Source organism: Labeo rohita, chromosome 7, assembly GCF_022985175.1.
Source record: "Labeo rohita strain BAU-BD-2019 chromosome 7, IGBB_LRoh.1.0, whole genome shotgun sequence".
Lineage (NCBI taxonomy): Eukaryota > Metazoa > Chordata > Actinopteri > Cypriniformes > Cyprinidae > Labeo > Labeo rohita.
In genome coordinates, this window is record NC_066875.1 from 10,356,442 (window position 1) to 10,500,620 (window position 144,179).

At 36.4% G+C, this 144,179-nt stretch overlaps 2 protein-coding genes across 3 annotated transcripts in view; both read right to left on the minus strand.

Annotated features, from left to right (window-relative positions):
* cdh15 (cadherin 15, type 1, M-cadherin (myotubule)) overlaps positions 1 to 9,498 on the minus strand; it is a 19,725-nt gene extending 10,227 nt beyond the window's left edge. Inside the window, exons 1-2 of the mRNA XM_051115519.1 lie at positions 9,293 to 9,498; positions 63 to 227 (exon numbers count right to left, since the gene is read on the minus strand). Of these exons, the coding sequence (XP_050971476.1) occupies positions 63 to 227; positions 9,293 to 9,340 (213 nt within the window). The 5' untranslated portion in view covers positions 9,341 to 9,498. The remainder of the gene's footprint in view (positions 1 to 62; positions 228 to 9,292) is intronic.
* Positions 9,499 to 47,892: 38,394 nt separating this feature from the next.
* Positions 47,893 to 106,502, minus strand: acsf3 (acyl-CoA synthetase family member 3). 2 transcript variants are annotated; one of them, XM_051116075.1, is made up of 10 exons: positions 106,456 to 106,502; positions 104,642 to 105,392; positions 100,327 to 100,482; positions 90,190 to 90,344; positions 89,740 to 89,885; positions 84,073 to 84,170; positions 81,782 to 81,908; positions 57,416 to 57,550; positions 57,227 to 57,338; positions 47,893 to 48,375 (listed from the first exon to the last, which is right to left on the minus strand). In XM_051116075.1, exons 2-10 carry the CDS (start codon positions 105,341 to 105,343, stop codon positions 48,249 to 48,251), a joined length of 1,758 nt encoding a protein of 585 aa, XP_050972032.1. In that variant the 5' UTR covers positions 105,344 to 105,392; positions 106,456 to 106,502; the 3' UTR covers positions 47,893 to 48,248. The 2 variants fall into 2 exon arrangements, with proteins under 2 accessions (XP_050972032.1, XP_050972031.1); XM_051116074.1 differs by having other exon boundaries at positions 106,335 to 106,482.
* Positions 106,503 to 144,179: the final 37,677 nt, after the last annotated feature.

Genomic DNA, 144,179 nt, shown 5'->3' on the forward strand with positions numbered 1-144,179 from the left:
ATAAAATGTCTTTTTAACTATCTATCTTTTTCAGATCTATATTGTGCAGCTAGTTAGTTTACCTGGACCAGATCTTCAGGGACCTGCTTGCTGTTTTCTGATACCCGGATTGGTGGAATGATCCAGTCTCTCTTGACCCTGACCTGTGGACCTGCACTCCTGTGTCTCCATGGGTACAGCACAGCTGGGTTCAGATCGCTCTGTGTCACCTGACTGCTGCTGCTGACCTGCAACAAAACACATGGAGCAACGATCAGGATCTGGATGCTCTTGGGTGACATGCACACACTCCACAGCGGTCTTTCTTAAATACAACATTTTATTCCCCCCAAAATTGTGAAAAATATTTTGTTTTCTGTCTGTTTTAAGTATTTTTTGAATTATGGAGTGACAAAATTAGATACCCAAAATCCCCTCTGTAAAAACATTTGACTTGAATATGTCAAAAAAAACAAAAAAAAAACTTCATCCAGTGTTTAGATTTTTGTGCACAACATTAGTGCACATTTCATTAAATAATGTCTCATTTGCATATTTAAACCTAACATATTAGAAACTTGTGATACAAAAAATGTTTGCAATTATCAATGTAATCAATCAACTGGGTAAGTAAGGCGATTATTACTTAATTTAAAAAAAAAACAAAAACTATTCATCTGCAGTGTCTCGCCTTAAGTATAGTCTTTTAAAGTAAATTGTTTCCATACTTTTAAGAAAAAGTATGACAAAGGAAATTGCAGGAAATCCTGTATTAGACAACCACATTCATTTGGATTGCTTTAAAATCCTTGATTGCATATGTTAATACTAGTTTGTCATTTTACTGTACGGCTGCAGTTCTGGAAGTCAGAAGTGTTTTCACAAAGTATGTGGAGCTGATATCTTTCATGCCGTCTCTAATGTGGAATCCAGTGTGCTTTGAAGTCTGTGGGGGTGGAGTGAACCAAGCTAACTTCTTTTTTTTCCATTCCTTTTTTTAATTGGCAAACACGCTCATATATTGAAGTCTAATGACTGCACAGATATGTGTAGCCAAAATAAAGGACTCGTACAACACACCCCTCACACCCCACACACACACACACTCATGCAGCTGTTTAGCAGGAAAACAGGCTCAGTTTTCACCATCCAAGGCCTGTCACTCTGAAACACACTCTCTTTTGCCTGCACCTGACTGGGGTCAGAGGTCAGCTGCTAAACGTGCTTTAGTGACAAAATTCCACATGCGGTGACAGAATTCTCACATACATTGACACAATGTATGACAAACAGTGAAAAATTCTCACTATGGACCAAGCATGATTTATGAAACTGTGTAACTATAGTAGTTTGCCAAAGATAAATGAAGGGAGATGTAACATTGTGTAAATGGCTTTGAGTAATAAACTGCTGCGCCAACATGGTCTAAAATTAACTGTTTGCCACACCTGTCGCTGGTGAATAAATTTAAATTTACCAGTCATAAATACTTCTATTAATACTACATCTAAAAAACTATACTTTCCTTAGTTTTATTGTATTTAGGACACCCTTGTGAAATAGAAGAGCACTTAATTGTATTAAATGATCACTTGTAGTGTACTTCAAATCATAAAAGTATATATTTAAAAAAAAGTGTAGTTTTGCATAAAGTTTTAACATAGTTCAACACATTTTTAAAAAGTGCACTTAAAATTAAAAGTTTTACTTCAAAGTAAATTATAAATCATGCTTTAATAATATTTTTTTGTGAAGATGTATTTTATGCTTTTATTTTTATGTGTTGATAACAAGATGTGCAAAGCACATATGAATTGCTGGATTATGATTTGAATTTATTTAAAGTTAACTTATTTAATTTAACTTATTTAAAGTTATATTTTATATGTACTAAAGTGCATTACCATTACAATTGTGTAATTACATCCAAATACCTTAGGAAGGAAAGTATATTTTAATTTACCATAACCGCTTATTAGTTTAACCATATTTTAAAGACAATAGAAGTAATAATGACATTATATACTGTATGTGACCCTGGACCACAAAAACAGTAATAAGTAGCAGGGGTATATTTGTAGCAATAGCCAACAACAATACAACGTATGGGTCAAAATTTATCGATTTTTCTTTCATGCCAAAAATCACTAGGATACTAAGGATACATGTTCTGTGAAGATATTTTGTACATTTCCTACCGTAAATATTAAAACACAATTTTTTATTAGTAATATGCATTGCTAAGAATGTCATTTGGACAACTTTAAAGGTGATTTTCTCAATATTTGTAATTTTTTGCTCCCTCAGATTCCAGATGTTCAAATAGTTCTCAGACTCTCAGACAAATATTGTTCTATCCTAAAAAAACATATATCAATGGAAAGCTTATTTACTCAGTTTCCATGATGTATATATCTCATGTATGACCCTTATGACTATATACTTATAACAAGATGCTTAAGTATGTCAAAAAGTTCAACTAATTGCATTTAATATAAATTTAAACTATTTTACATTTTGATTTAATTGCAGTTAACATGTGATTAAGTGTCTGAAAACATTTTCAGACACTGTGACAAATTAGAGGACCAGAAGACTAAGTAGACTTCATTTAAGAATGCAATAATAATTCATCACCATATAAAAATCTTAAATAGCAGTGATGGCTGTCATAGTTCTTTGATTTCCTCATGGGCACAGCGGCGGAACTGTTTCCTGAAGGCACGCCACTGACCAGCCCATCCAGAATGCTGGACATCACAGGCATGCACAGACCCCGTTAGAGCGCACTAATCTTAGAGCAGCCTGAATTCTCCACCCGGTAGCGTAGTACTACATTACACTCAGTCTAAGGTGTTCACTCTTGTATTTCAGTACGAAACAACAATCACTTTTACATCTTTTGACCAGTCTCTGAACACACAGAGACAAATAAACATGCAAATGTTATGGAAAGACAAGTTTAGGACAATTCAGTTTGGTTCAAATTAGTAATAGATCTATATCGTTCAATAAGGTTCAGTCAGACTATCAGCATCAGTACCTTTACAGAATTTGTCATTTCAGCTAGTGTCACCTCCAAAAATGATTGTCAGCTCTTTCTACTTTTTCTGTTTTCAGGTATTTTGTTTGTGAATTTTGCGTAAACATTTATTTTATTATTGTGCATATTTAATAGTCATGATTTCTATTACACATATTGACATAATATCAACCTGCAGAAATATTCATGATTAGATATGTGAGTTCAGTTGGCTGGACTGCTGTGTTCTGTCCCCAAGATCAAAGTCTGTCTTGGTGGGAAGTCAGTGTTGTGGGTGGCATTTACAGGAGGTCTCTTAATGTCTTTAACAGAGCTGCACATTTGGTTACTTCTCTTATCATTTACTCATGCAGCTTTTATGTGGGTCTGCTAATGTTCTTCCTCACCTCATTTAACGAGGTCAATGGATTTTTCACAAGTTGATATGATTCTTCAGGGTCTTAATGAAAAGTCTATAATATACTTTGGTTAAAAATTCTCAATCGTTGTGTAAAACAACACCTTTTTACCTTGTCAAAATGAGCTCTGCAAAAATCATTCCATTCTAAGGGATTGTTCCTTTAAATGCAAATGAGCTCTGCTCACCCCGCCCCTCTACTCGCGGCTGTTCTGAGAGATTGTATACTTTAGCCGCATTTAGCGCGCTTAGCCCCGAAACTTGCTAACTAGCACATTATCAGGAAAGGTGATTGCAGAGATTCATAAAAAAAAAACCTTACACTCACTTCTGCTGTAAGTGAAGCTGGATCATGAATGATTCGTGCGAACATAGACACATTTAAGTAGATCGGGAGGCACATTCCCTTCACAAACAAATGTAATCCACTGCATTTTCAGCGGCTCAGATGTCGGGAGTAAATGACGACCACTCTGTTCATTATTACATCCAGCAACACAACACCTCAATCACTCAATCAGAGATATTCTTGTCTAACTTACATCCCTGCTCCAGCATCGAAACAATGGAGGTCTGACTGTTACAGCTGATCTGAGGTAAGACGCTCATGTCAATCAACTATCGTGGGAGCGGCCTCTGTCTGTGTGACTAGATTTGAAAAAGGGGATATTATTTTTACAGATTAATTAAAAACCACTGCACGGATTTTTATCTTTTTATCATCTATCTCCTTAAAATCTCAACAATGTTTAAAAACTGTTCAGATTTGCCCAAATACTACTGAACTTTTTGTTTTTTGTAAAACTTGAATGAGACTCAAGTGAGATCTCCATTATGTCTCTTGAGCAATGTGAGCTGTATGTGAAAACATTTGCTCAAGGGAAGCACTAATCTGTCCCAGGGCTGAAAATACCCTACTGTCTGAACCATATACTAATACCCCCAGAGACGGCAGGTGCCAACTGCAGACTTTGTGGCAACCCCCAGCCTCTCATTCAGTTATCCACCAAAACTTAGCCTACACTTATTTCATGATAGTCTTATAAATGTCCCAGAAAGTGTAATCATTTCTGGCCTTTTAGTGCTCTGGGAAAATAAAAAATCCACAGTTGTTGCTCTCTGTGTCACATTTAACCCAGTTTAGCTCTGCTTTTACCAGAGTAAGACATTCCTAAAGCTCCACACACATATGGCAGGGTCAGCTGGTCCAAAACATGGCACTGATGGTGCAGGCGTGACTAACAGAATGAGATATGCTACATTTCTGAGGAGGAGAACAAACCAAGTGAGTGTGGAACACATTAGGCTTACGCATGTGTGTCCAACTGAGTGTTGAACTAGTTTTAGTGCTTTTTTGAGTTATAGTGATGAAGTCTAAATAGTGGATTAGAATGCATTATGCAATTTAAGATTAATATAGGCCTATTCTAATATATATATATATATATATATATATATATATATATATTTGTTTATTAGAATAGGCCTATATTATTTTATCATTTATTTTTTATTATTAATTATTTTATTATATTATTTTATTTAAACTTTTATTTTAAATGAACACTACAGTTCAAATTAATATGAAGTACTTGGTATGCATCTTATATATATAAATTTGAGGTCAAACATTTACATCCCCCTTTTAGAATATGCAAAATGTTAATTATTTTACCAAAATAAGAGGGATCATACAAAATGCACGCTATTGTTTATTTAGTACTGACCTGAATAAGATATTTTACATAAAAGATGTGTACATATAGTCCACAAGAGAAAATAATAGTTGAATTTATAAAAATGACGCCATTTAAAAGTTTACATCCTCATTGATTCTTAATACTGTGTTGTTACCTGAATGATCCGCAGCTATAGCTGTTTTTTTTTGTTTAGTGATGTCCCTTGTTTGCACTAAACAGTTAAACTGCCCACTGTACTTTAGAAAAGTCCTTCAGGTCCCACACATTCTTTTGTTTTTTCAGCATTTTTGTGTATTTGAACCCTTTCCAACAATGATTGTATGATTTTAAGATCCATCTTTTCACACTGAGGACAACTGAGGCACTCATTTGCAACTATTACAGAAGGTTCAAACACTCACTGATGCTCCAGAAGGAAACACGATACATTAAAAGCCAGAGGTGTAAACTTTTGAACAGAATGAAGATGTGTACATTTTTCTTATTTTGCCTAAATATCTTTTTTTTCTCTCCATTTAGTACTGCCCTTTAGAAGCTACAAAAGATACTTTTATGTTTCCCAGTAGACAAAATAAGTTAAATTTACCCTGACCTTAAAATTCAAAAAGTTTTCACCCCCCCGGCTCTTAATGCATGGTTTTTCCTTCTGGAGCATCAGTGAGTGTTTGAACCTTCTGTAATAGTTGCATATGAGTCCCTCAGTTGTCCTCAGTGTGAAAAGATGGATCTCAAAATCATACAGTCATTATTGGAAAGGGTTCAAATACACAAAAATGCTAAAAGTCAAGTGTAAAACATAAAATATTTGCCTTCTTGAAAAGTAAAATTAGCTATGTGGATAAAAGCCAGTGGGTATATATGAACTCATTATTCTTGGATGAGTGGTATAATTAGATCCCAGATTTAGTGTTTTGTTTATCTTGACTGGTGTGGGCATGTGACATTGTACATGTGTGATTCTGTGTGTGTTTTAGAGACAGTATGGCATGACAGAATGCCAGGATGGATCAGAGGTCGGAGGGGTCACACAGGTGGCCACGTCCTGTCATGTCATTCCTCACTAAGTCCAGTAAGTGCCTTGTGTCCAAGGTCACCTCTTTCTAGAGGTGAATTCTATGGAAACTTGTCTGTCATGCATTTAAATAATGTGTAATTACACAATGATGTTGCAATTAAATACACTTGAAATATAATTTTAAATGTAAATTTAAATAACACACTACAGTTAAAATTAATATGAAGTACCCTGCATGCGTTTTAGCATGTTAGTCATTAAATCAAAATAATTGTCCTGCTTTAAAGCATGATAAAAGATTATTAAAACATACTTATTAATGTACTTTAAAACTTTTAATTTGACATTATAATAATTGCACTACTTAAAAGTGTGCTTAAGTGTGTTCAACAGTCCTTTCCTTCTTTCTGTCTTTCTTTCTTTCTTTCTTTCTTTCGGCCAGGAACATGTCAGCGATGAAACCTTCATAACCAGACCATGCTGTCATGTCATGCTAATTTAAACAGGCAGTGACTAATATATATATATGTTCAATTAACACTGTCCCGTCTTGCTTTCCTAATCTAGGATTAAAGTAAGCAAGGGAGGCGCAGCAGTAAAACAAAGATGTTCACTATTGACTGGTATCAGAATGTCTGAGCCTAAGAGGAGCCCAAAGTTGCCAGTTAGACTGACTATCACCAGCTGGACCGGTGCATGAACTCAACACTGGCTGCATTATTAACAAATTTCTCGCTCATTGCATGGCCTGGGAGCGTTGGCCTCCTATTTCCGCAGCCAAGATTGCCATGTGAGACAAATGGGGTTGAGTCTGCATCTGGGAACAGCTGCTCACCGTCATATCGAGACCACACCACCAGAGGCATGTGTGAATCTCCATTCACCCCACTATACTCTCAGTGAGACATAAGCTTCTCCTGGGACATAAGCTTTGGGAATTCCTAGCACTCCCTGCCTGATCACCAGAGAATTTTAGCAAATTAAGTCATCTTATGTGCAGGGTCAGAAATGAACTCTTACATTACAATTGATTTCTAGGGGCATTTTTTTACATTTCTGAGGGGACTTTTTGTATTTTTTATAGCATGCACACTCATCAATAGCTCCGGCATTTTCAGCGCTGACTAATCTAAGCACCACTGATTGGCTAATGCGTTCCTAAGTTCAACAGAAATGTGTTTGATTGGTTATAAGGTTTAACAAAAAAATAATGTGCAGGGGCATTTTTTGCTTCTTTGTCTTAAATTTATGAGGTATTTTTGTTCATTTTGGTGGCATTTTTGCCACAAGCCCTTGCTAATTTCCAGCTCTGCTCACATGGCATACATTAACTATTACCAGTGGGTCCAGAACCATAAAAAGCCACAAATAATCAGCACTAATGAACAGAATGAAATAAAATGATCAAGTTAAATAATGATTTGTAGGAAACTTTCAACTCCAACATTAGCATGCAGTGGCATTGCATGCACTGATATTTTCTTGCCCCATGATACGTAATGTATTTCAAATTCTCTCTGTATTGTTACATCATTTGAGAAAAGGAATCACATTAAATGTACATATGGTAGAATTGTTTATTACAGAATTACACCAATAGAAGAAATACTAATCGGATATCAAAGATTTTGGCTCTGAATTATTTTTTTTCCCCTTAGTGTAATATCCTAGTAAAGTTTCAGTAGAGGTCTTAATGTCTTAAAATGTGGCAAGAGATTTTATTATGAAAGAAAGACTACATTATCTGAGATGTCTTATGCACATTAATTTATTCAGTTTGCTCAAGCCTTTTTTTCGAACCCTAATGCTTTGGAAAAAGGGGTGCAGATCAAAAGGCCAAAGTACCTACATTCAGCAATTGTTCTTGAATTGTTCATAAATAACATGGCGGCCACTAGCAACCTTTCTCCTGTTTATGTAGAGCATGATGAAAGCTTGCCCAAAGAGTGCAAGTACAGGACAAATCTCTCATTTTAGAATCTGTGTCCCATTGCAAATCTAAACAGTTCTGATCAGTGATTGTGGCGAATATTTACGGCAGTGTGACTTTGTTTGCATTCTCATTCATTGTCTTCATAATTACACTAGTTACAGACCAAAGGGGGCCTTAAAACGAGGTTAAAACCAGCTGTATTTCACTTCTTATTATTCATTATCTGTCATCATTCACTTTATCAGAAATGACGCATGTTTAGATCATTCATTTCCACCAACAATATAATATATATATCTGACAGCTAGAAAGTTCAGCCAGTTGAAGACAAAGTTAACAATCAATTACCAAACACTATACCACTAAAGATGATTTTAGCAGATGTGCCCCAAGGTCAAAACTGTAACCACTTCTTAAACACTGAATCTTTAGCCAACAAGAAAAACTAATGCTAATCAAACTACACAAATAAAGCACAATGCAGGTCCACAATTGCTTTCCATTGCAAACTATGAATATCTAATTACAGTAGCTTCACTTTTATTTGAGGTTTCTAACATTTAATTATGTTGAGCAACTCAGAGACAATGTCGACAATCTACAGCAAATGTTTGGGGAAAAATTTGAGGTTCATAAAAATGGTCGTGGAGTTTTAAGATTAGAAGATTAAGATTAAGATGAGCTCTTACATTAAATATAAATGTAAAAGGTATGGTAAAATGAGGATAAACAAACATTTGAGATCAGCTGAATTCTCTATTATGTGTCAGGTTGCTTCTGTACAGCCTAATTAGGCTAATTACATATAATATTTAGTGAATAATTATGTATTTTTTAATTATTATTATATTTAAATATTATATTTCATATATATATTTTTTAAATCTTGTCATGCCTCCAGTGAAAAAAAATTGAGTACATTTCACAAACAATTTCAAATGGAACTAAATGAGTAATTTTAATATAAAAAAAAACTGAAATTGTGTTTTCTTTTAAAATGTGCTCCAATTATCCTTGTTTTATTTCTTTAAAAAAATATATATATTACTGTGTGATTTCCATTGTGCATAAGACTCCACTTACTAAAATATATATATATTTTTGAATAGTAACCTTACAGACCTTTTCACTTGATCTTTTAATATTATATTAACATTGAGATATTTTACTGTGCAACTTAGTTAAAAATCCACAGAATTCCCTTAATATGTAAAGCTTAACTCACCTGACACACAACGGCCAGCAGTGCACCCAGAACCGCCACCACCGTCATTATCTGGCTTTTGATCCTTCCTGTTCACAATAAACCACTGCCAAATGATAAAACACTAGAGAATTGGACAACAGTGTCCAAGCAGAGTTTGCAATGAGACAGGGACACAGGCGTCTCCAGGCTACTAGATGGTCTTGTTCCTCGTCTCTCAGTCTGGGCTGTCTGTGCGGGGTAGTTGAGTGACAGCACATGTGTGCAGGGCCGCCTGAAGAGGCTGTGATCCCAGCCCCCACAACACTCTTCCATGGCATGGACACACCCCACAACTTCTAGGTTAGAAAATCCATGACCCATTCAGTGAGAAATTTATACCTCCAATAAAGAAAACAGGAAAAAAATATAGCTGCAAGCAGCGATTACTATGGTTCAAGCACTTTAAAGGAGAAGTCCATTTCCAAAACAAAGATTCACATATAATGTACTTAACCCATTGTCATCCAAGATGTGCATGTTTTCTTTCTTCAGTCGTAAAGAAATTATGTTTTTTAAGGAAAACATTTCAGAATTTTTCTCCATATGATGGACTGATATGGTGCCCTGATTTTGAACTTCCAAACTGCAGTTTAATGCAGCTTCAAACGATCCCAAATGCGGTTATAAATGATCCCAGCCAAGAAAGAAGGGTCTTATCTAGCGTTATTTTTATAAAAATAATACAATTTATATACTTTTTAGTGTCAAATGCTCGTCTTGTCTTACTCTGCTTGAACTCTGTTTTTTTTTCTCCGTTAATGACAGTTAGGGTATGTCGAAAACTCCCATCTCATGTTCTCCCTCAAATTCAAAATCCCCCTGTATCGCTGTTTTACCTTTTTTGATCTGCTTTGCATGTTCACTTTGCAAACACTGGGTCGGAACTTCTGCAGTGATGTAGGATGATTTTGAAATGATTTCTGAAGTTGAAGTAGAAAATACGATTGGAGTTTTTCGACATACCCTAACTGTCTTGAGTCAGAATAGACAGAGTTCAGGGAGAGAAAGGCAAGACAAGCATTTGAGATTAAAAAGTATTTAAATTGTATTTTTTTCTGAATGAAAATAACCAATCATTTTGCTAGATAAGACCCTTCTTCCTCGGCTGGGATCATTTACAACCACATTTGGGATCGTTTGAAGCCACATTTAAACTGCATTTTGGAAGTTCAAAATCGGGGGCACCATAGCAGTCCATTATATATAGAGAAAAATGCTGAAATGTTTTCCTCAAAAAACATTATTTCTTTACGACCGAAGAAAGAAAGACATGAACATCTTGGATGACAAGGGGGTGAGTACATTATATGTGAATCTTTGTTTTGGAAGTGGACTTCTCCTTTAAGGCATTTAAGCACATATGGAAAAAAAAAAAGAAAAATAGCAAGCTTGTAACCACCTTAATCAATGATTTAAAAAGCATTTTTGGCAAATCCAGATAATTTACCATAAATCTAATGTTTTTTAACAGTTATGACTGGTATAGCACCAGCTGTAGTCTGATCTCCTTAAAACTTTGCATGCTTGTTTAGAATCACCTGTCGCATGTGCTCACCAGGTTTTGTCAAGTTTTGAGTTTTTCTTTAGGCTTTATAGGATACATTTTTGGGTACATTTGGACAGGCCCCTTTTCTAAATGACCCTGATATAGCCTCCCCAAAGGGTACATGTCAACGTTTTTTAAAATAATTTTTGACCTAGAGAGTCTAGAGAATACTGCAGTGTTTTTTCCAGATTGAGCAAAAAACCTAGGACAGGTAGGAGGAGTTCTATCATATGATATGAATACCACACAACATACAATCGTTTATGCCCTTCAAAAATGTGATTTCTTTCAAATTTCTCACAGACCTTTGGGGTCGTGAGTCGAACAGGCCCATGAAGTTATGTTCTGATCAGCCACTGTTAACCTTGTCTAACAGGTGCTCAAAAGTTGTTGGCCAATGGCGGCTATGTTTTTTGAGATTGAAAAATGTCCTTATAGACATTCCTGTGATCAAAGCTTTGGACCAAGATGGTGCACACCGATTTTCATGTTGAAGGGACAAATGTTTGCGCAGTTATGGCCATTTTTATGTTTTTTTCCCTCTAACAGTGACACCAAGCGGCCAAGCCCCTTGATTTTTTTCCTGTGACATCAGATTGAGGTCTTAAGTGTTCTGAGTTTGGCAAAGGTATCTCATTCCATTTGTGAGTTATAGGCATTTTAATCACCCTTTCAAATGTTTTGGTGTCCCTTTGCGAAGGTGAGTTGAAAGTTCAACTGTTTTTTTTTGATAATTATTGATATTCACACTCTAGAGAATCTTTCTGCACTGGTTTGGTTCCGATCGGGCAATAAACCTAGGACTAGTAATCTAGGAAAAATGTGAAATACCAAAAATTTTTGCCAGGGTCATGATCTGAGGCGTTTTGTCCACCATGAGCCAAGGATTCCAACGACATAAGAGACTTGAGCCTGCGACTGACAGTTTTGGAGTTATGAGCGATTTTGTACTCTTGTTCGCTGTAAGACCCCCATCAGGCTGATTGGGGCGAGCCTTGGTCACGTTGTAGTCGATGTAAGTACTACCAAACCTCCAAGTTTCATATCTCTATGACTTACAGTTTGGTCCACACGATCGGTTTTACGTGGAGATCACTGATCTGTGACCATTATCACAATTACAATAGGGTTTCAGAACAATAGGGTTTCTTGAACCCCTAATGAAACAAGAAAAAGGACACATAATATCCCTGAAAATGAAAATTAGTCCCTGAATGATAAACATTTTCCTGTTATTTATTTTATTCTATTTTATTATATTTATTTTATAAGTGCATTTGTCTCAAGGCAGTTTGTATTACCCGCAATAAACAAAGTCTCTCTTAGTTCACTGTCTGTATATTCTAGTTCGAATAAGTAAGGTTGGGCAAACTCTCTGTCGAACTCTTTAGACATGTTTACGAAGACTGTTTTATGTACAGCGTGGGTCGTCTTCTGCTTGTAAACAAGGCACTATTTTAACTATGTCCTTACTATGTCTCTTTCTGGCACATAAAACGTTTCAGTTGCTTTGTCAATGCAGGGAAAGCTTTTGAATTCCATCAAAAATATCTTAATTTGTGTTTCGAAGATCAACGGAGGTCTTACGGGTTTAGAACGACATGTGGGTGAGTAATTAATGACACAATTTTCATTTTTGGGTGAACTATCCCTTTAAATGTCTAAAAACATTACGCTCAATATATATTTTTTTCAAGTATATTATTTCTGTAAAATAATTATTTTTAAAAGTATTCTAAAGTTTGCTTCTTTTTCACAAGAGAGTGACATAGCACTATCAAGTCAATAGCATGTATTTTCACATCCCCAGTGAAGTCTTTTAGATATGCAGTGCTGTCCTGACCTTTCATTGGTTCTAGGTGTCAGTCCGCCCATCTGCAAATTGCTCCACTCAAACACGCATGACCACTGGACATGTTTGCGCTAACATCAAACACAGCAACTGGTCATGTGATACCATAAAGATCTTCAGCCTGCATTCCAGATGCATGTCCACATACAGGTTATGTTCCTCTTACAGATGGAGAAGATTGCAAGGCCCCTGCTCTCACTATCATCTCACAAAGATTCATACGACTTGTCAGTCATTCAAACACACAGGTGTGCACACTAAAGAGCCCTTTCAGTTCTGCACTGTAATTTCAACCAAAGGTGGACTTCAGCATCAGCAACTTTTTTAACTATTGAACAATATTAATAAATGTTAAAGCAGTGATATTATTCCTGGCTGGTTGTATTTCTGCCAGGGCAGTTCACCCAAAAATAAAAAAATCTGTCATTGTTTATTCAAGTTGTTCCAAACTTGTATGAGTTTCTTTTGTCTGTTGAACACAAAAGGAGATATTTTGAAGAATGTTGGTAACAAAACAGCTGACAGTAGCCTTTGACCTCCATAGTATCTTTTTCTTCTTCATACTATGGTAGTCAACTGTTTGGCTACCACATTCTTCAAAATATCTTCTTTGGTGCTTTCAGAGGAAAGAAGCTCATACAGGTTTGGAACAACTTGAAGGTTAGTAAATGATGACAGAACTTGCATTTTGGGTAAACTATCCCTTTAATATGATTATTATGTTAATATTATTGTTACAAATACCCAGGTAACAGAGACAACTGCATAATGTGGTATTGCCATTGGCTGGATTGTTATATATAAAAGCATGGCACTGGTAAAACAAGAAATGGAAAAGTGTAACTGAATAGGTATTGTAGGTTGTAATTTGATGTCTGGTTGTCACTGGTGCTTAGAGGGGTGTTTGATGCTATAAGTGGAGATAGATCAGTTCCTGTTTGATTGGACACTTGGGCTCTAGACCTCTGGCCCCCAGACTGTTTTTTTTTCACTCTTTGTTTTTCCTGCACTGTGACAATTGAAATATGACAGCTGGGGGGTAAAGTCTGCAGTCCAGAATGTTTGCTTGTTCTTCACGAATGCATGGTTAATGTCCATGTGGTCAGAGTATATAGCAGTTACCTTATGCATATATGTATGAATTCACATTGACGGTGAAATATTTGGAGAAATAGAAATGTTGTCTATTTCATTCTTTCTAATTAAAATTTCTACATTTAATTTAGTGTACTTGCTGTTTATTTGTGATTATTTGCAAGATATTAGGAGCAATTTCTGGTGAAAACTGTTTGAAAGCAAACCCTGCACCTGTGTAATAGCACTTTTTAAAAGTATTTTTATAATCATGTACACTACCAGTCAAAAGTTTCTGAACAGTAAGATTTTTAATGTTTTATTTAAAAGAATTCTCTTCTGCTAACCAAGCCTGCATTTATTTGGTCCAAAATACAGCAAAATCAGTAATATTGTGAAATATTTTTACTATTTACTATACCATACTATACTATACTATTTTTTTTTTACTATTTACTTAACTATACTATATTTCTTACAGTTACTATATTAACTGCTGTCTATTTAAATATAATTTAAAATGTAATTTATTCTTGTGATCAAAGCTACATTTTCAGCATCATTACTCCAGTGTTCAGTGTCACATGATCCTTCAGAATTCATTCTAATGTGCTGATTTGCTGTTCAAGAAACTTTTTATTATTAATTTTTTTTATTATTATTATCAACATTTAAAAGAGTTGAGTACATTTTTTTTCAGGATTCTTTGATAAATAGAAAAATCCAAAGATTAGCTTTTTTCAAAAATAAAAAGCTTTTGTAACATTATACACTATACCATTCAAAAGCTTGGAGTCAGTATAATTTTTTATTTCATTAAGTTTATTTTAATTAACACTTTTATTTAGAAAGAATGCTTTAAAATGATCAAATAGAATGATGATAAAGACATTTATAATGCTACAAAAGGTTTGTATTTCAGATAAATGCTGTTCTTCTGAACTTTCTATTAATCAAAGAAACCTGAAAAAAATCTGCTAAGCTGTTTTCAACATAATAATAATAATAATAATAATAATAATAATAATAAAAATGTTTTTGAGCAGCAAATCAGAACATTAGAATGATTTCTGAAGGAACATGTGACACTGAAGACTGGAGTAATGATGCTAAAAATTCAGCTTTGAAATCACAGGAATAATGTTACATTTTAAAATATATTCAAATAGAAAACAGTTATTTTAAATAGTAAAAATATTTCACAATTTTACAGTTTTCGCTGTATTTTGGATGAGATAAATGCAGGCTTGACTGGTAGTTTACACTCATATGACTGGGAATTTCTACAAAGGTGTCTGTAAGTAAAATCTTTTGTCAGTTTAAATCTAAGAACCTATATTAAGCAGCATAACAACAACAACAACAACAACAAAAAAAAAAAGAATAGCAACATTTGGTTACTGCTTATGTGAAATAAGACAACGGAAAGAAAAACGATATGGTTGTAGTATGCTAGAAATGGGTGGTTTGTCAACTAAGTGAACAAATATGTGCAGTGTGTGTGTGTGAGTGTCTGTTGAGGGATGAATGTACAGCACCTGTCTCTGTCACACTGGGCAGCAGCTGGCAGGAGCCGGTCTGTTCCTTCATCCACACAAAAACACCCTTCACTTCAGAGACAGAGAGAGAGAGAGAGACATCTCTGCTGCCCATTGCTGACTCAACTGTCTCCAAAGACTGGTTCCCACACTCTTTTTCTCTCTTCTAAAGATTGGTTCCACACATTTCTTGGACATGGCAGATTTTCCTATTAATCATTTTTCCTTTTTATGGACTGGCCAGAAATGTCAATGAATTTTCAATGCTGAATATATTTAAAAATGTGTCAAAAGGTCAGTGACGTTCTTAATTTATGGGAGCCAACATCTATGAACATACAGAAGATTTAAGATAGTTATTAAATTGTTTGCATATGCCTACAATTAATTATCTGAATAGCATCTAAAAGTTTTTTCCTTCCTCACATTGGTAGTAATGGCACCCTCTGCAGGTGTAGGTATGGAAATAGTTGCTGTTTTTCCATCTGGGCTTCCCTTTATGTCATTGGGTACTTTGTATTTATGAAATTTGATTTATGTTGTTGAATGTAATTTTCCAAATAATAAAAATATAACGAAAGTGTTCGAAAACACATTGTACAACCATTTGACTCAAACAAATGAACAAATGTCCTCGAAGTCAAAACTTTAGACTGAATGTAACAGCATCCTTTAAACACTAATCAGGATTTAAGATTGCACTGCCAACGTCTTGTACATTACTATGCTATAAGGGCCACATATAATTTTGCTTAAAAAAAAGCATAGCAATGCACAGTCTGTCATTAATAAACCACAAAGCAAAGTGGAAGAGTCTTGTTTCACCCTGAAGGAATTTATTTAGTGATAATGGCCAGTTGGCTACATTGTCCCACTTAATTGCATTTAACAAACATGGACATGAAATTATGATTTGAGTTGAAATTATTTTATTATTTTACTTTGTAGTAAGCAAATTATTACAATATTTCCAGAGTTCTCCATTATACTGCTTTTTTCCAGCTAATGTTCACAAGCTGATATTTACACAACATGTTAACATGTTCTGCCAGTTGTTTCACATTTTTTGCATGAATTGAATAAACCTGTAAATTTTATGCATAGGCTTGTTTACATGTTTCTGGGTTTGTAAATATGTTGTTAAATATGTTTGTTAGATAATATGTGTAAGTAAGTAAGTAAATAAATGTATTATTTAATTTACCAATTTCTAATTAACAATTCTACAGTTAATTATAATTATAACAATAATTATTATATTTAATAAATATGAGATGTCCCACCAGCTAGCCAACTTTATCTGAAAAAACATTTGCCTAAAGCACATAATCTCAAAATGTTTATTGGTTTATTGTCACACTTTCCAAATAACACATGATACAAATTCAAAATGTTACAGTTGGACCTTACAGTTAACATATTTAATAAGGAGGATAAAAAAAAATAAGTTAGGTTTAACAAAAGTACTTAAATACACCCTTTATTATTAGCTGAGAAACATTATCTACTAAAACAACTTTCAGCATTAAAGTTAAATCTCAGTTAATGGCAAATTAACAAATCCAATAATATTTTATTATTTTGTTGCTGGTGCTGTTTTCTAAAAAATCAATAGGCCATTTGAGCCATCTTAATGGTATGTGATATTTGATTAAAAATATATATAATAGTATAATATCTCATAATAATTATTTCTGTTACTCGTCAAAAGTAAGTAAACAAAGTAAATCCATTTCTCTCTCTCTCTCTCTCTCTCTCCATAAAAAGGTTATTTAGAAATTGTGCAGAGACTTTTGATAAGGTTAACTGCCCAAAAATACAATAAAGGAAATAATAGTTATATATTGTGGTCAGCAGATGGCAGTGTTGTACTGTCTGACTCATTAACCGACAGTTCTGGTGCAGTTCCTCTGTGTCTCTGCTCTCCATAACCATTACTGCACTTAATATATTCTATTCAAAAATATGGATCAGCTATACAAACTGTTTTATGGCGTTTAGTGAAATTCAAAAGCATGTTTTAAGATTGATAATGACACATCTCAACTTTGTGAAAGACATTTTAATAGCTACAAAATATCCCCTACCAAGCACCAACCATTTAATAAAGCACCCCACACAAATCAGAGTTTAATTGCTATTTAAATAATATGCTGTTCAGTCTTCTTCCAACACATATAATCTTAAATGTTTTTGTTTACATAAAGCTGTTGTTGCTAATGATCTAATTAGCAGGGATATTATACAACATTTAATAGGAATTGAATTTCAATAAAATTCAATTACATTTAAAATATTCATATTCATTAAAAGTTTCCATCATCCATTGACCTTAAAACAATGTCCCAACATTGCATATATATTTTCAAATTAAGACAGTAATTTTCCACCCACTGAGAGAAGAGTGTAGGTTTAACAGGCTGGAATATGTTATAATACACATTTTTACAGAAAATTCAGATTTTAAATTACACTTAAGAAACAAGAATATACAACTGGCCAAACAGTTAATGTATTTTTATATAAAGATTTGTGTATGTTGCTTCCACACTGTTATGCCAAAATTCATTTAATATATTTTAGATAAAATTCAGCACTGAATGAGCTGCTTGAGCTAAACAAGTCCTGTTCTCTAAATTAAAAACAGCTCTTTATTGATGCAATGTTTACAAAAAACAAAATCATACCAGGATGGTCATGAAGTCATAAAGGGCTGCATTCAAATAAAGGCCCAGTAGCAATTCTACTGCCGCATTTTGTGTTTCCATATTTTGTGTTTACAAAACTCTTCCTCACAAACAGACACAGCTCGAGATTTATTTTAAGAATTAATTTGAATCTGACAAAATAAGGACCGTATCGCTCCGCTCCCTCAAGTGTCAATCATCCATCAGACGTATCTGCTGTGTGTGATTTATTAGCTATTCACAAGACCTTTCTAGCATTTCTCTATTCCCTTTTGCCCACGTCTTTCTCTCTTTCATATTTGCTCTGTAGCAGTGCAGTGATGTGTGTGCAAAGGCTCGTTTTGGCTGTGGGGCTTTGGGTGTTCACTACAAAACAACATGACTCATCACACATTCAGAACGCGCTCAGACAGACACACACACACACACACACAGAGAAGAGCACACAGCTCTAAGAAGCATCTTCTCCTTTTCCACTTTTGTGAATTTAGTGCTTTTTACAAAAGAGTTACTTGACAGATTTGCCTTCTTTTCCTGTTTAATGAGCTCCCCGAACACAGTCCTCACACAGCCTCTCCGCACACAAGCACAGCTGCCTGACACCTCCTGTGCTGCTGCTTATCTGGACAAGCAAGGTCAGATTACCCAACCGTCCGCGTGCCCTGCCAAAAAATAAACTTATTTCAAATACGCCGACCCAAATGTGCGCAGACAGAGCGCTTGAGGGTGGAAGAAAGGACATGGGTTGAATCAGAAGAGACGGTAGCCGCACTGGCACGCTTTGCCAATTAAAGCGAACGCGGATGACACGCCGAGCGTCTTGCTTGACTGCGGCTGTGAACCGCGGACCGGGATAATAGGGCTCGGTCTGTAGCTCAATCGATGACACCCCGTCTCCCTTTCTTCGCAAAATACCTCCTACAGCCGCCGTCAGAGCAGAAAATGTCAGCTGCTGAAACACACACATAAAAACAAACGACTGAACATTAACACAGAATTTTTCAATTACAAGTACTGCGTAACTGCCTTTGCACAATAACACCCACGGACATTCATTCTGCGAGAAGTTAACCGTGGTACTCTGGCCACCAGCAGCTGTGCAGTAGCTAGGTAAACCAAGCGGTTGCATTTTACACCAATTATAAAAGCAATTATAAAGCAGGGATGTCACATTCTGCTCTTGAAGGGCCACTGTCCTTCAAATATTAGCTCCAATACCAATTAAACAGGTCTGAATCAGCTAATCAACGTCCTCAGGATGACTGGGATCTTCCAAGTTGGGGCAGAACTCAAGATTGGACCTCCAGGATCAGAATTGGTCACCCCTGCTATAAAGCCTAGTGTATCATATTTGATGCATGCATTTTAAGACTGATAAATACCCTAACCCTCTGATGTTGTTTGGTCATTTTAGACCGATTTTTTTTTTTTTACTTGATGCTTCATCAGAATGGTACAAAACTCGAGGACTTTTATGCATAAGAAATGATAGTCATAAGAAATAGTCACATTTGTGTTGCTCAAGGTCAAAAATGACAACAAAAATGAAACTGGGTGTATCAAATATGATACAAAATATAAAAATATAAAAGTTCAAATAAACTATTACTTTGGGTTGCTGTAAAAAAAAAAAAAAAAAAAAAAAAAAAAAAAATATATATATATATATATATATATATATATATATATATAAAGCACGACTATGAGCAGTGACCTGCTGAACGTGACATTGATGAATTTAACATTGGTGGAACAGAACCAGTTCAGTGGATCTTTATGTTTAGCTGACAACAAAACATTTTCCAAACATTGCATTTTGGGTGTTGAAATGTTAAAACACCATTTTCTGAATGTGTGTTGAAAATTAATTTAAACATTTGTATAATATGATGTTAAAACCCGTCCCAACTTCTTTTGCATTTAAGACTCACATGGAATTTCAGTCCATGTTCCAGTTGTCCTATTTGAATCCATTGACTAATGTATCAATTCACTTCTAACAAATGTACGGATTTACACTCTTTTTTTTTCCTGTGGAAAGGGCACCAAAAAAATGACTCAAGGCTGTCTTATTAAAGGATTAGTTCACATCCAGAATAAAAATTCCTGATAATTCACTTACCCTTACATCATCCAAGATGTACATGTCTTTCTTTCTTCAGTCGAAATGAAATTAAGTTTTTCAAGGAAAACATTCCAGGATTTTTCACCATATAGCGGACTTAAATGGTGACCAACGAGTGGAAGGTCCAAACTGTAGTTTCATTGCAGCTTTAAAGGGCTCTACCTTTTTGAACTGGAATACACAGATGAAGAAGCTGACCAAGTGTGATCTTTCCAACATGATCACAAAAGGCATGAAGTCGTGCATGTGTATTGCAGAACACATGCAATACACACACAATACACACTTCTTTTTTTTTTTTTTTTTTTGAAAAATTACCAATCATTTCACTAGATGAGACTCTTATTCCTCAGCTGGATTGCATTGAAACTGCAGCTTGGACCTTCAAACCATTGGCTCCCATTGAAGTCCACTATATGGAGAAAAATCTTGGAATGTTTTCCTCAAAATCCTTCATTTCTTTTTGACTGAAAGAAACGAACATCTTGGATGACATGGGGTGAGTAAGTTATCAGGACATTTTTATTCTGGAAGTGTACTAATCCCTTAACAAAATGGTACTCACTATTTTTTGTTTGTATCATATGTGAAGTGAGCAGTTTAAAAAAAGTTGTAATTAATTTAATTAATTGACCGTTCACAAAAACCTACCCTCCTTATTTACTGTTGTTGTGTCCAACAAATAATGCCGCTCTCACACTACACATCATGTTCTCACACAGTGAAAAATACATTGTGGAGCAAAAGAGGAAACTAATAACAAGCCTACAGACAAAACCAAGCACGTTACTTATAGTATGAAACAAGGTCTCAGTTTAAAAATGTTGTCATTTTTGAAGTAAATTCAAACAATAAATACCATTTTGTGGCTTTTTAATGTGTCATGACAGATCACTGTATTGCCTAATTAGATCCATTGACACATGAGCCAATCATCTTTTCCTATTTACTTAAAGCACCTAATAAACATGAATGAACATTAGAATGTATTTTATTTCAACCGCAAAAAGACGTCAATGCAATTTTTCAAAGTCCACAGAAGTTAATCTGCTCTCCTGTCTGATTTGTTAGTCAGACAAATGGGGGATTCTGCTTATAATTGGTCAGATCACCTGTAAATCAAGCTGATTGCGAAGGGACAATTGTATTTATCTGTGTTTATCAACCATTTACCACATACTCAAAATATACCAGATATTTTTCATATATATTCATACATGTAGAGTCTTATTCTTATGTTGTATGTGAGGTGTTGCAGCAGGGGGTTTGTGTGTGTATGTGTGTGTCTGTGCGTGTCAGGGGTCATAGTGGTGAAATGTGTGTGTAAGTGGCGCTGGGATGGTGCTAGTTGACAGTTACCAGTAAGGTTGAAGCTAATCTGTGCCATCAGCTGTCTGTTTTCTGGATGTCAGCACACACACACATGCACACACACAAATGCCTGCCTGGTGCCACACACTCCGCTGGCAATGTCAGCTTGTCAGCCCACATATGCTCGTCTGTATGGAAGGAGAGGCGAGGACATGGGCAGCCTCCGTCTTTTTCCTGTCGTCCCCTACACTCGTCTCTCTCTGCCCTTACCCTCCCCTCCCTAACCTCATCTCCTTCTCCCTCTTTTTCTCTTTCTCTACCACCACAACATGTTTTGGCCCATTTTTCAAAGACTCTCTATTTTCTGGAAAATAGATCAATGCAGATAAGATATATACTGCTTTGGAAATAAGCAGTTATAACATTATTACTTTAAATAAATCCAACTGTTTGCCATCTTAACTGACAGTGTTGGTAGATTACATACAAATTGAAGTCTGTTACTGAGTACAAATTACATGATTACATTCTAGTTAGTAACATAACCTATTACAGTTTTTACATACACATTCTATAATATAACCTGACTATTTGATTACATGTGACAGAACATATTTAACACGTTGGTTTGAATATATCCACACTGTATCATACTAACAAAAAAGAAAAAGAAAAGATATTCCATTCTTTGTAACCAACAACATGGCATGTGTTAAACATTAAATTATGTCAGGATTTACCAAACTGGGGTTAAGAATCTGCAGGGGGTTTGAAACACTTGCAAGAAAAAATAATATTTTATTTGTTTACCTGGATGTCATGTGACCATTAAAGAATTAGTTCACTTCCAGAATAAAATTTCCTGGTAATTTACACACACTTATGTCATCCAAGATGTTCATGTCTTTCTTTCTTCAGTCAAAAAGAAATTAAGGATTTTGAGGAAAAACATTCCAGGATTTTTCTCCATATAGTGGCCTTCAGTGGTGGCCAATGGGCTGCTAAGGGTGTTATTTAGTGTAACGATAATAAAAAATAAATAAATAAATAATAATAATAATAAAAATAAATAAATAATAATAATAATAATAATAATAATAATAATGATATATAATAATAATATATATGTATATATGTGTGTGTGATAATTTTGCTAGATAAGATCCATATTTCTTGGATTGTGTAGATCCCTTTGTAGCCGCATTGAACCTGCATTGACCTTCAACCCAGTATAAATTCCACTATATGGAGAAAAATCCTGAAATGTTTTCAGCAACAACTTTAATTTCTTTTGGACTGAAGAAAGAAAGACATGAACATCTTGGATGACATAGGGGTGAGTAAATTACCAGGAAATTATTATTCTGGAAGTGAACTAATCCTTTAATCAACATCATAGAAATTTGAACATGCAAATGTGTTTTTAAATGATTGACTTAATTATTAATCTCAAATCTCAGGGGGTACTTCAAACAAATATTGATTACATCAAAGAAAAATAAATAATCAAGGGAATCCCTGCATTAATTTACATGTGTATTTCATGTGTATTTGTGCATTTTAATGTGTTTGAAAGATAAAAAAACTTCCAAAGACACAGTAATACATGGTTAATCGAATCACTGAATGATTGTTCAAACAATAATTAAAAATGTGTTTGTCAGGATGTTGGTTAGATATGTGTTTCAATGTTGAAAAACAATCCTTAAAAGTGAAATTATCTCTGTAAATGCAGTGATCAAATGTAATAATATGCATCATGTTTAAAAAAAAAATCTGATTTTGAATATTTTAAAATGTAATATAATCTAATTACAAATATTGAACCGAGATTCTTTGTTTGTAAGGTGATGTGTGTAATTTTGTACTTATGTGGCAGTCCATAACTCATATACTCTCATTAAAAAAAAGTCACTGGGGCGGTACTTTTGCAAAGCGTACACTTTTGTACCTTTTAGGTACTAATGTATACTTTAATTAATAATGTGTAGGGAAGCACTGGGCACAACCTAACACTTTTTTTAACTTTCTCAGTTTGTGTAAAACCACGTGGGGTTCAGAGTATATTTTTTATCCACATTAATTTCACACTTGTCTAGTACAAATATGTCACTTTGTTTCATTATGATAGTGTATACTATATGCATTTTTTGTTATTTACCTTGAAAGGAAGTGAAATGTGACAACATGCCCATATGACTGCTTAAAATGTTATCTGATCTAATGAAAAAAATATACATGACAAACTAAAAAATTTTATCAATAAAATAAAATTATTAACTTTTTCAAATAAAATAATGGTGTTTTTTAAAAATTAAAAATATTCTGATTTGACAATGAACATTGCAACCATGCTTGGGACGGCACTGATCGTGAGATGCAGCTATACAGTATAATTCAAAACAATGTGCGCAAATGAAGAAACTCATTCAGACATTCAGAATGTCTGAAAATACACTCAAACAGAGATACACTCCCCTCCCTCCACACACAGCTCTCATAGAACATGAGACATAAATGAGCCAAAATGCTTTACATTTCTTGAAATAATTTCTGAACATCAAATATCGATTGTCAGTCTTTATTCACATCTTAATTACATTGCTAATGTCATAGAATAGCATAGTTTAATAATAGAGGGGCACATTGTAACGCAGTGTTACAACGTTCCCCATCTGCGCAACTTTAATTTAAAAAATAAAACTGTCTAAACTGATAAATAACAGATTGGAGATTAATATAGTAGCAGATTTGTCTCATTTTAAATTAATACTAAAAACTGAGATGAAAAATTTTCTTCAGCCAGAAACTTACATTTACTATGGTAAAATAAATATTCAGCCATATCATCAAAAGATTTTTTAATTTTGGTGCACTTCTTTCTCTATATAGTGTTGATATGGCAACTAGTAAATACTATGAATTTGGTTATGCTAGCATATGTGGAAATATTTAAACCATGAGTGTTACAACTAACCCAGCATTAGTTTGTGCCATGTGCTCTCCTACCTTTAAAGTTCCAGTATGGATCCTTAGATACAAAGATCTACCTGATCCCATGACGAAAATGTACTTGTGGGAACTAGCAAGGCACGAAATATGTACCAATATGTACATATCACTGCAGTTTCCAACAGAAATGAACACTAGAGGAGGTAAAACAGTGAGCACTTGTAATCGTTTTCGTATACAGTTATAATTACAGCTCCATATGTTTTGCTTTCCGGATGTAGCAAGCTTGCTTGGTTGCTCTGCCGGCATGGAATTAGACTTAAAGGAAAAGTCCACTTCCAAAACAAAGATTCATATATGATGTACTCACCCCCTTGTCATCCAAGACGTTCATGTCTTTCTTTCTTCACTCGTAAAGAAATTATGTTTTTTGAGGAAAACATTTCAGCATTTTTCTCCATATAATGGACTGCTATGGTGCCCCGATTTTGAACTTTTAAAAGGCAGTTTAAATGCGTCTTCAAACTATCCCAGCCGATCGGTTATTTTCATTAAAAACTACAATTGAAATACTTTTTAATCTCAAACGCTCGTCTTGCCTTTCTCTCCCTGAGCTCTGTGTATTCTGACTCAAGACAGTTAGGGCATGTCAAAAAACCCTTCTTTCTCGGCTGGGATCGTTTACAATCGCATTTGGTATCGTTTGAAGCCGCATTTGAACTGCATTTTGAAAGCAGTTCAAATAGCACCATAGCAGTCCATTATATGGAGAAAAATGCTGAAATGTTTACCTCAAAAAACATAATTTCTTTACGACTGAAGAAAGAAAGACATGAACATCTTGGATGACAAGGGGGTGAGTAAATTATTTGTAAATTGTTGTTCTGGAAGTGGAGTTCTGTGTCCTGTGAAAAACATGACTCACGATGAAACAGCTGAAAGATGAGCGATTGAAAAACAAGCTAAAACAGCATACTTGTGAAAGGCATTGACATTTTTGCCTTTGAATGCATTGACGCAAATATTATAATATTAGCATGAATGTGATCTGCAAATTTAGCAGTTTAGTAGTTTCATATTTCTTCACATACTATTTTTTAGAAATAGTATGCATACTGTACACACAGCAAGCAGAACATGGATATTCCATTTCGAAATGTACAGTATACTTTGTCTAAAGTGTACAGCCCTGTGGCACATGACTCCTGCTGGGTAAAGCACTTAGATATGGACATGCTAATATTCTATCACAGTACACAATCACTGCACGCTTTACTGCATGAAATGTGTATTGTAAAAAGAATCTGACATTTTAGATAGTAATGTACAGTGTATGATTTGATGACATATGAATGGACACTGCTGGCGACTGAATTTTTCACGAAATGGACAGCTATGAATCAAGATAATCCAGTCTTTCTGTATGTATGTATGTATGTATACACAGTGAGGATCCAGAGGCTATTTCCTATGTCTCGGTCTGCCTGCAAGATATTCACTTTTTCTGTTCCTATTGCCCAGACTGAGTTTTATCTCCCTCTGTGCAGTTTGAAAACAATAAAAGAAAAGCGATGTGTCTTGTTCAGTCACTAAATAGCTGTCTCGTTTGGCCCCCTGAGGTGGCTGCACATCACTGACTGCCCCATTCATCAGCCCAACACTGCAGTCGACCCACAACTCTCAAACTCCTCGAATAAAGATGATAAATACCTCAGCCTGTGAGGAAGACGAGGGCAAATAAGGAGAGGGAGGGAACAGAATACAGAGGGTACAGAGAGAGAGAGAGCGTAGCATATCTATGGAAGGGCAGATGGATGGATGGAAGTGGAGTCAAAATGTATTCAACATCGCACATGCAACTTAAATGCATTACTTAACTGAATTTTATTGGACAGTTATTGTGGAGAGCAGTAGGAAATTTTTTGGTGGAAGACAGGGAACTCAGATCAGTACATCAGAAGCTGAACTGGGACTTGTGTTACCAACATGAGCACCACAGCTCAACTGACCTTGTTGACCATGAACCACATCACATCACACCACATCAAAACATTCCATCAAAAGCCATTATAACCAGGTACAAATCAGTAGCTAATTATGGGTGTCAATAGTTACTAAAAGTTTAGGATAATTAAGGTTTGTTTTAAAGGGATAGTTCACCCAAAATTCTATCATTCATTAATCACCCTCACGTTGTATGATTTTGAGATCCATCGTTTGACAGTGAGGACAACTGAGGGACTCATATGCAACATTTACAGAAGGTTTAAATGCTCACTGATGCTCCAGAAGGAAACACAATGCATTAAGAGCCAGGGGTGTAAACTTTTGTAAACATCATTATGTGAAATGTCTTATTCAGGTCAGTGCTAAATAAACAATAACATGCATTTTGTATGATCCGTCTTATTTTGGTAAAATAATTAACATTTTTAATGATTCTGAAAGGGGGATGCAAACTTTTGACCTCAACTTTACATTAAATTGATCAAAAGTGACAGTAAAGATATTTATAATTTTACAAAATTTTTTTTTTTTTTCAAATAAATGTTCTATCAAACTTTGTTCATCAGAGAATCCTAAAAAAGGATCATGATTTCCACAAAATATATTATGCACCAATTTTTTTTTAATATTGAAATGATCAATTATACTTTAATAATAAAGTATCATTGATAATTGATTAGACTAAAAGTAAGTGAATAAATGACATTTTAATATACGTTAATGAAACTGTTATTTTTTTATATATATGTAACAATATTACTGTTTTTACTGTATTTTTTTAATCAAATAAATGCAGTCTTGGTGAGCATAGGAGAGTTCTTTTAAAAACAAACAAACAAAAAATCTTACTTTGCAGAAACTCAAATTAATTGATGCATTGTAGTTTGTATAAATAAAATGATTCATTAAAACAAATCTGACTTTCCAACATGTTCCAAAAAGTGGACATTATAGTGTGTTTGTGTTTGAATGAAACATCTTGATTTAGCATTTTGTCATCTTGATTTAGCATTTTGTCATTTCTACACTAATAAATGTTGGAAAACTATGATACTAGAAAACTAAGCTATTATGGAAACATCTGATTTAAAGGCTGTGGTAACTTTAATTTTCCCCCACACTAATACAAATGCACACACATACAGGTTTCCATGTTTTATGGGGAGAGTTCGTGGACTGTCTATGGTTTTTATACTTTACAGACTTTAATTTTTATCCCCTAACCCTACCCAGCACACAGAACTTTGCATTTTTAGTGCATTTTGTTTAAAAAAAAAAATCATTCTGTATGATTTATAAACTGTTTTCCTCATGCGGGCCATTAAAATATCCCCACAAGGTCAAAAATTACTGGCATGACTATTCTTGTGGGGGTATTTGGTCCCCATAATGCTGGGAATACCAGGTACACACACTCACACACAGAGAAGAGGCTATCTGTGCCTGAACTGACAAAAGCATCATGACTGATATCTGTCCTGTATGGTAAGATAGACAGCATCTCAACTGAACTGAGACAATTCAAACAGTCTAAATGTGTGAGATTAAACAGGTCAAACAGAACTGGTGTTATGGGTCTCTGGAGCAAACACATTCCCAGACTGACAGAATCTGGACCGGAACACTCTGTCAAGCCCTTTGATGCCTTTGACACCAAAACTCCCCAACCATCCCCAGCTCTCCAAGCCAATTTCACATCAGCCCAACCAGACAAAAAGAAGGCGGACACGCAGATACGTTTCTGGTGTACCGTTGTACCCTGCAGGCATGGGCCTATGGGCTGGCCAGCCTGACTTTAATACCATGTGGCAAAGGCAGCGTCTGACAGATGTTCCCTGACACCACCATCCTACATGAGCAAAGCCCAATGCGTGCACGTTTGACTTTGTGATGTCGTAATGACAGTGATGGTGGAAAATGATGTGTGTGTGTTGTTGTGGTGGTAATGGATGGAGAAATAAATCAAATGAGATCCAGAGTCCTGCTGCAGTGTCATTAGGAATCGTGTCACGCGCCTACACCGAGCTTACGCCGCTGACGCAGAGCCACGGTGGGCCAGCTGGAGGAATCTGAATTCCCCCTGCGTGCTTTCAAGACGGACTGGAGCTTGATGGATTGGATGGGAGAGGCGCAATGATAGCCTGATCTGCATCTGGATAGCACTGGTATTTTTTATTCGCCTCACATTCTCACACACACGTTCTCTCAGTAAAGAGGTTCAGTAGATAAGGTCATCTTGGTGCACAATGTGTGTGTATGTGTGAAAGAGAGAGACAGGAGAAGAGAGGTTTGGTAATGACCCTAGACATGTTGTACAATGCTGCATATTTCTCCTCCCAGCTGCCACTTTAACGAGCAGATAAAATGGCCTCAGCTGAATAATTAATACTTCGGCCCATTAACGAGGCATTAGAATGCTGGCTTCTTCTTATCGATTTTTCCTTCCCCGCCCACCCCTTGCTCTTTTTTTGATTTTAACTTGATAGCCGTGTCTGAGCCAGGAGGTGTTCAGGCCAGATCAGGTCTTGATGGGCGCAAATTGGTGGCTGTTGTCAGTTGTGTAATTATGCAAGTAGACTGACTGATTTAAGTGAGACTTAATGGTCGTCTGTACTGACACTGTTTTGCAGTGACAAAGCAATGCAAGATCATTCATTTTCAGTGAAAGTTGGTGATTTCCAAGGAAATGATTGCCAACAATCACTAGCTAATTAGCTAATTGCTAGCTTTCTAAATTCCTCATACATCCCATGTACACGTATTTGCATTACTTTGATCAGTGGCATGCACAGACCTCCGGAAGGGCATTCGCAGTTAGGGTTAGGTGTTTGGGGAGCGAGGGTCCGTAGGCGCCTAGGTCAGACTGAAAAGGGCACTTTAGCGCCGACGATGAAAGGGTCAGTGTCTTGAGCCCAGCTCCCCTTCCCCTGTCCATGCACGCCATTGACTTTTACCATTCTCTGTAGATCCCATCTTTTTGCACGCCATGGTTCATTGATTATGTACAATGCCTGCACACTATTGGTCAACCTACTGTACTTTTCAGTCCTTCACCAAGCATAAATACAATGGGAAAACAAAGCCAAAATCCAGACCCTTTACGCAATTTAGAAATCCCGGCCAGGACATGTCTGTGAAAAAGAGTACGTATGTTCACCCAACGTGATCTCATGATAATTCGTATGCATTTTACGTAAAATGTGGTTCTACAAAATGTACATTTACTTACGTTTTTCCAGACACTAAAAGTGCAATTTTACAAATTCAAGAAACAACATGTTTCACAGCAGGAAAATCGAACGCTCATTGGCTCTTGCCTGCATTTGTCACAGATTGTGACATGCTGTGTTTCTGGTGAGGTGTGTTTTAATGATGCATGTGTGCCCTCACAGAGTGGATTGGGAAAATAATCTGGATAATATTTTCAGCGATTAACAATTTAAATTCTGTTCTGCACCTCACACAAACCTTCCGTATTCCACCAGAGAGGACTGCGGCTGCAACGCATCGTCATTTGGACTGCTTTTTGGTACTGCATTTGACATTTTTGCAATAAATAAATGATTGCGATTGTATTTATTTGTCTGTCGTGTTTTTCTTTAATACTGTACAGAGAGTGTTATGGTTAGGTTTAGAGGTACGAGTGGGATTAGTGACTATAAAAAATATTTTAATTCTGTATTGTTACTAAAATGGTAATTTCCCTCCATATTTTGGTCAGTTACGTTTTATATGCTTTTATGTTCGCTACAAAATGGGTAGGTTTAGGTTGTGGGTGGGTTAAGGGGTCTAAAAATCTAAATCGCTTACTGATAAAATGATAAAAATGCATATAGATATAAAATGGGTAGGTTTAGGTTGGGGGTAGGTTAAGGGGGCTAAAAATCTGAATCGCTTATCAATCAAATTCTAAAAATGCATATTTGCTTTAAAATGGGTAGGTTTGGGGCAGGTTAAGGGGGTTAAAAATCTAAATCGCTTGTTGATAAAATGATAAAAGGCATTGATACGAATATCTTAATGATATAAAAGATACGTAAATATTTTACGTTTTTAGCTAAAAATACGTAGCGATTTGTAAGTTTTAAATGTTGAAATACATCTAAATTGTACGTTTTAGCATCAATAAAAACATTTTGTGTCTCTAAACATTCTAAACAATGAGACCAGGCTGGCTCACCCTATACATGGCTAATTCAATTTTCCTGTTAATCTGATAATGTCTATGAAACTTCTTTTGATCAGATCGAAATTGCATTCAGACTGAGTGCAATCAAGAAGTTTACATGAAGACTTTTCAGTCCGACTGAGCCATAAATCCAATTACAAACTCATTATTTGGTTGCATGTAAACATAGCCAGTGAACTGCTACCTGAGGCTATTTACACTATTACATTTTCGTTTTAAAACAAATAACTTTTGCTATGGTTATGATTGTCGTTTACACTACACAAAAACAGCGTTTTTGACCCTCAAAAACAGATACTTTCGAAAACACTTCAGACCCCATTTTAGTTTGAAAACTCTGGGGTTGCATTTCAGTGTAAAGGGACTAAAACAGAAACGATGGCATGGCTGCCCACAATTGCTCTGCATATCCTTGATGACAGTGTAAACAATAACATTATACTTGTTTGTTGCGTCTTATTTCGGGGGCTTATTTAAGAAAAGTAGCCATTAAATTGCGAAGTAAAAACAGGAAATGACAGTATTTTAACACCCCAAGCTATAACAGTCAAGTTTATCATGGTTACTTCTCTTAAATAAGATATCCTTGATGACGTACGGAGCCTGAATTGTCATGTCACATGCGTTTTCGGTTATGTAGCGTAGATAGAGATTGAGATTAAAATGAAAACGCACTAGTGTAAACAGGGCCTGAGACAGTTGGATACTGCAGTTCCTGGTAGGTTCCAGGAATTTAATTACTGTTTTTTGGAAGATTTTTTAAATCTTTGCCTTTATTATAGGACAGTATAGAGATGACAGGAAACGAAGTGGGAGAGAGGGAGGGGGGTGGGATCAGGAAAGTTCCTCTTGCTGGGATTCGAACTCAGGACACCCATAGTGCAATGGCACTATGTGTCGGTGTGCTGCCAACAAGGCTACAGTATCAGCACCAGCAAGCCCCCCTTAAGTTTAAAGGCGTCATTGGATGCAAAGTTCACTTTTTCATGTTGTTTGAACATTAATGTGTGTTGGCAGTGTGTGTACACATCTACTCTATAATGATAAAAATCCATGCAGTAGTTTTTAATTAATCTGTAAAAATAATATCCCCTTTTTCAAATCGAGCCATTCTCAGATGCCTGTCGGTGTGCCGTCACACAGACAGAGAAGCCGTTCCCACGATAGTTGATTGACATGAGCGTTTTACATGAGATCAGCTGTCACAGTCCGACCTCCATTGTTTCGATGCTGGAGCAGGGATGTAAGTTAGACAAGAATATCTCCAATTGAGCGATTGAGGTGTTGTGTTGCTGGATGTAATAAAGAACATAGTGGTTGTCATTTACTCCCGACATCTGAGCTGCTGAAGATGCAGTGGATTACATTTGTTTGTGAAGGGAATGCGCCTCCCGATCCACATAAATGCGTCTATGTTAGCGCAAATCATTTGTGATCCAGCTTCACCTACAACAGAAGTGAGTATAAGGTTTTTTTTTTTAAAGAATCTCTGCAATCACCTTTCCTAATAACCTGCTAGTTACACAGAGAGAAGATAGGGGCGGGGCGAGCAGAACTCATTAACATTTAAAGCAGCCTCGACCAGAACAGGATGATCTTTGCAGAGCTGATTTTGGCAAGGTATAAAGGGTGTTGTTTTACACTACCATTGCAAATTGTTAACCAAAGTATATTATAGACTTTTCATTAAGACCCTAAAGAATCATATCAACTTGTGGAAAATGGGCATCCGATGACCCCTTTAAAAAACATAAATATGTGTTGGTAGTGTGTGTACACAACCACCCTATAATGATAAAAATCCACCCAGTGGCTTTTATTTAATCCCTATAATTAATTTCCCCTTTTTCAAATCAAGCCATTCTCAGCTTGTTGGCTATGTGACTTCACACAGACCAAGGCCTCCCACAGTTGTTGACTGACATGGACGTCTTACCTTGGACCCGCCCTGAGTGAGCTGTAAACAGTCTGACCATCATTGTTTCGATGCCAGGGCAGGAAGACAGGAATGTCTCCTAAGCGACTGAGGTGTTCTGTTAAAAGATGTAATAATGAACATAGCAGTCATCATTTACTCCCAACATCTGAGCCACTGAGGACACAGAAGATCAATGTTACTTTCGTTTTTGAAGGGAATGCACGATACACGATCTGCCAGGTTCACGATCCACAGTCTCACAGGTTGCTGTGAAAAGAAGTGATTTTGAGAAGGTTGACCTGGAATGTTTTTTACACTACCATTGAAAAATTCTAACCAAAGCATGTTATAGACTTTTAATTAAGACCATAAAGAATCATATCAACTTGTGAAAAATGGGCGTCCGATGACCCTTTTAAGAAAAATTTTGCATTATGGCACTTCCAGCATTTTTTTGCTTGGCATAGTTGCATTAATGTTTTAATCTCTCCAATTATTTTACTCTTGACCTGTGCAAGAGGTATAAAGGAATCAAACAAGCTGTAACTGGGAGGGTGCATTTCAAAAGGTATACTTTTGTATCTTATTTACTTCAAAAGGGTGCACATTAGTACTGTAAATGTACATATTAGTTCCTAAAGTGTACATATTAGTACCTAAATGGTCCGTATTATCACCTGCAGTGACAGCTTTTGTGCATTTGTTTCTGACAGTGTGGAATTGGATGGAGGAAATTAGTGCTGCAAGCTGTTTGCATGATGATCTGTTCTGAAAACATTTGCTCCATATCTTGTGTCCACACTTTTTTTTTTTAACCCTAAAAAGGGCAAAACCATAAATCTAAAATCAGAAACCATAATTTAATGTTGTTTTCCATCTCATTGGGACTTAAATAATAAAATTTCATGACTAATAATACAATTGTTTTTTATTTTAATGTATGTATCCCCCAGGATGCATTGCCCCTTTGGGGGTATAAATTCACTGAAAACAGAACACTTGTTTATTAATGCTTGTTACTGTTATGTGTGCTTTGTGTCTGTCCTTAGACTCTTATGTTGAAGTGTTTTTCTGCCCCGTTGTTTCTGTCTTCACTTCCTGAGTTTAGTCCCTGTTTCCTTAGTCTGCTTATTTTGTTTCTATAGTTACCCCTCTAGGTGTTTCTATGATAATTGCCCATGTCCCCTTGTTATCTTGTTTAGCTCGTCTCTCTGTGTATTTAAACCGCTTGGTTTTCACTTGTGTTTGCTGGTCGTTGTTTCATGTTTCCCTGTATTGCTCTCTGGATGTTCCTGCCTGTTATGTGAAGTTTATGATAGTCTTTTTGAGTTTTTGTCTTTTTTGAATTAAAGTTGTGCATGCAAGTGGATTCTGTCTGCCTCATCCCTGCGTTACAGTTACAACATGGTTGTAATTCCTGAATGCTTTGAAATACAGACCTAAAGTTGGTCTCTTTTTATAGAAGACACATAACAGATTATTGCTGAAGTGAAAACATTTAAAAAAAGAGAGAGTATAAAAAAGTTATAGAAGTTGAAGTTTACAGTAAAGATAAAGTAGTATACTATTTTTTAATTTTATATAAAATAAATTATACTTTGAAGTACAGAGTAATATAAATTAACTACATGTACTTACTATATCGTTAGGATTAGGATTAGGGTTTGGTTTAGGGTTACTTGCATGTAATTATTCATAATTTATTGTTATTATAATGGTAAGTACATGTAACGTGACACCTTAAAATAAACTGTTACCAAATAATTATTTTATAAAATATGTTGCACTCTAAAACTGCTATGAAATCAAAGCCATATGTCTAACCAAGTTATGTTCCAAAAGTTGACATCACAAAAATTGTGGTTCCTGTGAGATTTTGTTTGGGCACTATACCAAAAATAACCACTGGATTACACCAGTTTCTGTCAGTTTTAGACAGTTTCTATTTCTGTTACAAGTCAATTATTTTCTGTCACAATATCACTTCTATTACAAAACAGTTACCAAATATGGAATTCTGACTGCCAGACCTTTCTAACATATCTGTTTTGTTAAGATTAGAAAAAGGTTTGACACAGTTCCCCATTAAAATACATGTTTTTTTTTGTCGGGGTACCCCTGGTAAATTCATATTTCAGGGGCTAAATATGATGTTTTTGGGGTTGCTTCATCAAAACCAACCCACGGCAACAGTGTTAAAGTAGCCCAATTCCACGGGAAAACCGCAGACTTGGCAACACTGGGTTTGATATTCTAAAATACAAGCCACAAAATCACAGAGTCTATATATAAGTTTTTATATCCTAAGTTATACCCCTAAAAAGGGCAACATATCCCCTGAGATACAGACATTTAGGGACAGATTAGAAAAAAATGTAAGCATTTTAATTAATAAAATTTCAGTGTAAACCTTATACACCCTTAATTTTCCGGTTTTATCTAGTAGAAAACATGGAAACCCCAAAGACACTTTATTATGTTATGCATTTTATTAGACAGGTGACAAACGCACAGAGGAGCATTATAACAGAACTTTCAACATACTCAGATGTACCTAGTATGATAAAACAGTGCTGCTTTTTCCTACGCATGACCAGAAGGAGTGGAAGTGTTCGACAGTGGCCTAGTAAAAGCTCCGCTGCTTTCGAGCTGAGTTGGAGCTCCGTGACTTTCAGCCCCACCATGGTTCACACCTTAATAAGTCTTTAATACATTAGCTCATCCATGAACATGATTTCTGCCCGATTTCTGTGTTGAAGACAACAACTCCCATGAATCCACACTCAATCACGCCATCATCAAACTATGCCTTTATTTCTTTGTTTGTTTTGAATATGCGCCCTCTTACATAAAACTTACATATTGTGCCTTTAAAATGCTTCCTGTGAGCTAAACAAAGAATGTAGAAACAAAGTCACCTCATCTAAATATTCACAACACCCTTTCAAAATGAAACCAAGGAATAAGATCTACACTTTCCTACACTTCTTCTCCCCACAGCTTCTCAAATGTTTGTATCCCCCAGGATATGTTGCTCCTTTTAGGGTTAAAGCCATGTTGTTGCTGCTGTTGTTCTTCCACTGAGCTTAACCCATGCCTTGCTCCCACTGGCTGTAGCTTATCACCTGACAAAATAATAGATTGATACAAATGTTGAAGATGCCAACCCCAGCCTAAGACTAAACCTTAAACCAACCTCAAAAAATTGATTGAAACCTTGTCTCATTCTGAATTGCCTTGCCCTCAGTAAAATCTAATTGGCCCAAAATCCCACCCCACATTGTTGGTGTTTTTACCGGAATGTCATTTCGTATTTAATGAGGACAGATGCTTGCTGTGGAAAACTTGACAGTTTTATAAAAGTTCTTATGAGTTAAGTTTGGATTCGGACATGGATGAAACTCTTAACTTTTCACAAGTTTTTTGGAACAAACCCAGTGTTTGAAATGGTAACTGACTCCGGCCTTTCTTGTAAGACCAAAGAGAAGTCAGATCCTCAGGTCACGAGCCCCACACAAAATCAATTCATATCTAGACAGAAAGGAACAGAGGTCAATGTACTGATATCAATACAACACATCATCTGACAGGGACTCCCCTTCACCCTCCTCCTACCACTTACTACTTATGGACACAGAAGAGGAAGAACAGGTATAAAATGCTGAGTAAGGGAGGATAGAAAGTGTGTAAGAGAGATGAAGGAGATAAATATTACCAGTGCAGGTTGTTGAGCAGGGCAACTGGTCGATAATGAATGTGTCCCATTACAGAGCGGGAATAAGAGACTTCTGCTGACACCAGCATCTACCTCCAGATCTCCTGCGCATCTGATAATCTTACAATCAAACGCACACACACAGCAGTCAACAGACTTCGCTAACATTTAATGCAAAGTGCAGATATATACAAAGTGAAATATCCTTGAATTACCTTGTTCAAGAGGTCAATAATGGCTTAAGGCTCGAACCAGCAACTTTAAACTTCTCAGCCATGAGTAATAGCAACTATGCCACACCAACCATAAAATTAACTCTGAAACTGATGCAAGACCAGCATTCGTAATTTCACCAAGTAAGTCACGCTCCAGAATTAACTGTCTTTGTTGGTTCTGGAACAGAATTTAGCTTTAGGATTTGGGCGAACCCTAGGTGTAGATAGGGATAGGGTAGGGTTTGAAGATAGGCTCAGGAGTTTTTGTTTAACAAGACTAACATCCTGATCAAACCTGTGTTTTTCTTTTTTTGTCGGTATTTACAGCTCTTTGTTATGGAAGCCCGTTTCCGCCACTGAATAAAAAATCAAAAAGGTAATTGTGACTTTTTATCTCACGATTCTGACATTTTTTCTCACAATTTTGAGTTTACATCTTGCAATTATGACTTTTATTCTCAGAGCTGAGAGATATAAATGCACAACTGCGAGTTATAAAGTCAGAAGACATAAAGTCAGAACTGCGGGATATAAACTCACAATTGCGACAAATAAAGTCAGAATTGTGAGATTTAAACTCGCAATTCTGACTTTTTTTCTTGCAATTGCGAGTTTATATCTCGCAATTCTGACTTAATAACTCGCAACTGCTAGTTTATATCACAATTCTGACTTCATTTCTCAGAATTGCAACTTTATATCTCGAAATTCTGACTTCATAACTTGCAATTGCGAGTTTGTATCACACAATTCTGAGAAAAAAGTCAGAATTGTGAGATAACAAGTCGCAAAACCTTTTTTTTTTATTCAGTGGCGGAAATGGGCTTCCATACTTTGTTAATTCAGTATATTTAATTGTTTCTTAGTAAGAGACATGCGGATTGGCAGCTTGCCTTGAGTGACGGCCAGGTGTTTTATAGTATCTGTGAGTCTGATCATCCATCAAAGCGATCGATCACAATCCCAGTGGTTTTTATTAATGATCCTGTCAGCTGGCGTGCTCCACGGTGCCCATAGTTGTCCAGGATGATAGATCTTTAGCCATCCTGCCTGTTATTTATTCTCCCATGACCTTGTCCATATCTATTGTTGAGCGCACCAAATTATGAGTGCTGGGACATGATAATTCAATGTTCATCTTGCTGTTTTCAAAAAAGTTGAGCTGGAGTGTCAGATCATTAATTAAACCAAACGCACACATAAAGGACACAGTTATATCAGTTGTCTCTTTAAAGTCTACATGAAATGACAAATGTCTTTTCTAAATGCATATTATATAAATTGTAAACAATTTGTGCATATGTTTAATTTAATTTGTTTTGACCTTACATTGACTTAACACTTTATTTTACTATCTTACTCTGCATAAACATATAGGAATAGTAACATATAGTAAACATACAGTTATAGTAATTAGGGGTGTAATGGTACACAGATGTCATGGTTCGGTACGTACCTCAGTTCGGGGGTCACGGTTCGATACAATTTCGGTACAACAGGAAAAAATGTTATATTAAATTATAATGTTATATATATATATAAAATCTGCAGTGCATATATACATACAAGGAATAAATACTTGAAATATATTTGATTTAGTTAACAGATAAACAAGGGAAAAAACAGTGCAACACATAATGTAGCCTATATGCTGAGTTTCAGTTCATTTTTGTGACTGAAAGGAAACTCAAAAAGCAGAAAGCGACATCCTATTTGTTTTCTTTATTTTACAAAATACCTTTTACAGTGATGCATTATTAATAAGACAATAAACTACAGCATTTTAAGTTGATTTTGCTGGTATAAGGAAACAGTTTAAGTAATTGCGCCGGCGCACACACACGCAAAACAGTTCCAGGCTTCCAGCTAATAAAGTAACGTTACCAAGTGCTCTGTCAAGCTAACTTGACAGTGCACTTGGTAACGCTACTTTATCAAAATAATATACATAATACAGTGAACCAAACATTAGCACGCCTGTCTCATTCTGTCGCCGTTGGAATGCAACTGAAGTAAAAATCCTATAATTAACATAATAAATAATAGTTTAGCATTTAGATACATCAAAAATATGGAAATATTATGGAATATTTGGATTTGTGCCAAATGAGAGAGATAGGATACAAGAGCACAAAGCTCCATTTCGCAAACAGTTGAGTGTGCAAGCCTTTAAAGTAACGTTATACTCCTTTGTCAGTGAGAGACAGGTTCAGAATAAGCATATGATCACTGTCTAGTGGGCTTTGTTTTCAAGTGCACAACTCCTGGCATTCACTGTTCTTCTGCTGCCGGTTATAAAAAAAAGCATTGCATTACTACAGGCGTCCCCTTCTGGAGATGTCCGTACAATGACGGTTCGGTACGAATACATGTATCGTTACACCCCTAATAGTAATAATAATAACTGTGTAATAACTAGGTACTAATCCTAAACCTAATCTTAAACTTAACCCATGTAGCTACTTTATATTACCCAGTGCTTCACGATGCCATAGTAGAACCTTTTTTTTTTTTTTACCTTTAAATGGTTCCATAACGAACCTTTAACATCTGAAGAACCTTTCTATTTCACAAAAGGTTCTTTGTGGTAAAAGAAGATTCTTCAGATTATAAAATGGTAAGAAAGATTTGGTTCTCTTTGAACCTTTGACTGAATGGTTCTTTGAGGAACCAAAAATGGTTCTTCTATGGCATTGCTGTAAAGAACCTTTATTTTTAAGAGTGTAACTGGACTTTCAGGTGAAAACAAGACTTCTCTCGGGTGTATGCAGGACTTCTCCAATCATTTAGTCAGCTTATACACCTTCCCTGCAAGCTCATGTTTATCTGAAGTGACTTTTGAGTGCAAAAGCCACATCTCAAGATGCTTTGCCCTACACTTAGATATCTGTCACAATATGAAAGAAAAGATCTGCTGTTTTAGTGCAATATTAAATTACAGTGTTTGTGGTTATGTGCTACAAGTGATCCACAATATACAATTAGATTATCTTGTGAATGTAACAGTAAAGTAAGAAGGTTTTCAAAGAAAGAATGCACATTCTTTCAAAAAAAAAAAAACAACAAAACATTTATTTACCCACAAATATGATTATAAAACCTTTCCCTGTCAAATAACATAGTCATCTAAAAATTGTGCAGGACTTCACTGAATAATAATAATAATAATAATAATAATAATAATGTCTAACAATAAAAACATTTAACTAAATTATAAGTAATTACAAGTAAATACTACATTTATTCTGAAAACTAAACATTTAATAATGATAATAATGATTTTTTTTTTTTTTTTTTTTAATTTTTAAACATCAGTCTATGTTGGAGGACCAAAACTTTCCACATCAAAACAAACAAATAAATAAATACACATTTCAAATAAAATGAAAAATTATCCAACACTGAGCAGATCTTGGTTCATTAAGAGTTGCCCACCATGAGTGCATCACCAGCACAGTGCAGCTCTTCTTAAGTTAAGAAAAGTTCATTGGACACTATTTGAAATTGATCATTACCATATTAATTAAATGCTGGGAGGTACAGGGTGGAATTGGGGAAATGCTTTTTTTTTTTTTTTTTTTTTTTTCGGTCAGAACACATTTAAAAAAAATAATGTGAAGCCTGTCACCAAGCAGCCTCTCATTGAGTATACTACAGTATAACATATACAGTACAGTATAACATGTTTATTAATGAGGGGAATTTGTAAAATCTTCAGAATAAACTCTTCCCTTTGTCTTTATATCATCTTCTATAATTTGACAAAAATGCAGCTTTATTGGAAATGACGCATAATAAAAAATATAGCATTTTAAAGTTTTCTTCATGCATCACATCTCAGATTTTACTAAGACTGTTCTCTAAGATCTCCTTGATACATAAACTTTTGTGGCAAAAATTTAGTGGCAAAATTCTTATGCAAAAATGTACATTGATATAAAAAATGATATAAAATCATTTATATGTAGTAAATATTAAAAATGGAATTACAGCTTTAAAATGTAATTATTTTTTATGCATTTTCAATTAAGCGTTGACTGCTGCTGAACGATGTACCTAGTACAACCTTTTGAACAGATTATAAATTCTGTCCCTTGGATTTTTATTCACGAACTATTTAATATCGTAAGGTCTATACCTACCAAATCATCTGAATGCAATTTGATGTAAAGTGCAGAATGTAGTGATTTGAATGAAGCAGTATGAAGTAGATTTGAGGGAAAGAGAGACACAAAAAATACAAGGCAGACTCACCTTGAGTTCACTGCGCCAAACTGTTCTTTATCATTTGAGAACATCCAGACATCTCTGGAGGTCAATGTTTTAAAGGAACTTCTACAGATAATTTTTGAGACACAGTCTGTTGAGGTTAGTTTGCCTGACTTGATCATCTGAATAGTATTTTGCCATTGTAGCCGATGTTGCAAATTAGCTACATGTATATATATGTATATAAATGATTACAATGAATTATATTTAATTATAGTGATTTATATTAGCTGCCAGAAGTAACTGTAGCAGAATTAATATTACAACTGACTAATATGTTTGTCCAGCAAACATCCAGTGAAATTTCATATGAACTCTAAGAAATGTTCTTTTCGTGGGCATACCGTATTTTCTCCCTCAACTTCAAAATCATCCTATATCGCTGTTTTACTGTTTTTGTTAAGGGTGTTTGATCTTCTTTGCACGTTCACTTTCTAAAGACTGTGTGATTTTTGAAGTTGAGGGAGAAAATACGATTGGCGTTTTGCAACATACCCTAACTGTCTTGAGCTAGAATACACAGAGTACAGGGAGAGTAAGACAAGACAAGCTTTTAAGATTAAAAAGTATTTAAATTGTATTTTTTAATGAAAATGACCGATAAGACCCTTCTTCCTCGGCCACATTTGGGATCATTAGAAGCTGCATTTAAACTGCATTTTGGAAGTTCAAACTCGGGGCACCATATCAGTCTATTATACGGCGAAAAATTCTGAAATGTTTTCCTCAAAAAAAAAAACAAAAAAACAATTTCTTTACGACTGAAGAAAGAAAGACATGAACATCTTGGATGACAAGGGGGTGAGTAAATTATCTGTAAATTGTTGTTCTGGAAATGGAGTTCTCCTTTAAAATGCCACACTAATTCACCAGTGCCTCAGACTAACTCCTCACATGTGCAAACACTCATTGCTTTACTTAACACCAACCAATCATGGCTTTACAATAGGCCTATAAATAGGCCAAAGGTCAAGTTATACAGTTTTTCTTAGTTGCTTTGGTGCATTTCTCAGATAAGAAAAGAAATTCTCAAAACTACTGCCCTTGTTCAACCTCCACATCATCACTTGTGCACATCAGAGAAGTTTCTCATTCTTTTGAACAAATTCATTTCAACACATTTCTATTAGTTTTTTTTTGTGAATTTGCCATGAATTGTGTGGATAAATCTTTTCACTAAGAGAATATAGATCAGCCAAGGATGAACCAGTTTGGCTTTCTAATTTTTTATTATTACTATTATTTTTTTTACCTATGTGTGCATATTTCTTTCTTTCTTTTTGTCCTTATATATATATATATATATATATATATATATATATATATAGAGAGAGAGAGAGAGAGAGAGAGAGAGAGAGAGAAAACGGTACAATTCTGTCGCTGGGGCAGTACCCCAGGGTACAAAGTGAAAAGTAATAATATTTTAAGTAATAATATGTACCTTTAAGGTATCAATACGTATCTTTAACCAATATGTACTTTCAAAGTACTAAAATGTACCTTTAAGGTACTAATATGTACTGTTTAGGGGTAGATAATGTACAAAGATGTACCTTTTCACTTTTGTACCTTAGGGTACCGCCCCAGCGACAGAACTGTACCTTTTTTTCTGAGAGTGTATGTATATATATCACAATGACGTTGTAATGTGTCATTGTAACTGTGTAACTGTGAATCCTAACGAGTCTCTTTCAGTCAATATCCCAGTAATCTGTAAATTTGTACTTTTGAAATGGATATATGGCATACATAAGAAGTGTATCCTTCTGCATTTCAATACAGTAACTGCCATAAAAAAAGTTTGTTTTCAGTCTTGTTTACCGTGAATTTTTCAACATCTCTCAGCCAGTTACTTTCAATCTTGTACTGAAATATACATAAGAGCTCAAGAAAAAAGAGCTTTAGGTTTTGAATAACTGTGTGTATATGATATTTAAAAAAATATAATATTATGGCAAAGGTGTTTGCAACGTAAGACAAATGTTTGCTTTGAGATGTGTTTGTGATATTTTGAATGCAGTGCATGATTTTGCAAGAGATGTGAAGCATTTTGCATTTTGTGTGTGTGCAATTCTTGGATTTGTGTAAAGTTTTGAAAAAGAGGGGCAAAGTTTTGAAAATGTGTGTAAAGCAGTTGAAAAAAAAAAAGTATAATACTTATATGTTGCATAGGTATCAACATATAATCTACACTATATATATTTATATAAAAAATCCAAATTCGTAGATACCAAAAATGGTATAGGTGAGGTTAACTAGTGGTCCTATTGTAAAGCATGCATTAGCAACAATCCTGTCCGATTTTTTTGGGGTGAGGGGTCTGTTGGATTATTTGTTAAAGGGGTGGTTGATTGTGATTTCACTTTTTTAACTTTAGCGAACTTTTTTTTTTGCAAAGTTAGGATGCTGAAAGTTCAATGCAAACAGATATTGTCTTTTAAATTTATAGGAGTTTAATGCCTAAATGGCTCGTAGGGGCTACAGCAAGCTACTTCCTGTGTTGATGACATCACAAACCCAGATATTTACATAAACTCCGCCCCCGGGAACATGCAACAAAGGGGGCGAGGCAAGAAGAAGAAGAGTTGTTGCCATGTCATCAAAACTAGGGGTGCACGAAAAAATTGCTCTTGTTCTAGTACACCCGCAAAACAAAATCAAGACTTTGTAAAAGAGCATAATAGGAACCCTTCAACACATGTTAGACTGCACCCCATAAACGCAATAAAGTCTAGACAAACAGATAACAATGTGCCTGATTTGTCCAGCCATTACACCGAGCCAAAAGTAAACTTCTTAAAATCTTAAAGACTTTCAGAACAAACCAAGTGATATATATCCATAAATCCATAAGAAAGTGAGAAATGATGAAAGTTAATGTTTTTCATTCGATACTGATACAAACAAGAAGCCCTTGAGTGTTTTACCATACCATGTTTTCCTCCCCAGCCTTTACGTGACTTCTGTTTACTCACATCTACTTGGAAATGTGCTAATTTGTAAACTTGCTTTTGCTACTATTGTTTGAAAACTCTAGAAAGATACTTCCTTATGCAATATTAAAACTGTTTAGTATACATACTGTACACTAAAAAATGTAGTAAATAAAACAGATTATAGTTGTATGTTTTACAAGAACATACAATTTTAGTTGTTCTTCTAAATTTTTAGTCTTTCTTCTAAATTTTAAAATTATTTGTGAAATTTACTACCAATTTATCCAAGTTATTCACATCCTGGTTGTGGTTCTTGACTGTTTATATCTTTGCTTATTGTGTGTGAACGCTGGTGATAAAATAACTGCAAAGTAACGAAGTAGAGTCCAGTCGAATGTTTCTCTTGACTTGTCTCTTGTGGCCCCCACAGGGCCCAGGGGCCCAATAAGCATCCATCTGCAGACAGCCCACTACAGCACGCTTGAGTGGACATCCATGCAAGCCAGGGTGTTTGTAAGCGTGTGTGTGCGTGTTTGTGCACTCTAGTATGTCTGACTGGAGCTGCAGACATTTTATCATTCTAGAGCCTTGGGGATCACCCCCCACCTCACACACACACACGCAAATACACAAAAACAATCTTCACAACCCTGCTCTCATCAGTGTTGTCACCACTTCCAATTGTTCGTCTTTTCTTCTCCTTGTCGTGCCACCTTTATAGTCTCCTGTCAGCACGTCTCCAAGCCCATCCACCAGTGCCACTGCAACCCACCCAGCACATCCATCCTTCTCAGCCAGGCCAGAGATCGATAGAGCTGCTCTCTTAATCAGCTCTCTGGTGACTGCAGGCGGAGGAGGGATGGAGCGGGTGCTCTTTCCTTCTCTCTTTTTCCCGCTTGGTTGCCTCTGTTCATTCAACATCTATTTTACCTTTGTATCTTCTCAAATCCCCACCCTGTGCTGGTGGGGCCGACTTACATTTTCAAAGTCCATCCTGGGGGAGGCCGTCTGTCAGTGTCATTGTCAGTCTTTCTTTCTAGATGGTCTAGTGTTGTGAGCTCTGGCTCAGTGTTACTGCTGCTGACGCTCTGAGTAATTGTGGTGATTTATTATAGGGCAACTGCTGCACTGTAAGTTAATTTATACACAATAACTTCCAAAGTCACAAACACTTAGGAGACACACTCTGGGTGTGTTTGAAACAGAAGGAAGCTGCCCAGTGAGTCACAGTAGTGGTTTGATAGTGCTTAAAATGCATTTGCATAATAAGAACTATTGTTTTTTTTTTTTTTTTTTTTTTTTTTTTTTTTTTTACAAGAGGATGTCTTCTGAATTACGAATGTTTTATGCTACTTGTGGTTGGCACAAACATATGTAATATTTCTTTAGGTTTTTGAGGATGAGGGCTTCTCATTGAACCATCTGTGTTGGAATCTGCTCAATTTGGTTAAATACTACCAAAGTGACAGATGAATATAAATACAAAAATACTGTAGAGTTTGTTTGGAGGCACATACTTTGACGTCAGCAACAAAAGATATGGGAATCTGAAAACCCCTGTTTATTTTGCTATCCTAATTATGTGTGATGATATGCTTAGTTGGATCTTATTGTTTTCATTCAGCATTGTTTCTCACTGTTGTACGTGACTAGATCAGAACAGATATGCAACTCCTTTCAACTGGATGTCCAAGGCACCATAATATCACATTTGATGATATAGAACAAATTAAAGTGAGCTTTGGAGAAATGCAAGGTAATAAAATGAACTGTAAGTAAGCCAATTATTATGTAGATTTCCCTGAAAAATTAGTTCATTTCTGAATTAATATTTCTTGAAAATCTACTCACACCCTTGTCGTCCAAGAAGTTTGTCTTTCTTCAGTCAAAAAGAAATTTAGGTTTTTGAGGAAAACATTCCAGGATTTTTCTTCATATAGTGGACTTCAGTGGGGATCAGTGGGTTAAAGATCCAAATTGCAGTTTCAGTGCGGCTTCAAAGGGCTCTACACAATCCCAGCCGAGAAATAAGGGTCTTGTATAGCAAAACGACAAGTCATTGTTTTTTTTTTCAAATTACAATGAATATGCTTTTTAACCACAAATGCTCATTTTGCATTAGCTCTGTGATGCATGTCTACGATTTCACACATTACGTAATCATGTTGGAAAGGTCATGTGCGGTTAGTTCTTCATTTCAAAAAGGTGGGTCAGGGCGAAAAAAAGTCCATCATTCTCTCCTCTAACTTCAAAATTATCCGACATTGTTGTTTTACCTTTTTTGTGTAAAGGGCGTTTGACTTTCTTTGGACGTTTGCTTTGTAAACACTGGGTCGGTGCCAGAGGTTGTGTTAGCCGAAAATTTTCCGCCATTGACAGAATTTTTTTTATTAGTGACAGAAGGCCGTCTGTCACAGATTACACTGAGGGTGATGTATTGTTAGTACTTGTAACTGTAATTCCCACCCCTGTCCAGTTGGTGGCGAGTGCGCTCGTAGCAGTAGAGCACGGGATTCAGAACAAAAACAAAACTGTCACAAATCTTTTGCTATGTGTTTGACTACACACAGGCGAGTACTCAGAAGCTACAACAATCTATCACACCACATTAAATAGTGGCAAAACGGTATTTATTGCTTGATTTTCCTAATGAAATGGACAGAATTTGAAATCTGAGACACTATATACTGTTCATTCATCAACCGAAAACAAACAGCATAGACCAAAAGATCGATTAGAATTTACAAATCGATATTGGTTCATAACGATGAGAATATATTAGTCGCTGTCACTGCAGCGTGTGGTGTTGAACATGAAAAGTTACAGTCTCATCTGTTCATCTGTTCTGTTCAAAATAAATGCATAAGCTTATATCATCCTGTAGGTTCATAATTAAAAATGAAAATGTGAACAAAAAAAGCAATTAAATGTGCTATAATAAATAAAATATTTAGATCTCCACTGAAGTCCACTATATGGAGAAAAATCCTGGAAAGTTTTCCTCAAAAACCTTAAAGGGTTAGTTCACCCAAAAATGAAATTTAGCCTATTGTTTACTCATCCTCCAGGCATCCTACGTTCCTTCTTTCAGATGAAAGCAATTGGAGTTATATTAAAAATTATCCTGGCACTTCCAAGCTCTATCATTGCAACGGGTGGGTGTTTCTCTTCATCAGTCCAAAACAAGTCCAATAAAGTGCATCCATCCATAATAAAAAAGTGCCTCACACAGCTTCTGGGGGGTGAATAAAGGCGTCCTGTAGCGAATAAATGTTTTTTTGTAAGACAAATACCTATATCTAAAATATCTAAAATAATCACTTTAATCTATCTTGCGCTAACAGTTGTACACTGAAGCAGCTCCTCGCGGATGCGCCGCTCAGACGTGACAAATGACACGCCGTGGAGAGAGGTAAACAAAGCACCGTTCACTAATTAGAAACTCAAAATGAGGATTTGTAAAGAAAAATGTCGGAGAATTTCAATATATACCAAGAGGAGATTATTTTTCCTTCGCTAAAGTAAGGAAACTTTGCTTCCTTTGCTCCTGTAAACAAATGTTGGTTTTCAATGCCAATGCTGCTTCTGTGTACGACTGTTAGTGCAAGATAGATTAATGTGATTATTACATTTTAGACATGAATATATTTTCTTACAAAAACACATTGATTTGCTACAGGAGGCCTTTATTCACCCCTGGAGCCATGTGAGGCACTTTTTATTATGGATGGATGCACTTTATTGGACTTGTTTTGGACTGATGAAGAGAAACACCCGCCCATTGCTGTGCTAAAGCTTGGAAGTGACAATTTTTTTTTTTCATTTCATTTTTGGGTAAACTATCCCTTTAATGTCTTTTTGAGAGACATGAGCATCTTAGATGACAAGAATTTTAATTCTAGATTAAACTAATCCTTTAAAAATGTTGCATTTGAGCAATCCAACACATCACAGGATTCACAAGATAAGACAGTAAGGGATTCCTAACATTGATTCGTCAAGAAACCACTACACTTGTTTTCTCGCGGACCAATACAATGGCCTTATCTGTAGATGCACTATCAGTGCAATAGAAGGGACGACAGAAGAGAGGACCCATCTGTGCTGTAATCACTTCCTTCTCCACAAGCCCACACTGCCTTTGGGCCTGACCGCACACCTGTGTACACACAGCTGCACACAAACACTTGATATCATATGAAGAAAACATCACTGATCAAAATAAATTAGTTTATTTCATAATTTCATTACAAAAAATATTTAATTTCTTTATTTTAAATAGACATGTTACTGTCTTAACCTGTTTCAAAATGTGTACATCGTCAAATTTTCTTCCATTTACTCAAGTCGGATTATTCGATCACTGTCTTATTTTGAATGTAGATTCCATTTAAAACACATTTTTGAATTTCCTTTTATTACCTGCTAAATAAAGCACCACAAAAAAAATCAAGTATATTAAAAACAATACAGTGCTTTGCATTCTGGATATGTATAATCACTCCCACTGCCCTCTACTGTTCAGTGAGGATACTTAACAATCTCTTTTCTTTCAAAGATTAGATCTGGACACATCTGGACACAGTTCTTCAGTTCGTGGTTCATTCAGAGGGAGTAGGGAAAAACTGGCGTAGAAGGTCCTTCTTATTCACCTTGCCCATCTGGTTTCTGGGCATGTCTTCCACCAGTACCAGCCCTGTGGGAATGGTGTATGGAGCCATGTGCTCCCTGAGAGAAGAAACCAAAGGAGAAGACAACTTAATAAGACAACTTGAAGACAACTTAATAAGACAACTTAGAGACCCCATTAAATAAGAAATAGTGCACTTTAGCTGTCCTTTCATAGTTGTTGTTTGATTGTTCCAAATGAGATCCTAGGTAAACCCACGGCAAATGGTGTGATATACATCCTAGCTAACAGTGTTAGTTTTGTTGACAAATAATTTTCATAATAGCTTTTTGTCAGCAACATTTTTTCATGATAACTAAAAAACCAGCTCTGAATGACAAAACTATGACAAAAATCTTTTTGTCAAAGAATAAAAACATTAAAAGGTTGATAATATGAGAAATCAAATTTGCCTTGATCTTTTGGCATATAAGAAGTCTTTGAACCATTAAACATCCTGCAAGTTTCATATGTTAACACTGTGTCCTAACTACATGCGACACAACACGCGATAAAAGGTATTTTCCATGTTAATCTGAATTTTTGTCCTAAGTAGCTGCGACGGCGACATGAATTTTCTGTTTTTGAAACGGGTTCTATTTCTGCAACATCGCGGCCAGAAAATAACATACAAACTATGGCAATTATAATCCAAGGTACTGATTATGTGCTTTATTCAATGTTAAAAGTGTCTAATGTGAGTTTGAATATCATATTGTGTGACATTTATAGCCACACTGAAATCAATAATAGTTATTTATTTACCTCAGATCTTGAAATGTAAGCAAATATATGTTAAAACTGCAAACACAGTGTGAACCAACAAATATTTTCCAGGACAAAGATATGTTAGTCATATGTTATCAGTCACTCAATATGTAGTTTTATTCATGCTAAAAAGTTGGTCACACTTTATTTTAAGGTCCCTGTTCTCGCCATTAACTATGACTTTTGCCTCAATAAACTCCTAATTTGCTGCTTGTTAATGGCTAGTAAGGTAGTTGTTAATTTCGATATTGGTTAGGATTAAAGGAGAAGTCCACTTCCAAAACAACAATTTACAAATAATTTACCCACCCGCCTGTCATCCAAGATATTCATGTCTTTCTGTCTTCTGTCGTAAAGAAATTATGGTTTTTGAGGAAAGCATTTTAGGATTTTGCTTCATATAATGGACTTCAATTGTGCCCCTGATTTTGACCTTCCGAAATGTATTTTACATGCAGCTTCAAAGGACTCTAAACGATTCCAGTCGAGGAACAAGGGCCTTACCTAGCGAAATGATCGGTCATTTTTTCAAAAAATAAAAATTTGTATACTTTTTAAGCACAAAAGCTCGCGTAGCACAGGCTTTCGGATGTGCGTCCACGGGTTGTTCTTGAACGTTTCGTTCATTTTGAACAAATCTTTAAAGTGACTCACGAAGAACGAGTCGTATCGGGTTGCACATGCGCAACATCCTATTAGGCTCTGTACTGGAATTAGTTCAAATGTTTCGAGTCTTCAGGTTTTTCAAGTCGTTCGTTATGGGGCTGTCACGTGATGCTGATTTTGCTAAAATTAATGAAAGGACTCGAAAAAAGATTCGTTCATTTTGCTGAACGAGACTCAAAGGTCCGAGTCGGTAAAATGATCCGAACTTCCCATCACGTGTAACGAATCACGTGTAAGTTCATCGTCTGTGTACTCCGGCTAAAAAAGGTAGAGTATGGCGAAAAACTTCTTACATCTTATTTTCTCCTACTACTTCAGAATCGTCCGACACGTTGTACCTTTTTGTTTGTAAACAGCGTTTGACCGCGTGACCTTTCGACAAGATTCAATAGTATGTCGTGAACGTGCATGCCAGAGCCTGTGCTACACGAGCTTTTGTGCTTAAAAAGTATCCAAATTTGTATTTTTCAGAAAAAATGACTGATCATTTCGCTAGATAAAACCCTTCTTCCTCGGCTGGGATCATTTAGAGTCCTTTGAAGCTGCATTTAAACTACATTTTGGAAGTTCAAAATCGGGGGCACAACTGAAGTCCATAATATGAAGAAAAATCCTGAAATGCTTTGCTCAAAAACCATGATTTCTTTATGACTGACAGAATTTCTTTACGAAGACAGAAAGACATGAACATCTTGGATGACAAGGGGGTGAGTAAATTATTTGTTAATTGTTGTTTTGGAAGTGGACTTCTCCTTTAAGGACGTAGAATATGGTCATGCAAATATGTGCTTTATAAGTACTAATAAACAGCCAATATGCTAGTAAAATGCATGCTAATAAGCAACTACTTAACAGTGTAAGCTGGGCCCTATACTAAAGTGTTACCAAAAAGGTTTAATATTTATGAATTAGATTATAAACTTATCCATTTTGTTGGGAGTGCAGTGCGCTTCACGCTTCTCGTTTCTGAATGGCTATTTCAGTGATTCTGTCACATTGCGTTGTTGTGTCGCGTCTGGTGTGGACAGCCAAATTGCATTTCGCGTCGTGTGTAGTAAAGACACGTCACGTTCCTCCTCATTATAAACAAAGCATTTATTCAATCAAGCTCCAAAAACGTCTTGTTTTGGATCCAATGGGCCAAGGTGACATCACCTAACCCCAGTCGTTTGCATAAAGCAAGACATCACCATGGGTTTGTGCAGGATTGTGGCATTTCGAATATTCAGTGATTACTATGGTGAATGACATCAAGTTGACCGTTACAATATGGCAGACAGCTAACGTATAGCGGCCCATAGAAACGGTCGCTAATGAGGCATCTACTTATATATAACTATGGTTCTGAGATGTGCGCTTAGTACTGCTCATGCACACTGCCTGATCTAGCCTGAAAAATAACCTTTTTTTAACGCTATTGGAGTACAAAGGAACTATATTTACGAGGCAGTTCTTGTCAGATTTCACTGGTGATTTCAGATATGAAATTTAATTGTAAGCTTGGTGAACAGTTTAGGAGAATTTGATGTTTCCCCATTCAAAGAGATAAGAGCTGCACTTGCCTGCCCAAAAGGTATTTCAAAGATGGCCGCCAAGTGAAATGATTTGCCTTAAAGGGACTTTGCCAGCGTTCATTCGGTAATGGCTGCCTCTTGATCACGCTGAATGCGAGTGTCACATCAAAAACAAATAGAAACTACAATCACTGCCGCTAACTTGTCTATACTGGATACAGTACACAGATGTGTGTTCGCTTTCTGACACAGTCTATGCGCTTGAGTCTGTCGTCAGTAGGATATATGAAGTGAAAGAACGTTCACTTTGAACGTTTGGTTTAAGCTTGTTTGTGTCTTTGTAAAGATATCAGAAGGATCCCAGTGTAAGGAACAAGTGGATCATTTATTTTTAATGGCATCCCGGCTCATGTCAGAGGATTGATTGGAGCATTTTGTTTTGTAAACAGTGTCATGGAGAGTTCACAAAGAGTTCATGCTGAGAGATGAAGCGAACTAGATCTGACTGCAGCTGCATCAAACCGTAAGTAAATAATTTCATAATGCTTTGTCTGGAAATGACCGTTTTATTTTGATAGTGTTGTCAAAACACTCAAAACATGCAATAGTGAGGGGGCTTTGATACTGTTTCCTATGCAATGACGTCGACCAATCATAACAGTGGCGGATTACTGACTGAAGCATTTAAAAACAGCCTGTTTCTGAGAGAGGTTCAGAATGAGGGTTTAAAAATAATAATTTTCCCACATATTTATTTGAGTTTTTACTTAAAAAACATTAAGTAACATTAAGGTACACATCATGACCCCTTTAAAAGATGAAGATGTTTTGGGAAGAAATGCAATCAGAACTAATCTCTAATCCCCCCCCCAAACTCTTAATGCATCGTGTTTCCTTCTGGACCATCAGTGAATGTTTAAACTTTTTTTAAAAGTTGTGTTTGAGTCCCTCAATTGTCCTCAGTGTGAAAAGATGGATCTCAAAATCATAAGGGTTTAAATATGTAAAAGATGCTGGAAAACCAAAGAATCTGCAGGTCATGGAGGATTTTTCTGAAGAACAGTGCTCAGTTTAACCGTTCAGAACAAACAAGGGACTCATGAACAACCATCACAAAACAAAAAAACAGTTGTAGATCATCCAGGTAACCACACACAGTATTAAGAACCAAGGGTTCCCAAACTTTTGAAGGGGGTTATTTTAATAATTTTAGCTATTTTTTTGTTTTGTTTTGTGGACTATATGTAAACATGTTTTATGTAAAATATCTTACTCAGTACAGTACTAAATAAAAAATCATACAAAAACCATTTTGTATGATCTGTCCTATTTTGTTAAAATTATTCACATTTTCACAGATTTTGCAATGGGTTCCCAAACTTTCGCATGCCACTGTATATAATGAGTTTGGAAAACTGTAGAGAAATGAATGCACTGCAATTTAACTAAACACATTAGATTAAGACTAAAATTAAAACAATTAAAATGATTAATTAGAAAATAAAATTAAAAATTTGAATTCTGTCAGAAGCTACGATTAATCACAAATGCAATGTCTGAAATAATTTGACCATAAACTGATCATATACAAAGCATTTTCTCTAATATCTGTCTTTTACTTGCATTGTGTTATAACGAAAGCATTTGTACAGTTATACTAATGTAAACCAAAGAAAGAAATGTTACATTCTGTACATTTTGTTGCAGATGGCAAAATCATGAAAAAAAGAGAGAAACTATAAAATTCAACTCTGGAAGTGGAAGGAAATAAAGATGTGTCATAATTTAGTGCTGCATGTTGTTTTATATGGAACATGTGGTGAAAATATCTTCAGGCAAAGCAAAGACTCTAATGACTTGGTGCAGATGCGAAACGTCACAAATGAAATACACACATAAATACAAAAAAACAACAAAAAACCACTTGCATATCTTTTAACGCAGCCACCGCCCTCTATGCTGGAACTTCTGTTGTATAAAACGCTGCCAGATACATGGAATTCGATTAATTCCACAAACAATGAAATCAGCGTGAAATAAAGACAAATACTAAAAGGCAGAGTGAAGCGTTGTGCTAATTAAATATTTTCCGTTCTTGCCCAACTCTTGCGGTTGTCTACGGGCCTGGAGCCGTCTTTATCATCTTACGTTTTTTTTTTTTTTTGTGTGCGAAAAGATTTTTTTATTTTGTTTTCTTCTATGTAAGTCCCTTCCAGCAAGGTGTCTCTCTGTTAATGCCTCCTCTTTTCTTTCTCTCCCTCTCTTTTTCTCTTCCCTGCAGTGGTTTGAAGATTTTGAACGCACTTCTCAGTCCTGAATATTCTGTTCCTTACTGTAGCCGAATTCTCTGTGCATGCGTGAAGTGTTCGTGTCACTTTCAGCTCATCATTTCCTGTCTTTGTACGCCTTATGACATATATAGAGTGATGATTACGCAGGTTGACAGCTGGAGTTACGACACTGGGGAGTGAGCATCTTTCTTGTGCATGTTGCTCTTTGCTGGGCTGTGCTGGAGGGGCTGGGACAGGTCAGAAGGGCGGTCGCCGCCGCAAAAAAAAAAAAAAAAAAAAAAAAATTCAGCATCGCACCAGCAGGGCACAGCACTGCTGCCAACACCCCCACACCATATGGAGCTCACACACTTAGAGAAAGAAAAAGCCCTGAGCTACTTCCTATAAAGGGACATGTGTCTTCTGACAGAACTTGCGCTCAGGCAAAAATGGTACATTTCGGCAGCAAAAGTGACATTTAAAAAAAAGTGAGAGAGAATAGGAATAAAATAAACTGGGGATGCTAAAACAGAGCCTGCCAGACACTGTTTCTTTCTTCTCACCATCTCCAGTTTCTTTCTCCGCCCCTTCTTCCACCAAAAACACATCTGTTCTTGCAGCATGCTCCTAAATGAGTTCTTGTCCATGAGTGTGTCTACGTGTGTCTATTGTTATTTATACAGAGGCTTTTAAAAATCCTCTCGAGTCTAACGCATGTCCTGAGGGATTCCAACTCGACGTCTGACTCAACATGCTACACGCACGCTGACGCAAGCCCAAAAAACACTTCCAAACACACCGCTGTGTGAGAGAATAAACTACTTGCAACACGGCTGCCGGTGCATTTCAGCAACATTTCATCACCTGCCTATTTTTTTTTTTTTTTTTGAGTAAGTTCAAGTCTGTCTTGCTAGATGCTGATTGACACTAGAAAACTCTGGTCCTGTCATATCGCATTCTGACCTCTAGAGGAGCTGTGGAAGGAGATGGATGTACAGAGTAAAGTAGTCTCAGCTTTTGTGAACTGTTCTGTGAGTTTTACAAAAAAAGTAGATTTCTTCTCCTGAGTGAAAGATGTAACCGGACAGTTTCACAGGTTTTAAATAACTTTTTAAACTTTTTTTTTTAACATGACAAACACTCGCCAAACAGGTGAACATTTCACAAATCTATGGTACAATATTCAAAAGATTAATAATAACAAAATATTTTTCAGTTTCAAAATATGCACATGTAGGCCCTTCAGTCTTTTTCCTTAAAATATCTTAATAGAGAAATTAATTTCTTAGTTTTTTGCAGGTTCTAATGGGTGATATTGTTTCACATCATGAAACAGGTTTGTACTCCCTTATTTGATGGTACGATGTAGATGCAAAATTATGTTCATTAACAAAAACAGTAACATCCGTAAAAACTGTAGCAACCTCATATTTATAGAGTAAAATTGAAATATTCTGACTGTTTGAGATACGGTCTGTTTGAGTTATTATAATTATTATTATTTTTTTTTTGTAGTAATAAAAATAGACCTAATTGAACAATAGCCTTTAAAATGATTTGGGGGCAGGTTCTCACTAAAAATCGTGAGAACTAAAAAGCCCAAAGCACCAAAAGCACCTTCAAAGCGTGAAAGGGTTTTTTTTTTTTCTTTCACATTCAATTACGCTAGCTTTCACTCTTCCATACTGTTAGTGCTGCCTCTGGAAATATAGTCCAATCATAGTCGAGTCACATTCTGTGTAGTACCGCCCCTTTTTGGGCGATTTCTCTCAGACTAAAAAAAGTGTTCCCATAGACTTTCATACAAAGATTTTTTTCAAAACTTTTTTTTTTTAAACTGCAGGCACTACAATGTAATCTCTATGGGTTCCAGGAATGCAGGGTTGCCAGGTTTTCACAACAAAACCTGCCCAATTGCTACTCAAAACTAGCCCAAAAGTAGCCCAATCACATTTTGAAGGGGCGCCCCCCCTTAAAAAATCACGTTCCAGGGGGGGTAAAATACACGGTTTTTGGCTGGGTTCCCCTGGCCTAAATAATACGTTATTGGGGTCGCTTTAACTCGCGGCAATAGTGTTAAAGCAGCCCAATTCTTGGCTTGACTTGGCAACACTGTGGGAGAGCTAACACTAACATGCTTTCGTCATCATATGTAACCTCAACTGGTACAGCGAGTAGTCGGAACAAATATACCTCTAATAATAAGAAATATGAAGTCAGGACTAGTCTGTATGGGCTAAATAAAACAAACCAGTATCTTACCAGTAAAGTTTTGGTGAATGACGATTGTAATGAAGGTAAAGACGATAACAGTCAGTGACATACAGGAATCATACATTATTAATCTCCAGCATTTACTGGGAACGGAGCCGTTTTGAGATGCACGTACGTAACCTACAAGCATGTAAATAATTAAAGCGCATATATTAAACATGCATTGCATATATTTTTATATTTATAGCGTTTGTGAATTCTTAATAGCATTATGCTTTATTATGTTTTTTTTTAAATGTGTTTAATATGTGGAATGCGCCACTTACGGTATTTTGCCGATTACTCGACACGGACAAAATGCAATCAAGGATTTTTTCAAATTGTATACTAATAAAATTGAGAAACTGTTGCAGCCCTACCATCAATGTCAACATGTTCTGCTTTTGGCACATAAACATTATATTGAACATTTATCAAACATGTGTTATCGTTCTATCGAGCGAAAAAAAAATTCTGATAATTATCGTTATCATTTTATTATACAGCCCTAGCTAGCATCTATTTAAAGGGATAGTTTACCCAAAAATGAAAATTCTGTGGATAATTCATTCATCCTCATGTACTCTTAAGACACATTTATCTTCAGAACACAAATTAAGATATTTTGAGATGCAACTGAAACGTTTAAGGCCAAGAAAGGTAATTGTTTCTGTTTTCTTTGTGTACAAAAAGTATTCTCATAGCTTCATAAAATTAAGATTAAACCACTGATGTCACATGGACTATTTTACTAATGTCACGTTCTTACTACCTTTCTGGGCCTTGAACATGGTTGTTGTGTTTGTTATCTATGCACGGTTAGAAAGCTCTCGAATTTCATCAAAAGTATCTTACTTTGTGTTCCAAAGATGAACGATGGTCTTACGGGATTGGAACAACATGAGGGTGAGTAATTACTGACAGAATTTTCATTTTTAGGTGAACTATCCCTTTAATAAATCTTGCCTTTGAGAAAATCAGTCAGGACTGCTGGGATATTCACAATATTAATATTTATGGGGTAAGATAAGTTTTATACATCTCACTTCATTTTTAAAACGTTGAGGCAATCAGGCAAAACTGGAGTGTGGGGAAAGTATAAAAAAAAAAAAAAAAAAATCAGCAAATATCAATTTATAGTGGTTGTGCTTTGATTGTACCTTTAAATATGGTGTTTGGCTAGCTCTGTTTTTTAAATTACTTTATTATTACTTTATTTCAAATGTTTTCGATGGTCCACATCTCAAAAAAGAGCATCTCAAGACACTGCCTTCTGCTCTACACTTTTTTTACTTTTTCTCAGCATGTCTCATGTTTTTAAATGCAAGTATTAGTTCTGTGTGAATAGACTCTTAGTGGGCTGAATAAAATGCAGACAGAATAAACTAGACCGAACTTTATTCTAAACTAAAGTCTGGTTGAATGAGGACATGAATTACCTGGCCCAGGTTTTTAGCTGTGACAGATTCAAAGTCTTCCCCTTCTTCAGCTGCACAACTGCAGTGACCTTCTGACCCCAGGTGGGGTCTGGCGCACCAATCACAGCCACATCTAAAGAAAATAAGAAACGGTGCAAATTTATTCCCCTGTCCCTATGTATATGCGTATTTGTGTGAATGCATGTTTACCTGTGATATCTGGGTGGGCTAGCAGATGTCTCTCCACGTCTAGCGCACTGATCTTGTACCCTCCACTTTTTATGATGTCCACTGATGTGCGGCCCATGATCCAGTACACACCATCTCTGTAGACCACAGTATCACCTGAAAAAGCATCCAGAGCGGTCAGATAGCCCTTCGAATTACACCTGCCTCCACACTGCTCTCCGTTTTAATGGGGGTCTGTGCCTCTATTAATCACTGAAGAGTCCATATGGGGCTCAAGCAGTGAGGCAAATGGTTGTATAGACTACATCCTCCTACTACAGCTGTGGAAAGGGGCAATAATAAGAATATGAGAGTTGTGAGTGTGTGTGGTTGCTGCATGTTGTCCTCTGCTGAGCTCTAATAATAGCCTGTAGTCAGGCTCAAGATCTTCTGCTTACAATCTTAAAAACCAATTGCACAGAGCTGCTCAGCTGGAGACTGCTTAATTACCACCCCATAACACACAAACACACTGCAGCCTTCAGCAGCAGGAGCAGTGTGGTACACCCTATCCAAACCAGGTGCAAGTTTCTGGCATCAAGTTTCCTCACTGAAAGAGAAACACTGCTACAAAGTGACAAAAGTGAAGCCAATCAAAACTTACTTGATGTTTAATATACAGCTATGTGAAGCTGAAATCAGCTAAAATCAATGCTAAAATCAGCTAAAATCATTTTGTTTTTGTTTAAGGATATGACCATAAGCTGTAGCCAAAAGTACTTGTACAGATAACTGCATATTCTGACAAATTTGCCAAAAATTAAAAAATCACATTTTTATACTATGTAGTACATAGTCTCAGCCTCAGACGTCATGCCTAAAGACTGTTGGCAGAATGTCTGATGCATATGGCACACAAAATTAGAAACATTTCAGGAGTTTCAAAGTCCTCATCGGATTGGTTGAAACGTACATGATTGTGTGTCACCTTCTTTAACATTTCACCTGGAAACAACAATGCCATGACGTCAAACCCCCTCATGGAAGAAGAAAGCCATTGTGTTTACAACTGTAACAATGAACACTTATCGGGATCAACTAAATATTAGATATTCAAAAGTGTGTGAAATATATAGTTTGCGGCATAGAGAGAGTTTTACTAAAGACTTTATATATAGGAAGACTGTGCACTCCTTATACTTATGAATGGGAGAAAGTGCAACACCCAATATGGCAAATAAGCCCCGTCTTTTAAATGAAACGGCCAATCGTTGATTAGTAAAGTCACAGCATCACTGCAGCTGCAGTCGCAAACCCGCACTCATGACTGCCCATGCCCATTGGCTACTCTAGCACAAAAATAAGCCTTTTTTAAAGGGGTCATCGGATGCCCATTTTCCACAAGCTGATATGATTCTTTAGGGTCTTAATGAAAAGTCTCTAAATTACTTTGATTAAAAATTCTCAATGGTTTTGTAAAACAACACCCTTTTTACCTTGCCAAAATCAGCTCTGCAAAAATCATCTCATTCTAAGGGGTTGTTCCTTTAAATGCAAATGAGCTCTGCTCACCCCGCCCCTCTCTTCTCTCTGTGGAAAGACAATCTTTTTTACTTTAGCCGCGTTTAGCCGCTAAACTTCCTAACCTACCACATCATAAGGAAAGCCGATCGCAAAGATTCATAAAAAAACGCTTATACACACTTCTGCTGTAAGTGAAGCTGGAACATGAATGATTCGTGTGAACATAGACGGATATATGTAGATCAGGAGGCGCATTCCCTTCACAAACAAATGTAATCTACTGCATCTTCGGCGGCTCAGATGTCGGGAGTAAATGACGACCACTATGTTCATTATTACATCCAGCAATACAACACCTCAATCACTCAATCAGAGATATTCTTGTCTAACTTACATCCCTGCTCTGGCATCAAAACAAGGAAAGTTACTGGACTGTGACAGCTGGTCTAAGGTAAGAGCTCATGTCAATCAACTATCGTGGCAGCGGCCTCTGTCGGTGTGACGACACACCGACAGGCATCTGAGAACGGCTCGATTTGAAAAAGGGGATATTATTTTTACAGATTAATTAAAAACCACTGCATGGATTTTTATCATTATAGGGTAGATTTGTACATGCACTGCCAACACACATTAATGTTCAAACAACATGAAAAAGTGAACTTAGCATCCGATGACCCCTTTAACGATATTGGAACATAAGGAACAACATTTATGGGGCAGTTGTTGTCCGATTTCATTGGTGACTTCAAATATTAAATTTAATCGTAAGCTTGGTGAACTGTTTTGAAGAGTTTTATGTTTTCCTATTCAAAGAGATAGGAGCTGCACTTGCATGCCCAAGAGGCGTTTTGAAGATGGCGGCCGAAGTGAAAAGACTTTGGTTTTACACACTGGTCTGTTATTGTGGGGACATTTCCATGCCCTTAAACATGTTGTGGCACAAAACGGAACGTGATTGGTTGCTTTACCTGTCAGTCACATGGCCTCTTGGGCGGTCCTTGGCCATTCAAAGCGGCCAAGGTTCCCAAAACTTCTGCCGTTATTCTGAAGCTCTGGCTATTAGTTTACTGGAAATGAAACCAAGCAACCAACAAAGTTGTGCGTGGCTTGTCACAGTCATTGCCAGTTAGGACAATCTATGTTAACATCAAAAAGATGGAAGCTTTATCATGACGTGCCTGGTAAGGACAAGGTGTTAGCCTCCACTTTAACACACGCCTTGATGAAAGGCCAAAGTTTTCAGTCTGAGTTTGAAAAGTACAAGTCATCACTAGCCAGAATGTCTTCCAATCTCTTTAGCAGAGCGGAGACAAAGAGACTCTCACTCATCGAGTGTTGGGGCTCAGCTGGGGCAGGACCATGAAGTCGACAGGAAATAGGTCATAGCAGGTGAGTGACTGAGTGTGAAAGAAAAGGAGGAAAGAACATTGGGCAAAGGTGTTGGATGTCCAGCGTGGATCATTATTGAGTGCTAAGCCCCAGCTGCGGCGAAGGGGAGTTGAGAAACGAGAGTGCATGTGTGTGAGGTGTGTGAAGGTTAAGGACGATATGTCATGGGTTACAGTGTGTGAGTGTGTGTGGGAGTGGGTGGTTAAGTTGGCAGGGCAGAGGGAACTAGACATAGGCTGTGACTGGTTGAAGATGAAAGCTAGTTGATGAGTAATATGGGAATCACATCCATGTGGTCCATACAAAAGCACCTAACCACTCACTGCCACAAACTTTAATTAGCTTCCATCTTTTATTGCCACAATGCTTCCGTTCCCTTCCTAAAGGTAACATCCTTATCAATATTACTTATACTTATGAATATCATAGAGGTTTTATGGGTGGACTCTTCTGACCATGATCCAGTAAGTTTCAGTGCCTTGCAAAAGTATTACACACAACTTCATAAACATTGCATAAGTATTCATACCCTTACCTCGGTACTTAGCTGAAACACCTTTACGGCCTCAAGTCTTTTTGGGTATGATGTGACAAGCTTCGAACAACACCATTTGGCAATTATCTGCCATTCTTCTCTTTACCTCTTCACCTCTCAAGCTCTGTCAGGTTGGATGGGGGCAGACGCACATTTTTAGAGTTCTCCAAAAATGTTTGATTGGGTTTAAGTCCAGGCTGTGGCTGGGCCACTAAAGGACATTCACAGAGTTGTCTATAAGCCACTCCTGCAGTGTGCTCAGGGTCATTGTCCTGTAGGAAGGTGAACTTTCTGCCCAGTCTAAGGTTCTGAATGCTCTGGACTGGGTTTTCATTAAGGCTATCTCTATATTTTGCTGTGTTGAGCTTTCCTTCTACTCTGACGAGCCCCTCAGTCCCTGCCGCTGAAAAACAGCCCCACAGCATGAGGCTGCTACCAGCACACATTATTTTTGGGATGGTACTCTCCAGGTGATGAACAGTGCATGGTTTTCTTCAAACATGATTCCTGGAACTGAGGTTCATCAGACCAGAAAATCTTGTTCTTGCAGTCTGAGGGTCATTTAGGTGCTTTTTTGCAAATTCCAAATGTATTTTCATGTGTCTTCACTGAGGAGAGGATTGAGTTTGGCCACACCACCATAAAGCCCAGATTGGTGGAGTGTTGCAGTGATGTTTGTCCTTCTGTAGGTTTCTCCTATTTCCACACAAGATCATGGAGCTCAACTGGAGTGACCATCAGAATTTTGGTCACCAGTCTAACCAAAACCCTTCTCCATCAATTGCTCAGTTTGGCCAGGAGTCCAGCTCTAGGATCAGTCCTGGTTGTTTCTTCCATTAAGCTTCTGTGAATCTTCAATGCAGCAGATTTTTTTCTGAACTCTTACCCAGATGTTTGGTTTGCTGCAATCCTGTTTGTGAGCTCTACAGGCAGTTTTTCCCTCAGGACTTAGTTTTTGCTCTGATATGCATTTTCAGCTGTTTTATTAAGGTGTGTGTGCCTTTCCAAATCATACCAATTCAACTGCATTTGCCACAGGTTAACTCCACTTAATGTGCAGTAACATCTTCAAGCGATATGAATGCTCCTGAGCTAAATTTCAACTGTCTCAAAAGTATGAATACTTATGCAATGGAATCATTTCAGTTTTTTATTTGTAAATTAGCAAATATGTTAAAAAAAACCCCCAAAAACTGTTTTTTGCTTTGCCATTATGGTGTATGGAGTGTAGATTGATGAGGGGGAAAAGTAATTTAAAACAGTTTAACGTAAGGCAGCAACATGTGAAAAAATGATGCACTGTGGCAACTAAATACTCTCCAAATACCTTTCATAGCAACACCTTGGTATCACCCACAGTACCCTAGCATTGTAGTGAGGCATTTAGTACAGGCAAATACATTTTTTTTAATATAAAAAATGTCTAGTTTCATTCATACTTCCTTTAATTTATTAAACTAAGGTGCCCAGACTGGCAGTGGGAGCTCAAAACTTACTTTAAAAATGCTAAAGCTTAGACACAATAGTCAGCTTTCGGCCAATGTCAGGCTGCGTGGTCTGTACTGTTGGCACAACTTGCACCCCCGTTATTGGCTTTTTCACCAAATGAGCTTTTTGAATCAGTGGTGGAGTGAACCACTGGTGGGAGAAATCACTCTGACTGTCTGTTTAGCTCAGTGAACCAGTCCATTAGGTTTGTGATGATAAATGGACGCATTGCAAATCAAAAAAGTATTCTACATTGATTCTGAGATTTTCCAAATGCATCATTATACTCTCTCAAATCGATTCTGAGCTTAGGTTTTAACACCAGCTGACACTGCATGCTTTAGAAACAACTGTACTCTGCTTGCTTTCAGTTCTTTACACACACTTAAATCGTTTGAAAAGTTTGAAGTGGACTACAAGGGTGTTCACAGTGTGCTGTATTTACATCAATCTTGCATCAATCTGAGCCAAGGTGCAATTACGTTAATTACATAATGCTCTTCAGTGCTTTTCTTCATGAGCATTTGAGTCTGCGGTTAAAAACTAAATTAGAGCGCCATCTGCTGCACAACCGATTCCAGACAAAATTGCCATGCATTTGGAAAATCTCAGAAGTCGATCCACAAATCGCGATGCATCAATTTATCGTCGCAACGCTACAGAAACTCAAGCAAGATTGGTCTAAAAGCAAGTACAATTTGCATATGCACAGTCCTAGCTCTTCTGGTTTCCCATTTTAAATGACATACTGCCATCTCCTGGTTTGGAGAATTATTTCCTTTTATGCAGGTGCAGAACGTATGTGCTATTTGGCTGTTGACTGTCATGCGGTCTGTTGAAAATACAACTTTTTGTCTCACAAACAGGCATTTTTCATCACTAATTATCTGATGATGATTTGCTGTGACTGGGCCTTTACAAAGAGTGGGTCACTTCATGAAGGAAAGATATGTTAAGATCACATGACTAAATGTAATTACTTTAACTTTAAAACCAGCTGTTATCGGACACTTTTGCTAATGCAATAAGTGAGTCATGGCTGATGTGAATAGTATCAGTCCAGTATGCTAGCTGGATTTCTGTATACAACGTGTACATAGATAAACATCTGCCTTTTTTCCAATAAATTTTCAATAAAGCTCTAAAACGTACAGCGTTTCATCGCTTTTTGCTCTTCGCCTCTCTCCCACCATCTCTCTCTCTCTCCATCTCCAGCGAGGAGAACGGCATCAATAGAGGGCCCATCTGTTCCCATACATCAGGCTCTTCATTTCAGTTTATTAGCTGGGATAAATCATAAATATTTCATTATACATCACGGGCGGCTGTCGCAGGGACGGCGCAATTTATCAGCGCTGCCCTCTCTTGCCGCCCAGCACAGGAGCAATAAGCTTTCCAGTCTATTAAACAAGATTGATACAGTGTGTAAATTTAGATATTGGGAATTTCTTCACAGACCACTGCTCCACAGTGATAGGCTGGGGTGAGGTGAAGGAGAAGCGGGTGGGTGGAAGGAGACGAAGAGAGCGAGCAAGGGATGGGGGCGGTGGGGAAAAGTGCCTGGGTGTTAACAGCAGTAAGAGTGTATTTACACTCGCCCCGTCTCTCTTTAAAATAACCCTATCCGCAAACGCAAGGTGTAATTTGGTCACAGCGGCGTGGCTTCCTTCTCATGGAAATGAACCAGGAACATGTTTGACATGGGAACAGATAAGCTGTTGGTGTGTGAGGGGAGGGAACTTACAGAGGTTTTCATTCTCTTTAAGAATCCATAATGCCCCTGGGGAGGGATCAAAGGTCGCAGAAAGTATTAAACCCTCATGTCAGGGGTTTTCTTCTATGATTAAAAGCAAAAGAAGGTTGATGCTGATGAGCATGTGGACATTAACACTGTGTCCTAACCAGCTAAAAAAAAAAAAAAAAAAAAAACTACCTCTTCCATCGAAAAGGGTTTTTGTCCCAAATAACTGGCAAACAATGAGTAACATTTTATTGATGGTTTGGATATTTATTCCTGCAGCATTGCACTGGGTAGGCCGTATAACATTACATTAAGAAATTAAATAATGAAATAACAGTACATTACTTAAAATATTTTTGTATGACTGTGATTAGGTCAGGATCTTCAGATTCACTGAGGACAGACAAACTGTTTGTTGCTCTGAAGTTGTCACATGTGGTTCAGACATGTAGTACTTTGCTGGTAAAGTAGCCTGTAATGGCCAATTATATGGGGAAATACACACAAAAAATTACATAAAGCATAACTGAAGATCTGCGCACACACACACACACACACACACACACACATGTATAAGACCATTCTGTACAAAGTACAAACAGTAAATTCTAGTTTCTTCATTCATTTGGCAAGTTCACATACAAAGGTCAATGCTGTACATGAGTGTCCACAATAAAGAAATCCTTTAAAATCCACTATGTATTGTTTGTAGGGGAAAAAAACAACTATTCCATATCCATCCTGTAATCAAGTAAAGAATAACATATTTTACTTGCACCGTGAATACATGTGAGTGTACACAAGTACTATATTAAATTTTTGCTGAATTGTACCACATGATATTTTTAATATTTGAACTAACCCTGGACTTGTCAAAAGATCAACTTTTCTGATGCCGTAAGATACTTACTGACATTGACAGAAAGTCATAAGAATCTGCCCAGGTCCTCTGATGTGATGATTTTTGTTATATCAAAAAATAAAATTAATTTTAATACAGAAATGAAAAATATCATATCTGCAAACTTGCCCCCATTTCTTTAAAATTCACCATTCTGACAACTGAAATGATCCATGTTTATGTGAATACTACAAATCTGATGAGTTTTTTAAGTTGTGTGTATGTGCATATAATGGGTGCTTATAAGTGCATCACTGAACAGGGGTAACAGAGAGAGCACCTTCTACTGTCAGAGTTAAATGCTATTTCTAGCCAATATATTCTTTTTATATATTCTTACAATTATATTGTAATATTCTCACTTTAAAGTTATTTATATTGTGGCTTTCACAGTCATTTTATGGTTTAGGATTTTACCATAGACATTGGCTACCTTTACAACATGTAGTTCTATAATAATATTGGAATTTTCTGAAATTACTTTAACTCATTTTTAGAAGAATTTACACAATAGGCCTATTCAGGATCATTATCATTCATTTGTATTATTTGAGCTGGTGTCCCCCTCCTTCAACAACAATGCTCATAAAAGAGGTGTATCCAAGAGTTAGAAACGTCTTGAAAAAAATGTCTTTTTCCAAAAAATGTGTATGTATGCAAATTGTATAAAATCCAAAGGAGAAGTCCACTTCCAGAACAAAAACTGACAGATAATGTATTCACCCCTTGTCATCCAAGATGTTCATGTCTTTCTTTCTTCAGCCGTAAAGAAATTATGATTTTTGGGGTAAACATTTCAGCATTTTTCTCCATATAATGGACTGCTATGGTGCCCCGATTTTTAACTTCCAAAATGCAGTTTAAATGCGGCTTTCAACGATCCCAAATGCGGTTTTTAAGAAGGGTCTTATCCAGTGAAACGATTGGATATTTTCATAAAAATAATACAATTTATATACTTTTTAATGTCAAACGCTCATCTTGTCTCACTGTGCCTGTTTTTGTTCCGGTTCATGACAGTTAGGGTATGTCGAAAAATACCCATCTCTTGTTCTCCCTCAACTTCAAAATCGTCTTATATCGCTGTTTTACCTTTTTTGTTAAAGGTTGTTTTGATCTTCTTTGCATGTTCTCTTTGCAAAGACTGGGTCAGTACTTCTGCAGCGATGTAGGATGATTTTGAAATGATTTTTGAAGTTGAGGGAGAAAATACGATTGGAGTTTTTTGACATGCCCTAACTGTCTTGAACTATAATACACAGAGCTCAAGGAGAGCAAGACAAGACAAGCGTTTGAGATTAAAAAGTATTTAAATTGAATTTTTTAAATGAAAATTACCAATCTTTTCACTAGATAAGACCCTTTTTCCTTGGGTGGGATCGTTTACAACAGCATTTGGGATCGTTTGAAGCTGCATTTAAACTGCAGTTTGAAAGTTTAAATTAGGGGCACCATATCAGTCCATTATATGAAATAAAATGTTTCCCTCAAAAAAACATAATTTCTTTACACCTGAAGAAAGAAAGACATGAACATCTTGCATGACAAGGAGGTGAGCACATTATCTGTAAATTTTTGTTCTGGATGTGGACTTCTCCTTTAATTCTCATATTGTATTTTCAAAAGGTTTTGGAATATTTGTCCTCTCCCCAAATTTGTCACGACCGAAACACAATAATAATAATAATTTAATTAGAAGGGTTATATTGACCTAGTAAGATTTAGCTTACATCTAGATTGTAAATATATATATATATATAGCTATTTTACAAAATTTAAATTTTAACAATATTTCAATGTAATTTTTTTTTTTTTTTTTAACATTTTTTCTTTGTAAAAGGCAAATAGTTGATCATTCTGATTTCAAAGGTAAGGATTCATTAGTTTAAATATACATTGAACCAAAAACTATCATAACATCTTAGTTCATTTAATATACTTTATTTATGACAAAACATCCCATGTTTCTGCAGTGACAGCACATTTTTGGTAGTAGACTGTAATGCTTTGGTAGCGACCACATCACATTACAGAATTTAAACTCGTACACTAAAACACTACTTAAACATACTAAAATACAAAAAAATTCCATAATTGTACTAAAATTTGGTTTATTTACCCCATTTCCTGATCATAAATGTATGGGTTTAGTTAAAATCAGTCTCGACCAATAGACTAAAACATACACTGCTTCGGTAGTGACATGAAAATGCGGGACACATTTTTTTAATTTAACATAAAGTTTCAGAATTTACAAAGAAAATATAAAATAAATATATTTTTTTAATATAATACATTTTTTAAAGAAAAAGATACTTTTAAAAACAACAATGGAAAAAAATACAAAAATTATTTAAATATCATTGATATTCAAAGTTGAAATTTAAGGGTTAGGGATCAGCCACCACCCAGTTGAAATGACGATTTTATATATATATTAAGCTTACTAATATTTTAAATATTATTGTGGGTTTCAATAGATAATAGAAGGATCTTACTAAACATCTAAAATTTGAATACATAAATGCTTTTTAAATATGTTTTTTGGTTGTGGGCCAGCAGGTTGCACCAATTCTGTATATATGAAATGCATTTTTAAGGTATTAATAAATTAATGCTGTCACGCCATTGGCCTACAAGCCAAAATTCCTGTAAAACTGCCTTGAAACTAATCAAGTGTCTCCCAGAGGCTCACAAAAACAATAAGCAAATGAGACTGCATGATTGATTTTACATTGTTTATGAAAACACAATCATAGTTACATACACATTCTCTCTAAGCACGCACCTAACATCAATACAACATTTAACAGCAAAGACCTCTGATTTTGCACGCCACGTTGCGACTCATTTACATGAGGTAAACAATGACCCGTCAACTACATGACAACTTTTCTGGACGACTAGTAAAAATGACTAATTGTGCGAACGCTAATATGAACCGCTGCATGAACACAGTGGCAGCAAAGGCATCAGTCTACTGAAGTTACTGCAGAAGCGCTACGGCCCAGCGGCTTTCCTAATTAAAATGATAAGAAGCTTTATTGCACTAGTTCTTTTTTCCCCTCACTGTCTGGCTGAGGTGTTTAAGTGAACACAGCCATGTTGCATGCTAAACAAGTACGAACACATGATGCAATGAGGAGAAAGCATCCCACAGACAACTCATGCATTTAAACCGCAGTCATCCTTCACAGTATTTCCACACATAGTGTCATCTCAGATGGTGAGTTGAGGTTTGTGACGAAAGAGCATGGCTTTAACATAAGAAAACCAATATGCTTGGTTAGTATTTTTTAAATCTGATATAACAGGACAAAATGTGCCTTTTGCTTACAAACACAAAATAATTACCCGAACATGCCAACAAAACACATCTGTGAAAGCTCCTGGCACATGCCAACACTTAAACAAACATAAATAGGCTATTTTGCTTGAAGCTCGGTGTAAACAAAAACAATACAACACACACATATCATACACACACATACTTGCACGAGAGGCTGAAGGGGGGGTTGACAGCTCTGGAAAGGGCAGTGTGACAGAGGCCATGTTTCACGTCCAGCACACTTACACATCAATGAACAAACACAGCGCTCTGACAAGCTGTGAGCTCCACTGCTCCTCCTGAACATGTGTGAATGACTCTATATTCCCTGACAGCCATGAAAGCAAGACTGAGGTGAGGAACATAAGCTCTGCGTTCCTAAAAACACAAAGCTTTAGACAATGAATATTGACTGGGTTTGTGACACTTGAACGGAGCTTGAGCTTCAGTTTGGATATTTATATTAATTCTAAAGCAAAATAAAAAAAAAAAAAAGCATACTGTCACATTTATTTATTTATATAGTGCCCTCCACAAATATTGGCACCCTTGGTAAATATGAGCAAAGGCTGCTGTGGAAATAAATCTGCATTGTTTATCCTTTTGATCTTTCATTGAAAAAATTCACAAAATTCTAACCTTTCATTGAAGTAAAACAATGGAAACTGGGGGGAAAATCTCATTATGAAATAAATGTTTTTCTCTAGTTCATGTGGTCACAATTATTGGCACCCCTAGAAATTCTTATGAGTAAAATATCTCTGAAATATATTCCCATTCATATTTACATTTTTTTTTTTTAGCACACCAGGGTGGAGCTAGGACCATAAAACTGTCCAGCCATAACTTCCATTTGCACAGGATTATAAATATGAGGAACACAAAGGCCAAATTCCCTTAATTGTCCATCACAAGAAGTAAAACCAAAGAACATAGTTCTGATGTGCAGAACAAGATTGCTGAGCTTCATAAAACAGAAAGTGGCCGTAAGAAAAGAGCTAAAGCATTGAAAATCCCCATTTCCACCATCAGGGCAATAATTAAGAAGTTCCAATCAACTAAAGATGTTACAAATCTGCCTAGAAGAGGATGTGTGTTTATATCATCATAATGGATGGTGAGGAGGAGACTTTGAGTGGCCAAAGACTCTCCAAGGATTACAGCTGGAGAATTGCAGAGATTAGTTGAGTCTTGGGGCCAGAAAGCCTAAAAAAAAATCAAATAGGCCCTACATCACCACATGTTGTTTAGGAGGGTTTCAAGAGAAATCTTGCTCTCTCATCCAAAAACAAACCCCAGCATATTTAGTTGTCAGATACGACTAGAAATTCAAACAGGATTGGCTTCTATTGTCAGATGAAACTAAAAAAAAAAGAGCTTTTTGGCAGCAAACACTCAAGATGGGTTTGGTGCAAACAGGGATAAAAAGTACCCCACGCCCACATTTAAATAAACTGCTGGATCTTTAATGTTCTGGGCCTATTTTTCTGCCAGACATCTTGTTTAGATATATGACATCATGGATTCTATCAAATACTAAGAAAAAAAAAAAAAAAAACCTAAACCTGACTGCCACTGATAGATATCTTATAATGGGCCGTGTTTAGATATTCCATCAGGACAATGATCCAAAACAAACACAGAAATGTGTCAGTGAGGACAATTCCCAATGGAACTAGGAATCTGAATGATCTGGAGAGATTCTGTATGAGGGAATGGTCTCTGAGCTCTTGTTAGGTGTTCTCCAAACTCACCAGGGAATATAAGAGAAAATTCAGAGCTGTTATCTTGGGAAAAGGACTTTGCAATGATTGGGTGCCAATAATTGTGGCCAGCGTGAACTAGAGAAAAACATTTATTTCATAATGAGATTTCCCCCCGACTTTTTTATCTTTTTATTTCAATGACAGAGTAGGATTTTGTGAATTTTTTCAATGAAAGATCAAAAGGATAAACAATGCAGATTTATTTCCATAGCTGCCTTTGCTCGTATTTACCAAGGGTGCCAATATTTGTGGAGGGCACTGTATATTTATTTAAAAAAAATGTTAAAATGTAGGTCTATGTATCAAATATGATACAACAGACATTTTAAATTTTTTCTTAATTTTTAAATAACATATACACTAAATTAGATTTTTTTCTCAGGTTTGGTTACAGATGATTTCGGTTTCAGTGCAGATTCAAACAGCACAATAGCAAATTTTTAGCATATTAAGGATTTGCACAATAAAGAGTGTTCTTTAAGAAGGAAAAAGGAACAAAAACATATCAAAGACTAGATCAATGAAAGATAATGCTGACAGTCACCATATGAAGTGCCATCTTCCTCTAGTACAAGCAGAACTCGGAATGAGTTGTAGATTAAGTGGGGCTTGATGGAAAGTGATCTCTGTTAAGTAACCAGATATACAGTAAACACTCATAACTACATGAATATTAATGCATGAATTTTAGAGCATCATAACACTTCCAGCGCCACAGAAAGGCTAATGAGTATGAATAACAGACAAGCACTGACAAAACAAAAATGACATTTAACGTCCTTAAGCTTTTTTTCCCCCCTCATAAGTTGTAACCAAATTTGCATAAATCTACTATACTTTTCTTTTAAAAGAATCAAACTCATACCGCTTTAAGTGGACCAAAATTGCATTTACACTGGCCTTGATAGTGGACTCATAGTGGATCTCATTTTGGTCTCCACTGTGATGGGGCCATAGTTCATTTTCATTGTTTACTGTGGAACACAGCCAACTTAGATATTATTGTAATGTAATACTGATAATGATGACCATAATTTTAATTAATATTTGATTATAATTAGGGCTTTCAAAATTAACACATTAACTTATTTGGAATAATAAGTTTAATTAACATTCAGTACTGGCATAATAAGCACCAATGCAGGTGTCCATTTTCGAAATCAATTAAAGACTTTTTTGTTGTTGTTTTCATATTACTTAAAAACATTCCTGTTTGCCTGCACTTAATAAAATTGAATTATAATAATCATAACTCTTCATCAGTTGTTGGATTGGGATTGACATTAACACTAATAGTATTGTGAGGATGGACTAGCAGAAATAGTACATCATCCAAGCATCTTTGGCATTTTATTTTTAACACTCTGATTTGGAATGCATCTGGATCTCTAATCTTGCATACTATTTTGAAAAGATAGTATGCCAACTGGGACACAGCCATAGTCTTATTTTAGTAATTAATACCCGAGCTAGAGCTTTGCACTTGGGTGAGTGATCTTATTTGTCTAATTTGATTCAGTGAGAGGAGGCAGAATTGCTTTATGTTAATGGCACTGATTGTGCAGCTTGCATCTGATAACAACTCAACTTTAGAATATCATGGAGGTTTACAATCTAAACAATATTAAGTTGTAGCATTCAAATACACAATGAAATGAAAGCTTCCAGAATGTTTTGAACTGAGTTTATTTTTCTTACCCCACTGGCAATTTGTTTTTTTCTTGCGTTTAGCACAAAGCTAACAAAATGGATGGGCCATAAAAATGAAATTAAACCTTTATTTTATTTTATTTTATTTTACTCTCAACTGTTACCAGTGTTACAGAACCATGTCTCTCTGAATCAAATCTATGAAAACAGGTCTCTAGCTCAAAAGGACAGGACAAGTGTAAAAATTAGACTAGGTCAAGCAGCTGTTGAGGGCAGCCCCTCAGTGGGATGGGGTAGGCAGCAGGGCGGACATGTCTTCAGGAAGACCTCAAAGCTGTTGAGTAGCAGTGCCAACCTTTCCTGCTCAAGATTAACATTTACCAAGAGCAAACTGCAAACTGACCACTGCTACAAGCACAAGACTAAGAAAATACTGTTGCTTCTAGGTGTGTGTATCTTTATGCTGTTTGGAAAAATATATATAGAGCTGTAGATGCTACATATAGCTAGGAATAGGACAACCAACGTTTGTTGGGCTCTCCCACATTTTACAGCTTTTTTTTAGGAGTAAAATGATCACTGGACATTATTTAGAAAAAAAAAAGTTGTTTGTAAAGAGACTTCCTTAATAAACTTTTTTTATTTTACAGCAAGGCAAACCCATATACACAGACAGTGAATTTGCAGGGCAGCTTTATAAAACACGAATCCTGCTGAGATGTCCTCAAATAGCATGTGGCTGTCTAGCGTCTGTGACAGCGACAATAAGGTCACTCACTGCCTTTCACTCCTCACATACAATGTCAAGCAAAGTACAATCAGCAATGCTTGATCTGCCAACAAGTGCGCACTCTCTCTCAAAAACAGGGTGATGGCACTGGGGACAGATATTCTTCTGCTCTCCAAAAGATAAAAAGGGTGATTGTCCCTGTACTCAATATGTGGCCCATTTCAACAGCTGACAAATGTATGTCACCTTCCCACAATCCTCTTAGCAGGTTACTTAGCAGTTCATGGCTCATGAGCACAAGATGGGATGAATATGAAAAATCTCAGATATACTGTACAGAATATACATTATGAATGTTAAAGGATAGGGTATTTAGGTTTTAAATATTGCGACATTTTACTTCACAGTACTGTATTGATTTTGTTCAGGCCAAATATTGATTCTTTGTTTTTTTCTTTCCTTTCAGCACTCTGAGACTCTTGAGAAAGACATGTTGAAACCAATGTACATTATTTTTTATTAAATAATAACTAAAGTGCTTCACGCTCTAAAACCGGAAATTCAGCACTCATCCAATGAACACTTAATCCAGTTTCACTACTGCACTAACACTTTCCAGTGTAAATATCCATCTCCATGTAAAGTTCCATGCAGGTCTACTCATGGGTCATGAATGCAAAGACATAGGATATAAGGATAGAAGCAATGGTGTAATGGCTGCTAAAAATTCTTTGCTGTAAAAAGAAACTTCTTTCAAAACTGTCGGATGTCGCACTGGGACGTTTTCAGGAAATTCGAAAAATAGGTAAAATGTCAATTTTTTGTCACAATTAGGTTTTCATTAAATTATTATTCTATAACATCTTGTCTATCATCTCTGAAAATATCTTTTCAGAAAATATCACTTGTTTATTGCAGAAAAATATCAACTTATTGGTATCAGTCAGACTCACGTTCATCAATAAAAAACATTTAAGAAATATTAAAAATATACTGTTGTTATGTTGTTTCTACATTAGTTTGAAGACTGAATTTGAAATTATTACAATATAAAAGTATATTTAAAAACTTCAATGTTAGGTGGGATTAATCATGATCAGAGCTGGGTAGTAACTGATTACATGTAAACTGGATTATATTATCAAGTCAAGTCAAGTCACCTTTATTTACATAGCACTTTTAACAATGCAGATTGTGACAAAGCAGCTGTACAGTATTAAATAGGAAATGGTGCAGATATCAAGCACTTTTTAAATTAAGTTACATTTTAAAATACTCATAATCAGACTATAGTTACTTTTTATTGATTACATGATTACATATTCACACAACAGCAATAAATTATTCATCACTTATTGACTCCCTCTAATTCCTCTTTTTTATCTTTTAAATTTCTTTTCTAAAATAGTCTACCGCTTATATGTGGACATTCACACATAGCCAGATGCCGACACAGCATTTAATTCTGAGCAATGGATTTACAAAAATCATTTCAGGTTTTTATGATTTAATTACTTGTTAGCCTGTCATTAAACTCACAAACCCCCTGCAGTTCCTTTACGAACTCCAGTCTGGGAAACCTTAGCCGCTTTTCCACTATTGGGCCGAACCGTTCTCTTTGCTTAACCGTTACATTCCGTGCCGATCCGGGCCAGTCAGCACAGATATGGTTTCATTTTCCACTGTGGTTCTGATAAAACGGAACTCTTTGGAATGCAAACACAAATGGCAACGCAATTGTAATATAAACAGCAATATCAGATGATCAGATATTTCTGTTTTTGGGACTACTTTGTTAAATAATGGAAAAAAAGGACACAACAAAAAATAAAATAAAATAAACAGAAGGCGACGACAGGTATAACGTTACCAACAAATGCTGAGGGGATATGCATGCCAATGGAGATGGACACAGAAGGTAAAACTTTTCTAAAAAAATACCACATTTATTGACAGTATTAATGCATGAGCTATGAACGCAGTGTAACAGCTGTTTTCTTTGCTGTTTGATCAAATACCGCGCTTTCGCTTAGCACGCTGCCGTGCCGTACCAGGCTCAGGTGGAAACACAACTGGAACCGTACCCGACCATTCTAAGAACCGTTCGCCCCGATACTGGAAAAGCAGCTATGTATATGCTTCTGAATATATTTTCTCACTCTTTGTATTTTTACATCATTATGGTACAAGATTATCGGTTTAAATCAATGTGACAAACAAGTTAGATCAAAAGTAATCTAAAAGTAGTTTGATTATATTACCTAAAATGTGTAATGTAATGGATTACGTTGCTGACTACAATTTTTGTAATCAGTAATGTAAAGTAAGTAATCTACCCAGCTCTGATCGCGATTAATTTTAGAAGAATGTTGTGTCTATATATATATATATATATATATATATATATAGATAGATAGATAGATAGATATATTATTCCACACTTTTGACTTCTGATCAGTAGTGTATTTCAGAGCTAAAACAGTCTTCATAGACCCGTGACCTCCCTACTGGCGAGTTTGATCTTAGGTGAAGTGTTTGTGTTGGATAGGTCAGTGAGAAGGAGAGATGTGTGACCTGAGGGTGGAGGTCAGAAAGAAGGATGAGCAAAAGAAGGGTCTGGAGCAATAGATGGAGAGGGGGATGACTGAATGCTTCACGTGACCAAGCAATGGCTGGGATCGCTTAAAAACAGGGCTGGGTGATGAATTGACCGCCCAGCAGACTGAGAACACTGAGGCACAGAACAAAGCAAATAAAGCACACAAACTCTTCCATATATCATTAATAAACGTCTACAAACTGATCTCCGAACAGCCATAGTGGAAAGAGAAAGAGTGAAACAGCTAGTTAACATTCTGCCCAGCACTCCAGTGCTCGGGAGTCAACCCCGTTACCACCTCGCTCCTGTTATTTACGAGCAGCTGGGCTAATGTGCATTCCCTAACCAGTGCTTACCCGAGCGCACCCGACTTTTAGCATGCCTCCATTATTCATAACTATGTGTGCGCAGCATTTGGAAAATTGCTAATGCTTCTCTGTGCGCAGCCTTGTCTTATTTATTTATTTTTATTTATTGTTTCCCAGAGCGTAATTCATTCCAGGAAAGAGCTGTCCTGCTAGAGAAGAGGGCATCACCTCAACCTGCTTGTCTTTCTTTATTTCTTTTCTATTTTTCTTGCTTTTCCCTTGTTTCCTTGTTGTGTTAGAATAAATAAAATGGTTGTTTAAAGCATGTGGGATTTTGCTATATTATCACTGGACTACAGTTCAGACTAGTCTGAACTTCATCTGACATGTCCACAGGGAGATCACAGACCATCTGATACATATTGCACAAAACTATGATGAGCACTTTAATATATTTTTAATTAAAAAATTAAAACAGATCAATTATATGTTGTTATATGTTATATGTTATTATATTGGTCAGTTATATTGGTCAGACACCCTCTTCCTACCTAAGTTGAGGGGGCAGAATAAGCTGCATGTGGACCAGACTTTAGGCTAATAGTAAAACATCTGGGAAGACTAGTGAGTCAGTTGACAAAAAAAAAATGAATAGCAGGTTACTAAGTTAATATTTCACTTACAGAAAGGGTAAAGCAAAAGCCAGGGCCAGATAATGATCCCAGATATTTATTACGAAATCCTAATGACCTTCAACCAGAGTTAATGAGGGTGTGTGTGTCTGTGTGTGTGTGTACTGCTGATGGACTATCCAATGGTCTGAAATTCGCAGCAACAACAAAAGAACAAGAGAGATTTGGAAGAAGAGAGAAGGAGGAGGGAGAGGAAGAAAGAGAGGGAAGATAAAGGCACGCATGAAAATCAATGGGAAGAACGAAGCATGAGGATTGGCAGAAAGTGAGCGCTGTAGAAAGGGTGACAGATGATCTATAGAGGTGCCAGTCACAGCCTGCAGCCACACTTACACTATTAGAGACACAGCCGGGCAGACACGGGCCGCATTGATCTGCTCTATCTCTCTCTCTGAGAGTGTGATGATGAAATGTGAGGGTGTGAGGGTGAGCAGATGGACTGCAACATCCAGCAGACTCAGGAAAAACAAGAAGAGCAATCGTTTTTATCAGGTTGCACGAGAAAAGAAAATGAGAAGGAAGTTTTTTATTAGGGATGGGCATAATGGTCCATTAATTGTTTATCAGCTGACTAAATGAGTAGCAAGCAGGGCCGTAGCTGGGGTTTGTGTGGCCCTGGTGCAGGTTGTACCCTTGGGCCCTGTTTGAAATCTTGTAAACTGCACAAATAAATATATAGAACAAAGATACAAACGGAACTAGGACTTATGGGTGTGTTCACACTTGTACAGTGGTTGAACAATGAAACTGAAACACTTGGTTTTAGATCACAATTATCATGATCTTATGCCTCCTTTTGCACCCAACACAGCATCATTTTGTCTTGGGAATGACAAAATCCTGCACAGTAGTCCTGCACAGTAGCCAGATGGGATTTTGAGCTATTCCTTTTGCGGAACAGCGGCCAGGTCACTACGTGATGCTGGTGTAAGAATACATTTCCTGACTCACTCCTCCAAAACACTCAAAGTGGCTCAATAATATTCATATCTGGTGACTGTGCAGGCCATAGAAGATGTTTAACTTTACTTTCATGTTCATTAAATCACTCTGTCACCAGTCTTGCTGTGTGTATTGGTGCATTATCATGCTGATACACGACACCACCTTCAGGGTACAATGTTTGAACCATTGGGTGCACATAGTCAACCTTCACACTCCGTTCTTACTGGTGGAATGTGCAATCAGTGAAGACTGGCCACCAGGCTGCGCAAATATAGTCATGAAACCTCCAATACTATCTTGGCCAGTGTTTCAGTTTCTTTGTCCAACCCCTTTAGTTTTGATGGTTTGGTTCATTTGGTCCAGACCAAATAGGAAAATTATACATTTGGTCCTGGTCTGCTAAGCGTTCACAGTTATTTTTGACACCAAACCAAAAAGCATAATGATAAGTTCACAACCTGAATGGTCGGGTTGAATGACATATATTTAGTGACGGAACTCACCGAATACTCCAAAAAAACGGTGTGTTCGACTTAAAGAGGCGCCTGGCAGACAGATCGGTGTATCACATCAAAGTACCCATTCACTGATCGGTCTGCTCAGCGCCGCTTTAACTTGAATACACCTATACCTGTTGCGTGTACATATGATTTTATTTTCACCACCTGCAAACTCATGAAGGGCTCATCAGAGACACTTAACCTCCTCGTTGCTCCATGTTTCCCCTGTGCTCATCATGAAATTATGACGCACAGTGTCGCATCTTATTATTTCAACCTGTTTTTGGTTCGTTTAGAATTATTTGGTCCATGTTGCGTTCATATTTCATTTGAACCTTACTAGAGTTCTAGTCCCATCGTTTTAGTGACCTTGGTCCGCTTGTTTGGTACGCACCAGAGTTCGAATGGCAGTGTTCACACTTACCCCAATGAACCACACTAATGGAGCAATTGCATTTGAGTTTGTTTTAATCGAACCAAACATGGCAAGTGTGAACACACCCTAAGTTCTTCTTAAGTAAGAAGAAGCGAAAGAGAACTCAATTTGGTGTTTATGAGTACTCAATTGAGTCTTCTTGTGCTTGGATGCTTTAAAATATCTTGAATGTTTAAATTGGCAAGGCTTACAAACATGTGCAAATGATAAGCTTTCGTAACAAATTGCTGCAGTGGCCCGTCAACTGTCCTGAGCGTCTTTCATGCTGGCCTTGGGCAGTCATTGAAATCGCTGGGGACACCACTACAGCTGTGGGCCCCTGCAATCTTCACCACCTTTCTCCCCACTAGCGACGGCCTTGTTAGTGAGGAAAGTTAGTGTTGTTAGTGTTTTTTTATGTTACGTTACGGTAGGGGTCGACCGATAGGTGTTTTTCAGGGCCGATGCCGATGCCGATACCGATCATTGCAGATCGAGTAGACCAATAACCGATAATTTGAACCAATATATATGTCTTTTGTAAAAATGAAAATTATGAATAACAAGGGCTCTGACAAAAACTGCCTTCCCTGGTGTTGGTTGAGTGTAGTACTCCCACACTGCACTTCTTACTCGACTTCCTCTGTGCATCCATCTTCAATAAGGGTAATATAAAGAGAGTTAAAAGTGGAGCCATTGATTGTATTGTATATTGTATCATGATTAAGCCTATGATTACTGTACTATAGCCAAACAGTTTGGGGAAATGTAAGTATTTTTCTTCAGTAATTAACATGTATGCGTAATAGCATAACCTCTCATAATTCCTCATTAATTCATTTCTGATGACTAAAACATAAGCTACAATAGTAGAAGTGAGTATTCAATTCATCATCTAATGCAAATCAATGGATTAACCTAAAAAAAACAACAACATAAATGTATATAATAAATGCAAATCATTTAATTGTCTTCATAGCTCCATTGTAGAAGTTGTTATCTTGGTCTATGTGACACTAGAAATTTCAGTTAGTTTTAATTTACAGTACAGAGCAAGTCAAGGCATAAAACTCAGTGCGTCTGTGCCATTTACATACACAGAGACATGCAGAACATGCAGGATTCATATTTAAATAGTGTTTTTGTGGCTTAATATTTACAGATACTAGTCCATATCATGACTCAATTTAAGGGTACTGACCTATTTCTGGTTAATTCATCCAAACTTTGACAAATTCCATGACATTCCACGTTATACAGTAAATTCCATTTATGACGTTTTCCACAACGCGAAATCATAGATAATATTGAGGTGTTTTGCAACTTCAGTGTATCGTTAGTGGATTGTGATTTATTGCAACTTCAGCAACATCTGCTGCTGCCTTATCTCTCAGAGATAACTGATGCCTGATCACTGAAGAAGTTCCAGTTAGCAAGCACTTTCGGTTTGAGAGTACAAAACTTTCAGTGCCTTCAGCCTCCTGCGTTGATTTGCCGGACACTTGGCTTGCAACAAATCAGATAGGTGGTGGGCGGAGATTGCTCTAGGCCACACAGGGGTGAGTTCCAACAGGCTGCATCAGAGTTAAATAGTGCATTTCAAAATTTAATTATTTTATCGGTGAATCGGTTTTGAAAATGACTGATACCGATAATCATAAAAATGCTTAATATTGGCTCTGATGATCTGCCAGGCTGATGACTGGTTGATCCCTACGTTAAGCCCCGTTCACACTAGCAGCGACTTCTGTCTGCATGTCGCCAGAGGCTGGCGACGAGGTTGCTAGTGGACGTTCTCACTACTGGTTGCCTTGACAGCGAATCAGGTTTCTTGCCGCTAAATTCAAACATTTTGGAGGCAAAAGACTAAATATAATATAAATATAAATTAAATCTGTACATACAAACAAAAACGACGGAGAAGCAGAGTCTACTTTTTTCCATTGAGTATGTTTATCTATGGCTGAGAGAGGAGAACAATCACATGAGCTCTACCGTCTTCTTTCCTATTGGCTGGAAAGTCGCTCTTCATTTGCATAAAGTTGAGGGATTCTGAACTTTGTCGCGTCGCTGGACACGCCCCATCCGGTCGCCAACGGTCACTGTAGCTCGATGTCGCGTTTGTCACCCGAAATCGGCAGCTCTCCATTGAAATGAATGGGATCGCGTCGCTTTGTCGCTGCGTGTCGCTTGTAGTAGTGTGAACGGGGCTTTACAGTTAAACACATTCACCACAATGGTTAAAGTGTTTCAGTGACAACCTTCAATAACTGCCCAAGATGACAGTTTTGTGCAATACAAGATAACAGAAATTAAGGTTTACCACGTTTTGAAAAAAAAAAAAAAAAAGAATTTACTAAAAATTTGAAAAGGCACGGCCACAAATTTTTTAACTGACCTTATTGCATCTGTAATTGTAGGATTTTCTCTTTCTCCACAACTTTATGGGTGGAGGGTATTTCAATAAATCATGCAAAGTGTTTTACTAAGGTTTGCGGTAATTAATTTACTGGTATTTGCAGCATTATTTAACGCCCAAAATAAGCATGTCTTAACCCATTTTATGCCTGACATGGCTGCGATAGTTGCTAATTTGTGCTGCTTTTGGTAGATTGTGTTGGTCATTATGGAAATTAGCTGGGGAGCTGGGATTGCATAGGACTGCCAATTTGACACAATGCACGTTTCATGGTTCTTTGTGAATGTGTGTCAGAGTTCTATTCAAAAGTGACTTTTTTTTTTGCATACACAAAACATTCATATCACTTCATGTAGATTACTTTTATGATGCCTTTATGGTCTTGTTGGAGCTTAAAAGTTTTGTTTGAATGGACCTTTAAATAAAGGACAGAAATGTATCAGGTGTCATTAAAAATATCATAATATGTGTTTTGAAAATTAACAAAGATTTGGAACGACGTGGGTGAGTAACTGATAACAGAATATTCATTATTACATGAATGTTATAATCTTTTTTTTATCACATATTTAATCATCTGTTCCTGAGTGGTGGTCTCTTTATGCACTTTATGGCAACAGATTTGGTAACATTATTATATTAGTACTGATACTACTAAGTTAGTATTGGTATTAATACTGGTGAGAGCCTAAATATTAATAAACAAGAAGCAATCTGTTTCAAAAATTGTTTTGTCCATGAATACATACCACTGCAATGAAAGCACACACACACACACACACAGGCTCCAGACTGGTGTGTTTTGAGCTGATTGCTCTCTCTTATTATGGGATGGTGCTGTGTAATGGAGTGTGACAGAAGCATGGAGCACTGCAACTCTGTGCTTGCTGCCTCCTGCACGCACTCACTCTCTCATCAAACTGCTCTCTATTCCTTTACATTTTTATTTACTTTTTTTTTTTTAGAATAGTTCTGTCATCTATAAAACTGTCATAATTTATGGTCACAGTTGGTATGTATGGTCAACTTTCTTTTACAGAACTCACAGAAAAATATATTTTACTATTCATTGAAAGGATGCAAGAAGCAAACAAGACACAGAGAAGTGCCATTAAATTGTCCATGACATTAATATTCTATAGTTTTCTGACGCCATATGATAGCTTTCTGTAAGGAACAAACTTATGTCTATGCTGCAGTAGTGTTATTTTAGTATAAGAAAAGTCAAGAATAAATGATGACAGAATTTTCATTCTTGGGCAAACAATTCTTCTATATGTCTTTATGTCTTATCTTGCAAGACATATAGACATTAGGTATGTCTTGCACTTTATTCAGTCAAACCTTCATACGGCTCCACCTGAGAATGTCCCACAGAACACAGTTTTACTTATGCACAGTGTGTAGACATGCTCCCCTGTACTGTACGTGTAGTATCATAACAGACAAGCATAAAGTAAGTGTGAGATCAGTACCGGTTTTGAACCATCCATCCTCAGTGAAGGTGTCTGCGGTCTCCTTAGGTTTGTTCCAGTACTTCTGAAAGACAGAAGAACCTCGAACCAACAGTTCACCCTCCTTTCCCTCCAAACCTGCCTTCACCTGAGAAAAAAAAAAAAAAAAACACACACACACACACACACAGGTTCAGAGACTCAATGGAAAAAAAATCTGTACAAAATCATTAAGTCTTCTTCATTGAAAACTGTATGTAAATACAAAGTTGAGGTCGATCCATACACAGTGCAGATCTGCAAAATGTTAATTATTTTACCATAATAATTTTTATTCAGTATTGCATGAATAAGATATTTCACATAAAATATGTTTCCATATAGTCCACAAGACTAAATAATAGTTGAATTTACAAAAATGAGTTACTCTCAAAAATGAGATACTTTTGAGTTTCAAAAGTATGTTTCTTAATACTGTGTTGTTACCTGAATGAACTACAGCTGTTTTTTTTTTTTGTTTTTTTTTGTTATAGTCATTCATGAGTCTCTTGTTCATCATTTAAACTGCCTGCTGTTCTTCAGAAAAATCCTTCAGGTCCCTTTTTTGTGTATTTAAACCCTTTCCAACAATGACTGTATGATGTTCTTTTCACACTGAGGACAACTGAGGGACTATGCAACTATTACAGAAGGTTCAAACGCTCACTGATGCTCCAGAAGGAAAAACAATGCACTAAGAGCCAGGGGTGTAAACTTTTAAACAGAATGAAGACATTTTTCTTATTTTGCACAGATATCATGTTTTTATTATTTAATATTGCCTTCTGTAATAGTTGCATATGAGTCCCTCAGTTGTCCTCAGTGTGAAAAGATGGATTTCAAAATCATGTTGTCATTGTTGGAAAGGGTTCAAATACACAAAAATGCTGAAAAAACCTGAAGGATTTTTCTGAAGAACAGCAGGCAGTTTAACTGTTCAGGGCGAACAAGAGACTCATGAACAACTATCATTAAACTAAACAAAAAGAAACAAAAAAACATCTGTGGATCATTCAGGTAACAACACAGTATTAAGAAACATACTTTTGAAACTTTTGAACAGGGTCATTTTTATAAATTCAACTATTATTTACTCTTGTGGACTATATGTAAACATTTTTTATATGAAATATTGTAATTAGGTCAGTGCTAAATAAAAAAAAAACATGCATTTTGTATTATCCCTCTTTTAGTTTGGTAAAATAATTAACATTTTGCAGATTCTGCAGATTCTATCAATGCATACTTACAGTTTAATCATGATTTTTGTGTGAAAACATTTGCACAGGTTTTATGCACAAGATTGTGTATATGTGCACTTAGTGAATAACTACTCACCTTCTTCTGTACAGGTTTACTGCATTTTAAATTATGGCTAGCACTGGGGAACTGACACTTAAAATGCTTGAAACAAGCAATTTCAAATAATAGGGCTGCACTCCAAATAACCCTTATTGGTCAGTTTGACTAAATGACCAGTACAGCTCTATTTTTATCTGTCAGGCAAACATAAGTAATGCTTGGTATTAATGTGGCTTTGGTATCAAAAGAATATCTGAGATAAAGCTATTTTCAGTTCGCTGTGTTCTGTTTCTCCTGATTACTTTTTTTTTTTTTCTTTTGTATCCCGCGGTATTAATATGAAAAAGACAACAGAAACGGCACAGTTGTTGTCTGCTCCCATTTTTCTCTCCAAATCATCACTCATAACTCTTTACCATTTTACCAGTGCTCACAGTGCTTACAGTTTTTGACCCTTTTTCAGTTCTAATCCCTTATTGGAATATTTCAAAGGTGGAAAATACAGCATTTATGTGTCAAAATGAGGGAAAGCACTATTAAATATGCATAAATGTGCCAGTTAATGTTGGAACATTTGTGATTAACGCAACATACACATAAGTTAAATAATACAGACCTAAATATATTACCACTACGCAGTAATATTTAACACGTCTACAATATTGCTGCTAAAAGATTTTTGCGGTTATTCATGATCTGCTGATAGTAACTTGTTAAAATGTTAAAGTTTCCTTTTTATGCTCGATGGCTGAATGAGAAGAATTATATTTCACCTCATTGCACCCAGTTTTTGTAAATGATTACTACTGCATTCATACAGTGAATCCTAAGCAAGTTTATAGTCAGTCGCCCATTGATTACAGTTTAATAGAAGTTACACCCATAATCCGTGCCAAGTGTCATATGGCGTAGGAAAAAGGCGGACAGGAACACTTATTTACTATAGGAAATATCAGAATATTCCTAGGTACCCGGGTTCCTTTGTTGTTGCCCTCAGCGATGATAGTGTTGGTGGAGTTTGTCATCATGATACGCACTTCCACTCCTGGCAGAGGCACTCCAACAGCACCTGGAAAAACACACACAGGCATTTTCGTTAAATACAACTTGTTGTCTTTTATTTTCTTTTATTTTGGTGGCTTACATGCAGCCAAACTATTGGTTTACCACGTTCTGATTGCAACGTAAAACATTAATTATATAGCATTTCCTAAGAAAGAGAGGCTTCACTTTGGATACTGGGAAAAATAATACTCAAACTCCTTGCAAAACCTTCACTGTCAAAATGTTTGGAGAAAAAATGTCAGCTTATTGTAACACTGAATCACTCTGACTAAACAATAAATTCTGTCTGCACTGTAAAGCTGTAGCACAGATATACACAGCTGAAGAGATGTCTTACTCCTATATACACACGTATGTGAAATCTGACCATTAGGGGCTTGAGTGTGAATATAAATGAGATGGGGGCTGATTTGAGGTCTATGCACGGTGTCCACTGGGATATGATTGTGTGTAAGTATATACTGGAATGTGGTTCTCCCTGTAGCAGCATTCCTGTCACAAAATGAGAAAAGGACACAATAGCTCCCAGACTGCTTAAAGAAGCCATTAACAAGCCTCCAGTCCCTCTGCCCATCACAAGCCCTCATTAAAACAGAGGACACACACATGCGCGCACACACACACACACACACACACACACTCATGTTTTATTCAAAGCCTCTCGCACAGCAATCCACACTGTGCCACCACAGGGAGTGGCAGTACCTCCTAGTACAACATGGAAAGAAAAATAACTAATGTGCATTACTACTATTGGGACAATTAGATTTATTTTTCTGTAGTTTACCCTTCTGAATGGCTTGTTTAACTAGATTTCTACATTTTCATTGGTGTTTGCCTGTGTTAAATTCAATGCTATAGGGGGTTCACGGTGATTGCTAGGGCATTGATGTATTCTTCATGCCTGTAGCACATCCTAAGAAATAAGAAATAGAACAGTAGTAACAAAAGTAGCTGAATTTATGCTTCAAAATTTGTTAATAATGCCATTAATAATGCTATTTCAATAATTACAGGGTCATTCTATAATTAGGGGTTCATTTATAATTTGACAATGTGAAGAAAAAAGTTCTCCTTTTTCCCAAAAACCCAAACGTGATCTTACACAGCTGCTTTGAGACAATCTATATTATATAAAGTGCTATATAAATAAAGGTGATCTGCAGGAATATGTGCATAAAATACAATCTATGTTTGCAACTGTCCACCATGTTACCTTTACTGGACAACACAGTTGACAGGTAACTTTGACATTTTTAGTGTTTTGGGCCTATACTTAACATAGAAGCCTAGAACAACTGAGCATTTGGTATGTTTAGAAATGTATTTTCATAAACAAAAGTTTTAGTTGAATTGTCTTTTTAAAATTTGCAGGAATAATACTTGTGTAACACTGTTTTTTGAACAAAAGATATGGCTTTTTCAACATTTAGTAGTGTGATTGGGAAAATATAATTGTGTACTAGAAAATTAAGCATCGGGGCTTTATATTGATGAAAATATATTAAAAATGTACTTCACGGACATGAGATTTACCCACAATTCTAGAATGACCCTACAGTTACTCCAGTTGCACTATTTTACTTCTTTGCTTTACTTATTTTGCTACATGCCTCATTGTATCCGGCTATGCTACGAATGCTTTGGTAATTCAAATGCAGTTTTTGTCATGCCAATAAAGTACACTAAAATCAAATTGAAAACGGATAGAAAGACAAAGTGCAGAAAGTGAGTCATGGTGAGAAAACTAAGGTGGAGAATCTGGTGTGGAGCAGTTACAACAGAAATTGATCAAATGAAAGAGAAAGAGAGAGATGAAGGTTCGAAAATGCATTAAAATATCAATAAAAATATTTATAAATAACTTCTTTTTTTCATAAAAACAAGCTCTCTTGCTTGTGTTTGAAAATGAAAGCTGAAAAAAATATGTTTTGTATATTTGTACACCATACAGATATTACACCACACTACTGTACTACATAAACATATTAAGAAGAAATTCAATTAATTAATAAGTATATTTAATTAAGATGTGTCACTCTTCTGATAAAAGATATAGACCCTAGCTAAACTGAATTGCTGGCTTATGGGTGTTACACAGTGCATAGTGGCTAGATAAATGTGTGTTTTGTATCATAGCTGATACTCTGTTGTGTATATTAGAATAGATGGAAGAACTATCCTTTTGTATAATTAACATTAGCAATATATCTTAAATTATAAAAAAAAGAATTAAACTAGAACAATGCCTAATCAAGTTTCAAGCTCTTTTTAAATTGGAAAAAAACAAGAACTGCATTATTTCATGAACTGACTGTTAGAAAAATCCAAACAACTTCTTAAGAGACTTTTTAATCTCAGTTAGGAGATTTATAGCATCAACATTCTTTTACAACAAAGATTCACACTGCCACACACATTAGATCAAACTCATCATAATTCATGGATGTCTCCCTCTGGTGATCACAGTCAACCCTGTGACTGATATTGATCGGCTTCAACCTACTTTTGAATTAGACAGCCTCATGCTGTCGTCTCATGGGGCCGAGCAGGAAATGTTAACAGTGGCAAACTCCTCTTAATCATCACCTCTGAGCGTTAACTTCAGCCCATTTTTCCTCCAAACTCTTCACTAATAAAACTACACGGCACACGAGCTGCCTCTGACAGCCACGTTAGCACCTTCACTCACAAACACGTGTCAAAAGACGAACAAAACAATCCTCAGACAACCAGAGCAATGCAAGAAATTGCAAGAAGAGCACTAAAAGTGCTTTGATACTGACACTAAAAGAAGACGTGGAAGTTGATGGGAGCAGTTTGATCAGTGCTACATCACTCACAAAGACCCATGGAGAGTTTCTCAGAAGATAATCACACGTAAACAACAAAACGCAGACGAAAGAAAGACAAACAAACTAGTTCAGAACGGAGGTTGATCTGTGACAACTTGCCATCATAAACTGTCTGCGAAAAAAAAACAGTGTTACAGAGATGAAGGATTAGGGCTAAACATCAGTAGAAGAAAAAGTAACAAAGCCAAGCTGATTATAAAAATTCAAAGTACCTCTATTTCAGAGTCTGGCAGAAGTAAGAGGTATATAATACCAAAAAAAGCTATCCGTTGTTTATATTCACATTCATCTAAATGGCAGTTGATTGTTCAGATTTTAATTCAGTCATTGTACACAGTAAAAATTTAACGTGTTAAATATTGAAGAATACCATGATATTTAAAATATAAAATAATAATATCATATTAATACTACACATATGATAATATTGCAAATAATTCAGCACCAGTAACTATCTGGCTGACAGCAGATAGTAGCATTATTACTGTACACTTTAACGCTAGTTTCCATTCATCATAAAATGAAGAACAAAAAACAAAAGGTAGACACACTGTGTAGTTGTAATTGCCATTTTGTTGCACAAAATCATGTTAATCAAATCAAAACCATGTTGATTAAATCAAAGTGAGACACTCACTCAGCTGAAAAAATGTTAATCAACACTAAGTTATTTTGTATGCTTCTGTAAAGTTATGTTTACAGACCGTCTTTCTGCCTCCCTGCACTCATATTTTAAGTATGATTCACTGACCAAAAAAGACAAAACACAAAATGAAGGTACAGTAAATATAAATTTGTTAGATAGATTTTTTTTTTTTTTTTGTCATAGCTTATTTTAAGGTCCAATTCTTGCTATTAGCAACGACTTTTGCCTCAATAAACTCTTAATTTGTTGCTTAAGTATAATTAGGTATTGGGTAGGATTAAGAATGTAGAATTTGGTCATGCAGAATATGTGTTTTGTAAGTATTAATTAACAGCCAATAAGATAATAATACGCATACTAATAAGCAACTAGTCAATAGTGAGAATTGGTCCCTATACTTAAGTGTTACCTTTCTATTATATATAGCTATTGACTTTACAGTAAGTAACTTTAAGAACTCGAGCAGCCTCAAAATCAGATTTTTACTACATGATTATCGTAGCCAAAAGTATTTGCAATAGTATTGTTATAGTAACTATATGAGCCTAGCTCTTAAAATTACAAACTGTGAAGCCATAAAAGACCAATATGGGATCTTCTTCAAACAAGCTTTCAGAATCTTTAGTTGAACTTCTGTATTGGTGACGATATATGTGACTTTGGATCATAAAACCAGTCATAAGGGTCAATTTTTTGAAATTGAGATTATACATAATCTGAAAGCTGAATAATTAAGTTTTCCATTGATATATGGTTTGCTGGGATATGACAATATTTGGCTTTCAGATACAGCTATTTGAAAATCTGGAATCTAAAGGTGCAAAACAACTAAATATTTTAAAAATCGCCTTTAAAGTTGAATTAATGAAGTTAATTGAATATATAATAAATAAATATAAATTATATATAATAAATATAATAAATAATGAAGTTCTTAGCAATGCATATTACTAATCAAAAACTAAGTTTTGATATATTTATTGTAGGAAATTTACAAAATATCTTCATGGAACATGACCTTTAATTAATATCCTAATGATTTTTGGCATAAAAGAACATTTTTACATATACAGTGTATTTTAGGCTATTGCTAGAAATATACCTGTGCTGCTTAAAGGAGAAGTTCACCTCCAGAACAAAAATTTACAGATAATTTACTCAGCCCTTAGTCACTCAAGATGTTCATGTCTTCCTTTCTTCAGTCAGAAAAGAAATTAAGTTAAGGCTCTAAACGATCCCAGTCGAGGAAGAATAGTCTTATCTAGCGAAACGATCTGCCATTTTCGAAACAAACTGACAATTTATATACTTTTTAACCTCAAATGCTCCTCTTGTCTTCTCTCTGCGATGTGCATATGTAGTCTGTGTAAGCCGGGTCAATACAGTTAGGGTATGTGGAAAAACTCCTGTCTCCTTTTCTTCTTCAACATCAAAATCATCCTACATCGCTGTTTTACCTTTTTTTGTAAAGGGAGTTTGATCTTCTTTGCATGTTCACTTTGTAAACACTGGGTCGGTACTTCTGCAGTGATGTAGGACAATTTTGAATTTGGGGAAGATAACGAGATGGGAGTTTTTCGAAATACCCTAACTGTATTGTCCGTATTGAACTGGAAAAAAACACAGACTTAGACAAGACAAGTGTTTGAGGTTAAAAAGTATATAAATTGTCAATTTGTTTAAAAAATGACCGATTGTTTTGCTAAATAAGACCCTTCTTCCTCGGCTGGGAAGAATTTAATCTAGCTGCATTTAATCTGCATTTACACTGCATTTTGGAAGTTCATACTTTGGGGCACCATAGAAGTCCACTATATGGAAAATATTCCTGAAATGTTTTCCTCAAAAAACATATTTTTTTTATCGACTGAAGAAAGAAAGACATAAACATTTTGGATGACAAGCGGGTGAATAAATTATCTGTAAATTTTTGTTCTGGAAGTGAACTTCTCTTTTAAGACTGGTTTTGTGGTCCAGGGTCACATATGGTATATCTTTGTTAACTTTTGTTAAGTGTACACATATTTGCTATTATTGTTGTTGGTAGACACATTTATGAAGTGATGTAGTACCAGGTACACGTGGTCCCTTAAGTGGATTTGACAGTGCCATGCCAATCTCAGTCATGCCATAGCGCTCCAGCAGCACATGACCTGTGATCTCTGCCCAACGCTCCAGGATAGGCTGTGGAAGAGCAGCAGAACCAGACACCATCAACCTGATAGAGCGAGAGAGAATTGGCCGTCATTTTCCACACATTTTTAAAGTTGGAAATTATGCACTGGTTGTTTTTCTTCAAAAAGTCTTGTTTCGCCATTTGACCCTGAGGTAAAGTACACAGAAGCTTACGTGACTGAGCCAAATAAAGGTTTGAAGGCTTCTCTTTGATGTAGGTTTACTGAAGAAAAAAAGAGAATTTTGGGGGAGATGCTCTGGCTGGTTGCATCTGAAGACAGAGGCTATGAGCCAGGATCCTAGCTAAATTACTGTGGTGTTTCAACAGAGAAAGACAGAGGATGTACCGTATTCTCTCTTTGCACACAGCCCTGATGAAGTCTTGGACTCGGGGTTGAGTGAAGTGTTGGTCGTAATATTCAATGAGTTTAGAGTAGATGGTGGGAACTGCCATAAATACATTTACCATGGGGGACTTCGAACCAATCAACTCCTCCCAAACCTGGAACACAGCAAAAACAAACAAACAGAAAAATTCAAGCATTGTCAACCAAATGTTTAACTGAACAGTTTTATATAAATATAACAGGAAACAAATCAGCCAAATTTGCAAATGATAATTTCAGTATGTTCTAAATCTGTAGGTACTGTAAGTACTGATATGTAAATGTTGGAAATTCATTTACCAATAATTATTTTTCTTTTAACACTACATGTTTTGTCATTGTAAAGCTTGGCTGGTTATTTTAATTTGCCTATCTGTTATTTGTCATCATATATTAAGGTTTAAATTTAAATGACCAGATAATTATTATAACTGATGAATATCCATAAAAGCAAATCAAAAAAACAAACAGACTAAGCTGCGAAATGTTTGCAGGACATTGCCAGCTGCCACTGGGATGAAGGGAAATACTGAAATATATTTTCTGCACCTTTTGCAGACTCCCTTAGTTCACAATAAGTGAAATCAGACATCAAAATATTTAAATATAGAGCAGAAAAAATATACTTCTATAACCATGCAAAAAAAAAAAAAAAAAACGCCTAATCAGACCGTTACCGTTAATTACAGAAAAAAACACAACAGATACTGATTAAGTCACTGATTGTGCATCCCTAGTGTTATTTGTCTTGGTGACTGTATAAGCTTGGGGGGAAAGGTTGTCCACTAGAGGAATGTTGTTAAAAAAGGAAAAAGCGAGTATAGATTTGTAAAGGTCAGTGTGATTCACAGTAGAAGAGAAACGGTTCAGATTCCCTGTAGAGCTACTATTGAGGTCAGAGTGAAGACTGCACTGTGCAGGACACACTGGGCTTTTACAGTGTTTCTCTGCTTTTGATGAATGCGTTGCGTGAAGCATAGTGAAGGACGGCAGACCCAATCCCCACCACACACCCACACTCATCCCAGTCTGTCAGACAGAAACAGATGCATGTAGACAAGCAGCATAACTGCCGATATAAACACACTTCTCATGCAGGCACACAAATCAATTACAGAGCATCTAACTTTACTCACTCTTTTCAGTCACGTACTTTCATTGTACGACATACAAACACATGAGAATGAAGGGCGGTACAATGGATGATCAAACATAAACGTGTACAATTCACACATAAAAGTTACAATATAACAATTCTTTCTTTTTCATCTCGCGCACACACACAGACACACACACACAGTCTCGCAGTCGGGCGGCACGCCTGGCTGCACCTTTAGAACACAGTGGGAGAAACGCGTGAATTAATTGAAGGTGAACGACAGATTCTCCTTGGCTCTGTCCCCCCTGGGAGGCACACATCTCCCCCCGCCCTCTCTCTCTCTCTCCATTTCATTATTTCCTGCTTCAGTACCTCCATGCTCTTATCATTCCTGCTGTCTCGCACTCTCTCCATCAACCCCCCCACCAACACACACACACACACACACACACACACACACAGAGTGACACTTCTTTTATCATCAAAAACCCATCTCTCATCACCACACCTCCTCCTCCTCTCCACTCCGGTACCCAAGTTGCTCTGGTTTCTCTTTTCATTTCATTAGCCCCCCAACAAAGAATTGAATGAATTTGTTTGTACTTTGATATTGTTTATTTCAAAGTACACTATGTATGTGTGTAAACTTGTCGTGCACAGGCTGCTCATCAAATTCACAGAAAATCTGGCACTTTTTGTCTGGAGACATTCCTGACAATAAGCTATCAAAATAATTTAACTTGTCAAATTGTTCTGCAGACTTCAGGCAATTAATTTGTTGGGCTATAAGAAAACACACAAAGTTTCAGAAACTTGGAACAAATTAATTAAACATAGCTGCAAGTAGCAACAAAAAAGAAAGAATAAAAGAAAGAGAAAAAGAAAAAGAAAAAGAAAGAAAGAAAGAAAGAAAGAGAAAAGAGGAGTGCAACTTCAAGCTGTTCATTCATTACACTGAAAATGAAAGGTCAAGTCAAGTACTTTGCATTGTGGGACTGAAGGTCAAGTCAGGCTCATTGCACAGTGCACAGACAGTGTAACAGCACATTTTGGCAGGTGCAGTAGGTTATTCTTTCAAATTTTCCAAATTCCCTTGATGACTGAAAACAATTGACTCTTTGCGGGGAGCTTGATTGACAGGCAATCTGATCATTGAAGATCCACAAAATAGTATTTATTATATAAAAAAAGACAAAATTTGAAAGCTAAGAATTTATTTCATACTGTTTCATACCAGAAGTAACCTGCTATATCTGTCGGCGCATTATCAGTGTCTTCTTTGCTCCGCAATGTATTTTCACTGAGTAAGAACACGATGCAGGCAGGTCTTTGCGAAGGTTCAAACCGTCTTTCCTGTGTTCATGAATTTTAAATGAGAAATAAGATGGGGTAGGACCAAGGTTGCTTTAGACTTTAACATTGTCTGTCATTTGTCATATTTTTATTATAATAACACATTTATTTGTTTTTATTTTTGTTCACATCTTCATTTTTAATCATGAACCTACAGGACCCTACAGGCTTATGCATTTATTTTGAAGAGAACAAATGAACAGAGACTGTGCGTTCAACACCACACCCTGCAGTGACAGTGGAGGCCACTAAAAACAACAAAACATGTTAGGGCTGCATAAAAAAAAAATCTTTTTAATAGATTCTCATTTTTTATGATCGCAATAGGCTAAGCTCTGTGCTTTATTACTTTTGATATGAAACAAAGTCTCAGATTTCAAATTCTGTCCATTTCATTAGGAAATTCAAGCAATAAATACCGTTTTGGCGCTCTTTAATGTGGTGCGATAGATTGCTGTAGCTTGAACTGGGTACTCGCCTGTGCATAATTAAACGCATAGCAAAAGATTTGTGACAATTTCATTTTTGTTCTGGATCCCATACTGTGTTGCCACACTGGAGCGCACTCACCACCAACGGGACAACGGCAGGATTTACAGTTACAAGCAGGGCGTAAAACTAACTTTTTGCCACACTTGCCAGTGTCGTGATAAAATTTATCGGCCAAATTTTTTTTTTACCGACCATGAAACACTTTTTGCAAAAACAGGCTACTACAACGACTAAACGTATGTACAATGTTTTTAATTTGTCCTACTACTGGTGTCTCTATTAAATGCATTTTCCATCAATTTTACCTATTAATTATAGCCATTCAAAATTACAGTATAATTGAAAGCTATTATTTCTTATTTTTAGGCTTTTAGGAAATATATAATAAATTTAATTTAAGTGATTTTAAAACAATCTTCACATAAACTATAAATTGTTTATGCATAAACTATACAGATTAATCTTTATTCAAGCTACAAAAGTTAATCAGCGACTAGAGCACTCGAGAGATGATTTCTCTTTTTCTTTTGTTCTTTGATTTACATCAATAAAAGACTTCAGCAGGTTAGGTTTCACTTCAAAAACAGCGTGGTCTCTTTAAAACCTAATGCATATGACATGGATCTGGCACCTATCCGACTTTCTCCAAACTCTTTACGGTCATTCACTTTATAACTCATTTAAAAAAATGTTTATGAGGTAACTCGTCAAAACATTTTGACATAATTGTGTGTGTTTTCGTCCGTTGAAGTGCTACTGGTGTGCTGTCTGAAGCGGCTCAGTGTATGCGTACAGCCAAATGCGCAACTTTTCGAACTATACTTCACTGCATAACCTGTGTCGCCACATTCTCGGGTCATGAAGAATAAAGAAGGGAAAAGTTATTCTTCCGAAATGAAGCAGAAATATCTTCTCAGGTAAAAGTTATTAGAACTGTGCCTAGGAACAAGCAGGCCATCACACTGCTCTGACCTTATCAGCCGTTTGAACTCCATTATTTGATTCGCTCTTGTCGCTTATGACAGAACAGCTAATAATGATGATCTTGTGCTCAGAAAAAGATTATTGTATTCGCTTACGTCAGAAACAGCAAATCTCTTTAAAAACTGGCTGTTGTTTTCACTATATTGCATTGTTATATTTCGTAAAAGTTTTACCCGCCAACTGGTGACTGACACTGTTACATATACTCACCAATGCCAATTTTTTCTTGCATTTGGCACTTGCGAGTGTTCATTTTAAGCTGTGGTTACAAGTTACAATAGATCACCCTCAGTGTAATCTGTCACAGTGACAGAAGGCCTTCAGGTTTTGCCGTCACTGATAAAAACATTCCGTAAATTATGGACAATTTTCGGTTAACACGACCTCTGTGTAGGACATACATGAATAGACTTTTCCTTTTATTATAGACAACGGACTTTATTTTACACATTAACCTGGCAAAACTATGCGTAACAGCGTATCTAAAAGTATGAGACAACAACAAACAAAAAACATAGGCCTACCATTAAGAGCTGTGCTTGCACAAGTTCTGCACGAACCTCTTCACTAATATTCTCTGCGTCTCATTCGGTCTCAAATTGATAAGCAATATCAACAACGCCATTGTTTACAATACCACCGGAGCACATGCCGCTGATGGGGGGCGGGACATTTAGACACATACTAGAGGTGGTTTAGCCAATCACAACACAGTCGGCCAGCTTACCAATCAGAGCCCATTGCAAACTTCTGAGGGAGGGCCTTCACAGAAACAGGAAATCGACTGGCCGTTTTTATGCTAGCTGAAAAGCAGTGTAAAATAAAGGTAAAATATTTGAAAAATAATGCGATTTTTAAAAAATGAAGCATGAAGACACCCCATAAACTTTGAACCCCATAAACACAATCAAGCCTTCAAGCCAATCAAGCCAATTTTTCATCTATTTTCTAAAATTTTGGATAAAAGGTTTTTGTCGTCAATATTTAAAAGTACACTAGCATAGAGATCTTTTGATATGTGTTGTGATACTCCAGTTTTGATATTATAGGTTTTTAACACGGTTAAAACAAATGTAACTGGAAAAATGTACATGGCCAATCTCACACGAACACACACCAAAATCCAATAATGAGCAACATACATGTAGAAATCTCCCACCCTGCACCATCACATGATGGATAACCTTTTACATCCCATCATTAATAACAGCAGAGTCTCTGACTGCAGGCTGTCTAATGCATTCATACCACAATAAATTCACCTACACGCATGTTTTGCTCCCACCAGAACTGAGATGAGCGCTCATCACTCAAACAACTCCAAGCTAAAGTAATGGTGGCTCAAATATCGATTTTTCTGCTTCATTAAAAATTACTGAACCGCATGTTGTAAATAATAAAACCCTTGTGGTGAAGAAAGCGTTTGATCTCTCAAAGAAGGCGTTTGTTTTTTAACATGTGCGTTGAAGGTCATAGCTGTGGAAAACAAAGAATGTAACTTTCTCGTTGTCCTGAATGTCTTTTTTCCCTGGTGTGTCCTCTCCAGACCTTTCTTGTCAATCAGATCCTTGACTCCCATTAAATTCTCCTGGACCTTAAAGCCCTTCCGCTTGCTCGCTCACTGCCGTAAGCCCCCTCCCTTTACAAAACGCGGATCATTCCTCAATGTCACGCCATCCATTGATCTGCTTCTAAAGCCCTTACCGAGAGTTGGCGTGGCCAGATACAAAGCTACACTGGGCAATCCATCATGCAAACTCCGCGCTCGCTGTGACAGTCCGGGCTGTCTTTTTACGCACACACATACACAGAGAGGTTTGAGCCAGAGCCTGTCAGTTCCTGAGTCCTGGTATTGACGCCTGCAGCGCTGGCATGCAGCAACACGGCTACAATTAGCGCATCCCTCTGACAAGTACCCGATAAGGGTGATCAGCGGCCTCCTCCGCCCTGCTACACACAACTTCATTGTGCAGGTCTCATGAGTTCCTCCCCAGGGGAGCCGGGCTGATGCCCCCACTCACTGACGCTTGCAGCACGACTTCTGCAATGTTGCTCTAAGAAAGTTCGCTGTGAGTGCATAATGGAACAAATAAAATCACTTTGTGGAATAATCTTAGTGGAATTATTTACAACTTTATTTCCGTGTATTGCATCTCTGGCATACTTTTGACTCCACAGATTACAAAAACAAAAGGAAAACACATTTACAGTCATGTACAGTAATTGAAGCCTACCAGGCAAGAATAGTTTAAAAGTACTATTGTGAAGCTTGTCGTTAAAGGGGTCATCCGATGCCCATTTTCCACAAGTTGATATGATTCTTTAGTCTATAATATACTTTGGTTAAAAATTCTAAAGGGTTGTGTAAAACAACACACTTTTTACCTTGTCAAAATGAGCTCTGCAAAAATTATCCCATTCTGAGGAATTGTTCTTTTAAATGCAAATGAGCTCTGCTCGCCCTGCCCCTCTCTACTCTCTGTGGAGTGAAGAGCTGTTCTGAGAGACTTTAGCCCCATTTAGCCGCAAAACTTGCTAACTAGCACGTTATTAGAAAAGGTGATTGTAGAAATTCATAAAAAAAAAACCTTATACTCACTTCTGCTGTAGGTGAAGCTGGATCATAAATGATTTGCACAAACATAGACGCATTTATGTAGATCGGGAGGCGCATTCCCTTCACAAACAAACGTAATCCACTGCATCTTCAGCGGCTCAGATTTCGGGAGTAAATGACGACCACTATGTTCATTATTACATCCAGCAACACAATGCTCAATCTAAGATATTCTTGTCTAACTTATATCCCTGCTCCGGCATCGAAACAATGGAGGTCGTACTGTTGATCTGAGGTAAGATGCTCATGTCAATCAACTATCATGGGAGTGGCCTCTGTCGGTGTGACTGTCACACCAGCAGGCATCTGAGAATGGCTCGATTTGAACACTTTTAAAAAAAAAATTTTTGCAAAATTGTCTGAGGTGGGATTACTTTACTTGGTCCATGAATTTCATGTTCATGTATCCACCTTATCTTTCCCATAAGAGCAGGCACGGCCATTTGTAAATTTTATGGGTCTGACTTCCACTCTCATCCACATCCAGGTATTTTTAGCTTATATAAAGCAGTTTGTTTTGCTACTTGATATTGCAAATTGGTGTGTCTTACCATATTATTTTAAAGTATTATCTTAACTATAAACACACTGATTTGTATTGCAAACAGTTTTACCGTTTACTGCACAATGTTATTCTACTCACTCACTCACTCACTCACAAAATCACTCACTGCTCTTGACTGAATTAATTTAGTAGCCCTAATAAAACTTAATCTGAATTTATGTATATAAAAATGTCTGCTTGAAAGAATGTGGCAAACCAGTTGTAACAAAGAATGCCTAATTAGCCTATATAACCATCGGCATTTCATTGAAAAGAAGACCATGTTTCTGTGTCTATCATGATAAAACCTTAAAGGAGCAGTTCACTTCTAGAACAAAAATTTACAGATAATGTACTCACTCTGTTGTTATCCAAGATGTTCATGCCTTTCTTTCTTTAGTCATAAAGAAATTATGTTTTTTGAGAAAAACATTTTAAGAATTATCTCCATATAGTGGAGGGATCATTTAGATCCCTTTGAAACTGCATTTAAACTGCATTTTGGATGTTCAAACTCGTGGGCACCATTGAAGTCTCCACTACATGGAGATAATTCCCGAAATGTTTTCTTCAAAAAACATAATTTCTTTACAACTGCAGAAAGAAAGGCATGAACAACTTGGATGACAACGGGGTGAGTACATTATCCATACATTTTTATTCTGGAAGTGAACTACTTTAATATCAAACCTATATAATAAGTTTGGTAATTTTAGAGGAATGTTTAATTGTATTACACAGTATCTAAATCCATTCGATTTTAGCCGACTAAATCTACTGTTAGGTCAACTAAAATCTTATGATATATAGTCGACTACTTTTAAACTACAAATGTGGATCGCAGCTTTACGCTAGGTTAAAACTAGGGTTTAGAACAACGATAATTCGGGTTAAGCGCAGTGTTAATGATTTTAGGTGTGAAAAGCCCTCAAATGTACTGCATTACTATAAACTATTATAGAGCATTTCTGTGTTCAAAAGTGTCCAAAGTCCAAAGGGATAAGTCTAAATCGAGGGTATGCTGCAAATGCAATACATATAAATTAAGTAGTAAATGACCAAGAATATTTCTTTACACTTGCTATGATTACTGGATTCATTATATTCACCATATGCCTCTAAAAACGGTAATATTTCAGACAGTACTAAGTACTGTAATAAGATGCTGTGCATGCAGAAGCTACGGAACGGAAGTAATTGTATATAAAAATACTTATTTGCATATTATGCATCATTGCATAAAATGAACAAATATCAAACTAAATGACATCTGTAAACAAATGATGCATGAATTTCTCAGAACTAACTTCTAAAATCTAACACTTTTCTACTTTTAGCCAACCATTTTTTAATAGACATAAGAAGTCCAGTCAGTTCACACAGGTGTTTAGATGTTGTTCATCACATTAAATGCTCCACTAATGTTTGACAACTAGTGTCACAATACTTTTTGTCTTCATTTTGAACAGTTTATCTATGATTAAAATTTAAAACGTTTGGTCACGCTTTATATTAGGTGGCCTTAACTACTATGCACTAACATTAAACACCTACAAGTCTATGGATTTCCTGTGTACATGCATGTTGTTTTATAATTCCCACATTTACTGCCAAAGAGTTTGTGCTATGGTTATGTTTAACCTAACCTTCTGGGTAGTTTTAGTTAACTCAACTATTGCTTAGAAATTACTGTATTTTTTGCTTAAAATGAGAGCCCAAAATAGGTTGGAAAATAACATGTATTAATATGTTCAATAAATGAACATGCATTAATAAGTTGCATAAATAATAATTAAAAGTAAACACAGGGTTAGGATTAGGATTATAGGAATTAAAGATTTTGGGGTAAGGATTGGGTTACAGTTGAAGATAAAGTTAACAGTATAACTACAAATGTTAATTAAATATATTTTAAAAGAAATTAAACAGTATCACCATGTTTTATACATACAGTACTAAGTATATTGTATCAAACAATTAAAGGAAGTCCACTTCCAAAACAAAGATTCACATATAAAGTACTCACCCCCTTGTCATCCAAGATGTTTATGTCTTTCTTTCTTCAGTCGTAAAGAAATTATGTTTTTTTGAGGGAAACATTTCAGGATTTTTCTCCATATAATGGATTGCTATGGTGCCCAGATTATGAACTTCCAAAATGCTGTTTTAAAAGCGCCTTTAAACGATCCCAAATGCAGTTGTAAACCGGAAGAAGGGTCTTATCTAACAAAAAGATTGGTTAGTTTCATTTAAAAAAATACAATTTAAAGACTTTTAAATCTCAAATGCTCATCTTGCCTTGCTCTGTGTATTCTGGCTCAAGACAGTTAGGGTTTGTTGAATTGTATTTTCTCCCTCAACTTCAAAAATCATTTCAAAATCATCGCTGCAGAAGTACAGACATAGTCTTTGCAAAGTAAACATGCAAAGAAGATCAAACACCCTTAACAAAGAAGGTAAAACAGCAATATAGGATGATTTTGAAGTTGAGGGAGAACATGAGATCGGAGTTTTTCAACATACCCTAACTGTCATGAACCGGAAAAAAAACAGTCCACGCAGAGTAAGACAAGATGAGCGTTTGACATTAAAAAGTATATAAGTATATAAAATAACCAATCGTTACGCTAGATAAGACCCTTCTTTCTCGGCTGGGATCGTTTGAAGCCGCATTTAAACTGCATTTTGGAAGTTCAAAATCAGGGCACCATATCAGTCCATTATATGGAGAAAAATGCAGAAATGTTTCTTCTCAAAAAACAATTTCTTTACAAGTGAAGAAAAAAAGACATGAACATCTTGGATGACAAGGGGGTGAGTACATTTTATGTGAATCTTTGTTTTGGAAGTGGACTTTTAATGCATGACAAACATTTTTTTTTAAATACTTTGCTGGAAAAGTGCACTTTGACTTCTCATTCAGTGATTTTCAGTCGCTTGTAAGTGTAACAAGGATCTGTGTTATATGAACGACCTGTGGTAATGATGTGGTTAGTAAGAGAACTGTACCTTCTGAGCACTGAACTCTGGCAGCATGATGCAGGTAGCACCCACCCAGAGTGGGCACATCAGCTTGTTTACAATGCCATGTACATGGTGAAGGGGCAGCGTGTGGAGGATGACATCATCTTTATTCCATTCCCACTCTGAGACCAAACCTTGAACCTACAAGACAAGAAAAAACTGATTTTGACCTACAGTGTTTTCATGATCCACGTGATTGAAGCATGGGACAGTCACACTGGGTACACAGAAAGAGGCCAAATCCATTGTGCTCAAAACCTTTAAATCAGCCAAGTGAATTAATATTAACTGTTTGAGTTAAAATGGACTGAATGATGCTCACAAGCAACTTTTCAGTTCTCATTGTGCTGTGGCATGAACATGATTATTTACCACGTGCAGCTGGGCTGGTGCATGCACGCACAATCACGCAGTCCTGAATTAGGTCGAAATGTGTACCCTCAACCACAATACTCTGTTGCTTGGGGTGTTACTCATCAGGTTATCTATATTTGGGTCAGTAACCTATAACCAAATTCTGATTAAAATTCATTTATAGCTCTTTACAGGTATTAAATTTCATTTCTTATTTTGTTTTGCAGTACACAAGAGAATCTGACATAAAATGCATATCCATTATTTTCATTAATTATTAATCACAATTATTATTTTAAAATGAAAAATTACCTTTAATTTGCAAACATACTCCACAGTCATTCCTCACATGCATACAAACAAAACACTGCAGTTCACCACAAGTGTAAATGTTATGGAAAAATGCATTTAGGGATGTACCCATACTGTATGACAAGGGATTTACGGATCTAATTATTGTATTATATAAATTCTGAATTAAATTAGCTAAAATTTGTTAATCTTAAAAAATACATTTATTAATTATATACATTTTTATATAATAAAATTAAAGATACAAATAATGCAACTTAAAAAGTTTAAAAAGTAGAAAAGTGAAAACGATAAACAGTTGATTAGTGGCTGCTTTGTCCACTCTTTGTGGAGCACAGGCACTTGAGCTTGTCCAAAGAGGCTCAACCTTAATTGAGAGTGATCTAATTTTCCACCCTATTGGAAATGCAGGTCAATTTTTGCTGGGAAAAAAAACCCACTGCCTTGAGTGGCCCATGAAATTAAACAATCAGAATGATTATTCGGAGAGGCGAAGTGGAACAAAAGTAAAAGAACGCAATGACATCAAGGGAGGGAGGGGCTCTCATTCCACAGCTACAGCTCTCATCAAACCTAATTCAGCTTCTATCATTCATCTCACACTAAAAGAGTTGTAAATAATCCTAATGTTACAATACTTTCCAATATCTCAGTAGGTGGAAATCCTGATCTTCTGATTTGATTATATTGTGTCAGCAGTGAAAAAAAAAATAAAAAAAAAATTGATTAATTAATTAAAATAAATAAATAAATAAATGCAGTGAATTTTTACAGAAGTTTAACCACTTTATATTAATCACTTCATTCTGTCCCACAAAATAAAACGAATATATTTAATATTGTCGTTTTTTAAAATGCAGTAAATGGTTAAACATTTCTTTGTCCTACATGGACCTGTTGTTATAAAAGCTCTGGTGTTATTAGATTTTTTTTTTTTTTTTTTTTTTAGCTAAATCTCAAAATTGTCCTATGATGTGACTGTCTCAAGCATGGTTCAATAAATTACAACTTTTATAAATTAAAAATAAAGCATAAAAATGTTAATACCACTGGCATAATTGTACAAGTGTCTATTTTAGTAAATGGCAATCATTTTTTCATCCGTATATTTCTGAAAGCGTAGGAACTTGATACATTTTGTCTCTCAAAACCATGTCCTATGGTGTGACATCATATCCTGATTTTAAATCAGCCAATTCCAGAGAAAACTTTAATTAGTTGAAGAACCCCATTCATGATCATGTTACTGAAGCCTCCTGTCAAGCCCATGACACATGCACCTCAATTTTTGTCTCAGAATTGTTCAAATATTTTTTTGGAGCCACTTCAAAAGTGTTACGTTTTGTTGTCCTTTGGTGTGACACCCCTAAATGATATTTTTTAATAAAAAAAAACAAAAAAACTGTATGTTAAACTACATAATTATGAAAAATTTGGCAAACGTGTCTTGCTAACCACTAATGACAGGTGAGCTCAGAATAGCACGGTCATTAATTGACACAAAACACTGAAACGTCCTATGGTGTGACAGATAATGTCCTCCGGTGTGACGCCTGAACTGTCACACCACAGGACAAAGATGTCACACCAGAGGACAAGGTCTCTTTAAATAACATTTTAAATAATTAAATAAGATTTGTTAAACTCCTTTTATTCTTTTTTTAACATTTTCAGTGTACTTAAATGCAATAATTACATTAAACTACTGACGATGCAGAAAGTAAATGGAATCAAAATGATGTCTTTAAAAGTCATTCATTTGCATCTTAATGAATATGGTTTCAATCATATATCAATAATATTTAGCTGTATCATAAATATCAATCATATTTAGCTGTGCCACACATGCAGCAGGGGGGGCTAGAAGAATTTCAGTAACATACTGACTACCTAAGGCTGAATTTTGTTGATGTTTAAAAAAACAGGTTGATATTGTTTGTATTAAAATTAAACTTTCTTTCTCCTTTGTCATGTTTAAAATTAAATAGAAATATTTTAATAACTACTATTTCTGTCTTTTAGTGTGACATAATGTCCTATGGTATGACGTAATGTCCTATGGTGTGACACACATAAAAGAACAACACTTGTTTTTATCTCAAAATATCTAAAAAAAAAAAAAACAAAACAAAAAAAAAAAAAAAAACAAACAGTTGAGTATTGCAATAGGTGAGATGTAAATATCACTCATCTTAAAATGATATAATTTTCAGCAGTTTTGAATGGATGATGGCAAGTTTGTCTTGTCAAAGTTTTACTTGAAATTGTCCAACAAGTCATGAGGAAAAAATTGTTAATTAAAATTAAATATTAAATATCACTATATGAAAATAAGTGTCTAACAATGAAAATAAATCTCTCTCATGCTATTAATATATTATGAGAGTTTTTTTCCCTCAATTTTTGCAACAGTATGTCACACCATAAGAAATTTATGGTACAGTTCAGTAAAAATGTAAAACAACAACAACAAAAATTGACAAAGTTACAGACACGTTATATTTTCTGAAAGATCAGACTTCATACTACATAAATATATGCATGTCTTCTTCAGAAAGTGTCTTACACATATATTAAAATCCCAAACTTTTTAAAAATGTTTTTAAATAAGTTTCTTATGCTCATCAAGGGTGCATTTATTTGATCAAAAATACAGAAAATAGCAATATTGTGAAATATTATTGCAATTTATAATAATGCTTTTCTGTTTTAATATACTTTAAAATATAATTTATTCTTGTGATGTAAAGCTAAATTTTCATCAGTCATTACTCCAGTTTTCAGTGTCACAGGATCCTTCAGAAATAATACTAATATGCTGAATTTATTATCAATGTTGAAAACAGTTGTGTTTCTTAATGTTTTTTGGAACCTGTGATAATAAATACAAATATTTTGTAACAATATACAATACCAGTCAAAATTTTGAGGTCAATGGGGTTTTTTTGAAAGAACTTTTTTTAATTGATTTTTTTTTTATTCAGCAAAAATGTGTTCAATTGATAAAAAAGTGATTGTAAAGACTTTGTTGTTGTTGTTGTAAGTTGTTAGAGTTCTATTTTGAATAAGTGCTGTTATTTTTAACTTTTATTCATCAAAGAATCCTGATAAAAGTATTACAGGTTAAAAAAAAAAATATTAAACCTACAGTTTCCTAACGTCTGATATGCTGATCATGTGACACTGAAGACTGGAGTAGTGACTACTGAAAATTCAGCTTTACATCATAGGAATAAATTATATTATAAAGTATATTAAAATAGAAAACATTATTTTAAACTGTAATAATATTTCACAACATTACTATTTTTTCTGTATTTGTGATCAAATAAATGCAGCATTGATGAGCATAAGAGACTTCTTTAAACCACCACCCCCGATTTACTTGCAAATTTTATTTCCAAACAGCTGTAAAAGTGGCTCATCCAATCTGATTTTATATCTAATAATTATTTAATAATAATTTAATTAAATTAATTAAGTTTTTGCCCTTCTGCCACAACAGATGCATCCATGGAAAATCACAGGACATGCTCAACATCACTATTTAACGCTGATAAAATGTTCATATAGCAGTTTAAAAAGATTTGTGAGCATCCATGTATATATATACACAACAAAAAATCTCATTTACCATGGCCTGCAGGCTGCTGTGGGTGTGAAGCACTCCTTTTGGTCTGCCCGTGGTGCCGCTGGTGTAGATGAGCATGGCTGGCCTCTCGGCCCAGTCTGAGATGTTCTCCTCAGGCAGCGTCTGTGTGTCCTCAGACTGCAGAGTATCTAGGCTAGACGTGGTGGGAAGCTGTAGGAAGGGCAGCCCTAGTTTCTGGGCCAAGGGCTCAAGGGTATCCATGAAAGGTTGTCCGGCTACCAGCAGCGAGCTCTGGGAGTCTGAGATGACATATTCCAGCTCACTTGGAGGATGCTTCCTGTAGAGGGGCACAGCTATGCCACCACACATCCAGGCCGCCCACTGCGCCACAGTGTAGGATGCGTCATTGGCACACAGGAATGAGATACGCTTGCCCTGCAGGTCTCCTGATTGACAGGTGAGTGCCTTAGTAATGAGTCCCGCCAGGCTTTTGCTGTTTTTGTAGAGGGAGCGGTAGGTGTGGCTCCCGCTGTGATCCGTAATGGCCACACTGTCTCCATAAGCAGAAGCTCTAGAGAAAACAGGAGCAACTCTCCCTAAAGCTGAAGAGATTTTGAGGGTGGATGATGCAAATGTTCTCTGCTCTACATTTCCCAGCAGCCATTTCAAGGCTCTTCTGCTGCTCCTACAGTGAGACCAACTTGAAGAGCAGCTCCAGATGGACACGGTGTGTAAGGACAGCATAGCGTAGGATTGCACAGAAGCTCCCCTCAATCTTCGTCATCTGTTTAAACTTGGGAATACAAAATGAAACAAAAGTAAATATTAATATTAATATACAGTGCATACGAATGAAAACGACAATTAAAAAATAGCCAATTAAAAGGCATAACTTACAACACAGGACTCAACATTAAACATTTTTACTTGTTTTGTCATCATTTTCACAAACCTTTATATAAATATGAAAGTAGCAACTTTTTTTATTTACCTATTTATGTCAGAAAACACACACACACACACACATTCGCAATTATATTAAATTTAATTAACATTAATTTTATTAAACATTTTTTTAATCTTAAAGCTTTCTTCATTAAAGAAAAAAAATCAAAAATATGTATATTAAAGCTGTAAATTCATATTTCTTTCTTTCTTTCTGAAACATTACTGAATTAATTTAAGCATATTCTAACTGATGCTAATATGAGTAATTCTGCAATTTTCAAAAATTCATTTTGAGCATGTGCCGTGTCAGTTTTCATTTTTTGCGTGTGTAAAATAAAAAGTTTAAAAGTCCACCATTGAAATTTAATGTGTGTGTGTGTGTGTGTGTGTGTGTGTTTATATATATATATATATATATATACAGACAGCTTTTTATATGAGAAAAACAAATGTCTTGTTATTCATTAAGACATTTAAAATAAAATTATTTTTCCAAGCCTCGTTTACAGTACACAATCTTTCTTTGAGAAATGTTTGTAATTCTGGTTTTAAAATAATTATTATTTTTTTCCTTGTCACAGTAACGTTACTTGATAAGGTCAGAGGAACACATTACCTAATTTTAGGTGGGAAAAATACATTTTTCTTTATTATTCATTCATTTGTTTATTCATTTTTTCATAAAACAGCAATGGGGAACCCAACTTGAGATCCAAACATAATGAAAGTCAACAATAAAACGAACAGTGCAATTCAAGACCATAGAACGTTATTCCACATTTCTTACACTTCTGAAGACTTCCTGTTATCCTCGTCTTTATAACGTTTTCTGAAGTCGCTATGCATAAAACTGTAATAGGACTATAAGACCTTCCACAAACACACATGCAGAATAATACACTTCCTACCTAAAAAGTCATACTGGATGCGGTGCGTCGTTTAAATTCATCCGTATGGAAATCGAAGCAAAGCGGAACTTTTATTTACCGCGCTCTTGATTCAGACGTTTCTCTTGTGTGTTTCTTGTGGATTTTCATAGTTTTGCATTTCGGAAGCCACAGCAATAGCTTTAGATTTTATTTTAGCATTTAATTTAGGTGCGTTTATAAATAAGGGAAAATACATTAACTAAAACATTATCTTTGTTTTCAAAATAGACAAGAATAGAATGTCTTGTTTTAGTTATATGGATGTCATCACGTAGAAATGTTGGCCTTAGTTTTCATGTAACATTTACATATATTAGGAGTAAAAACAATATATGTGCAGTACAATACAATACAGTCTAAAAAATTGTATATTTCTGTGGAAAAAGTCAAACACTTAATACACATACATTAAACCAGTACTAAAAAAGTCAAACACTTAATACACATACATTAAAAAGTACTAAAAATAGGATGAGGCATACAGACAGATGGACTGGAGTTGGTGAGTATTGACATCTAAGCGTGTATTTTGCCATCACACTGTTCTCACCCAAGCTTTATCATGCCAACTGGTTTTGGCATCAGCTCACAGCACGGGCACACTTAGCCACCAGCTGGCAGTCGCGGGCCTCAAATAAGAATTGTTCAGACATGGCACTCATTCAAAAAGTTCTCACTTCCCTAAACCCCTCCGTGGTAAATAGGGATGGCATGTTCCTGCAAACTGAACGCTTTGTCTGAGAATCTCCCCTTCAGTTTGAGAAGTAGTATCGTCAACGAAGGATCCATTCACCGTCACAGAAAGAGCTGGAAGCGAGAATACTCTCCTTAAGGCTTTAAATGCCCTAAACAGATCATTGATTCAAGACGCTTTGTATTGCACGTGATGTAGATGCTTTGATGGACGTCCTTCTTGTTTTCGTGAGGAATTCGATGATTTATTTTTAACGGAATCAGGCTTGCATCCCAGCATGCTCTTGGTATGAATTTTGAAAATCCAGCTGCTCTTCAAACATGTCCGATTGGTTTGGAAAGAAGACCGAAGGGTGATCGACGAGCAGAAGGCAACCCGGTGAGCATATATTTGACGCGTAGCTACAATGGCTGTCCGCCAGCTCGGTATCTTCTCAGTCACTGTGTTAGCAGGTAATGCGTCCGGCAGTGGGCGCCAGCTCCCCATTTGGTTGGCCCAATGTTCGCTAAAAACTGTGGGAGAAGAGAGACGCCCCCTCTTTTTTGAAAGATTCGGAGAGTGAGTGGGGAACAGAAATCAAGGGGTGTTCCAAAAACATGTGTCAGGTTGGCACCAGATGAGAATGCCTTGGCAAGCGCCTCACTCTCCCCCTCTTGCCCCTCTTAGAACACATGGCACGTTGACGGCGGCATCTGGCTGCGTTGACTCTCAGCAGCTGCGCTTTGTCTATGCCAGTTGGGATGCTTGGCACTGCCACTTCATCAACTACCTGTGGCTTCTCCTGGGCGCGGAGCGGGCGATGAATTATTTGGTGCTGCAGCTGCAAACTTGACTTCTTTCCAAGAGATACAGTTGTGTAAACACATGCTAGACTCATGGCACACAAACAAATGCTCTGCATACTTGGACAATTTGTATACAAGAGGACAACTCTGCATCTGGGCTTACTTTATTCAACGCTGGGCATCTGGTCTCTGGAGGAAGTTCACAACATTATCACATGGAAACCTTTGTACTCTATTATACAAGAATCTTCAGGAAGAAGATGTTTTTTTGCGATTCTTTGTCAACACGCCATGAAAGAGAGAGAATTTTTTTTCTTAAGTTACTTAAAAAGCTATATGAACGAAAGACGCCCTTTACTGGATTATTCCATATGAGTTCCCCATGGTTCTTTGCTGGGCCCGATTACCTTCCATATTTATTCTGTAACATTTGTTGTATTGAATAAGAAATACAGAATTCACTGTGACAAGCTTCCCTAATGCTGCTTTCCATCTGTACCAAAATGTGTGGTTTACACTGGACTGATACTTAAACCATGTACCATGAGGGTCTTCCCATGTTTGATTTGCTAGGATTTTCCCCATGACTGCGGTTCAGCACATATTGGTGCTCTGTAGCAGTTACAAGCTTTCCTCATTTGGAAAGCATCATTTGGTATCTCCAGGGGTAACTGTCATGTTCTTTAAATTTTGCAAAAGTTGCAAAACCTCCAGAGGATGTAAGACATCGCAGCCTTTTAATAAAACAACGAACTCTGCTCTATTTGAGAGGGCCAGGGAGGGCGTACTTACATCAGAGTGAAGCAGCTAAGGCAACATCAAGCAGCACTTTTGACGAAAACATGTCAGGCTTTGTTTTTTAAGTGAACTAGACATCCGTTATGTTCTAAGCCCTGACATCCACAGAGCTACGCGACCCAGATTTGATTGAATTTTCTTTACAGGTTTTGTTTTTAGGTGTTTTTCAGTGGAGGCAGATTATATCTGTCAAGATTCAAAGACAGCAGTTCTCTTTTTTGTTCAGCTTCTGGTGACCCACTGGGAGTTTGGCTCCATCTGTGCCAGCCTGACCCAGTTTAGCCCACGGCCACGTCCAACTGTTCCATGTCCCGAGCATATGTGCAGTTGCAGGGGGATAAGCGATCCTCACCACGCGGGACAGGGAAAAGCACGCTGCAGACATGACACTGGACCTGACTCTAGAATACCCTCTTCCCAGAGCGTATGTCAGGAACAGGGCTGGCCTTCAGGACCCATACACTGGAGTTTGTCTGCTTTGAAAACAGTGAAATTGTGCTGGCATGGTTTGACATTTTGGTGTTTGGGGTGTCTGAGTATGAATTGTGGTATTTGTGGATTACAAGCAAATGTTAATTTGAAAAAGAGAGAGGGATAAAGTAGCACTAACCATACATAAACAGACATACCATACATAACAAATCAGCAGGAAATATAATTTTTTTAAATGGCATTTACAGGGTAGTCCCTAATGAAGTCTAAAACCTTGCACCTTAAAACTGTACGGTTAACATGAAATATATTCTGATTGATTGAAACTGAGTCATATTGCGTACAAGTTTCACATTTGGTGCGGAAAGATAAATTGTTCACTGCACTAGATGTCTCACTATGTCTGGTTAGGGTGCTGTGTGAGAATAAAAGAGAAACAAGGCACATTATATATCAATCGTGTTTACTCATATTGATTTAAAGGTAAAATTAAACCCAAACCCAGTCCGTAAACAAGGACCTGTGATCTGACCTGTGTATTATATAGAATTGCAATATATTTTTTTCATCAATCATCAAACCTGAAGTCATACATGAAAACTGACTTCAGCCTGACAACAGTTTGTCGGGTCCCGACGGGCTTGGGTCATGCAGCAGACCTCTAATATTATCTGCATTAGCCAGCCCAGATGGAGAGGAAGGAGCAGGGCTTCCCCAATAACCATGGCAATGGAAGTGGAAGCTGGCACTATTGGCACCCAAGCAGATGTGTGGACAGTATCGGTGCCCAAAGCTTGTGCCCACTGGGAGCAGAGTGTGAGATGCACATATGGGGCCCCATGCTGGTGTTCAGCTGATGCAGCAAGATAGAATTACAGCTCAAACTATCACTCGATTTCAATACAGATTGAAAACGGAAATTTCAGAATTCTGAAACACATACACTGACCAAAATAGGAGTGGTGCCTGTCTAGGGTGACCAGCTAGATATGTTGCGGGAGAGTAGATGTGATTTTGCGGGACAATGCGGGAGACGTGTGAGACAGATAAATTTACTACTGTTATGCTATGTAAATACTGATTTACATCTGCTGTTATCATAGGCGTAATTTACGGGTGGGACGGGTGGGACATGTCTCCACCACTTTTTGCCAGGGTCGATATTGTCCCCACCACTTTTTTTAAATATCTCATGGCACAGACGTACTAATGCTCATAAAATATTTGTTTCTGTTAAATAAGATGCAATCTAATGCTGGAGTCTGTTGTTTCTGAAATCATGCCTAACATTCGTTGCGATGTTATTAGTGACGGAATGTTCTCAACGCGGCTCATGCATATTTACGCCTCACTTAATGATGTATCTATTCATTCCGGTTAAAAAGCAAAACAAAATAAATGGGTGGTCACCCTATGCCTGTCCGTGCAAAACTGTGGCTACAATCCTAGGGTGTTACTGAATGGTTGTTAGCAGTAGTTACAATTTTACTATGCTGTTACAATGTCTTTGCGCCACCGCCCCCCCCTCTCAAAATAAGTGTATAGCTGTTTTCACAATTTGTCTGATTACAAGTTTGTTTCCACTCTCCTTGCCCTGTCCCCTTGGTTTCTTTGCTCAGAGTACTTCTGGGTCTGAGTTCTGGTGTAGTTACCTAATCTATGTTAATACCACTATAAGTTCTAGCAGCAGCTGTTTACCACTGTAACTAGTTAACGCCTCAGGGTGAGATGTCAGCTTCACTGTTTTATTCATGTTTTGTCACTTTGACTTGTGTTTGTCTGCCACAAATTTTTTTTTGCATGAAATGCAAAGACAACTTATTCGGAGACTTGCAACTATTACAATAATACTACATAACAGGAGTAATGCAAAGATGCAAATTATTTTTTCATCAACAGTGGTTCACTTTTGTGATTTAGAACAGATTATGTTCATATTAACTGTAATAAGTAACAGAGTTACTGTTACTGGACAGCTGGACTTGACACTACAGCATACCTGAAAGGCTTTATGGGTCAACACCAAAAATTCCAGTCTGAAAGTCTGGCGGTCCAATTGCTTAGAAATATTGTTAGAAGCAAATTTCTTTTAAATACACTGCATAATTTGAGGAGTAATGTAAGTTTGACAAATGGTGTGAGATATATCATATTTTGTGCTGAAGTTTAATATGTAGGGTTAAGGGTTAAGCATAAGAAACCTCATACACTCTAAAAATGTAGGGTTAAAAAAAACCCAACTTGGGTTATTTGGCAACCCAGCGCTGGGTAAATATTGGACATAACACATGTTGGGTTATTTTGACCCAGCTGGTTGGGTTAAATGTTTTTACCAAACATGCTGGGTTATTTTATTTAAGTCAACTATTGTTTAAAAATTATTATATTGCTGTTTTAAAATGGACTGGAACTTATGAAAACACATTACTAGAGGCAACAGCAATAATCAAAAGATGAACATTTATTACTAAACAAGAACACATGGACAAAATACAAGACAAATAGAATTTATTTGGGTGAATACAGCATAGTTTACAATATTACACACATTTAAACTCGTTTAACAAGCATTTTAGACATAAAAATGTAACATTTAAAAGTAGAATTTTAATTTTAGTGTATTCAACCGTTCTCTGTAATTGCTTTTTAGCGAAATAGCCCTAATACATACTCTGGTGTGTCGCTGAAATCTAAGCCGGTAAAGGGCTGCTGTTCGCCGGGTTAACTGCGAACTTCAGACTGCGGCCTTGCGTTTCACTCATAGCTGAAAGATGCCATGACTCACTCCAAAAACTGCCCATAAACAAACAGTACTACATTAGAAAACATATTTAAGATTAAACTCAGTACAATAATGAATAAAATCCATTTATTTTATGCAAGGCAAAAGGCATTTCCATCCTGCAAAACAACCGCTGCTGACGCAGCTGACTGACATCTCCTCCTTATGTTGTGTTGCATGAAATAATACAATTTGCAGCACAGTAAAGACTTTATAAATTAAGTAAAATGTATACAAACCTTCATTTCGCTGAGGAAGTGCAAATCGGCGGTGCTGAGAACCCTTCTCTCCTGTAGAGGACTCAAAAAGCCCACACTCTGACTGACTGTAGCTCAGCAGCTGGGTTGTTGCGTCAGCTCAACCCAGCGGTTGGGTAGAAAAAAATAACCCAGCGTTAAATATGACCCAGCAAATTAGTTACAGAAAAACTACCAAACACCTGGGTAAAAAATATTAAATATAACCTAATAAAATTACACAACAAGTTGAACCCAGCATTTGTTTTAAAAAATAACCCAGCACCTGGGTAAAAATATTAAAAATAACCAAATAAAATGACCCAACGAGCTGAACCCAGCTTTTTTAGAGTGTACAGAACCACTAATCATGTTCATCACAAATGTCTGTTTTGCAGAGGGCCGATACTTGAATTACAGATTGGGCTGTTTGCTCTGCCCTGCAGTGGTATTTCACAGTCAGTCTCTGCTGGCCATTACCGTCCTCATGGCACTCCAGTTTACTGATAGTCTCCCTCTAATGAGTTATTGATCCACTCTGTTTTCTCTTTGCTTTCTTTCAAGGCAACGGAAATGACTGCACAGGAGAGACAATCAGGGCTTTCCCAATTCAACTTCCAGGCAGCATGTCCTCTTTAGACCTGCACTAGTTCTGCAGGTCACTATAAAAAAAGGTGCCAGAGGTTTGTTTGGAAATGTTGTAGGGATAGTGTTTCGGGGTTGTTTTTACATGTCATATGCTAATCAGATGTTTCTAGTTCATTTGCCTTTGGAAAGAGATGGCAGAACACAGACGGTTCTGATCCCGGCACCACATGCCAAGCTTGTGCATGAAAATCAATGACGATTTGTCATGCACAGTCACTAGATTGTACATTTGGCTACCGTCTTTTCATGGCTACCATGTGTCATTGATCAGTCAGAGATGATTTTAATCACAACCAAAAAACATGTGATCAAAGAACAATGCTGAACTGTTGCAGAGTTTCCCAAGTTCTTGTCAAATTTTATAGATAAGATATAGATAAAGATAAATATAGCTATAGATATAGACCAGGGGTGCGAATGTCAGTCCTGGAGAGCCGCAGCCCTGCATAGTTTTGCTTCAACCCTAATCAAACGAACCTGAACAAGCTAATTAAGGTCTGAAGGGTTACTAGAAAGCAACAGGCAGGTGAGTTTTAATTAGGGTTGGAGCTGAACTCTGCAGGGCTGCGGCTCTCCAGGACCGGATTTCACCACCACTGATATAGACAAAGAAATGACATTTTTTATTGTCACCCAAAACAAAACAAACAAACAAACAAAAAGTCACTTCAGAGGTAAAAGTTATTGCAGAGAAAGCCTTTTTTTTCTTTGGAATACAATGCAATTACGAAATGTGCACAAAGAAAACAGGACTTTGTAAGAAAGTTTGATGAACATTGTGGAAACACTGTAGAACTGTAGAAAAGAGCAAACTGTGATTGGTTGATTCAGTGTTTTTATCTTTCATCAGCTGAAAACAAATTGTTCTAAAAGCGCTTCCAATTATATTGTTCCTCTGTGTTGTTATTGCTGTGGTTGTATTATGAACGTAGAGTTATATTTCCCAGAAAAATCTGCGGTGTGGACCAGACTTTATTCCAATGGTCAAAAGTCTGGCTCGGTGAGACTAAAGATGCATTAACTTCTATCAGGATGAAGTAGAGTGCTGGGATGTGGCCATGAGCTGAATGAATAAATCACCAAAGTCACGCTTCCTCTTCAGCAGGTTCTTATTTCCCCTTCCCTAACCTCTCGCAGCCAGGCACTTCTGTCTTTCCTTTCCTCTCATTCTGTCTCTCTCTCTCTCTTTGTGTGAGACTGTCACACCACTCTGTGTTGAGAGACGGCACCATATGTTGTCTAGCCTCTCTGGGAGGGCGGCCCAGCTTTGCTGTAGAGATGATGCTGTGACTGCATGTGGTTGAGGGCAAACTTTGAATAGGAGATAAGCTAGAAAGAATGAAAGAGTGCTCCATCGTTTTTCATTTTCCTCTGGTTGTGTGTTTTTGTGTGTCAGGGCTTGCACTTTTCAGCATTTCCTTCTTGCACATTAGTGACTAACGTGATAACAGACTTTATAACAAAACTATGGTTCTAATTATTATTCATTTGTTAAATGGATTTAGTGATGCTCTCATGAATATGAAATGTGAGTGGTAGATATGGCTTGAGTACCTCTTCCAACATATGCTGAGCTTGTTTTTAATCACTTGATGTTGCCAGACAAGCAAACAAATCAGTATTTGCGCAAAAAAAAAGCACACTTTTATAAAAAGGTAATTTATTTAACTTAAAACAAATCACAGATAGATAAAGGTATTTGCAACTGACTCACATAGTTTAGAAAAGAGACTACGCTGTTTGTTTTTCTCCATGTGTGAAGGTAAAGCGCCGAAAGTGTGCGTGTTCAGAATTCATCTTGGATGTGTTTTCATTACCACTTTGCATCTTGAGCAGAGGGGTTCAGTCCTGCTCTAAATCACAGGATGGATTGTTAGGCACGCGTGTTATTAATTTTTTTCAGGTCCCGTGGCGTCTGTATGAATCTTAATGCTGCTGACTGGGCTGCTTGTGTTATCGACTTTCTTTAAAATATGAAGAGGTTTGCTGGAAGCGCCCAGGGTCATTAGCTGATGAGTGGGCTCAAATCCCTCTCCGAGGCTGTGTGGCTTCACCGTGTTAAATGTGCTCCTAAAATATTCATAATCATACTCACACACACACATAATACTCGAGCGTGGTGGTTGAGCAGAATTTGTGTGTGACAATCAATATTTAAATGCATTCCTGGTTTTGTGTGTGTGGTTAATTAGCTGCAGTTCTTAAGCCAAGAAGTTTGTGAGCAGATTAAGGGTAGCGCTGTCTGTGACAAGATAATTGCTGTTTCATAAGTGTCTATGTTTATGACCTGGTTAAAATCACAATCTGATGGTTGCATTGAATATGAGGGATACTGGGTTTTGGTCAAGCATTGTGCACGGCTTTTGATTTATACTGAGCACCTATAGCAGTGGATTCAGCTGTTACATGGATTTACACAATACTCTAATAATATGTTACAGTGTGCAGTAACACTGCAGTCTACATTGGAAATCTTTTAGCCATGCTGTTTATATGATCAACATGAGTTTGTGAAATTCCCTAATCCATTTTCTGCTTTTCACTTCATAATTTATGAAACCTGGAAAAGGGTATATTTTCAAATAAAAATATAGTAGCATTAAACTATTAATTCATTCACTCATTCATTTAACATTTTGTAGGTAAGTGCTTAGCAAGGGAGTTTTTAGCCTTTCATCACTCCGGGGGCACAGTTTCACCATTAACTCAAAAACCGTTCCTTTACGTTTTTTGTGGAAGTCTTGGGACACGCTCCCCATACTAGGTTCTGCTGACTTTGGAAACAGCAGCATTTTCTGGAAAATTAATGATTAGAGTTATAGTTGATTTCAATTTCTTATCTGCATAATTCTAACCTGAACATATTTGTTCAAGCTAATAGTCGCTTTATCATTGACCAGTAAACAAATAATTAAATGGAAAATTTACAATTTGCAAAACTGCAACTATGCCTCTATTTGTTCAGTGCTAATTTAGCAAACCTTGGCATCCAAATCTTTGATACAAACAGTGTGTTTAACTACCCCATGTTTTAGTGGTTATAAGCACAGATAGCCCTTAAAAAAATTAACCATGGTTTTATGTAATAAATGTGCTGTAAAATGTTTGGCATATTGATTGCCATTTGTATAACCACGGTTTTACTACCAATGCAATGGTTAAATTATGGTTTTAGTAAAATCATGGCTAATTTGTGGTTACCATGGTTAACTATAATGACCATGGTTTTTATTTGCAGCAAAAAGTAATACATTTTCATAAGGGAGTGAAAATTAGCTTGGAAACTAGCTATCTTTCATTGGCTCATCCAGAATGACATATAAAGTAGGTACCTCTTTTGAATAAATTAAAAATGTTGCAGTCACTAAAAGAAGCACATTGCATTTAGTATGAATGTGTGTGTGGCATAAATGTAGTCCAATATTCAGACATTTTTGTCATATGATTTACAGTACCAGCATCAGTTGCGTTCACTGCCATTCACAAGTCCTTTCCTATGGCCTCCTGGGATTGTAAGCTGTCCAACGAATGACTCAACGAATGAGTCTCAGTGGTAGTTAGTCATCTGGGTACTTTTTGCCTATGAATAGTGTGAATTACTACTCTTTTTTTTTTTACATACTGTTTTTCACATACTGTATGCATATTTGGATGCAGCCAGTCTTTCTGCTGCAAGTTACACACTGTAGCTGCAACATGATCTCAGATCACATCTGAGATTCAAAAGAAAATTAAAGAGAAGGGAGGAGGAGCCCTTGGAGATAAAGGCGTATGACTGAATAGTTTATTGCTCCAGAAATATTCTCCATTTCTTAACCTTATTGAAAACTAGCCTTATTATGTTTTAAAATTTATTTGTGGGTCAAGAAAACATTTACAATTTACATTTAAGCTAAATGAAAATGTTGATGAAAATGAAAATGCTAGTAATCCCAAGATGTGGGTAATTGTAAGTATGGACAATAGCAATAAGGATGCATGCCTAAGCAATCACAACTAAAACATATTTACATGAATAATGTTTTAATCACGTTTATTCAAATTCACTACGATATGTGACACTGGACCACAGTCTGATGGTTGCATTGAATATGAGGGATAAGGGTCAAATTTTTGAAATTGAGATTTATACATCATCTGAAAACTAAATAAAGCTTTCCATAATGTATGGTTTGTTAGGACAGGACAATATTTGGCTGAGATTCAACTATTTGAAAATCACAATTGTGACTCTTGAGGGTGCAAAAAGTTGTCCAAATGAAGTTCTTAGCAATGCATATTACTAATCAAAAATCAGTCAAAAAAGTTTTGATATATTTATGGTAGCAAATTTACAAGATACCTTCACTGAACATGTCTTTACTTAATATCCTAATGATTTTTGGCATAAGAGAAAAATCTATAATTTTGACCCATATTTTGGTCTATTGCTACAAATATACCCATGCTACTTAAGACTGGTTTTGTGGTCCACGGTCACATATTGTTTTTTGTTTTCATGTACATTTTATGAACTGAAATGTTAAATAGTGTTATAAAAACATGACACAGTCCTTGATGCTTTAAAGTCTTTTACTTTTTGATGTGGATGCTTAAAGCTCTTTGACGTCAGTTTCACTTTTCCATGCCTTTTACAACCCAATCACTCACCCACTGAAATTGCCGTAACATATTGGAGCACATCTTTTGCTGCCATCCTTGTCTCTCATTGTTAATGTTGCATTTGAAAAGGCCCACTGAAACAAGCTTAAATAGATATTTGATGGTGCCAGTTAATGAGGTCAGTGGTTTCATTGAAGCTCAGGGCAACCCCTTTTACACATTAACGGCACTATTCATAGCAGCCTGACACATGGAAGTAGCTGGAGGTCAGGGGTCAACATTGAGGGCCTAGCTTACCGCAAGAATTTTTTGACAAGATTTTTATAACAAGATGAACTGTAATACAGTGTGTGCAGGTACATCTCTTTTTCTCTTTCTTTATAAAAGCTTTTGTGCTTGGATGTTTCTGTGTTTATAACAGTGTTTATATTTTATTATGCATTCATAAGTGGCATCCACATTTTTATTGATAAATAATGTGCATGTTTGAGATCTAAGACTTTGTTCAAATAAAATCTGAATTGGAAATATTTTGCAGCATCAAATCCCTTGTTTGTAGTCTGATTCAATTCGTATGTGGTTTCTAGATTTCTGGTGCTTTATGAAATCAACAACATGGTGAAATGTATTCTTGCATATAAGCAAAAACAAAATTTCCAATTTCCATACTTTTTTAAACACAGTAAGAGCTACTCTAACCAGACTGTCCTAACCAGACACAACGCTGTAAGATTCCAGCAACATGTATCATTTGTCCGTCCACATCAGACATGAAATGGCTACAAGACACGACAAACTCAATCAAATATCACAGCCAGTCAGGAGTCACACTGGACTTGCAACAAAATAGATAAGCAACATAATCTACTTTATAAACATTCATAAATATTAAACTATTTTAACATTCCAACAAATACACACTGAGTAAATGAAACAATCTTTGTCATGAAATATACTTGTTTGCTCATTCATTTACATTACTATTTTCTTTATTTTTAAGATCTGATCATTAAATAAATCACATAATTGGTACCTGAGATTATAATTTTCAGAATTTGTACGTTCTATATAGATATAGAAACCATTTCTAAAATAGAATCCCCTGACACTGGTCGCATATTACCGTCATGGCTGGTTAGGATGAAAAATTTGATTAACATGGAAAAGATGCTTTTTATCATGTGTTGCAGTGTTATATCTAGTTAGGACACCACACAAGTTTTTCGCAGTTTTCTGCACGATTTATAGTCTCGAGGAGCCTATAAAGCGCTTGTTGCTAAACATCAGATCCAGTCTGCAGATTAGAACTGACAGATTTCACAGAAAAAAGTGTCTGATGGGAACAGACTTTCTTTAGCTCCAGCAGGAGGAAATTAAACATGTTTGATATTTTGAGCCAATTTTAGAACATTTTGTTTTCATTGTCATGTGTCTCCTAGAAACTAGTTTGTTCAGAACACCCTGAAAATCTGACACAGTTTTTTCCTCTGTAATCATTTACAAAGCAAGCAAGTGATGCCTAGTTTTTTAGAATCTTTTTTTTTTTTTTTTTTTTTTTTTTTTTTTTTGTGGCATTCCAGGCCTAAAAGGGATAGTTCACACAAAAATGAAAATTCTATCATTAATTACTCACCCTCACGTCACTTCAAAGATCTTCAGAACACTAATTATTGAAACAGCCTGCATAGACAGCAATGTAACTGACACCGTCAAGGCTCAGAGAAGTAGTAAGGACATTGTTAAAATGAAGAAAATGTTGAATAAAGTCATTATTTTTGTTTTCTTTGCACACACAAAGTATTCTTGTAGCTTAATAACATTACGGTTGAAGTCACATGGACTGTTTTAGTAATGTCCTCACTACCTTTCTGGGTCTTGAACGTGTCAATTGCATTGCTGTCTATGCAGGGTCAGAAAGTTCTAGGATTTCATCTAAAATATCTTAATTTTGTTCTGAAGATAAACAAAGGTTTTACAGGTTTGGAATGGCATGAGGGTGAGTAATTAATGACAGAATTTTCAATTTTTGTTTAAACTATTCCTTTAAAGGGGTCATTGGAAATCTACCCTATAATGATAAAAATCCATGCAGTGGTGTTTAATTAATCTCTAAAAATAATATCCCCTTTTTCAAATCGAGCCATTCTCAGATGGCCACTCCCACGATAGTTAATTGACATGAGTGTCTTACCTCAGATCAACTGTAACAGTCTGACCTCCATTGTTTCGATGCCGGAGCAGGGATGTAAATTAGACAAGAATATATCAGATTGAGTGATTGAGGTGTTGTGTTGCTGGATGTAATAATGAACATAGTGGTCATCATTTACTCCCGACAGCCGCTGAAGATGCAGTGGATTACATTTGTTTGTGAAGGGAATGTGCCTCCCGATCTAAGTGCGTCTATGTTCGTGCAAATCATTCATGATCCAGCTTCACCTACAGCAGAAGTGAGTATAAGGTTTATTTTATGAATCTCTGCAATCACCTTTCCTAATGACATGCTAGTTAGCAAGTTACGTGGCTAAACGTGCTAAATGCGGCTAAAGTAAACAATCTCTCAGAGCAGCTTGTCACTCCACAGAGGGGGCGGGGCGAGCAGAGCTCATTTATATTTAAAGGAACAATCCATCAGAATGGGATGATATTTGCAGAGCTCATTCTGAACAAGGTAAAAAGGGTGTTGTTTTACATAACCATTGAGAATTTTTAACCAAATTATATTATAGGCTTTTTATTAAGGCCCTAAAGTATCATATCAACTTGTGGAAAATGGGCATCCGATGACCCCTTTAATACATGTACCACAGTGTATAGGTGCTCCAAGAAAACATCCACCACAAGTCGAACTCTCACACACTTTTTTCGTCAATGACTGCTGACTCATTCATTCACCATATTGAGTATCAAAACCCTGTCTTAAGTGGCCATCAGCCTTCTGGGGGTGTGCACATTCACAAATACAGTGTTTAACAATTAATGCCACAAGCTTTCTAACATTACAGGCACAGTAAAACCCACAGATGCTATTTTTAGTGCAGTGTAATTGAAGAGGGGTTTGGTTACAGAGCCTTCAAAGTGATGGACATGTGTGTGGCAGGTGCTATGACAGGCTACAGGCTTAAACTGTGGTGTTGCTGTAGAGAGTACGGCTTCCTAATTGAGCTCTGTTTGTGTGACACGGTAGGGGACAATGGGCTCAGCCTCGGCAGATGCTGCGGGGGTAACCAGACGCAAGGGGGATCCGGGACAATAAAATAGCAGGACAAAAGGACAGGCCGGGGGCAGACGTGTTACCCTATATGAGGGCATATGCGTGTGCATATGCATAAAGAATTTTTTGAACCATCTGAGCAATATGAATCCTTTGTTTTCAATGTTGTGACATAAAAATTAAATTTCCATTGATGCTAGATGTCATACTGCTGTGTCATTTGTTTCATGTAAACTTGATTTGCTGTTTATGTGCATACGTATGATCATTTTGGCTTTGATCAAGAAAGTACAAGATGCTTAACACAACTAATGTACATCTTGCAACAATGTTTACAATCTAGATACAACCCGAATTCTGTGTCAGTCAATTATTATGAGAGGTCATTTGTACTACAGGAGCCAACTGATTCGAAAAGCAGAAAAATTATAAATGGCTGTTCCGGGACATTAAAATTGTTCAAGTGCTATTGGTTATAATGTTATTCTTTGTGGCTAATTTGACATTAAAAAATTCTACATGCTTACATACAAAAAGAATGTACTTCATCAGAGGTTCTTCATTGATTTAAATACATTAATATTTACTTGACAGCAAAAAGAATAATCTGTTGTTCCTCTAGGTGGAATGGAAAACAGTGGAAACATTGGAATGGAAACATGCAACGTGATTTTTGATTTTAGTCATGATAAAATAATTTCTAAAAGTATGGTTTATATGAATTTAATACATTTTAATAAAATTTGTAATAAAGTTTTTCATTCAGCATGATCATTTACAAACGCTTTACAATAAAGTAAGTTAATAGTTAATGCAATAACTAACATTAACACAATGTAAATACAATAGCTAACATGAATAGGCATGTACAGATGGAGGTTTTAAGCAACTTCTCTTTAGTTCTTATGCAACAAATTTTGACCACTGTATCCCTTGTATTTTCTTCTCTTCCATCTGTGTATCTTTGGATTTGTTCAGGACAAAATATTAGCACACTATTTGCTGCATATACTGTGTTATGCTGTAAATACATTCAATTAAAAAAAAAGTATACTGCATGAAATAGCATGCAGTGAAACTCAATTACAGCCTGATAGTACAGTATGCTACATTGTTGTACCTGCATGTTTAACAAAAATCATTTATTTTGAAATAAAAATCGCACTGATGACATAACTTGACTTCCTTTTTCCTACTTCTTGAAGATCTATGAAGAAAGGCCCATGATAATTCCACTGTCTCTTTTCGGTTATCAGAAATGTTCTCATTTATCTCATGATTTCATATGAAGCTTTTAGTTGAACTAACTGCCATGACCTGCTTCATTGTTAGCAAACTGTAAAAAAAACTAAATGGATTAAACTACTTATTTTAGAGAGTATAAAGTACCATGACTGACAACTTTTTTTGTAAAATGCATTTTTCATGAAAATTGTTAGTGGTGTTACTGTCACTGGGTTCACCTTCCTTATGGGTAAATAAATGCACAAAAAATCATTGAGCCGTCATTTATAAAGTTAAAAGGTAGTCTAATAATGTGGTCTAAGTTTAAATGTTAGAGAAAAAAATACATTTTAAGATTTTACCATTTGGTCATACCAAAAGTGGACACTTTTATAGAATGACCCATTTATTAATTATGGTTAATGTTAATTTCTACATATCCTAAAACACTGTAACACTTTGGGAAGAAAGAATACATCTGGAGCATAGAAGTTTGGTCTCTTTTTAAAGAAGACACTTGGCAGATTATTGCATAAGTGAAAAAATGTATAAAAATGAACCCAAAACAAAACAAAAGAAAAAAAAAAGAAATAAAGTTTGTTTATGAAAACATTAAATATAAAAATGTAATTTTATATAAAATATATACTTTATAAAACATGGTAAACTCTGAAACAGCTAGAAAATCAAAACCAAACATATGAACAAGTTGTGTTCCAAATTTTAAGTTGGTATTTAAAAAATTAGCTTTCAGTAAGATTTTATTTTGGTGCAGTACCAAACTTTTCCACTAGATGCCTACTAAACCACATTAGTGACCACATAAGGGCGCTTCAATTTTCATATATGTTTTGAGTGATCTGAAACTTTTTTTTTTTTTTCATAATTTTCACAATATTTATGAAGTGAAAGAAGTATTATGGGAAGTATGGCAGTATTTCACTTAAATTCAACCTCTGACAAGCACAAAAAAGACATGCGGCGAGAACCCTGCACATGCGTTATAGTTCACACTGTATCACAAATAATCTTTCATTTTTTCATTATATTCAAAACACTTTTAACAGGTTAGCTAAAGTTAACAAGTGGTTGCTTTTTTGTCTATAAAGGACATTACTGATAAATCCGATTCTGATGTGATTGGAACTGCAGACATATTTTTGCCAGCCCCACTCCTCATTACACAGTTCTTCCACCTGGAGCTCCGAGTGCACTTAAACAGATTCCTTCCACCTACCCATCCTCTCTTTATGAAGCCCATTCCAGCGGAGTCCATTGGAGCGTCGGGCCCCCAGCAGTGATTACTGCTCAGCTGCTCCTGAGCATTCAGACTCACTTTCAGCTTGACCGCACCTCACCACTCACCCTGAAATCTATTGATCGAGTCCACTTGTCAGGCCTCGTATTCCCGTCCGCACGCTCATCCATTAATGTAATATTATTGCTGTGGCCATTCAAACTTAATGGCTAAAGGAGGCCACAAATTTACCTATATTTTAATTTACTATGTGGTCATGCTACCATAAGCTATAAATCGTGTGACAAAGATTAATGCTCGCTGCAGTTACAACTTAGAAGAACTATTAAATGTCATGAATACAAAAGACTGAATACAGATTATTTCGTATTATCATCTTCCTCTGTTTGTGTTGTGAAGTATTCATGTATTTTTCTAGTCTATAGCCTATAGTGTTTTATTATTATTATTATTTTTGTGTAACTTAAACAAACTGCACATTCCGCCTAAGTCTGAATGGGCATGACGTTTCTGTCTGTATATATGTCTTGTTGAGTATGTGTGTTCCTAGAGGGCTTGGGAAAGTGAATGTATGTTTCGTTTGGCCCCTGTCCTCTCTTCTAGGGGACTGTGAAATCTTAAATTAAACGCTTCCCCATAGTGAAGCCATTGAGGCAGATAAGTCATCCTCTCTTGTAATTGTTTGTTTATAGGAACTCGTTTAAAAGCAATATTGCAGAGGGCTGTGCAAACCCCGCGAGCCAGACGGGGAAATGGAGGTCACGCTGTTTTAGACAGAATGTGTTCAGAAGAGAGAGTGCAAAGGAAAAATAGAGAAAAGCAGGGATGAGTTTAGATTTTTAAACAACAAACAGGTACTTAGACAAATAGTGTTGGTCAACCTTTTTTAACAACCTCTTTTGTTCATAATTCATCAAACAATTTTTGATCTTTTATTGATTCAAGTCATCATTTATTTACCCTCATATGGTTCCAAATTTACTTTCTTTCTTATGCAGGAAAAAAGGGAAAGAAATTTTAAAAGATGCTGGTAACCAAACCGTTTTGATTATCATTGACTTTCACTGTATAGATTTCTCTAGGCATTCTCTAGGCACAGAGAAAGGCATTTCTCTAAATATCTTCTTCTGTGCAGGGCCGGCCCTGGCCAATTTGCTGCCCTAAGCAAGATTTTACCTGGTGCCCTTTGCTTCACAGCCCATTCTAACAATAATACATTTTCTTATATAAAAAAGCTGATAGTGAAACAGTAACACTTACAATAAGGTATCATTTGTTAACATTAGTGAATTTATTAACTAACTTGAACTAACAATAAACAATACATTTGTAACAGTATTTATTATTTTTGTTAATGTTAGTTATTGAAAATGAACCTAATTTTAAATTGTTTCCAGTGAAACTCTAAAATATAGGTGCTGCCTATAAATTAAACACAAACAGCTAGAATAATTACATCTGGTATTTTAGCACAAAACTGTGGCTTGCGTCCGAAAGCTCTAAAATGCTGCCTTCGGAGGCAGCATTCCAAGGCAGGAAGGCATCAAGGCACGTCCGAATACAAATTCGATTTCACTTCCTGTCTCCGGAGGTACCTTCTTCTGATTAAATTTTGAAGGCAGCATAGATGTATCCTTCGCTGCCTTAGATATCCCACAGTTCTGTACGTTCCACTCCGTGGCGGTTGAGCTAAAAAAATAAAGATGGCGTCTGAAAGTTGCGTTTGGTGGTCAGTTTGTGTGTCAGTGTATATTTCTGACTAACGTTTTGCACTTTTGATGTTATTTCTAGCCAGAAATCAATATTATAGTATCTAAATATTTGTTAAGTTATCATCAAAACTCGTTATATTTTGTTGTAGATCATTAAACCGCTGCCTCAGAAGCCTGTTCGAAATCAGTTTCGTAAGGTGCCTTCGTGCAAAAACGCTGCCTGCAAAGTCATTGACTGATAAGACAGCAAGGCAGCAAGTCAGCTGTCTAGGTTTTCGGACGCAGCCCATATTCATTCGAACACTGCTCTAGCATACAGTAACATTACTGTTTAATCTTAAAAATAAATTTAAAAAGTGTTCGCCTTCCAGTAGATGATAGCAATGTTTTACTAAACTATAGCCCTTTCTAATGTTATCACTTCGAATTAAACTGAAAAAGTACATCTTTAAAGTGAATTTTACATAAAATGTTGGTATTTTAATAAGTCCAGTTATATAATACCATAAATCCCCAAATACTACACACTACTATTAGTGTAAAAATATTAAAACGTGTTATCATGTGACACGAAAAATGACACGATATGTTACAAAGTCTGGGATCTCTGAAACTCTATTGTTATTATCCTATTTTAAACTTTTAGACTAACATTACACAAACTTTTAACCTTATGTAGTTTATTTATATGATCATCACTCATTACATCATATTACCTCTGTCTTTGTCCCGGTTTTCCTCTTCTTTTCTTATTTTTCTTCCCTGGGCACTAGAGGACTTCTGTCTTTTTGACATACTGATAATTTATTAGTGAAGTGAACATCTATCACAATCAGGTGACTGATGTATGTGAAAGCGCGGCTGTGCGGGGGAAGACTGATCATGCGTCGAGTCGGGAGAGCAATAAAATAGTTATGTTTTTGTCGGACGATTGCTTTTTTTATGTAATATCTTAAATTCATAAATTCACTTGTAATATTTAAAAAAAACAAACAAACACTTCACTCATTTTGGCGCCCCTAGTGATTGGCAGCGCCCCTAGCATTTGCCTATTCCGCCTATGACACCACCTTGCTTTTGTGTTCCAAAATCATGCAGGTCTGGAATGACATGAAGGTGAGGAAATGATGACTAAATTTTTGGGTGAACTAACCTTTTCATTTGCCAACCTGAAAATTAATAGAAAAACATTGTACATTGTATTGTATACAATCTCGTTGTATGCTTTATCTTTCTGCCAATCTATTAGATATGTAATAGGTATTAGGTATAATGCGTTCCGTTCTTCCTCCCAAGCTAATGGCTTTTGTTGTATGTAACTTGATGTTTGAAAACAGTACTCTTCAGAATCATTACTGTAATTCTGTGAAGAGTGTGTTTGTGTGTGGACGCATGTGTGTTTATGAGCTGCAGAGGGCAGTGGGGTCCTGGCGCAATGACTTCCTCTGCTTTCCCATGGTCGTTCTGATCTGGTTAATGTAATCCCTGTCCACTAGCCGGTCAGGGCTACGGTCTATATTAAAACAAGTCTGTCTCCTCCCCCTATATACATACAAACACTCCATATGCCATCTGTCAAAAGCCCCTCCCTGTTCTACTCCTCATAGTTTACTGAAACATATAATGAGACTCTTTACATGCTGGTGAAAGAAAGAAACCTTATTTTTAATGTAAAACCCAGCCATTTGAGCAAGGCTTGCTGTGTAATCAGCTTCCAGTTATTTTAGTTTACAAAAACAATGAATGCTGCTTGATTATTAAAAACTAGTTATGATATTTTTTTTTTTAATTTATTACCGTTATCATAAACAAACTGGTTTGTAGCACAGAAGTTTTACTGTTTATTGCACTTCGATATTGTTGTATTTTACCTATAGCAGCTAATGAATGGGAAGTCTCGCACATTCACAGAAAATAGCTTACTTCAAGGTAGTAAAGCCTGAAACAGTTACAGAAAGCACCATAGTGTCACCATGTATTTTTGGAAATATACCCTACTTCCTAATTTTTAAGTTATTTTGGATAAAAAAGTATTTTTGCTTGAGGTGCCTGAAGTAAATACTGGGGTGTGCTGAATATAGTGATCATAAATCATTAATGTACCATGGCATTATGTTTTGGACAGTGCCATGATTGTAATTACTTATAATAGTTATTGTAATTACTATAATAAGTACATAGTAAGTACATAGGGAACAGGACTGAAAAATAAAGTGATACTGAGATGTCTGTGCTGTAGTATATGCATTTTAGTACATTTACATAGCACTGTAAGTTACTTTCAAGACTGGAATCAATCAATCAATCAATCAATCAATCAATAATTTAAAAAAAAAAACTACTTAGGAAAAAAAAAAAAACTAAAAACTTACTAAAACTAAAAAAAAAAGTACTTTTTGTGATTGTATACAATTGTACAGTAATATGGTGATCTTACCGTACACTGGCGTTTATAGGAAAGAATCATTTTATTATAGTGTTGTTTGATACCGTGGTATTAGCATGTTTTAAGACACTAACCATCATAATAATACTATGGTATATTTCGAAGTACCTTGGGGTATAGTTTAGCACTTTTTTCATAATACATATAATTTCAAAGCAGCTTTATAGAAAACGCTTCAAAAAATGTGTGTGATATTTACTGTAAAATATTGTAAAAACCGTTAATAGGTTAATAGGTTAACAGTAAGTTCCCATACAATATATATATATATATATATATATATAGTTTTTTACTGTACATTATGGTTTTGTGTTACATCTTCTGTTGTTTAATGAATATTTACTGCATTATTTAAGTGTTGTGTGTTACCATGATGTTGTTTTGTGTTTGCGTGAATGACTGTCTGTATATTAGTATATACTTCAGCCTGTGGAAATGCTACATGTGATAAACTATGATTCTTTTTGTGGCTTCCTCTTTTACCACCTGAATTATTAAGGTGGTTGTCAGTAGTAAAAAACAGATTTTAGTAGCAGTGTGCATTATTGAATTTACTGGTTTACATTCAAATTATCACTTTTCTGTAAAATATATAGTTTGTTCTGTAAATGTGTTTACAGTTTTTACACACACACACACGCACACACACACACACATATATATATATATATATATATTTTTTTTTTTTTACAAAATGATTATTATTATTATTTTATTTATTCATTTTTTTTACAATGCATGGTGTAATATAAATGACATGGCATATAAAAGTCACAATCATATATGTGCTATGGTATACAGTAAATTACCAAAGTATTACATCTGATATCACGTACCATGGTACCACCACAGTACTTTCTTGTAAAAGCAAAGGAAAGTGAATTTAGCCAGAGGGAAGATGTAAATAGGGTTGAAATGAGAGATGAGTGAGAAGAGATGCATGCGGTGCTGATCATAAGCTCAGTCTGAGCTCCATTGTTCTCCCGTGGTGGGAGGTTCCGGGCGCTGATGACACCGTTGAGTGACAGCTGTGTACTTGAGAGCAGGTGCTTATTGAAGTCGAGGCGCATGTTGCTCAATTTAGCCAAAGACTCCTGGTGCTAACGAGGACACGGCGTGGCACACGTCATCTGGCTGCTCGCTTACTAACCTCACACACTTACAGAAGCGCTCAGCTGCCATTAACACACAGGGACGCACGTAATGAAGTGCCAATGAATTGATTGGAGTGCAATATCTCTGTTAAAAGTGTTAAACAACATTTTACTTTCACTGATACTGAAATAGAAAGTCTGAAACTCTTAAATGTGCATATGCATGGCATTATATTATTAACATACATAAACACAATACAGTGACTTTTTTCAGTAAAAGTGTATTGTTTTACTTTTGAACTTGACAAAAGTTGTACAAAAAACTCCACAATCAATACGACAAAGTAAGAAAAAGTACTATAGAATAAAATACTAAATGATACAGAAATATTTGGAGCTCACAGTGACCTTTGTGAAAAGGTCAATTTCATTGAGAGGTTGCTTTTTTAAAGCTCAGAGTATGGATCTCAGTCTCCTAAACTCCATAATTAATTTGCTGCTGGAAGAATGGATGAGAAATATTTAAGCTCTTATTGAAATGACTTTTGATTGCAAATGAATGTTTGGAAATCTTTAAGCACTGCTTGAAATATTGCTGAGACCTCTTAGAGACGATGGAGAACATTTTAGTACATTTTAGCGAATATCCATTAAAAGAAACCTCAATTGTGTGTGTGTTTTTCTACAGGTGAGCTGATGTGTTGATGTGGGGGTGTTACTTGTGAGCCAGATAAAAACCTTGTAGCTGAACATATGTCATGTTTCTGTTTTTAACTGCAGTGAAGCTCTGTGCTGCATCAGGAATAGATGGATACATATTTAAATGTATGCATATATAATGATGAGGTGTGTGTGTGAAGGGCTGGAGTGCATGGACAACAGATGTCAGACCTCTCACCCCCCCGACCCGACAGCACCTGTTGGAGCTTGGCCATCTGGAGGCTGAGGGCAGTGCTGTCCAGACTGGCCTCACAAATGCATGCAAACTAGGGATGCAGAAAATATCAGTGACCATGTCAGTATTTGCATCTATCTGTCTACTTTGCTGTAGTTGGTGAAAAACAGTATATGAAAAGAACTGTATGTCCGAAGCTACAGTATTCATAAAACAGCATGTTTTGGCACATGTGTAAAAGGGTTAGTACAATTTACTACATTTCACACAACAACTAAATGTAGCTAATCAAAACTTTGAGTTGTATATAACAAACATTTAAAGGGTTGACTGCCATGGTGAAAAACAGCTGTGAGTTCCATTGGCCAGCATACTGATACAAGGTTTTGAAGCATGAATTAAATGTTTTTTGATGAATTATTAAATCATTGAATTTTGCAGATATACAGTAGAGTTGCAATGTTCCATTTGCCTGAACTTATATTTTTTAAAGAATGTTAAAGTGATGGTTCACCCAAAAATGAAAATGCTGTCATTAGTTACTCATCCTCATGTTTAGGGCTCTACAGTGCGACCATTTTAGTCGCATTTGCGATGGAAAACTATTGTGTGTGACTATGAAAAAATATTTTGGAGCACTAGTGCTACTGACCTGCTTTGCATCTCCATTCAAACGCAATGGCGTTTCATTTATGAATGAACGTGCATTTTTAAATGAATCTAGTGAGTCAATGATTCAATTTCCCATTCATAAAGACAGTCACTTGCTTTATTCCTGAATGAGCCAGCCGTTTGAACGAATCAAATGAATGGATCATTTAGTAATTAAATCAGTAACTTTCTGCCACCTACTGGCAGTTTTTTGTTTCATTTTTAAAGTAACTTTTCAGTCATTTGAATCACTTAATATTTCTATATTCAACATTTTATATTTAAAACATTAATCTCAACATGAATTTATGAATTTTATTGTACTCATGCCACCTCTGTGCCTCATTAAATATATGAAAATACATCTACAAGCCACTTATGTGTTTATCTGTGCCAGCTCTGTAGTATGTTTAATAATAAATAAGTTAGAAAAATGTCATTACAAAGGTAAAAACAAATTCCCCTGTAAATTACTTTAAGGAGTCAAATATTTGATCAGATTTTTTGATCACTGATTAGAAGGTGCTCCCGAAATTTTGATTGTGATCCTAAAAAGAAAAGTAATCGTAGAGCCCTGATGTTATTCAAAAACCCGTAAGACATTTGTTCATCTTTGGAACACAAATTAAGATATTTTTTTGATTAATTCTGAGACGCTGCTGAAAAAAATATTCACATAGCTTAAAAAAATTACAGTTGAACCACTGATGTCACATGGACTATTTTGTCAATGTTCTTGGTAACTTTCTGGGCCTTGAACGTGGAAGGACCCTTGCGGTCTATGGAGATTTAGAAAGCTCTTGGATTTCATCAAAAATATCTTAATTTGTGTTCCAAAGACAAACGAAGGTCGTTTGGAACAACATGAGGGTGAGTGATTAATGACAGAATTTTCTTTTTTTGGTGAACTATCCCTTTAAGACTATTTAAATAATGAGCCAAAGCAATTGAGAAAAAAAAAAAAAAACCTGTAAGAGGGATTCTTGCTTTAGTTAGCATTGCTAATCAATGCCTATGCCTATAGCCAATGCCTGTATCAGAGCTTCCTTAAAATACCAACCTTGAGTAAAAAACAAAAAAAACAAAACAAAAAAAAACCTACAATATCTTCATTAAAAGGTCCTGAACTACTAATCCCATCTATTCAGCTGTCTGTGTTTCAGTCTGTGTTTAATTATGCTTATTCAAAGAATGTGGCATGTTTTTTTTTCTGTGCAGAGGTAGAGCGAGTCAGTCATGACACCTCGTGAGAGAGCAGCTGGAGTCTCCACTGCGATCACAACATCTCCTCACACCTCCACCTGCAGAAGAGAGGAGGTGTGGGTGTACGACGCTTCTGCTCCAGATGTGCTTCCCTGCGGAGATGGCAAAAAACATTAGAAAGCACTACAGATGGGTGAATAATACATAGCTGAAAGAAATAAGCACAATTGGAGTGTGTGGGGGTAGGTGCGTTGAAAGAAAGTGAGAGCAAGAGAGATAAAGAGACAGAAAGATAAGAGTGTAGTTTGATGTAACTATAACCTGTTTGATGTAACTATAACCTGCAGTTCTGAGAGAGAACTGCAGTGTGTCCTTCAATCCTAACCGGGGCAGTAGTGAGCGCTAAGGTGCACATCTCTATTCTGGATTCGAAACATGTTTTCTAATAGGGGGTTAAGGCTATATTGTATACAGATGTAGCTACTGGGCATGTGCACATCAATCTAGGGTAATTTTTGTCACTCTCTACAACAATAATACTGTTTTTGTATTATAGTAAGGACTAGGTTCAGGGATGAGGTAGGTGTAGATGATAATAAAACACAATCCTTATAGGCAGAAATGTAATTTAATTGTTAGTTTTCGGTCGGTATCCCTTCTAGCCACAATCGTAATAGGGTGGTTCCTTAGAGTAGTATATCAGATGGTCACAATATGGCTGCCACCAAAATCCATAATCCACTCTTTATTGATTTTAGAACTTTTCTAAATTTTTCTAGCTTGTGACAAAGAAGTACATTTTAGGAGACAGTTAGAGTACTTATTACGGAAATATTATACTTAAAAATTACTTAATGAGGTAGTTGCGTTGCTGTCTATGCAGGGTCAAAAAGCTCTTGGATTTCATGAAAAACATCTTAATTTGTGTTCGATGAGATGAATGAAGGTCTTGCAGATTTGGAATGACATTAGGGTGAGTAATTAATGACAGAATTTTCATTTTTGGGCGAACTATCCCTTTAAGAGACTTTATTGACCCATTAAGTGCAACTTAAGTACATCTTTATAAATAATTTCATAATTACTTACACTGACTTTGAAATAAGGTTACAGTGTAATGCTGATGTACTGATAAGCGCTTATGGTAGTAATTTCCACTGAAACTTGAATGTCATGTATTAAAACATATTTGTAATTATTTGTATTTAGAATACATAACTCTAAAGGTAATATTGAAAGACACATTACAAATAATATCTCAACACATTACAAATAATATCACATTACAAATAATTTTGAATACATTTATTTATTTGGCTGAATAAATGAGCTTTCCACTGATGTATAGTTTGTTAGGATATGACAACATTTGACTGAGATACGACTGTTTGAAAATCTGGAATCTGAGGGTGCAAAATATTAAGAAAATTACTAATCAAAAATTAAAGAGTAGTTCACTTCCAGAACAAAAATATACAGATAATTTACTCACCCCGTTGTCATCCAAGATGTTCATATCTTTCTTCAGTCATAAAGAAATTGTTTTTTTGAGGAAAAAATTCAGGAATGTTCTCCATATAGTGGAGTTCTGTGGTTCCCGTCAGTTTGAACTTCCAAAATGCAGTTTAAATGCAGCCTCAAAGGGCTCTAAATGATCCCAGCTGAGGAAGAAGGGTCTTATCTAGTGAAACAATCAGTTAATGTCTACAAAAATTACTATTTATATACTTTTTAACCTCAAACGCTCGGCTTGTCTATAGCTCTGCAAGAACTCCTTGTATTCCAGTCATGACAGTTAGGGTATGTCGAAAAACTTACGTTTCATTTTCTCTTCGAACTTCAGAATCGTCCTACATCACTATTTTACCTTTTTTTGTAAAGGGTGTTTGACCCTCCTTGCTTGTTCACTTTGTAAACACTGGGTCTGTACTTCTGCAGTGATGTAGGGCGATTCTGAAGTTGGAGGAGAAAATGAGATGGGAGTTTTTCGACTTAACCGGAATGCATGTTCATGCAGAGTTCATGCAGAGTTCATGCAGAGCTAGACAAGTATAAAAAATGTACTTTTTTTTTTTTTTTTTTTTTTTTTTAGAAAATAACAGATTGTTTCTCTAGATAAGACCCTTCTTCCTTGGCTGGAACTCTTTAGAGCCCTTTGAAGATTTAAGCTGCATTTTGGATGTTCAAACTCGCAGACCACATTGAAATCCGCTATATGGAGAAAAATCCTGAAATGTTTGCCTCAAAAAACACAATTTCTTTACGACTGAAGAAAGAAAGACATGAACATCTTGAATGACAAGGGGGTGAGTTAAATATTTGCAAATTTTTGTTCTGGAAGTGAACTTCTCCTTTAAGTTTTGAAATATTTATGGTAGGAAATTTACAGAATATCTTCATGGAACATGCTTAATATCCTAATCATTTTTGGCATAAAAGAAAAATCGATCATTTTGACCCATACAATGTATTTTTAGCTATTGCTACAAATATACAGATGCTACTTAAGACTGGATTTGTGGTCCAGGGTAACATATGTCAACATACTTTAACCCTTTAACTGTCACCCGTTCCCTCAGTGGGACGCCTACGTTTGCTTCACAATATTACAAATAAATCCTAATATAATCATGACAAACTATATATCGTTGGAAAGGTCTCCTAAATAGATATTTTTCCACTGTTTTGTGTTACAAATTAAGTAGGAAAAATAATAGATTAATCTATGACAAAAGTGTACCTCTAAAATCTACATCATAACAGGAGTTCTGACCTTTGTCATAAAAGACTTTCTTTGTTGCCTTTTTTCCCTATCACACTTTATATACCAACTTAAAATATCAAAATTCATCCTTTGAAAACCATTTTAAAATCAGACATTGCATTTCCATGGAAAATGTACATCAAAATCATATTATAAAATGTTTTTGTTCATGAATTTGTTCATGTAAGTTTGGATTTTCATTTTCACGTCTAGGTTCAAAAATGGGAGTGACAGTTAAAGGGTTAAGTGTACAGCTACGACTTTTGCATCACACCATTTGTCGATTCATATTGGTAAACAAATGAAGCTTTGGACTGAGAGATGGATTAATGTGTTTGGACATATAGCACATACAGCTCAGAGCATTGACAGGTCCATCACACGACACAAACACACGTGTAAAAACATCCGCTTATATTCTGGAAACCTCTATCAGAAGTGTTTTTTCCTCATGAAAATAATGAGTGGACTTGGGATTCTGTGAAGGTCAGCATGTCTAAAGACACCTTCCCGTTTCTCTGCATGTGTGTGCATTGTGGTAAACTTCTTTTGTTTGTCTTTCTTTTTGTTTCTTGCACGTGTGTGTGTGTGTTTGTGCAAACTCCAGGGGAACATGGACAGATTTCTCATCTATTTGAGGGTCAGGATTTGATAAGCCCTTTGGTGACGGGATGGACTGACAGTTTGTAAGAAAGCGGGTCATGGGGGGCCTCTCCTGATGGCCACTGACGAGCATAATTAGTCATTCATTATCATATAAGTTAATTACCGGACTGGCTGCTTTCTCTTCGGAAAAGGCCCTTCTGGATACCAGTTCAAATGAGGACAGCTTGATTCATTTTTTGACCATTATTATTTTTGCCATCTCGCCTCATCATTAGTGTGATGGCGAGACAATAGACACCATGGTATTGTGACATCGGTAGGCGCCATCTGTGCCAAAGTTATGGAAGACAATGCACACCCACATATGGTGGTGGCTTTAAGACGACACACTTGTCCTCTCCATTTATAACCATTTCTGTCATATCTCTGAAGCGGAGAGGATCATGGGATGGAGAGGGGAAATGATGATATGAAGAGCACACATGCTGTTATTCACAGAGGTACACCATGCAGTACGATGCTGCCCTAAATGCCTGCCTCTATCTCTTTAGTAAAACGTTAAAGTGGATTGATCTGTATGCATGAATGTTGTTGGATGTTTTATATGGTCATTAATGTTACTGCATCTGTTTGATATCATTTTGCACCCTCCCCCTATTAGATGTATACCCCCAATGACTGCTGGGCTTTTTTAGACATACCCATCTGCTGTCTCACACCTTCTAATCTTTGCCCTGCACACCCCCTTCAAGACACACATGCATGCACGCATATGCACACGTCCCAACAGCAGATCTGTTACTCAAGATGGTGTGTGCAATCCGGATATGCGAATATGCAGGCCTTAAGCATAAACAAAACACAATCTAAAGTATATTGCACTGTCTATATTTGTTTGATATTCGTATAATCAATTATATAATATTCTATATAATCAAACAGCTTTGTCATAGCTCTTGTCCTACCTAGGCAGCATTTGTGCATTGCTCCATACAAGTAAGCAGTAAATTATGGAACTTTTTTTGGCCAAACACCTTTAAGAATGAAAATCCCAGAATGTGCTGCAACAAAGTCAGTGATAAACTTCATCCAAGATGGCATGCATTATAAATCTATAGCCATTCATTACTCAAAGTACTTCACACTAAGACTAAATAAATATTATAATTTATAATTCATTATAAATTATGTATGTTGATTAAGTATGTTGAGGGTTTACAAGGCAGCTCTCTAGGTTTCGCGTGGAGCAGTGCTTATTTATGTTCAGCTATAGCTTTACCTATATAAGGTTTTGGTTTGAAACAGAGCTTATATTTATATTTAATTATACATCATCAACAAGAAGTGTCTTTCTGTTCAGAGAAATTTGGAAGTCTAACTGGTTATGGGTTAAAATCCCTACAGCAAATGTAAGCACACATGACTTCTTTTGCTTTATTGAAATCTATTATTTTTGCGTCCTTTTGGATTATTTTTTGTTTAACATAAATTAATTAAGCACAGCAGAAGATAATTGAAAAATAAATAATGTAGTAGTGTGTGATAATTGTTTTTATGCATATTCTGTGAAGCTGGTTATACAGTAATAGAAAGACGAAAGAACAGAATATAACATTTTTAATTATATGAATAAAATTTAGATTCTATAAACTGCAAAAATACATATGCACATACAAATTTAGACTGGTCTGGCCTTTAATCAGGACTACCAATAGCTTTTTTCAAATGGAATTGCATTGATTTTATTATTTTTCTGCAAGCTTGTGATCAGCTGATTACAAAGTCAAATTAACTTTGCTGTCTGTAAATATGATATAAATTCACTTTTTTTGTGCTTGTTAAATCTGTTACATAAAATTGTTAAAATTGCATTGTTTTTATTATCTGTTATTGTTACACATTTTATGATTTACAATTGTGACACATTACAGTTGCAACTGCAACACAATACACATCTCTTTTTGCTGCTGTTTTATTTTTAAAGGCAGAAAATCACATTGAAATTGCATCTATCATGTTAAAAACCTCCAAACTAAGTCCATAAACAACTGCAAATAAAAAGACTTAAACTTAGCATTACATTTTCTGTTAGTTGGTAAATACAAATTAAGTTTTTTTTGTGTTTGTGTGTGTGTGTCTATGAGAGGGAGTATTCTGAAGTCAGGAAAAGATAATTTCATTGTTTGGTAGAGTAGCAAGTCATACGACAATTTGGGAAAATACATCCAAATTGAATCATATTCTTCCAATTAAAAGAAATGTGTAGTTTGTGTGGTAACAACCGATAAAACAAGGCATTCGCACCTTCACTTTAAAGTATGCAGTACTACCTGAATAAATGTATTTATTTATTTAACTCACAGCCTTTTGTTATTTACTAATCACACAAGGTCATTGCACAATTGTGGTTTTAATTTGACTAATTGTACAGCCCCAGTTTCTTTATCTATGTCAGGCAAGCAGGATAAATCAGGTTGTGTTTGACCTGGGCCGACCCCTCACCCTATGCATGTGTTTGTGTGCAGAGAAGAACCCTAATCCTTGTAATTCCACAGAGTCGAAGGCAGGGGGTACGAGCTGTTCAACATGATTACAGAGAAAAAGAGCTAAAGAAGAGTAAGGGGAGGAAGGGGAGAGGAGAGAAGGGGGGCAGGAAACATGACAGAAGGAGTGCATGCAAGACACAGGGGAGGGCGAGAGAAGGAAAAAAAGAGGAGATGAGGGGCATGGCATAGACAAGTAGACCACTGGGAGAAAGAAATCCAGAGAGCAGAGGAAGAGGCTGTGGGCTGTTTGGGCTCCATGCTTATCTTTCTCCATCCTGCTCTTACTCTGTATCTCCACGCTGTCATAGTCTCACATCTTTCCGTTTCACTAAATAATATCTGAAAATGAAGTGTGCCGCAGAGCGGGATTAATTGGCTTTCAGCATTCATAATTAAGACGATGCCTCAACATGCTGCCTGTGTATTGTCCTCCATTAATTTCCGATTGCTCTTGTCATTTGCACATTATGCCTTTGCAACAGCAAATGAAAGTGTGGCAGACTTGCCCTCCCTCCCTCACGGTGTTGCTACCTCTTTCTGTGTGATGAGAGATTTACGCTCCAGAGCTCTGTGCTGAGGTGGTGTGGCTAATTACTAGAGGAAACCAGTGCGAATCGAAGGGTTTTAATGATTTTTGGTGTTGATGGCAAACAAAACATGCACTGGGCAGGTTGGTGTTGAAAATGGTAACATACAGTGTGGTTACTCTAAAGTCAGTTCATTGGTTGGACTGCATCTTTACACATGGTAGGTAGTCAGGTTGTTTACGGAATATGCCGAACAACAGACAGAATTATTCTCTCTTGCCGTGGGCAATGAGTAACATTGCCTCCCACTTTCAACACACCCTGTCTATTCCCTCCTTCCCACAGGGCAGTCCTGGGACATCTTCAAGAGGATATACCACTCCAACTTTCAAAATCCCCCTCTTTGCTCTAGAGGGTCATCTTGGGCACTGCTGTCTGTGAATCACCCCCCCATCCCCAAGGGTCCAGGCCTCAGATTGGGCCAACGTGTGAAGTGAGACAGCTGGGAGCTTTCTGACCTCCGGACTTCACTGAGCTTGAGCCCAAAATCCTGTTGCCCCCCTTGCTACTGGACCAAGCAAATGACTAATCATTTCACACAACACTAACTCGGTGTTCACTTTCTTCTTATCTTTATAATACAAACTTCATGTCCATTTGACAAATGTGTGTGCTTGCACTTCAGCCGTTGTCTCTCTCATCATATTCATCTGAAAGGTATAATAATTTGCCCCCTAAAATTTCCCCGCTAGCTGCAAGACCCTGTCACGCAGTGCTGGGCACGTATAATTTAATTTGAATTCATTATGCTCTTCTGTTAATATATTCATGACTTCCAATTCCCTGCGCTGTCCCACCACCTGGAGTGTCCTCCGTGATCTGTGTCAGTGCAGCCCCTCCTCTCAGCTTGGGCCCTTGGGGGGCCATGAAGGGGGGTTAAGGCAGAGGTCATAGCGGCCCCTTAGTCCCCACTGTAATTAGGCTGCAGCGGAATGTGTTAGCAGGACCAGCTGGGACCATGCTGGACCCTCTCAGAGGTGAAAGGGGGGAGGGTAGGGCACCTGCACCCCAGTCTGATAAGAGACAAATAGAGACAGGAGCAGGATGCAGGGGTTCCTGGGGATTTTCCTGGGAGACAAACACACAGTGATCAAAGAGAGACTGTGGAGTTTGAGAGTTATCTGTATACGATTAGAGGTTGTGAGAAAAAAGCAGTATGAGGTAAAGTGAGACGGGATGGAGTCTATAGAGAAGCTAGCATTTTGTTACCTTACCTTGTAAAATACAGCACTAGTAGTCATGTTAAAGTAAAACCTTATACTGGCACCTGGATTGTTATGCGTTTTCTTGCTGGAAGGTCCAACTCAAATAGTTTCTAACTGACCATGGCTGGTCATTTATGATAATGGGATGGTTCCAGCTGGTCTACATGAGGGATTAAATTGACTACCAGCTGGTGGGACTAGGGCTGACCATGTAAACCATCTTGGTCAAGATGGTTAGGACTGGTAGACAAACCTGGACTAGCAAGAACCATGTTACTACATTCCAAAAAATGACTTGAATCTGCTCTGTCCAGAAGAGGAAAGGGGAGAAAGAGGAGAAAAAAAAAATAAAGGATGCAGAAATGCACACTGTGTGTTCATGAAGTGAATTGTCCAACAAAACCACTGAAAGTGGAAAGTATTACATTTGTTCCACTGGAACAAAATCTTCTTCTACATGGGTGTCAGTTTTAAAGATGTGTGTGTGTGTGTGTGTTTGTTTGGACAGTAGTAGGGTAATGGAAGGCTGTGGGGTGTGGTGTAGTCAGTAGGAGATGGCACAGACCCCTGTAATGCAATGGAAGAGCAGAGCGGTCCAACTGACAGCCCATAATTACCTCTCATTTACTGTCATTAACAGACAGAGAGAGGCTGCTCATACAGGGCAAAAGCTCGATTAATGATGCAGCCCCATCATCTCAAAGACACACACACTTTTACACCCTTCAGACATCTTAGATTCAGACTGAAGACTTACAAATTCTTTATTACTGATTTATAAACTGATTGGAAACTGAGTAATGCTGTCTTAGCTGCTCAATATTGTTGGTAGTTCTGATATTACCCCTCAACTCCCCAAAGGCTTTACCCTACAGCTACTCGAAATTTATAGATCACATCCTGGGGCAATATTTTCCTTCTGATCTAGGGGGAGAATGTGTGCGTTTGAGCTGAGGTCAAGGTTTTGATGCCTTCCATTCTTCTTCATCTCACCTCTTCCTTCTTGTTCTCTCCATTGTTGGTTCTCTGTACTCTCCCCCTCATTCTCTGAGGATGAATCTCAGAGTTGGTTCTATGATAAAATATTCAGAAGACAGGATGTATATCATCTCAGAATGAGGTAAAAACAAGAGGGGAAGTGTGAGCAGTACAGAGAGCAAGAATAAGGCCAGGGAGAAATCCTTCTAGAAATACCAACTTGATCAAGCTGTTTTTTGGAACATTTCAGCTGGTTTCTTTGCCAGCTTTAACCAGTTTTAGCAAGATTCACCCAGCCTGTCTGTACTACAGTCCAAATAATCAACCATGTAGGCTAGCTGGGACACACCTATACAACCCTGTAAAACCAGCTACCAGCCTAAACAATTTTTAGCTGTGTTTCTATCCCCCAGTAGGGTCTCCAGTTCTTTTTTTCCACTTCTATATTTTATCTTTTTCCACACACCCCATCTTCTCACTCTCATTTAAGCTGATCTTTATGCAGCAAACTATTTGTCAGTGTTGATGATGAATCTGTTTATATGTAGAATGTACTGATTTCCCCCGAGTGAGATCTCTCCCTTTGTCTCGCTCTCCTTTCTTTCTTCCTCAAATATCCATCTATCAATCTATCATTGCAATAGATCACAGACTGAAGCGTTCTGTTCTAAATGAGTACTTTGATGGGCCCAGTTTATCATCCAATTTCTTCAATGGCATTCTGGTATCTCCAGAAATTTAGTTGTAATGCACTGTGGAATAAACTTCATCCCAAGATTATCAAAAACCATCTGCCATCTATGCAGCCCCACACATGACACGTGAAGAAGAAATATACTGTATGCTATATATACATCATGGCCACAAATTAGGAATTGGCTCCCATGACTTTGTTCATGGCCATGATTTACTAATTTGTTCCCTACTAAGTTGTTTAATTATCATCATGATTTAACTAAAACTTGTTAATGTTAGTAATTTGTGGCAACAGTTTAAATTGAGGAAATGAATTAGTAAAACAAAGGAGAAATGCACAGACTAAATATTAATACATGGGATAATGAGGGGAACACAGGTGCACAGAATGACTAAACGAGACTAAACGAGAACAGGAACATGACCAAATAAGGGCACACATGAACAAAAATAGGGGTGAAAACACAACCAAACAGGTCTATATTCCTGACAATAACAAGTCATGGGAACAAGCATGCCATGTGTGGGGCTCCATATCCTTCCACGATTTCTAGGGCTGGGAATTGATTCCAAAAAGAATCGATTCCAAAGTGTTGGGAATCAAGAGTCGATTCCAAAGTTTGGGGAATCAAGGGGAATCGACCTTTCATGGGCAATGCAGACAAAAATATACAATTTAAAATAAATCAGAACTACAGAAATGCATCATAATTTTAAAGGAGAAGTCCACTTCCAGAACAAAGATTTACAGATAATGTACTCACACCCTTGTCATCCAAGATGCTCATGTCTTTCTTTCTTCAGTCATAAAGAAATTTTGTTTTTTGAGGAAAACATTTCAGCATTTTTTCTCCATATAATGGACTTCTAAGATGCTCCGAGTTTGAACTTCCAAAATACAGTCTAAATGCAGCTTTAAACGATCCCAAATGCGGTTGTAAATGATCCCAGCCAAGGAAGAAGGGCCTTATCTAGCAAAACGATCGGTTATTTTCATTAAAATAATACAATTTATATACTTTTTAATGTCAAACGCTCGTCTTAAGCCGGGCTCACACTACAGGATTTTTAAAATCCTAACCAATTATGAAATCTGGTTGCAGCGCACACATAAGAAGAATCTTTGCAGATTATCTTCCCTGAAATCTTAAACATGCACACACTATAAGATTTGAAAATTGTGCCGCACCACTTTGCCATTACATACAAAACTGAACTATTTTAATTGCTAAAACAGTAGTATAAGCCGTTTTGGGAGAAGGGGGAAAAAAGATGGGCTCGGGTCAGACTCGGGCCGCATGGAGCATTGCTTTCCTTGTTCCATGCGGTTGTGGTATGTTTTCAACATATTATACAGACAGTGTTACTACAAAAACATAAGATGCAGTTTACTCCATCTCCACTTTCCAATGGCCCGTACAGCAGCTGTTTTGCGGTCGCGCATTGGCTATTGTGAAAGTACTGACGTAATCATAGCCGTGATCATCCCGATTTAAAATCCTGAATATCAAACATGTTTGATATGATCGGGGGCGGCCCCGATTTGTGTGAGAGCAGATCGGGAGGTGCAAGATTCGATCTGTGAACGTCTCACATTACCAGATAATCCGAACAAAATCCTGTAGTGTGAGCCCAGCTTTACTCTCCCTGTTTGTTTTACGGTTCATGACAGTTAGGATATGTCAAAAAACTCTCACCTCATGTTCTCCCTCAATTTCAAAATCGTCCTATATCGCTGTTTTACCTTTTTTGTTAAGGGTGTTTGATCTTCTTTGCATGTTCACTTTGCAAAGACTGGGTTGGTGCAGTGATGTAGGATGATTTTGAAATGATTTTTGAAGCTGAGGGAGAAAATACGATTGGAGTGTTTTGACATACCCTAACTGTCTTGAGCCAGAATACACAGAGTCCAGGCAGAGCAAGAAAAGACAAGCCTTTGACATTAAAAAGTATTTAAATTGTATTATTTTTTATGAAAATAACAGATCATTTCGCTAGATAAGACCCTTCTTACTCGGCTGGGATCGTTTACAACCGCATTTGGGATCATTTGAAGCCACATTTAAACTGCATTTTGGAAGTTCAAACTAGGGGCACCATAGTAATCCATTATACTGTATGGAGAAAAATCCTGAAATGTTTTCCTCAAAAAACAATTTCTTTAAGCCTGAAGAAAGAAAGACATGAACATCTTGGATAACAAGGGGGTGAGAACATTATATGTAAATTTTTGTTCTGGAAGTGGACTTCTCCTTTAACAAATAAAGGTTCATATTATGAGAAGACAACTTTCTACAACCTTTATATCGTGCAGTCATGGTGACATTAGGTTCCTCCTATCTAAAAAAAAAAAAAGAATCGAAAACAACTGAGGAATCGATTCTTGGAATTGAACTCCAGTTTTTTTTTGTTTGTTTGTTCGTTTTGGGTTTTTTCGTGACAAAAGCCAGGAGGACACTGCATGATTTGGCCATAGTAAGACATTTGTAATCATCATTTTATTAGAGCAGCCTTTGATTACTATTAACATGCTTATTGACAGCTGAGTTATTTACTTTATAATAAAATCTAAAAATCTTTATACAATTTTTAAGTGTGGATTTTTATTTCATGCAAACAAGAGATATAAATATAAATCAGTTTTGTTCTAAGCAGTGCAGATATTGATGTGAACTGCTTTTATTTTCCAAGTGAATATAATCAACGGCAGCTATTTCATGAAGAATCAGTAGGATAATTGATTGATGTATATGAAATAGAAGTTTGAATATATGTTAGAAATATGCAATACCAAGATCTTGCTAATTAGCATTTTCCTCAAGTGAGCTCTAAAAAATCAGCAGCAGTACATAAATTCCCTCTGTTGTTTAGCCAAGACTTCATGTTTAGTTGTTGTTGCTTTTAATTCTAATCCATGCCAGAAATTGCTTACATTAGCTCAAACCTTGCTAGGGTTTGTGCAGAGGGTTCTGTTGATGTAAAATGCTCATCCAATGGTGTCAAGTCCTGTACATTGAAAATTTAACATAAAGTGCAATTGATACTACATGCAGTTTTTAACCAAGATCTTAAGAGTGTTGTGTTGTACAATCTGACAAGAAACAATCATAAAAGACAGAAAAACATTCACAGTGTACACCCGTCTAAAGACTGAAACAATGGTTAGAAAGAGGAAATCAAATGACATGGGTTGGGAATCGTACCCTTGTTTCCCACATGAGCACCACAGCTCGGTATGCGTGGTGCACATATGCAAACATCAAAGCCACAGCTTTAGCAGAATTAGCAAATTATACTTTAAAGGTTGAGGCATGTTTTGTGGCTGATGTCTCGTGGCAGTTACGGACAAGCTGCTGAAATTCCTGCAGCATCTCCAGACCTCTGCTGGAGGTGGTGAAAGAGGCAGCTATTATCAATTAATCTTGCTGTTCCTTCCTCTCTCCGAGACTTGGACCATATGGTCCTCTGTCAGGCTCTGCTTTTAATTTACTCGTTGTGTCTGCTGTGAAAACAGACCAAGTCTTTATCTGAATTGCTGATTTAATCAGGAGCGCCAGAAGCAGTGGAGGAGACCAGCACTCCACTCCACTCACCCAGATACATACACACACATAGTATGGAAATCAAAATCCTTCAGTAATCCTTAC

Excerpts from the sequence above, each read along its gene's own strand:
- acsf3 (XM_051116075.1), bottom strand. The coding sequence starts at position 105,343 with ATGCTGTCCTTACACACCGTGTCCATCTGGAGCTGCTCTTCAAGTTGG. Across the intron at positions 90,345-100,326 it reads CAGAGTTCAGTGCTCAGAAG|GTTTGGGAGGAGTTGATTGG; the intron begins GTACAGTTCTCT and ends GCTGTGTTCCAG. Across the intron at positions 57,339-57,415 it reads AGCCCACCCAGATATCACAG|ATGTGGCTGTGATTGGTGCG; the intron begins GTAAACATGCAT and ends TATTTTCTTTAG.